Source organism: Anastrepha obliqua, chromosome 2 (genome assembly GCF_027943255.1).
Source record: "Anastrepha obliqua isolate idAnaObli1 chromosome 2, idAnaObli1_1.0, whole genome shotgun sequence".
In the NCBI taxonomy this organism is placed as follows: Eukaryota; Metazoa; Arthropoda; class Insecta; order Diptera; family Tephritidae; genus Anastrepha; species Anastrepha obliqua.
Genome location: NC_072893.1, coordinates 4,262,165 through 4,406,343, shown reverse-complemented (window position 1 = coordinate 4,406,343; position 144,179 = coordinate 4,262,165). Strand labels below are relative to the sequence as shown.

The window sequence follows — 144,179 nt, the reverse complement described above, 5'->3', positions numbered from 1 at the left end:
CTGTTAAGGGCAATGGGCGGTAAGTACGATATTATCTTACAAATTTTACATGACAATAAAAAGTACACAAAATGTAGATTGGCTTCAAAAATAATATTCTTCTTTATATATAAAAATGAATGTTTGTTTGTACCAGTATGTCCTCGATGAACTCAAAAACTACTGGACAAACGCAGCAGATTCTCAAAAACAGTCAGTGCCTATTAAACACAAAGTTGACTAGGTGCCCTTTTCCTGAATTTTTTTATGCAAATTCTAATTATAAAGGATGATCAGATTGGAGGCACTTTTTCTCATAAGTTTTTTTTTTTTTGACAGATCACACATGACTACTTTTGAACTAAATACATAATTTTTACCAGTATTCATTGAAATTGCATCATGGAAGGTCTTACTCCTCAACAACGTTTACAAATGCTGGAACTGTATTACGAAAATCGGCGCTCAGTGAAAAGTTACGCGCTCAGGCCGCCTTCAGGTATTCAGTGATGAGGCCCATTTTTGGCTTAATGGCTATGTCAGTAAGTTGCCATATCTGAGCTGTAGAGCAACTCAACCGTTTTGTGCGGCCCATGGGCTGGAGGAATCATCGGCCCATTTTTCTTCATAGACGAGGCTGGCGCCAAGGTTACAGTGAATGACGGACGCTATGGCGCGTCTCTTTGATGCCGGAAATTCCTCATGTTTTCTGCAATATTTGGTTGCGCTATTTGCCATAGAGCCCGTGAAACAATGAATTTACAGCGTCGTCGTTTCGGTGAGAATTTATCTCTTGTCTCGCGCCAGTAGATCGGCCACCAATTTCGTGTGATATCACACCTTAGAACTTTTACTTCTAGGGGTATGTAAAGTCTAAAGGCTTTGTGGATAAACCAGCTTTGTTTGAGGCATTGGAAACCAACATTACCGAAGTCCCAGCGAGTCATTCAAAATTGGTGTTTACAGATGACCGAATTACGGCTCAGTTGCAGGCAACATTTCAAAGCGATTATCTTTGAAAAATAAATGTAATAAACTGTTCCACACAGGAATAATAAAGATTTCCCAATCAATTTGAATTTTCGTTGTTTTATTTCGATTTTAAGTCCAACACCTCTAAATTGAGCACCCTTTATTTGCTGATTAATCTTATGTAACATTTGCATTGCATTTCAAAAGCTGCCAAGCCAATCAGGGGATTGCAATAAAACCTCGTTGACTTATTGCTAACAAAATTAATTTAAATAAGGGGGCGTGGCACGTCACATACAAACCAATTGTTTAATCCCTACTAATATTATAAATGTGCATGTAAGTTTGTTTGTTACGCTTTCACGCCAAAACTACTTAACCGATTATTACGAAACTTTGTACACATGTTTTTGGAGGTGATAGAAGTAATATAGGGTACCTATTGGTGGATAGGGTTTGAGATATATGTAGGTCAAAACGTGGACCCAGGTAACCTTCGGATGTGTATGTACAATATGGGTATCAAATGGAAGCTGTTGGTGAATCCTTTAGTTCAGAGTATTTTTCATGCCGCTCCGTGACTAGGGTCTCGAGATAGAGACCAAAACGTGGACCCTAGAATGTGTTTGTACAATATGGATATCAAATTGAAGCTGTTGGTGAATGCTTTAGTACAGAGTATTTTTCATGCCGCTCCGTGACTGGGGTCTCGAGATATAGGTCAAAACGTGGACCCGGGCAACCTTTGGTTGTGTATGTACAATATGGGTATCAAATGAAAGCTGTTGATAAGTGCTTTAATACTTATTGATGACTAGGGTCTCCAAATATATGCCAAAACGTGGGCCCGCTGTGTCTTTACACCGAATTAAACCAAAGTTACACACATTGTTAAGTAAGTATTGAAAATGGGTTTCGTAAAGTTTGGTTGTAACTCGGAACACTGGCAACGGGTGCAGCGTTCTTTTGAACCAGCCATAATGTCGTTTACTTTTTTAACGCTTGGGGCGGAACTGAACTGTCAAATTGACAGTGTGAGTTACAATGTGTCAATATTTCTTTTTGATTTGGATGCCATAAGAAGACGTAAGTGCAAAGTGTAAAAATTCTTTGTGAATTTTTTTGGATTGGACTTTGGAACAGTGAAAAATTTCTTACGAAATTTGAGAATTTAATGTGAAGTTCGAATGTTCAAATGAAATTATGTGTTCGTGGAAAAAAAAATTTTTTTCGTTTTTTTATTTTTTTGAAAAATATAAATGGATAATGGTTAAAAAAGCTCCAATGCTTATAAAACATATAAATTGAAACGAAAAATTCATGGATGATCAGGAAAAAAGACGATTGTTTCTTAGTTATTCATTTGCGTTGATTTGAAATTCAAAAACAATCTTCTTTTTTCCTGATTTTCAATTTATATTTTATATTTACTCAAAAACAAATAGAAAAACAAAAAATATTGTTTATGCCAAAGCGCTTGAATAAAGAATAAAGAAATAAATAATATGCAAACCATATCTTTTCTGTTCTAAACCATATCTATTCTATTTTAGTGTGCCCAGCGAAGCGGGCCGGGTGTGCTAGTATTAAATATTTTCGGAACCATCCGTGCCTGATTATTGAAATTTGGTGGAAAGGCATACCATATTAATACCTTAACAATTCAGCAAGGTAAAAGAGGTGTGGCGCTCCCCATATAAACCAATTTCTTATTATTGTATAGTTTCGTTGCCATTCATGGTTGACTATCATGACATGCTCTCCGACATAGTATGCTGGGATAATTCTCGATGGTTAACTTGAAGGAAATTGCGGAAAAGAAATGACGACATGGCAGATTCATAGTCAAATCAAGATAGTTCGATTAACAAAAAGCAGTAGTCTTCCAATAAAATTAGTTTTTCTGATAAATGATAAAGAACAATTTGCGCTTGAAGTCCATGAAGTGAATGCACTGACTAAAGTAACCATTATTACCAAAACTAACAGAAAAGTTAGGATTGCCTGATTATAAAAATAAAAAAATTTCGCAAAAACAGACACAAAGAAGTTCCAGCGGGCAATGCGGAAAGGGCTTCAAAATATAAAGAAAGGTTTTTGATGTGGATTTGAAGCACTTTGGAAGCAATTAATTAAGTTGTCTAATTCAAATACCATAAATATTACATTTATTTTTAATTAATACAAGTTTTAATTTTGCTAATGAGTCAGCCTATTTCCTTTAGTCTATTTCAGTCTAGTCGAAATTGCAGAGGAGATTGCCAAAATCATAGTTCACATACCATTTGAACAACAACTGAAGCCTTTAAGTACGATATACAATGACATCGTTGCGGGCAGGAAAAAACGGATAGACAGGAAGAGCAATTTAGCCACTTGCGAAACCGCAAAAATCTGTGTTAACAGAATGCAGATAAATACGCCAGATGCGTTCTAGTCGTGTCTAGAAGGGAAAGCAGAACTATCGTAGGAATACTGACTGACCACAAGTTTCTAGCGGCACACGCATACGAGATAGCAATCGCAAGCAACGATAACTGCAGATTTTGCAATGAACTGGAAGAGAGTAAAACTATAGAACGCCTTCTATGTCCTTGCCTTGCATTCTCTGTAGCCCAACTGAAATGCCTAGGAGCTCTACAATACGAGAAGTTAATATGCATCTCGATGTTTGATCTTCAGGGCTTACTTCGAGTCCATATGGTGCCTCTAAGGGCCAATGGGTCTACGTGATGACTTTCAGCCGGCCAGGTCAACTTAACATAACCTAAAGTGTCAGTACATATTTTATTACGTACATTTAAATGTAGTAAGTCCATTGAGGTGAAGTTAGATGCCATATTTTATTTCCTTTTAATTAAACGTGTACTGTTTTCTATTAGAAATAAAGTTATTTTATCTCGAACTTTACTTTGCTACACACGAAATTCATCTGAATTCGGTGCTGGAATTTCTGGACTTTCCACGCTTTGCTCTCTTTTCCACTCTCACAGGGCTTAAGGAAGTTTTTTTTTATTTCGTAGAGTATATAAGTATATAAGTAGAACCAACATTGCCATTCGAGCTGTTTTTATACAGTGGCATTAAACCTAAACAAACAATATTCCATTAGAAACTGAAGCTCTCGCGCGCAAAACTGAAATTAGTGTTGATTACTTTTTTTTTAAGTTTTGCTATGTATTTGAAATTTCTTGAAAAATTTTCTTTTAGTAAAATTTGAATTTTGAACCAAATCTTGAATTCACTGACAATGTTTCAACTAAATCACATTAAATAAACAATTTCTACCACATATTTTTTGAGCAAAAATATTATCCCAAATGGGCTGGACGAAAGAGGGGCTCCCTGCATTTCGCCCGGGATCAAATTTCACAGCTGTTTAAATATAATTTTCAAGAACTTTTTTGGTTTTTAAACTAAAAATACAAAACGTATAGTCAATTTTAAAGGAATCTCTTTGTGTAGTTATTTAAAACTAAAACAAAAATTAACTAAAATTAAAATTGAAATTAATCAACTAGAATTAATTTTTTCAAGTGAAACTTCTTAGGCGTCGATGGACGAGCGAGAATGGAGAGTAAAATTTCAAGACCATCCAACGTTTTGGGCATTTCCGTTCCGCGAGAGTGAAAAAAGATATAACTTAGAGGAAAAGAAAAGAGAGAGCTATGCCTAATATATATCTTAGATACACCTTAGGCTATTTTTCGTGAGTTTTGCTTTCTGGTTGCTAATTTCTAGTGAGAAATAAGACTGCCTACTTTTTGGCGCTTGTTTGCTGGTGCTTACTTCTTGGCGTTACATTTCCTTGGTGCCTACTGTTTGGGGCGTTTTTTTGGTGCCTTTTTTTGGCGCTTATTTCCGTTTCCTGGCTAGTGCTTGTGCGTACTATCCCTTCCGGCGTCGGATTCATTGGTATTGCCTTGCGGTAATTTGTGCCGTTGCTGCGGTCCTGGAATCGCTGCGTTTCTGCGGGTGATAAACGCTCGGAGTAGTGCGCGTTGTTGGCACGGTTTGTGTCCGGCGTTTACCTACACCGGTAGGTTTTTTTGTAAATTTTGTCTATTTGTATTCTTTGCAAATATTGTGAATTTATTTAGATATATATTCTTTTTCTCTCTCTCTCTCTCTCTCTCTCATTCTCTCTCGGGTCTCTCCCTCTTTCTTTGTCTGCCTTGAAAGTTTCACTTCTGTTATGTATTATTGGATTAATTGAAAAAGTAAACATTCCCATTATTTATGATATACGATTTTATTTATGTGACTGCCTCGGCTGACTTCCCAGTAGCACCTCCTGTTAACCCCGTTTTCTAAGAAATTGGTGTTCATTACTAGAATAGCTGAAACAAACTATGCTAAGCCATAGGAAGGGAAAATATAACTTTAGCATTGAGTGCCGTTTTGATACCATAATGCAGATCACTACCAGCGAAAAGTTGCAAAACTTAAAGAAAAAAAAAACATCTGCAGCCAACCAGTGCTGTTGATGTAGTGGAGAAGAGAAACGGGAGCTGGGCTAGAGAACTGCCTCAGGCTATCTCCGAAAGGCGTGCTAAAGAACCTGAAGCACCTAGCTGCCAAACCCGGGCATTTACAAATAAAGTGCTTAACAGTCTCTTTCTATGCCGGATCCGCACAGCTTCTAAAAAGGGGGTTGTACGAAGTCCTTTGCATGAGTTGCGATCACCCAGTAACCGGTGACCACTGCCACCAACGAGTTTTGAAATTGCATGGCAGAAAATCCCTAGCACTTTAAGCATCCTGCTTTTATCGTATTGAGGCCAAAGTGTTTTTGAGATAGCACACGATATGATAGAATTTCATCTTCCTTGCGCTTTTTTGAGAATGCAATAGTACAGTTTCGCTTTAACAACGTGCGAGGGGCACCAATGTCTGAAATCATGACAGCAAAAACCGCTTCTGTCGACCCTTTCCTGCCAAACTCATCGATAACTTCATTTTCTTCTATGATGCTATGCCCTGGGACCCAGATAAGAGAAATGTTTCCTGCATGTTCAAGACGTTTGATCTCCTCCTTAAAGGAGTTGACCAGAAGAGAGCTGGGATATGGCGGCGACAGGACCTTAATCGCAGTCAATATCGGAAAAGATATTTGCTTATAAATACATATATGCCTCCTTCCTGAAATATTGGCCGATTTAGAGAGAACTCCCGCTCCAACCTCAGATTTCTTCTTAGATCCGTGATAACAGAGGTAACTATGAGCGTTCAGACTCTCCTCTCCTTCCAATCTAGCCTGCTTGGAAAGACAGCACTAGCACATCTGGATTATTAATCAAATAAAAAATATTTATGCTCTACATATTAACATTTGATTTTTTGTTGTTATATTCATAAATTTTTCACATCATTTTTATTTTTTGGTAAACACAAAAATCACTTTGAGTGGCTTTAAACTTAATTTAGCACATTCGTTTCAAATTTTCAAACGACGTTTTGCTAAAAAAACATTTTCACATATCGATTCCATTTTCATATTCACATCTCATTTTGATTTTTTAACATTTTTGAAATCACACCAGCATGTCACTACCCTCAATTTATTGCCACAACATGGGCCCGCACCGGACGCAAACACAACCACGAAAATTTACTAAACAACTTCCAAGAATTTGAGAAATAACGGGAAAGCGCTTGAAATCATTTAGGACATGTTCACGTCACTCCGCTGCTAAATTCGAATTCTGCGCGATCTGTGAACGGACGGACGTACATTGGCGAACTGTCGAGAGCAACCAGCAGCCTAGCACAGTGGCTCAATTACTTTGTCATCCAGCAGAGGATGTAAACTTATACGAGTGTATGTACTCGCACGTATGTAGCTAATTTTCTTTCATTCTATGAAATACACCATCAGTCGTATGGCTTGCAACTGAATGAATGAAGTGAATCGAAATGAAACCGAAATCGAAACCAAAGAAAACAACGCACGGCGCAAGACCGCCTACAAATGGCAAATGTGGAAGTTGGTGAACGCGTCGTGCTTCTAAGAAGTGCTCGAACACAGGCATCCATTTGTTTGTATAACTATGACTACAGTACACACACGCACAGATAATAAAAACAGAAAAGGTATAATTTACGATGAAAACAATAACAATGACAACAAAAGCAATAGGAAAATAATGGCAACTCAAAGAATATCAATTTGGATATATTGTCGAACATTTGGATTGTATTTCACAGAAAACGGCTTTAGAGCGAGAGCAAGTTGGGAGTGCTGGAGGGGAGGTGGATCTGCAAGCATTGTATAGGTATATCGCTGATTTTTGGCATAAACGAGCAATAATAAAATTCCACGACGCCGCCTGGAATAATACGAAACGAGAGAGAAAAATGGGAAAGTTCCGGAGCAGAATTGAGAATGCAGTGTGAAGTACGAGCGATTGTGAGTGAATGCCAGCAACAACAACAAATGTGATGAAATACGCCAAACTCTTACTAAACATACGAACGTGCACACTCCAAATGCAAATAAATACTCAGGTTGGAAAGACTTAGGTTGAAAAACTCCCTCTGATTTCAGATAGCGATGGGCGATAGTGGAAACTAAATTTGATTATATCAACAGACGCAAGTAATCTGAAAATGTTTATCATTTTGTGAGCACCAACAACATTCGGATTTAATATTTTAATGGATATTATTTGTCGAAATCAGCTAAATATCTCCGGGTGGTTAGTTTGTGCGCTTGGAAATTTGTTTGGGCCCTGTGCGACTCACAGTTTGATAAATTCAAATAGATCACACAACTTGGTAGTTTTTATGTTTATAACCAAAATTGTGGGTCACTGAATTTTATGTTTTTATTAAGCAAATATCTGAATAAATTTTGGGACAGTTGAACACACAAAATTTCAAATGGGAAATTTGCTGCAATGAGAAATTTTCTACGCTATGCAAGTCATAGTAGATCCAGCAGTAACTCAAGTGATGGCACAACTTACCTACGACAAGTCTAAGTGGATCATATCGGCAGCCACCTCTACCTACCTACCTAACTCCGCTTTATATCGAGGGTTCTTTTAGCTGCATGAGAACTATCAATATCGATAACTATGGTTTGCCAGCTGAGAATGGCAAACTGTGTTGGCATTTCTGTTCGGTAAGATTTGGTACGTCATCATGAATCGTTTAACGCCAGAACAACGCTTTCAAATTGTGGAAATTTACTTAAAAAAAATAAATCTGCAAATCTGTGAATCTTTTGAAATAAGAAAGGAGCTGTCGTTACGGCGAAAAGTGAGCGCTATCGAGCAAAGCCGACTGAATTTTTGTTTCCAAAAATGAATCAACTAAACATTGAGAAGATTTCGGTTCGACCAACCGGTACAACTTGCCAAACAATGCACTTAATAATCGATTTATTCCAATATTCGAGCCACCATTGGCGCCATATTTATATATAGGGTGGGCCATGTAAAATTTGATTTTTGAATCGGCTATAAAAAAAAACGAATCAATATTTTTTCAAACTTTTTTTTTTTATTTTGAAGATTGAACATTGTCATTTATGAATGAAAAATAATATCGTTCAAATGACTGCCATGACTGGCTTTACAGTAGGCCATTCGATCAACCCATTTTTTAAGCACATTTTCGATTGTTTGGGCTCCGATTTCATGAATGGCAACTTCGATTTCGTGTTTTAAAGCATCAATCGTCTCTGGATGGTTCGCATAGCATTTGTCCTTAATGACTCACCACAAAAAATAGTCCAACGGGCTTAAATCACAGCTCCGAGGCGGCCAATTGATATCGGAATTCAAAACCGGTAGCCAAAAGTTCGAGTGTAACTTTGGCAGTGTGACAAGTTGCACCGTCCTGTTGAAACCAAATGTCGTCCATGTCATCCTCTTCAATTTTTGGAAACAAAAACTCGTTGAGCATTTCACGGTAACGCTCGCCATTTACTGTAACCGCGGAAGAAGAAGAAGACTCACCACTTTGGAAATAGAATTTCAATATTTCCCAATTTTGTTCAAGCGTATAGCGTCCCATTTCGTAAATGTCAAACCTTTAAGTAAATTATGAACACGTTTGACATGTCATTTGTGTTACCATTCTCAAAAAATAGGTGGTTCAAAAAGCAAACGCTATATGGCTCACCCTGTATATATATAATTGGCGCGTACAATCTTTTTGGGTATTTGACCGAGCTCCTCCTCTTATTCGTGGTGTGTGTCTTGATGTTGTTCCCCAAATGGAGGAACCTACAGTTTCAAGCCGACTCCGAACGGCAGATATTTTTTTGAGGATAGAGGAGCTTTTTCAGGCCAGAAATACACTCGCAGGGTTGCCGTTGCCTAACGAAGGGCGACCGCTATTAGAAAAATGTTTTTCTTCATTTTGATTTTTCACCAAGATTCAAACTCGCGTTCTCTCTGAATTGTAAATGGTAGTCACGCACCAACAGATAGATTTAAGTAGTCAAAAATTGGACTAATCGAATGGATCAAGTAACTCGTAGCCGGATATCAAATTCAAAAATTAATGCCATGAAATTATCTACCAGATGGCAATAAAAAAATGCATTCCAGTAATATTTCTTTTTTATGTTACCAATTTTGTTCCTAGTGCTTCAGTGGTACAAGGGATAAAACATTCTCGGCAATGAAGAATTATAACTAAATATAACTAAAGCGCAAAGCATCTGAATGGCTTAACCCAATTTTACTTTCCCTACAACCCGGTTAAATAAATTGATTTGTTTTGTTCAACATTCCTCTTGCATACGCCACAGAGCTTGTCAGTCGTTTGGCCAAAAATTGTACGCAGGCTATTCCTCTGCTCCCCAATATCTCTCAGTGAGACTAAGAACGCAGGCGCGATATGCAGAATACTATTCAGTGAGACAAAACGTGCTGCAGGGCACCTTTAGCATTAATTTTGTTGCCTGCTGTGCATGCTTCACTTTGCACTTGTCACAATTTGGCAGCTTGAGGTGTTGTAAGAAGGTAGAGTCCGAATTTATAGTTTAAAATTAAACATTGGCAGCATTAGACGATATTTGGTGGTTTTCGAAATGTATGAGCAAAACAAGAACTTAGTAGTCATTTAAGACTTTGATGCCACCCACAACAATTTTCGCTCGGTGCGAATTTAATAAGATGAGAGGATATTGATATGTAGCACATCGACTGAGGCTTTCTCCGATTTTTGCCAGCGTTTTTACCTTTTTAGTATTTTATAAAAATTTCTTTATGAGCCAACAGTCAATAGAGTGGTATACAATCAGTGGAGTAATTAGCCTCCGTTTAGCTTAAAATTCATTTGCCTAAGATTCGAACTGCTTTACATTAAGCGAGTTATCATCACTGCATCCACTGCCTTACTGTCTTTGGGATTGCTTGGATATCAGTGAAAGCTTTCATATCAGAGTTAAGAGTTTTGAGCTGCCGACTCAGCCGCTTCAAAAACATAAATAATTGGCGCGTACACTTCTGCTAGGGGTTTGGCCGAGCTGCTCCTCTCATTTGTGGCGTGCGTTTTGATGTTGTACAGTTTAAGCCAACTTCCAACGGCAGATGTTTTTTTTTTGGGAAGCTTTTTCATGGCAAAAATATATTCGGAGGTTTGCCATTGCCTGCCGAGGGGCGACCGCTATTAGAAAAAACGTTTTCCTATGCACTCCACTTCAAATTGACGAACGTAGTCTGAGTTGTCGCTTATATTGTATATATATCACTAAATATCGAATTGGCTCATGCTTCCTTTTCTTAGGTCTTCTAGCTTCTGTTTTTCTTTGTGGAGTTTATTTCAATGTTCTCCTACAAGAAACTCACTCAAAGGTTTGTCAGTGTCTGTTAATGGACGACCGCTACAAGAAATGCTGTTGATTAATACGCCACTACTTCCCCAAAATGAACTCGGCCTCCTTTGGGATAGGAACATTTTAAAACGTAGTATTTCATCTTTTCACAATGGGAGTCAGCGTCAGTAAGAGGGTGTATAGTTCTCTCAATCATGGTTGAAAGCCATCGTGGATTATAGGTGGGCTAAGTTCAGGATGCCATACCAGATATCTAATTATCTGCTCCCATTTTATAAATTAACTGCAGGGGTCTCATCGACTCGGCTTTTTTCATAGTACCACCACTAAAATGTGATAGCAACAAATGGCAATCCCATTTAATCTTTGAGAAATGAGGAATCACTGGAAATGTGTAAGCATCTACAAGCGACTGTTTCTACTGAGTAGAGCTTTTGGCTCTCGAATCGATGTGAATCCTTTGAAGATGTATTTTTCGTTAGGAAGCATAAACATGAATTTCACTAAATTTAGATTACCTTTAAAAGACTGTACTTTTTATACTTTACTGATCTTGAAATCATATCAAATAGTAATAAACTAAAACTTTCCAATTTTTAATTCTCCCGTTAATGCTTTTAAACCAAAGCGAAATTTTGAACTCCTATTTATTTATTTATTCATTAATGTCTAACAAAATTCAGAACAGACATTGAAGAGATTAATTCAAAACAAGTATTTTAGTAAACTTATTTTTCTATCTCATCGATATTCATAAGTAAAAACAGAATTATTAGTTACGAATTATCATTAATTTGTAATATTTTCTTCTCCATGTCATTTTAAGGTAATAAAACAGATTTCAGTTCATAGCAAAAAATTAAATATTCGTAGAATTTTTATTGAATTTGCGAAAGTAATGTCACAGGATACCGATATCGCATTAAAAATTTTCTGAAATCTCGATATCAACAGTCCCTAGTACTGGCAGAGTACTGTTTTAGGAACATAACTATTGTCGTATGTTCCGATAAGCGATAGGAATACAAGTTTTTTTCAATATTATTATATATATATAATTAGCGCGTACACCTTTTTTTTGGGTGTTTGGCCGAGCTCCTCCTCCTATTTGTGGTGTGCGTCTTGATGTTGTTCCATAAACGGAGGGACCTACAGTGTCAAGCCGACTCCGAACGGCAGATATTTTTGATGAGAAGCTTTTTGATGGCAGAAATACACTCGGAGGTTCGCCATTGCCTCCCGAGGGGCGACCGCTATTAGAAAAAACCGTTCCTGCATTTTGGTCTTTCAACGAGATTCGAACCAAGGCTCTCTCTCTGAAATCCGGATGGTAGTAACGCACCAACCCATTCGGCAACGGCGGCCGCTGTATTACTATTATTTTTTTTTAATTCTTAATTCTTCTTTTTCAATTCTTTTTTTCCCTTTTGTCGACCTTGGCGTGATTTTTTTGTATATTCGCGAGTGCCTGGATTCTTCTCAAATACGACTGCACATTAGGTCAAATGGCCGTTTTTGCTGGGCATAAGTGATAAGAATGAATGTGCCGTTTTTGTTTTGTTGTTGCTGTTTTGTAATTAGAAATACTCCAAAACAAAGGTGTGTGAATTTTATTTTCACTTAATAAAAATCACCGTTACACAGGCACGCGTCAAAGTGAATCGACGTAATTTTTCGTATAAATTTGCTTGCGAGTTCAGCAGTGCCTGGTGGACTTTGAGTCCGCGTTTCTCGAATTGTGTTGAAAATAATTCATTAGTGTAAAAAAATCATGTGTGGCTAAATTTGGGGTTAAAGTTGGTGGTAAATAGCATTCCCAAAAAAGGAACTAGTACCATTGTTGGTCGCCCACGTATGCCATTCAGCAAAAAATCAGAATTTGACAAAAAAAAGAAGCCTCAGACCTTTCAACTGAGAAAGCTGATACTAGTCTTCTTGTACGTGCAGCAGCAACATCGGTTCGTAAGCAAGGAGATACCGATTTGGCTGTAATCCAGAAAGAAAGTATGGAAAGTCCAACAAGGCCATTAAAAATGCGGAAGATGTGTATTTAAGCTACCAAATCGCCAATTCTACTTTCTACACATAAGGTTTTAGCTTTCTTTCTTCAAAATAGTTTTTCAAAAGAGCAGTACAACTCAATACGTTACGAAAATAAGTTAAGAAACTGCGGTATTTATCCAGACTATTCTAAAATTACAGCCGCTAAATTCAAATGAGGACCTAAGGGTAGAGAAGCAAAATATACCCTTGTAAAAGTTTCGTTGCAATCTGAAAGAATTGTTGAGATGCAAAAAGAAGTTTTTCAAGCAGTAATGGAAGAAGAGAGCATGGAGTCTGTTAGACGTATTTAATTGGGTTGTCGATCCTTCAAATTCATTAATTTTCGCACTATTCTTTAGCAATTGTACTATTATGTTGCTAAGAATTTAATCTTAACAACCAAGACGATGAAATTAATGAGAATGAAGATGTTATATTTAAATTAAATCTACAAAATGAATTAGATATAAGCAATTAATAATGTTTTCTATAATTAAAAGAAAAAATAAATGAATTGTCACGTTTGCATTAATTGTTGCAGAAGGGTTAATATTAATTTGTGGTCGTTAATGGGTTAAATTAAATTTTTTTTTAGATTTATTCTTACTAGTGAATTTCTGACTAGTTTTGACTTGAATATCACGATTTTCTAGTTGTAATTAATTTTGCACAGAAAAAGTAGCCATTTGACCTACAGTGGACTGGTATGAATTCATTATTATTTTGTTACGTATACGCCAGGTTGTTCAATGGTCGCCAACATTTTTAAATTCCATAGCATAATCTATTTAAAGAGACTCTGAAATAATAGTTATTTACTTTTTATACTACATTAGTATCCCCCGCTAGTCCCCCATTCCATTTAATGGGCCATGGGTCTTGATATTTAACAGTTTGAATTCAAAATATTCCTAAGTTTTAAGTTGTTTTTACGGCAATTTAAAACATTCTGTTAATTCTAAATGTGTTCCCCTCTCTTGTATTTTCCACTAACGCTTTTGTTGTTGCTCTCACAATACTTTAGCCATTTAATAACAAAATAAAAAGGAATATTAGCAACGATATTTTGCAAACGAAGTTTTTTACACAAAATATGGATTCTGCTGGCATACAAAATGTTTGATAAATACAGCTGCTCGCGATAGAAAATCCTTTCAGCTCGCCACACCAGCTCAGCTGTTTGGCACATCACTTCAGTCACCAGAACGTTTGTGGAGTGTTAATGTGAGTGGGAGAGTCTTGAAGTTGTGTTTGTATTTAAGCCGAATGAAGTGCGCAAAAATTTCGCGTAATTGAAAAAAATTCTCATGCGACCTTTCCGAGCAACTCAACCACAAGTTACGGCTTGAGAGAAAGGGAGTGAATCAGTTAGTAAAAAAATAAAATAAAATAAAATAAACTAAAAAATACAGGTTTAACATCGAATCGTGAACGTGTAGGAAAACAGTGATGCAGATAGAAAATATGCCTGAAAGCTGAAAGTTAAACTAAAAATAAGTCGGTTATACTTATGCGATAATAATGCAACTTCTCCTAATTACAGTAAACTTAATTATTTTGATTGAGTAGAATAGCCGCAAGGCACACACACAAGCATTGTGAATGGCGTGATTAGGCCCGAATTCTGCGCAGTACACAAGCAACTCGCGGAAAATGTCTGCTAACTTTTTTATTTAATTTTTTTATGTATGTTTGTTTGTATGTACTCTTTTTGTTGTATATAGTATATACATTTTTATTTAACTTTGACTTAATTATTGATTGCAACATCATAAGTATTTAGTCATAACGGCTTCTTATGCATTTGACCACAATGCGTTGTAGTCTCCTCACAGCCTTATCTCGCCCCAACTTTCAACCCCCAAGCGTTCGCCAAGTATTTCCATGAAAATTGAAAACACTTCTGCTCGCTGAAATATACGCAAAAGCTATGAAAAAAATCACAGCAACGCTTCAAAGCGCTTATTTCACTTTCATCACTCTTAGATTATTTACATGGAATTTTTATTTTTCTGCAGTTTTTATAGCTGCCTGTTGTATTTTCACAATTTCTTCATAATACGCGCATTTTCACACATCACATAACACACAAAAACCTGAAAACGGTGGTATGGAAAAGAAAATTCGTCGATTCTCTGCAGCTAGCACGCTGCTGCCACGGCCTCTGCTACAGTTGCCCTCCCCCACAAACTGAGCGCTGAGCTGCAAAATTCAGCGTTTTTTCACTACCTCACCCCCAATCGTTTCATGCTTTTAACTTTTTGCTCTTTTCTTCCTGTAATGCTTTTCACCTTTTTTACAACTTTTTTCATTGTACTTTAATTACAATTCGCTACATTTACATAGAATTTTGCAAATATTTTATGTTTTGTTTTTTTGTTCACCAACTAATTTAGAAATGGCTGAACTTTTTCTTAGCTATTTTGCTATTTTTTCCTTATACAACGTCAACGCGTCCATACACGGCACACACGACGCAGGACAAGGACGTCCGCCGCACGAACGAAAGTCAAAGCCTTGTCTGCTGTGGTAGGAAAATTTTATTTTCCTCTATGGCGCTATCGCCATCGCCAACTCCGCCATGACACACGAACGTTACTCGGCGTGTTCGGCGCTCTTGGCTCTCTATTCCAGCGCACTCTCGTGACTTTTGCGTTCAGCTGGTGGAAAAGCGTCTAACAAGCAACTGAAAACGATGAACTTGTGTCCGGTATCTATCAAGAAAGTGCTAAGCCCCACTACAACGCAACTAATGTGGAGAGAGAGTGAGAGAGTGACAGTGTGTGTGTGTGGCGTCGTTTAGGGCGGTTGCTCGAGAATCAACTGAGCACTGCTTCACTGCTTCACTTCCAGCGGCAGCCAACGGCCTTCGGGCAACAAACAGTGGCGTGCGCTTACACAAGTTCCTCTGTATATACATAAGTATGTATATATGTATATGTGTGCGTGTGTGTGCTAAAGATAAATGCACCCACAACCGACGCTGGCACTCAACAGTCCTCCAAAAGCTGCATTGCAACGTTGCTGGCTGCAAATGAGCAAATGAGTGAGTGATTGCTTCGGCAAGTTTGGCGAGTGATTGGAAGATTCGGAGCAATACCAATACGACAATCAAACTGAGTATGTGTGTGTCCATACCATACATCCATCTATATGGGAATTTCCACTTACGCAGTTTGTTTATCAACGCCATTCGGCGATTTAGCTTCTGCTTTTTTTCTTTTTCATTACGTTTATAGCTCTGTTTTTTTAGCGCCTTAGCGCTGTAGCGACGAGCGGTTTTTGTCAAGATTCCACATGGTAGCCCAATTTAAGATATTCGCATTTTTACATTTTTGTTTATATTTTCAGTGATCTTCAGTGCTTCTGCTTTTTTACAAAATGTGTAAACAAATCAGTCTAATGTGGAATTGGAATAGTCGGTTGCATAAATAGATATACTTGTGCGTATGTACGAAAAAGCAAAGGGAGAAACATTCATCGAAATGTTGAGTCCACGACTCTTTTAGAAGAGTGATAAATGATCTCAGCCCCAGAGCTAGCAAAACTTGTATAGAGCACAACTTTTTGCGAATCAGGTACATAACCTCCGTCCGAGATATATTCTACAAAGTCGAATAGAGAAAAGATTTTCTGATTAGAGACCCGGTGCATATACCTTCTGCTCAAATATGAACGAGACGTTATCAATAAAACGGTCCGCGGATGACATATGGCAAAAATAAATTTTTTGTTTTTTGGTAGGACTGTTATAAGCTTACATGGCAAATTTCAGCGTGATATGTCACATAGTTTGTTTTCTGTGCTACTGTAAACAAGTCAAGCTCGAGTGTGTTCTTCGAATTTAACGATGGAAATTCAAGTTGAACAAAGTTTTTTCCAAATGAACCAATTTATCTATTACCTTAAAATAGACGAATACTGCTAGTGTTTTAAAGACAGAAATCTTTGGGATTCTGCAGGCATGAAAAATGCTTAGAGAACATGGGAGTGAGGAAGATATTAAAATTGTTTCCGATAGCCAAGCCCCGATCAGGGCTCTGACGACGCTGTAGTGTAGATCCAAATTAGTTACCTGCCGTAAGGAGGAGATCAGATCTCTCGGTGGTGCAGGTACATACCTCATCTAAGTTTTAGGGCATAGGAACGTAGATGTTGATGAACTTGCTGATGAACTTGCCAGGAAGGGATCTGAATTGGTGTCAGAATTGCCCGACTTATATACCAGGCAAGCGCAGAAAATATAGAACTCAATTTTTTTATGTGCAATTCGAAAACACTGTGGCCCCAGAACAATATATCGGTCAGTCCATAAGTTCGTGCGTTTTTTAAAGGTGGTTTTAAAATTAATAAAAAAGATGTTTAAAGTATTTATTAATCAATAATATATTTTTCTTCATTATTTACAATGTTTTCCCAACGTTTAGGCAAATTTTTATATAATTCCCTGCTCAAAAAATTGTTTGTCCTTGGAGCCACAATACGCTTCGATATCCCTTTTTATAGCTTCTTTTGAGGAGTAGTTCTTGTTACTCATATGGGATTGAAGTCCACGGAAAAGGTGATAATCACAAGGTGCAATATCCGGTGAGTATGGTGGATGCGGTATTAGCTCCCATCCGAGCTCGTTGAGCTTGCCTAATGTTTGCCTTGCGGTATGAGATCTTGCGTTGTCGTGGTGAAACAAAACTTTGGGTCTATTCACTAAAGACTGTCGATTTTTGTTAAGTGCCTCATTCAGGTTTGATAGCTGATGGAAATAATAATCAGCAGTTATCGTCTCGTTTGGTTGCAGAAGTTCATAATAAACAATACCGGCCATATCCCACCAAATAAACAGGAGAATCTTCTTCGGGCGAAGACCATCTCTAGGGGTCGGTTCTGGTGTTTCATCTTTATCTAACCATTGGCATTTGCAAACAGGATTATTGTAAAGGACCCATTTTTCATCACCAGTAACGATACAGTTCTAAAAACTTTCATTTGCAAGCCGTTGCAGCAGATGAGAATACACATTCACTCTCTGCTGAAGGTCTATGCGGAACCCATTTTCCCAGCTTTGAAACCTTTCCCAACCGAACCAGGTGCCTGTGAACTGTTCCATGCGATGAATTTAACGTCTGAGCTATCACGAGTTCGAGCAAGGTGTCGGAGTTAAAGATTTCAGAACGACCTGCACCGCGAATAATTTTTTGTATGAAAAAATTGTACAAAAGTGAAATTATGGGTAAAATACGCACGAACTTATGGACTGACCTGATACTACCATATGCGGAGGACTCAGAAAGTATCCGAAGACTCCACGCTATTAAATTTTCAAACTCGTAGCTGTACTTACCGGCCATTGGACGATCGGCTCACATGCATAAAAGCTAAACCCCAATGCAGAAGCTGTGAGGACCTTTCAGAGAAAGGTACTGCTGAGTACTTTATCTGTATATACCCAGCTTACCTAAGTCCCAACAATCTTCTCCATTACATCAACAGCTCTGGCTGGCTGTAGATATCTGCCTATTGGAGGTTTCAAACGGTATCAAAGCGGGCCTTAAATGCTACTTGAGGAGTGCCAGAGTGGTACTTAAACCCTCCCCCGTGCTGCACATTGATTTTATTGCATTTTGGCGGTATATTTATGTCAAAAAGCTTGCAGTACCTTACACAGCGTCGCAATGTAGGCTTATGTTTGTTGTTTCATCAGTGTTTAGAAGCAGTAATTACGTTAGAAATATTTGTAAGGTGAGCGCACACTTTATGGGCTATGTGTACATAAATTTTAAAACTAAATCATTGGCGAAGCTTTAAACTTCGTACACCACAGCAAACACAACAAATAGCCAAGATAAATACGAAATAAAAAGTTGGCTTAAAGCACGTATTACCCTCAATTCACGTTGAAGTGGAAATAATGTATAAGTAACGACCAACACATTGCCAGCAACAACAAGCACTGGAACAGAAAACTTACACAAATACAAAAGCGCTCTGAGTGCATGCAAAATACCCTGTGAGGATAAACTGAAATGGTTCATTAAATTACTACTTTGCAACCGCAGGTCGTGTTGTGGCACTCGCGAATGAATTGCGTGAAATGAAATAACAGTTGTTTGTTCTCTTCGAGTGCTCAACATCGAGGGCAAACGTCTCAAAGTAGCATTTCGAACTGAGTTTTAATCGTTCCCCAAGCATTGATTCAACGCCAGTGTTAATTAAGCAACTATGAAAAAATTCAGAACAATTAAAAAATTGATATTGTGGTCGGTCCTAGTGGTGAATTAGCCCGACTTTACACCAAGTTGGCTAATGAGTACACAGACAATGGTGTAGGCTACCTTTACAGACCTGTGAGATACTTATCTTTGAAACAAATTTAAGAGCATCGAATTAAAGATGGCGGAATGAACCCAACTGCCGACTCTCAATGCTAAACGTACAGATTCTCTGCTAAGCCAAAATAAGAATAGTCTCAGCATACTGATTTGCGTTATAACGGGGTACCCAATAGGCAGACATTCGCAGAGGATGGGCTTGGCAACAGATGACTTCTGCAGAAGCTATCTAAATGAGGAAGAGGAAGGGACGATCTCACACCTTCTGTGCCATCATTCTGCTCCATCCAGACGTAGATTCACCATTTTAAGTATAAAATTGTTTAATGGATTAGAAGATCTTAGTACTGTGGAAATCAGGTATCCTCTAAATTGATCGGATCGTTCCGGTTACGTGGAACCGGCTGTCATGGGAACGATAGTAAATATCTTTGCTGCATTCGTCTAGCTCAGTTCTAAAATAAGGTCTTGGAAGACGCTGATAGATGGCAGTAATCTGGGTGTTTGGAATATTTGCTGACATTCGAGGTCCGTAAAAACACAGTAGAAAATAAAGAAATTATGGATGTGACCTCTGATATCTTTGCCTATCAAGTTTGCCTTGATTAAGCCTCTACTCTGGTATATTATTGTACCCAAATAGTCTTGTTACGCTTAGTGACTGCGCTGACTTTTGCGTTGACTTAAGTGTGTGTGGTAAATAATCGGTAACGTACCCGGTGCTGCTGTGGAAATACAAGTTGGCATACGAGTTCTTATTAGCCCTCTCATGGTGGAGGTCAAGATACCATTAGAATATAAGTACTTATGCACTGACCCAATGTAAGAATCGGGAGAATAAGCCCAAAGTATTACCGCGGACGCTTGTAATGGCTTGGTGCGTGACTACCATTCGGAATTCAGGGAGAACTTAGGTTCGAATCTTGGTCAAAGATCAAAATGAAGAAAAACCTCCCATTGTATTTCTGCCAAGAAAAAGCTCCTCATAAAAAATAACTGCCGTTCGGAGTCGGCTTGAAACTGTAGGTTCCTCCATTTGTGGAACAACATCAAGACGTGCGCCACAAATAGGAGGAGAAGCTCGGTCAAACATCCAAAAAGGGTGTACGCGCCAATTATGTATATATACACCACGTATTGTGTTGTTGTTGTAAAAGACATTCAATTCCTTCATATTGCTCTTAAGGATATCAAGATTCATACTAAGGGAGATTTTCATTAGCGAAAACTGACAAATGGTTTGTCTAATAACCGGCGGTATTTTGTGGCGTTGTGAACCGACTCATAATTTCTTCCAATGTTTTCTTAAGAACTTCAAGTTTAGCATATATTAATTGTCTCAGAAGACGGGTGGTTTATGTGAATATAAATATAAGTTTGTGCAAAAACAAATCCATTCTTTTCACGATAGATGGCTGTAGTGAGCGATACCTCGTATACTATTGATCAAACAATTTAAAGCTTATGCTCGTTGTCAAGGGGATATTTCACACTAAAAAAGTGCATTTGGTGTCTTCTTTGTTCCATTCAGATGTGAGTTACAGAAGCCAATAAAGAGAAAATTCGGTACATTTTACAGTTTTTCTTTGATAAAGGACAAAATGCCAGGCAATGTGAATGGTGTTTATGGTGCCGATACTGTAACACCTAATTACGTGCAACTCTCGGTTTCATCGATTCCATTCAGGCATTTTTGATATTAAAGAAAATGTCGATGAAATCACAGAAATAATCGAAGCTGACCGGCATTTAGTAGTCGTAGAATCGCCCAGGAGCTAAAGATAGACCATGAAACAGTTTTAAACCATTTGCCCAAAAATTTTACGCAAAAATAATGGATTTCTTTTTCCCCAAACTAATATTCTTCTTCTTGTTTCTTCTTCTTCTTTGTCCCTTAAGTGCTCACGACCGAGAATGAAGATGTTAAATTTTCTCGCGAGAACGAAAACTAATTAAATTTCCTAAATGTGATGCTGCCGAATTCGCAGGAGTCCCATAAATCAGCCAATTTCCCTACAGAGTGGCGAATTTACGTATGCATACATTCGTTACAAAACAAAACAAAAACCAACCCGCCGCTATGTGCCGAAACAATCTCACAACTATCAGCAACAAGGCTACACAAAAGTATCAACAAACACTCGTGCCACAACAGCCACCTCAAACAACAATAAGCATCATTAAGTGATATAATCAACAAAAAAACGAACGGACACAGCCAACAAGCGCACGAATGAAGGGACAAGGGAAGAAGGGACGGACGAGCGGAACGAATACTAAGAATGCAGGACACCACAAACAACTGGCAACAAAATGAAGTAGCACCGCCTGCCAACCAGCCTCCGCCGACGTCTAGCCTTCATGCATAGAATCAATCTCGAGCAGGTGCCTTCGTACGTACATATGTGTGTATGTATGACTGTGTTTACGTGCATGCTCTTGAGATTGTTCTACATATGCCTGAGATGTTCTTAAGTAAGTAAGTGCCGAAGTGAAAAAACTTGTACTTACATGTGTGTGAATTAAATACATGTAAGGATGCCAAGCTTGTGAGCTAGGGGGTGTTGATGAAACGAGGTAAAGAGATGCCAGCGACAGGAAGGTAGACGTATATGTGTGCTAGTGTCAAATCTCAATTCACTGGTTCCAAAGTTGTGTTCAACTGGCTAATTGTATAGCGCTTCCAATGGCTTTGGGTTCCGACATGCTGATATTGAAAAATGGGGTTCCAGCCGGAGTAGCCAACTTCATTAGGGTATTCAACCTGTGTATGGCTACTCTTATGACCCCCGAAAAGTGGAAAACAGGAAGACTGGTGTCCACCTACTGAAATCTGTACACCCGCCAACCAAAGGGAATCTTATCACCCGACATATTCCTTTTCCCCCAGTAGTGAATAACCTTGAAGCCCTTCTACTTTCGTTTCCCGTTCTTCACGAAACATCTGACCTCAGTAGCACGGTGATGTGCACAATACCACCCTAGCACATCAAACCATAAACACGGGGATATACCGCGGGCTTTACCAAAAGTGCACCTGCTAGAGAACGGTCCTACTAGCGTTGCACCTATCGGAGGCTTTCAATACAATTTGCCATTCCACGCTACTAGATGATATGGAACAATTTACTCCTCCGCTAGGTCTGAGTTGGTTGGTTAGTTTGTAGAGTTAGTGATCCGCAAATTACAATAAATCTGGAGTCAACACCCGTCGGTAACATTTCGAGATTAAATTGATTGCAAGCAGAGAAGGAGATGTCCTTTCTCCCTTGCTTTCTACATCTCGCAACTTTCTCAACCACCAGTTGGAGCTTCATTCATCTCAGATTTTGCCGATTGATCCCTATTGCCGGCGTCCGGCAATGACATCGATGGCTTGTGTTCAAACTTTTCCCATGTAAATGCAGGGAGACCCTTTTCACGATCTTAATGAAGGAGGTCAACTACAACTGAGAGTCTAAGGTGATGACACGCTAATATCGACTATCATTCACCCCAAGTTACCAAGTTACCTTGATAGTTTGCTTTCTTTCCTGGCGTATACAACCAAAATTGCCGCTAGGGTCGAAGTCCGTAATAAGGTCCTCAAATCGCCAGCCTGCTCTGAATTATGGGGTGCCCAATTGGCCCCTTGGAATTAGTGGCACAAAGGGAATGAAGCTCCAAACCTGACAACATGCTGCTATTAGGACAGCAACGAAATGACTCCTGATATCCTCTTTACAACATCTACACATTACGATATTCTTGCAAGTAATTCCAGCCGAGATACTTCCGCAGGAATCCTCTCTGTAGGTACTTTCTAAATGCTGAGCCACATCAAGAGGCATCTCTTCGACTTAACTGTCGAAATCGAATGCCTTATAGGAGTGCAACCACCGCCCATCACAGACGAACGATTTCAGCTACTTCGTGAGACCCGTGTTACTCTGTCACAATTTCGCTTTGGATTGGAGCAAGTTAAACTTCTACCTATAGTATATAACATATGTTCGGTAGTGAAGCTACCCCGCACGACACTAACTATCTCTTTAGGAACCCACTTAAACACACTCATCTAACACCCTTCTCCCTTTGACTCCACCCCGTCGAATCAGCATATTTCTTGGGGATATCTCTGCCCTCTTCTTGACTGTTGTACTAAATTTCCGACTGGAAGGTTCCGAAAGTTCGCTGCTTTTCGCATCACAGGCATATTCAGACCTCTCTTAACGACACCCGGCCTATAAGATCGTACTATAGGAACTTGGGGGAATCGAACTAGAATCTATATACATCTGCAGACATCAGCAGGATCTGTTTCCGGAAGTATTTAAAGAAACTGAAAGCTGGCAAGAATTCTTATGTATTCCCTAAGGGTTTCAGGCCAAACAGTTTTTCATCCTTTCAGTTGAAAGCCATTGAAAATAAGATTTACCCTTATATAAGACATCGAAGTCCTCGAAGCTTTTGTGGAAGGCCCAACACGATTGTTGTTTAGACGGATCAATAGAATCTGCCTTATAAACAATTATTAAAGGTATGGAATAGTATACTTAGTGGTTATCAGAAAAAGTTTGCAGTGGCCACTTTCCTCGACATTGATGAGGTTTTTATTAATGTCCTTCTAAAGGCAATCACTAAATCCCTTTGATAAATTGGGGAGCGAAACCGACCATATCAGGTTTATCTTACCAATCCTTAGCGAGAGAAGCATAGCGTCAGAGTAAAGAGGCACCACTCTGGGGGAGCTCGGCAGTAGGGTCTGCAAGGTGATCGACTACGCAGGGGATTTCACCTCCGCTTGAAACACAGATTCATGCATTCCAAGAGCAAAGTGCGGTTTGGTTCCGCTGGACTCCACGTAGAGCCCAGAGCCACAGCCGTGCTCGGTACTGGAGCCATCAGTGAAAACACGAAAACAGTGTTTTCCGGGCTCATTTTCTGAGTTAGGCCACAGTAGAGTCTCTGACAGCACCACACTGTAGGTATCTCTTGTCAAGCATGGCTCAGGATGGCATGGAGTCAATGGGCATGACGAGGATCGTTGGATCGAAGTCCATGCCTACTCTTCTATCCAACAGGGGCAGGGACAGGGGCCGTACCAGCAGATGGGCTTCAAGGCCTCTCCTTGGGTGAAAGCATCAAGTGGTGGCAAACCAATCAGAGAATCTAATGCCTGGCCTGAAGAAGTCGGACAAACTCCGACGCAACATATGGCCACAGTGCGTTGTAGTCTCGATAAGGTCTTCCTGGCTCCCACGAGAGGGAGTCTACTCATCCAGACCACTGATGCATAGGTGATAATAAGTCTTATCATAGCCATATAGATCCCTTAGAACCTTGCTAGGAGAAAGACCCCACGTTTTCCCAAAAACACTCTTGCACTGCCGGAAGGCTGTCAGAGTTTGTATGCCTTTGTTTCAACGTGTGGTTTCCAGAGGAGTTTACTATCGAGGATTACTCCAGGATATTTGATTTCTTTGGCTAGCTGGATTGTGACTCCTTTTAGCTTAGGCAGAACAAGTCCATCAAGCTTCGTCCTTCTGGTGAAGAGCACAATGCCAGTCTTCGTGGGATTTGCCGATATCCCATTCGCACACCACCAAGTGTCAATCATATCCAGAGTTTTCTGCACTTTCCTACAGTTGTTCATAAGCGAAGGGCCTTTTACTAAACAGGCAACGTCGTTCAAACTGTTGTTGGGAATAAATTAAAATACCAATTTTGAATCAAATTTTTCAAACCAATTAATTTTGTGGTTATTGTGTTGTAGTCGCTTACCAAACCCTGTCAGTGCAATGTAGTTACTGGTTGTTTCCGTCTAGCTCAGCTGATGGTAGCCCAGGCGGTAGAAAACTTGCTGTTTCAACAGGTTCCGAGTGAAAGGGGTGTTAGGTGAGTGGGTTTGTTTGTTGAGCATTTTGTTGTGCTCCTTGACTGTTGTAGGGGGGACAAGTCTGGAGCTTTGTCCACTGCGAATCACTAGCTCCAGGCGACCAGTCAGGTACAGCATGGTTCAGAACCAGCTGGTCAATTGCATTAAATGTCGTCAGCAGCATTTCTTTGTTTTTGCACCAAGTACAGCCGGCTAGCGATTTGAGAACTTTGTTGCGGTTTTTAACTTTAGTAGCAATTGCGGTTGTGTGCGCAGAGAAGGAGAGCAAACTATCGAAGGTAACTCCCAAAATTGTGCGGTTGTTTACTGTCGGTATTGGTGTGTCGTCGACTTCAACCTTAAGCTGTAGTTTGATTACATTTGTCCAGGTGGTAATAAGAAACGCCGCACACTGGGGATTTTGCGGAAAAAAGTCAAATTTCCAACATACCACCTACGCAATGTTTAATGGTATTTCTAAATTCCAGAATAGAACCAACAATAAAATCAAAAAGAATTACTAAATTCCGACTTACAGTTTTTTTTTTATAGATATGTGAAAAGTATAATTGTTTTATAGTATTGAACTGACTAAGAAAAAACTTCAAAGCCCAAGGTGTTTTTTTTTCCTTTTGCTTGAGCCGACTTCGAATTTTTTATTTTTCATTTAGGGTACGATATTTTTATATATTTTAGCCGGAAGAACAAAGGCTGTGAAGCATTTGATTATCTATTTATAATTAATTTTACAAAAACAAAAAAAAAATCATATTCCTTCATATTCTTGGATCTGCAAGTTGAGCTACATTTACCTACGGTCAGAAACTAGTATCAACGTGTTCCTTAATAGCGTCTCTTTCAGTTTTAATCAATTGCAGGTGCCACCAGGCGCCACTGCCCTTTTTTTGGCAATGATAACACAGGGCAACAAAAAAAAAAAAAAATCTGCGGCAATAATTTTGTTAATGGTTTTCATTAGCACTATTAGCATCATTATATATATTGAGTATGAAATTACATTTTTTGAATTGACTCTGGTTCTTGAGATAAACGCAAAATTAAAAATTACTAAACAAATTTAAAGTGCCCTCCTACAGTTGCACTAATTTGATTAAACCTAACTACGGTTTCGTTATCTGTTTGCATATTTAGGTAAAACACTTTCTGCTGTTAGACTCAGAAGTTATCAGTTAGTGTCATTTTTCAGTTTTAAAGAAATTGTTGTCTCGAAAATATGAGTTCGTCACGAAAACCTTGTGTTAACGATTGCAACAGTTTTTGTTATATATGTGGCAAATTTTGTTCGCAAAAGCAAAGAAAACAGATCACAGAGTTTGTGAAAACAACCTACCAAGCATACTTTGGGATAAAGTATGTACAAAAGAATAAATATTAATAAATATTATTTTACGTATGCATCTAAAATGTATAACGGGAACAACAAAAAAACCGGTTTTTTTGATACTGTCAAGCAAGGATCCGGCACAACAAATTCCGGAAACACGTCACGAAGATCCTTTGCCAATCCAACCTTAGTTTCTGAAATAACAGGTTTGGACGAAGATTTAATTAAAAGATTTGCTGTTATTCTTGAAGCCATAACCATACGTGAGCCAGTGAACCCAACAAAATTTGGAGATTTTTGTATGGAGACAGCAAAAAAGTTTGTTACTTTGTATATTATGAATGGTACAATATGCCAACTACTCTCCATAAAATTCTCATACACGGTAAGGATATAATGGAGAATTGTATTTTCCCTGTGGGTATATTGTCTGAAGAGGCTCAGGAATGTCGAAACAAAGACTACAAAAAGTATAGACTCAGACACTCCAGAAAATGCAGCAGAATTGCCACGAATCAAGACATCGTGCACCGAATGATGGTGACATCATTAAACATGTTCTTTTCATACACAAATATATACAACTTCGTTAGTAGTAAAAATGTAAATATTTTTTGGTATGTATACTTTTTTCGGCATCTCAGTACAAAAATCCCCAGTGTGCGCCGTGGAATTAATGGGGAAAGTTGTAGGTTCCTCGCAGTAAAAAAGCAAGAAAGACTGTTAAGAGCAATCGTTTTCTTTGGCGCACAGTCCATCGATGTCATTGCCCGACGCCACTATCGAGCAGTCGTCGGCGTGGGAGACCAGGGAGACTCCCTCTGGTGGCTGGGGAAGGTTTCAAGATATAGAAGTTAAAAAGCAAGGGTGAAAGGACACCACCCTGCGGAACTCCTTGCTTTATTTTCATCTGTTTTGAGGTTTGGTTTCGAAATATCCCCGAATGACGAATGACGACCACTCAAGAAGTTCGCGGTCCACCTCTTCAGCTCTGGCGGAAGTGTCGACTGTAAAATATCATCTAGTAGCGTGGCGTGGCTGACAGTGTCGAAAGCCTTTTTTAGGTCCAACGCTACCAGGACAATCCTTTCGTAGGGGCGGTTTTGGTTGAGCCCGCGGGTTATCTGAGTGTTAATGACAATGAGTGTGAGGCTGGTATCAGGTATTTCGTTTAGAGCGGGAGTAGAAGGGCTTCAAGAGTCTTCACTACTGGGGAAAGGAGATATCGGCCGATAAAAGTCCTCTTGGTTGGTGGGTCTCGCAGGTTTCAGTAGTGGGACCACTATCCCTTATTTCCACTTGTCAGGAATTATGAGAGTAACCATAGACATATTGAAAACCCTTGTGAGGTACTCTGCTCCCAATGGACTCAGCTTTTTCAACATCAGCATGTTTAGTCCGTCAGGGCCAATGGCTTTAGATGGTTTCATATATTTTATGGCCCCCTGAATCTCATCGCTGGAGTAAGCAAGTGGCGCTATGTTGTTCGTCAGTTTGTACAGCCAGCATCAGTCTGGTGGCACTACGCTTGGATCTGGCGGCCGGAGGATGCAGTATAAATTGCCGGCTAAAGTAGCTCGCGCATCTCCCAAAATAGTGGGGTTGTTTACTGTTGGCTTTAGCTTTGTGTCATCGACTTTAGCCCGTTGTCGATTCCTCGCAGTAAAAGAGCAAGAAAGACTGGTGAGGCAATCGTTTACTGTGGCGCACAGGCCATCGATGCAGACCAAGGAGACTCCCTCTGGAAGCTGGGGGAGCTGATTATTTATTTATTTATTTATTAATAATGAAATATAATTATAAATAACTATATTACAAAAAAGAGGCAATAGCTACTAAGACTATCGGCCTGATGTTTATCTAATAAATTTTAACATTACTGAGTATAACAAATTTAGATTTTAGAGAACATTAAGATTTTGTCATCATTGTATTATACAAGATATAGTAGATTGTTTTGGTATATAAACTTGTAAATATCTTTAAAATTATCGGGTGAGTATTTTCTTAATGCGACGGAAGGTGATTGGTTTTTAAATATGTTTTTCCTACTATTGGAAAACTTAGGGCAATGATCTAAAATGTGATTTATAGACGGTGGGCGGTTGCATATACTACACTCGGGGGCTGCTTTCCCAGTTAGGAGGTGTTCGTGGCTAATTTTAGTATGACTTAGACGGCATCTTGTGAAAATGTTTAGCGGCTGAGAGGAGCATTTCGATGGGATAAAAATCGATTTTTTTTTTGCATATTATTGTAGTAAAACATTTTAAAAATACCGTGTTAAAATTTTAAGTCAATCCGAGCAAAACTTTTTAAATTATAGAGCATAAAGCCGAGCCGCCTCAAACATCTGCCGAGACGCAGCAGTTGCGCGCGTAGTCCGTTACAAACTTTAAACGCGGTTTTCTCGAACCTTTTTTTTTAAAGTGCGTAGTCATTGGCATTTGAAAACTACTCAACCGATCCTTTTGAAATTTTGCACACATATTTTACATATAAAAAACCTCCTCCCAACGTTTTTTTTCGCCATTTTTTTTTATATTAAGGTGGTTTTACACCTACAAAATGGCGGCATTTTTTCGTCAAAAATCACTTTTTACTTCAAACGACTACCAAATGGCTGAAAATGAAAATAAATCGTCAAAATAAACGTTGGGGGGAAGTTTAACTCATACTTTAACTAAATTATTCGATTTTTTTGATTTCAGATGATTCTACGCTGAGATATGCTGACTACTGCAAAATGCATTTTTGAAAAGACGTCTACGTAAATGTGCTCTCATTCGATCATTTTGCAATATTTTTACATGAAAATTTTATCAAATATTCTTGAAATGTTACTTTATAATACGCAATAACTTTTAATAAACTGACTTGAACCGTTTCGCTACAATAAATTCATGAAAAAAGTGTTTTTTTTTCAGCGTTTATCCCTTACCCCCCCCCCCCCCCTTAAGTGATATGTATTTGCGCATATGTACATATATAAATTCACGTATTTGTATTTGCATATACCTTCTTATTGATTATTATTAATTTGATTTACTTGAAGAATTTAAAATAAAACCAAGTTTGTTAATAATACCTGTTGTTTTAATGTTATTATTATTTTTTATATATTTTTTTATTATAACGTCTAATAATTCTATGTAGCCGGCTGCACGCACCAAAAAATGCGTCGTTATCTTGCTCATGCGTCGTTACCTTGCTTGAACAGCATGCTATGTTATGTTATGATATGTTATGTTATGTTATGTTTAGTTATGTTATGTTATATTATGTTTTGTTATGTTATGTTATGTTATGTTATGTTATGTTATGTTATGTTATGTTATGTTATGTTATGTTATGTTATGTTATGTTATGTTATGTTATGTTATGTTATGTTATGTTATGTTATGTTATGTTATGTTATGTTATGTTATGTTATGTTATGTTATGTTATGTTATGTTATGTTATGTTATGTTATGTTATGTTATGTTATGTTATGTTATGTTATGTTATGTTATGTTATGTTATGTTATGTTATGTTATGTTATGTTATGTTATGTTATGTTATGTTATGTTATGTTATGTTATGTTATGTTATGTTATGTTATGTTATGTTATGTTAAAGTATATTATGTTGTGTTAATGTTACCTCATTCTCTATATCCATACAAAATATCTATCAAACAAATAAAATTAAAATTTTCTTTTGAAAAATGCAACCATTCAATCAGTATTTTCTTATGACGTTATCACGTTAAACTATCGTCAGTAAACCAACTTTACAGACAACCTCTTTTTGTTGTCTTTGGATCCGTCTGTGTATACAAAGCTCCAGCCATTAGTGCTCCACTCACTATGTATTTCGTAAAAAAGCTTTCTATATATCAGGGAAGAGGTATTGCATTTGGCATGATCAAGAAGATTTGCGATACAAGCGTTTTCTGGAAGCTTCCAGGGTGGAAATTGTGGAGCAACACATAACGTTGGCTTAAGAAAAGGATCTATTTCTCCAGCGTATTTTATGACTTTGCATATAGTGGAAGGTCGCCTTAGTTCTGTGTTCCTTGTGATCGCCTTTTTTACGTCACTGTTCAGTATAATATTGTTGGATACATACAGTTTTGGGATTAAACGCAGAGTGTTTTGATGTACACGGTCTTTCAATTCCGGAAGCCCCGCTTCGGCTAGCAGGTTTTTGGAAGGGGTGGTGGGAAACGCTCGTAGACTTTTCCTTGCTGCTGAGTGGTAAAGTTGTTGTATGCCAGCGAAGGTCTTTTTAGAACACTGTCCATAAATGGATAAGCCATAATCAATCACCGATAAAATTAAAGATTTTGTTACATTAATGAGGGAGGGGAGCTAATTAATTTTGTGGTCATTCTTATTGTTGGGTTAAAATAAATTTTTCGTGAAATGCAGTGACATCGTTTGTCAGAGTCATCCAGCAGCACTGGCATGGGAACGCGTATAATTTAACAGAAATAAAAAGTTCAGCCCCGGCAAAATCTCTTAATAACAACTCAAACAAAAAATTCTTTTGGACAATTTATTTTCACTTGTTTCAAGAATCAAAAGACAACAATGAACATATTTAGTTAATTTTAATCAATGGTATAATGAGTACATCTCCTAATCATTTATTATCTCCTTTAAAGTTGCAATTCAGTTTAATGTAATAGTTAGGATTTTCTCCACGCGATCACGCATTGCTTTTGTAATTACTTTGCATGCTGCTGTGTTGCCATTGCTTATAGTTTAGCTATAAATTACAACTAGAAAATACATGTAAATACGAGTTTCTTTAAAGTTAAACAGCTTGAAAATTTGCATAATAAAAATATGTTTGTTCTCCACAAAATACATTATAAATTCCTTTTACACATACAACAACACGTTACCTAAACATTTTCGAATTGATTTCGTTTTTCTAAATCAATCGCTTATAATACTTAATTTCAACACAGATAAAAGTTCGTTCAGATAATATTCACAAATATACCAAATGTACATAACCAGGATATGTATCAGTACCATAGAGTTGCCATATAGTTGGAAATTTAAACTGCCTTAGCTTGAAGTAAGTTAACATCTCAAACATTCTAATGCAACGTAATAAATATTCAATCACACTTAGGTACAAGTATGCTTAACAACAACAAAAACTAGGAAAAAAGGGATATATTTACTTTAGGAATGTTTCGTTATTAATTCGTCGTTCAATCCCAAACGGAGGTATGATTACACTGAGAAGTTTGTGCTTTGCATACATGCAGCGGTAATTTGTAGCATACAACCATAGGAAACAAACAATAACGTCGTAGTACAAACAGATAAGCACTAACATCGATTCCCATACAGTTCAGTATTACGTTTTTTTGAGGGTTTTGGAATGTTTCTTTAAAATACCATTAGAGGTAAGCGATGCTCACTTTGCGCATTGCGCCTTAAACCTGAAAGCCAGGCTTCATTGTTAGTTTATCGTGACGCGAAAACCATTTACGCCCAAGAACGCCGCAGTCAGCGTCACATGTAGGATGGCGATGACTTGCGGGACCTTGAACGTGGCTTTGAAGGACTCTTCAGACTGTGACGTGAACCGCTACGAGACTTAAAACCATCGCTCCAAGGCTCCGAAACACGTCCATACCAGTGTACTAGGTCCATCACTTCCAACTGGCAAAAGCGAGAAGCGAGAAGGTGAAGTGTGATTAGTTAGTAAATGCAATTTGCAAACGCAAAACATACCTGCAGGGTTTGCGGTAGCTCTTTGAACATTTCCTGTTTGGTCAGATTCGCATGCTGTGATAGGAACGATAGGCAATTCGACTTCAACGCAGTGGCCATGTAACGATCGGCGATGCCCAACAAGCAAAGCACTGATCCCTCATCAATCAGCGAATTCAAAGTATTTTCGCACAATTCCTAGCAATGGCATGCATTTATTTATAGTTTTTATTTTTCAATAATCGCAATCAATATTACCTTCAAATCATAGACCGAGTAACGATCAGATAACAGCATCAATTCACAAATCTGTTCAGCGCCCACAGTCTTGTCTATCGGTGCACCGTAGATGTAGAGCAGCAAGCGACGAAATATCACTGGCGAAGTGTCGGCTATGACAATTTTTCTGCGAAGCAAATGGATAGTCGCTTATGAGCTCATCATATTCATGCATTTACGCACAACAACGCAGCTTACCTCTTGATGCTCTCCTGCATGCCGGAGAGCAGCGCTTTTTTGAACCACTCGCAACGCGACGAGACAATCACTCGATGTGCACGAAAGGTGTGCACTTGTGTGGGCGGTCGTTGCAGTTGCACCGCATGCGGTGCTTGCAGCTGGCCGTGCGCTGGCGCGCCTCCGCTGTCATCCTTGTTCAAAATTATTATTCCAGGCAGCTGTGTGCTGCTCTGCGCATAAGTGTGCACCTCGAATTCCATGTCTGCCAGCTGAGCTGAGTGCAGAAGACGTAAGGCATTTTTCGATAAATTACTATTCGCAGCTATGGGCGGCTCGCACAAGTGCTTTGTCAAATTCAGCTGCATGGGACACATTAAAAAGCGACATTGAAATATTTTAGTGGAATTGTCGCGCTACACAAAAGTCTACCTTTACATTTTTGTAGTCATAAGAGCGACGACGCTCCATTGCCAAATCATCGGTCACATCCTCCATGTGGTTATCTTGCTCTGCCAGCTTTAATTCGTGCTCTAGGATGTTGGATGGTTCCAAAAGTTCCAGCTCAATGAGTGACTGTGTGAATTCCTGTCTTTGCACCAGTTTGCATACCTAAAAATACGCTTTTCAGTAAAAGTAAGCAAATAAACAGCAGTCGAAATGCACGCACGTTGCTAATGGAGTCGCGCAGTGCTGACTTGTGATCGAAAACCTTCACAATTACACCATTCTGAAATGCACACAAAGAATTCGTTTATTTTATTATTTCTATGTGCGTTTTATGCAATCACTCCTACTATTTGACTTGTGGCCAACTTGAAGCAGAACTTAAATTCCTTCCAGCCCAATTTCTCGTCAACTCGATCAGAAAGATTCTCCATGATCAAAATGTATGCAGGTATGTCGATAATTAACTGCTCCAGATTTTGATTTATCGTGCTGCGTTTGCTTAGATAGTCCATATCGCAGAATGAAGTTCTGGAAAATAGAGAAAATTACGGGCTCATTAGAAGTGCGTTCAATTTGTGACGCTTTCTTGCAGCGCTAACTTTTTGTCCCTAATAATTTCGAGTGCTGTGGCGATTCGTCCGTAAATGTCACGCATCTTTCGCACTTCGTACATATACAATACGAATTTGAGATCATTCTCCGCAGTCATTAGACGCTTCTTGTCTGTTGGATTATCGTAAAGCGTCAGTCCCACGGGCGGGCCCCGTCTGAGTCTAGGCGACATGGGTGGTGGACTGAACAGTGGTGCTGCGTTATTTTCCAAAACCACGTTGGCGCTGATAAAAGCGCTGTTTTGCGTTTGGGTTGCAATCGAGTTGCCCGCCTGCTGTCTCAGCGACAAATCCAAGTGTGAACAATTTATGTCCTAAAAGGCGCGAGTGTCATAAATTGAGTTTTTTTTTAATTTAGCTGCCTACTCACTTTGCACATTTTTTCCAAAGAGTTTTTGATTTCCTCAATTACATTAGTTAATATTACCAATGCGGATTCGATCTGAAAGTACAGAATAAAGTTTTAATTGTAAATAGTTAAATTTTCAGAAAGTTTTTGTCAACTTGCTTCAGGTACTAAATAATTCACCAACTCCGCCTTTTCCTCTACATTTAGACTCATGAAGACATTTAAAATATTACGCAAAAGTTGGTGTATTTGTGACATGAAAATGGGAATTCGTGTGCGCACGTATTTGATGATCTCATTCTTCTGGTATCGCGTTATATCAGAGGCATCTCGTATGAAAATATTGCAAAACTGCAATACTTTGGCGCATCCTGCAATGAAGAAAATTCAATTACACTATTCAGGCAAACGAGAAGGTCTACGCCCACAGCCTACCGATTGCTGATTCTCTGAGGCAGTCTTTGAACGTCGCATAAAGTGAGGCGGGTTCGTGCGATATGGTGACAGGATTGATTGCTTGAATGATGTGGTTGAGCACAGTGTGGGAATCCATCAGCGTATTAACCACAACTGAAAATATTTGCATTAAATTAATAAATTATGAGGCTCCTCATATTCAATTCTCACGCGCTACTTACACTTCTTAAGCTGTATGAGCTTTAGATACTTTCTAGTCGGATCCACCATTTTGGTGAGTGAAGGTTGCGTTTCCGCGAAATTGATCAGCTTCTCGCACGCATTCTCGTCCATGTCGGGCATTAGCGATTCCGTGTACAGCCAATGCAACACTGGCGTCAACAAAAATGTCGGCAAGTTGTAGAGCACGCCCACCGGCGTTAAAGGCGAAGAAGGCGGTGTATCCATTGAACTTGGAAATGGTGAAGGGCTGCGCGCCCGGTACGGCGACAGAGGCGGGCGTCTAGTGTTGCACACAGTAGTTGTTTCTGTGGGCTGCAGCAGAAAGTCTTGACAAAAATTGAATATATTCTTGCAATGCGATTGCGCCTCCAGATGTGAATCGGAACTGGAAGTGGGTGGAAAACGGCGCATGCCACCGCCGCCAACACTCGGTGCGCTTTTATCATTGAGTACAGCATTGCTACTGGTTGAAAGGCAATTGAAAGAATTAGACAAATGTGCACCGCGATGAGCTATTAAGCCACTGTTGCTGCCAGCATTTTGGTGTTCAGAAGGGGGTTGCAGGTAGATGGGAGAGAGATTCAGGCGCGGCAAAGACTTCTGGTTGTCGTCATTATTTTCGGCGCCTGATAGGGGCAGCGTCACAGAGATCTTGATGGAATTGGAAGCGCCGTCACCGTCCTGGCATTTCTGAGATGGTTGGTACAGCTGCGCTTGCAAGATGTCGTGGTTTTTGCAAATATTTTGCGGCTGCGGTAATATTGACTCGTTCGACAGCACGCACATGCTACAGTCGAAACCATTTAGGCGCAGTACGGATGAGTGCACGTGGAACTGCAATATGGCGATTAGTTGCGTGTTATAGATTTCAAATGTTTATATTAACACAAACAAATTTATATGAGACATTTTAAAACAAAAATGCGAACTCAAACAGTCAACGAAGTGAAGCAGCGAAATGATAACTAAAAATCAAAATAAATAAATTAACAAACAAAAACAACTGCATATGCGTGTTGTGATCGAACAGCATGAGCTTACATCAAAGCCATCCGAGCTTTTGATGATTACATCCGTGAAGTAAGACTCCTGCAATGCCTCTGCGAAAGAGAACTCCTTTTCCTGTCCAGCAGCATGGCACTCCTTCAGCCGCTTGCACTCCAATGTATACCAGTTTTCGCAGTCCAAAATTAATGTATCAGTCGGTGTTAAAGTGTTTGTCTGCAAGACATAATCATTAATTTTGAAGACTTAAAAAAAGTAGCGCCAATGCATTTACTCTAAATTCTATGCTATGTCCAGCAAAGGCGCCGAATACTAAACGTAGATTCGTCTCGTTCACATCGAAGGTTTCACAACTAAATAAGACACTCGCCGAATCGCAGCAAGTGCCGCAGTCTTTTGATTCAGGAAGTGGATTAACCAAATCATTATACCAGGTGATATCATTCGTATCGTCCAGGCGAAATTTAATGCTGGAAATAGACAAGATTATCATTAATTAATACCAATAAATCAGACATAAGTAACGAAACGTACCCTTCTAAGCCAGAAATTTCCGTTTTATGCTCAAAGGTGCAAGACACGATCTAGAAAAGATTCGCAATTTTACTGAAATTGCCGTAGAAATTTAGCCGGCGCTTACTTACCTCCCAAGTGCCAAGGAACGTATGCTCCGCCATGGCGCTGGACGATCGCTGCTAAACCTCACGTTCTAATAATTTCCGTTTGCTTTTCTATGGTTTGTAATTGGTTCTTAACAAATTCTACACATTTGGAAAATCAACGAAAATTTTTGTGTACCCATCAGTCAGTGGATTTGACGTTTTCCTCTATTCTCTACTTCTTACAATCGAATACGGGGAAAATCGTAAACGTCAAATTATTTTCTCTGGAATATGTTTGTGTGAATGTGGATGTCAGCTGTTTTTCGTTTAGTCTTGCTTGACATTTGTTTGGCGAAAGCAGAGAACGTTCATTAAAGTTCTCTGGCGAAAGTAACGAGCATACACAAACATACTTAAGGCCCGATTAGTCACCAATGCAGTTTCAAAGTGAACAGAATTTTTTCATATTTTGGGGCTTGTAGAGTGCAAGTTGTATTTCTTTTTCACCGCATGTTGGCATGAGCGCAGTGCTACCACTGATTATTTTGTATGCAAGTGTTTGAATAAATATTACTTAAACTTACTATTTTACATCAAGAATAATAAAAACAAGATTGCGCCCATCAGAGAGTGCGTAATATCACATTGGCTGAGTTCTGTAGCGCTGCCAACCATTTGCTCTAAGCAATAAGTTTGGAACTTTTTATATTGTATATCGAAATGAGAAAATTTTAAAGTTTGGTGTTTGTTTCTTCTTTCTATTTAAAAACTACCGAAAGTGCAAATAAGATTAAAAAAGGCCACTCCGAAAAGATTTTAGTACTAATGCAAATTTTAGCTGGAATTTAGAATAAAGTATATTGGGCAATTTTTGGCAAACTATTATGTGAGGTGTTAAGGAAGATTCTTTATAACTCCAAATTATTCAGGAAATAATAATATCATAATTATTTGCCTTCAAAATGCCCTTTGGAACTTCACTATAATTTGTCACATTACTTTTTTAACACTTCACTAAAATTCACCAAATATACACTCACACGCGTGTTTTTACTTATTTTTATCCTTATATTCGAATTATTTTTATTAAAATTAAATGCAAATGCATTTGTCCACACAGTCACTTTCGAATTTTAAACGCGAATAAGAAGAAGATTGGAATGACAACAGTATGGTGTTGCCGGATGCCTGCAAATGAAACAAAAATTAAGTAATTAAGTTTAGTGTTAATGATGGGGATGGGGGTTATTGTGCCTCCTTACTACATACACGCATATGAAGTTTTAACTTTGGGTTCAATGGTTTTAACACGGAAAGGAGTTCTACGCAAAAATACTGTGTTAATTAATTTAATTTAATTTTAATTACTTTATTATTTTTTGTGATACGCTTAATATCATTGTTTTTAAGTTTAAATGAGTTGTATGTTTTTAGTTTCAAAAATATTTCTCAACTTAAACTTACAGCAAAAAATACTGCAGTTTTACAATGAACCTTCCACTGAACATCCCTGCATACGAACTTCGTTTTTATTTCAGGTGTATGGCAACACCAACTTTTCGCTAAATTAGAGGACTTTAACATTAAATTACTTAAAAACTATAAGCCTCCGGCAGGTTCGGTTTTCAGTTTTAAGATGGGGATACACCCCTCTTTTTTTCAAAGCGATATACATTATACTAAAGTTTTCTCCAAATTTTTTGATTCTTATAAAATTTTATATTTTGAAAGTGTAAATTAAATTTTTTGCTCCTCTTAAGGTTATGCAAGAATACTAAATGTCCTTCTCTTCACTCTTCTTAACATTGAAAACCTGTTAACACATTTTAAAAAGCGTTTGAATTTACTGAATGCGAATTAAAGTCATAGTGGTGTAATCGTTTCTTTCGGTCCTCAATCCTTAGTGGGACATAGGGCATCAAGAGGTGTATTCATATTAAAAATAAGCAACAAAATACTACTGAAGAAAGTATAAGGGCATTTTTACAAAATTAGTACCTTAACTTATTACATAACCTCAAATATAGCAAAAAAGTCATTCTCTTAACACAAGGGTTTCTCTTAACAAAAAAGTCATACATTTAATTGTACATAACCTTAACACATTTATTAAAAAAAAAAACGCACATTTTAAAGACAATTTGTCACACATATAAAGTTCTTTAAGTAATTCAATAAAAATTTGCTGCTTTATTTTCTTTAAGGGGAGATATACACCTAAAAGCCGGAAAAAAGGTCATTTTTATGAATTTTTTTCAAAGGAAACTATTTAAAATGTATGATTGGGGTTTTATTTATCTAAAAGTACATATATTCAAAAATGTGTTAAATTTGTTTTAGCTTAAAATAATAAGAATTGTAAAGGATAATGTAGAATCCTTGGAAGTCCTTGAAAAAATCAGCCTCCGCGGTATCCAATGGCGTTTCTCAAAAAATCATCTGAAATAAGAAAACCAAAAAGATTATTAAACCAGATACTAAAATCTAGTCTTTGTCGTAGCCGATTTTGAAAATATCGATTTTTAACAAAATGGCGGACGTTTGAACATAAGTATCGATTATTGGGCTAAAAATGAGTTCTTATTTTGCCTATAGAACAAAAACTATGTAACGGAAAAAAAAAATCCTATGACATCTACTAGATAATGTTGTATAGAATAACCACAAAAAGCCTCAAGGCAATCGGTTTATTACTTTTCGAGAAATTTTGGGTATCAACTTGAAAAACGTGGTTTTGAGAAAAACACGTTTGAAATTTGCCTGTCAGCTCCGGCCCATAAAATCAAGTTTCACGTTCTCGGCTGTAACTAGCTTATTTATCGAAATATTACCTTGTCCTTTTCACTAGATATTCTAGAGCCCTCAAACTTTAAGAAAATGCAAAAAAAAAAAAATCGATTTTTCACGACCTTCTAGGTGTATATCTCCCCTTAAATGAGCGTTTTTAGTGCGTTTTTATATCCAAAGCTAGGCAACACTGCAGTAGCGAGAGAGAGATTTGACTGCTGAAAGGAGAAGAACACCAACAATAACCGCAATCGGGGGCAATGCGACCAGATGTTAAAAAAAAATAAAACTAAAATAATACTACGGCTAATAGTAAATGCACCTTGGTATATCACTAATAACGACATTCACCAAGATCTCATGGTCCCAACTGTTGAACAGCAAATAAAGAAAACAACAACAAGGCATTACTCCACCCTTGAAAAACACAGTAACAAAGAAGTTAATTTACTCCCAATAAAAGAACTGACATCTAAAAGAAGGCTGCAAAGAAATCGACCCATCGACAAGTTATAAACATAGAAAATAAGTAAATAATTCTCATATACGCCATTTAATATAAAATGTTAGAGCGATAATGGTCACCTAACAAAACTGAACCCTTTATCACCAATAAGAAGTATGGAAATCTTAGTTTTAAGATAAATTATAAATACATTAGGAAATAAAACTGAGTGAATTATTGAACTAATTTAAAAAAATTTATATTTTACAAAATTTTAAACATTACATTTTAATTAGAACAGGCTAGAAAAATGCCATGAAGAAAGAACAAAAACTCCTAGACTAAATAACAAAAAAAAAATGCTAAATCATGTTACGAAAATGGTAATCTGGCCATACTGGTGCTAATACGAGAGTAAAGTAACGGTACCACGATTGGCGACATCTCATTATTTTTTCCATTCATCCATCATTTTACATCAGAGACCTGCATGGCTCATTGTTTTCTTGGGTCGTTCATACGCTAAATTTCTTGCTCACATTCAGTCAATTGAACCAAAATATTTGGTCAAATGCAGTCAGCTCATGCAGGCGAACGCGTAGTTCAGCTCAGTCAACACGTATGATCTAATGTCTTCGGCTCAAATCTAATCATTGAACAAAAAGCAGCATTGAATGAAATTAGCATCGGCCTTTGCGTTCAAACGATCAAACTTGTTCAAAGAAGTAATTGTCATTATTGTAAATAGCACATGTTCGAGCGAACGAGCGTTGGCGTACAATGTACGCTGTAAATTGCGTTTCGTATTTGAAAGGATTAGTTGGTTTCAGCAATGTTTCCTTATTTACATTATTTTCTTTCGTGTTTTATTATAAGTTTTAAGAAAAAAAAAAAACAAATATGAAAATATAGTGTTTTTGCTTTAAAATTTTGCTTTTACTTTGCTATCGTTAGTTACAAGCAAAAACTCATGCGGCATCATACGTGTTCAAACCGGCTCATTTGGCTCTATAGCCCTTTTATTCTTGCTCAAAAAAATGAATGTATAGCCGAACGAGCAAATACCCGAAACGGCTGCTATGAAGACGATTGGTGATAACATCGGAGAGCTAAAATGCAGCTCATGATTTGATTGAGCTGAAATAAACAATAACAGTAACTTATTTGAACAAGTTCGATCGTTTGAACGCAAAGGCCTGTTTTTTTGTTCAAGTGAAGCGTATGAATGTTTTACACTGAGCCGGTGCAGTTCTCTGTTTTACATCACACAAATGAACAGATATCGTAAGGACCAAATATCGATTGCTTATCTTCCGATAAGTTATAAAATATGGCCCATAAGGACAAAGCTCCGAGGGTATTTCTGGCATGGAAAGGCTCCTCTTAAAAAACCTTCGCCATTTTCATCAGGTATAACCGTACCCGCTAGTGGCGAATATTGCTCGACAACTTCGTTTACTTTCACATGCAAACTTTTCGCCAAGCGAGCAGGAAAATGGAATTGATCAAACAGGAAAAAATATAAACAAGAACAGCTGGTCATCACAACAACAACAACAACTATATTTATATACATACAAACACCAAAAAAACATTGATTGACCTGTTGGACTGAAAAAACAAAATACTAAAAAAAAAGAAAGCATGAAAATTTTGCCTTTGCACTACTGCTATCACCTCGCACGGATTCGTATTGAATACAAAGAAGTGGCCTACTGCCGGATACACAAAAAACAAAATGGGGCAACTGTAGGTTTGCTATTTGGAAACAAAAGAACGCAACAAATATTATGCGTCTTCGATTGGTCACTTCTTCGCTCGCTCGATGCAAAATTTGCACATGAAAGCAGCAACAAATTTATTGAGCAAGATTCGCCACCAGGGAGTATGGGTTTACCTCAAAAGACTGCTATAACTCACTATTTTCATAGCAGCAAATTCTCTTTTCTGATATTAGGCAAGTTTCATTAGATCGCGTTCTTACAGATCAAATTTTGTTGCTTCGACTTTACGAATTCTCTTTTGGTTGTTGTTGTAGCAGCAAAAACATTCCCCCTGCATGTACAGGGAGTGCTGCTAGAGTGACAGTCCTTGGCCGGATACATAGTAAATCCGGGTCGTTCCGGTAACATAGAACCGACTGTCGGGGGAACGATTCACTTGTGGTGTTCCCGTCGAGTGAGTTTTTTTCGACAACATTAACATTGAGAAGAACGAGAACCCAAAGGGTGTTGACAGAGCAGGAGCATCACAAGTAACGAGTTGAAGTAACAAAAGTTACTCTGTATGAACGCGGCGATACTAAACTTGAGTGACTCCAAATAAATGCATTTTGGCAGCTCCTTTCCAGTGTAGCCGACATACAGCCATGGTCATATAAATAGCACATTTAGACTTTGAAAGCAAAGAGTTGAATATGTTTTTAAATTATTTTTTATGGGGAAAAAGCGAACATAAAAAATAAAAAACTTATTTACTTCCACTTCAAACAAAAAAGTGGTGAAAAAGATTTTCAGTTCTGATTTAATTTACGAGAACGTTAATAACTCACGAAACCTCCTGGACACATAAGTAGCACATCCTAAAAAATTCCAAATAAAAGCAAAAATAGTAAACAAATCAGATAGTTAAGTAATAATACAGTTTTACCAGATTCGTCTTTTTACTGTATCCACCGTTTTTGATTACTTCTTCAAGCCGTCGCTCCATGCTTTCTACAAACTTGTGGCATCTATCCTTTGGAATCGAGTACCAAGCCTCCTCAACTGCGGTCCACAAATCATCAAAATTTCTAAAATTTTTGTTAGCGATTTTGATCTTAACGTCATTCCCCAAATTTTCTATTGAATTGAGATCAGGGCTCTGCCGCGGCCAATCCGGTATATTAATGTTTTCTCTTCTGAGCCATTGCGTCCCTGTCTTTGCAGTATGCTTTCGATCATTGACCTGCATAAATGTCCAATTTAATGGCATAAACTCAAACACAAATGGCTCCATTTTATTCTGGAGTATATCCAGACACTGAAATCGGTCCATTTTACCAACCACGCGAACAATCGGCCCAACACCATGCCAGGAAAAAGCTCCTCAAACCCTAATGCTTCCGCCACCGTGTTTAAGGGGTTTTTTTTGTGAATCTAGGATTTAGCGCTTGATTTTTTGGATGACGTGCAATAGTTTTCCCATCTGGTCCCATCCTATTTGTTTTGGTTTCGTCGGTCCAAAGTACGTTCTTCCAAAACTGAATAGATTTGTCTTTGTGGGCTTTTCCAAAGGCCAGCCGGTGTTTGATATGTCTTTTTGAGAGGAGTGGTTTTTTTCTGCTTATGCGCCCAAACAGCTGGACTTCGTTAAGTCGCTTTCCTACAAGCTTTCTGGACATCTGTAGGCCAGATTCTTGGTTTATTTCAAGCATTATTTGCCGTGCCGACTTAAAAGGATCTGCTTTGCTCTTGCGTATTATAGCTCTAGCCACATTAACATCAGTTTTTGGCGGCTTTGATTCTCTTTCCGTTTTTTTGCTTAGATAGGATGCATCATTCTTAACTAAATTGAGAGCATTATAAACCATTTTCCGATAGCACATTATCACTTCAGTTATTTCTGTCTAGCTTTTTCCGTTTTGACTCATACGGTATATGAGAGCTCTTTTCTCCGGCGTGCAATGTTTTCCCCGTCTCATTTTTAGTAATTACTTTAAAATGTTATTTAAGAAACAAAAAAATATGCTAAATATCGCTGAAAAATTATTAATGTTTTACCCTCCGCTGCACAAGTTAAAATGTGCCATTTTTGTGTCCACTTCAACACAGCAATAACCATAAATAAAGTACAGGGTTGCCCATATTCGACGGACCCATGTGTTTTGACGTGATAACGTCTTATAATTCGATTTAACAGGCTGCACGCACGAAAAAATGTGTCGTTACTTTGCTCATTAGTGTTACCTTGCTCATTGCCGTTACCTTGAATGAACTGTTATTATTATTAATTTTTTTATTATATATGAAGGAAAAAATGTATGGTAATATTTATATACATATACAATTCGCGCAATTTTCAAAAAGAACAAATCTATATGTAAAGATGCATACAAATCATATGGACATATCGAATATACGAATATATTCCGTACGCAAGCAAATGTAAGCTAATGTGCTTGAACTGCAAGCGAGAGCGCGGAACGAACAACAAAGAGCACAATCGGCCCCCGCGTTCGACAACGTTCGACATCTGGCTCTGTCCTACTTGAGTGAGCATATATATGTGTGTATATGCGCATATGCAGGTATATAAATTCACATACTTGTATTTGCATATGCCTTCTTCCTGTGTGCATGGTAATAAACCATTTCTCTGTTGAGAATAGGACGATGATAGAAAAAGTAGGAAATGAAAGGGAGTGTTTCGAGTGTAAAGTGTCTTTAAAAAGGCAAATCGATGATGATTCGCAAGGCAAACTTAACTTAACACATAAGGTGCACATTTGTGCTGTTTATCTGTCCATGACTGTATGTTCATTTATACCAGTTGCTTCACTCCTGCTGCTCCTTGCTCTTACCATCAAATGTCTGTCGCGGATATAAGGGCACTTTTAACTTTATATAGATACAAATTGAAAACTCCGTTGCTAACAATAACAAATCACACGAATTGTTGAGTTTTTGTATTAAAATTGTATCAATCCTATCAAGACAAAATATTATATAAATGAGTACAACAAACATTTTATATTTTTTATTATAATAGGGTTTTTATTTTCTTTTTTGTTGTTTAGTATACACGAAGTTTAATTAAATATTTTCAAGATTCATATAATTTATTCATTTTACTTGCATCTCTGCTGGTATATTGTTGCTGTTTTTTTTGTTTTTGTTTTTGGCAGATATGAGTGTAAAATGTACATCTGCATATGTGCGTCTTGAGTGTGCATTTTTGGGGAGTTCACTGGCAATGTTGAAATGCTTGAGTGTGCACCATATATATGTATGTATGTATTTGTAAATATGTATGTATATGAGAATGTGTTTGTAAATTCGCTTGGTTTTTATGTATGTATGTGTGCATGTATGCGCACACGAATATGTGTTGACCAGCCTGCACAGACTGGCCGAAAAGTCAGCGGGTGGAGTTGTAGGGCTTTGTAATCCCTTCCACTGACGCCTTGTCGGATTTTTAAAGTGTGCTTGTGTTTTTTGTTTTAAGTTGCTATTAAATATGTTTTGTGTGATTCTTTTTATTAATTCTTGGCATTTATTTCTTTTTGTGTTAAAAGTTAAAATAGATTTCTATGCTTATTGCCTGAAATTTCCATGAGCCCTGATTTCTTTGAGATTTAGTAAACACAATCGTAACATTAACAACACGAATTTAGCATTTGATTTTTTTTGTTTTTACAATATAATTTTGTTATCAATAAAAATTCGAAAAGGAGCCATAAGTACAAGATTTGGAAATTTTTTCTGTATTTCGCATTTTAATTTAGCTCATTTCATGTTTTTGCTATACACAATTTAAAATTTTAGACTTGTAATTATTATTTTTATTTTTTTTTTTTAACTTTATATCAAATCACAGATTTTGTTTTTGTCTTCAAATTTGCGTCTTATATATTTTTTCTTTTAATTCACTGGTTTTTTTATACATTCCGGAACAAAGGAATAGTGCAGAAGACCAAATTTATGAATATTTCACTTTTTTATTTTATTTTTAGCTTAAAGTTAGAATTTTGTTTCATAATTTTGACTAAAGTACAATAAAATTTCCAATTAGCTAAAGAGCGATTTTTAATGTTGAATAAATTTAATTTTTGTTTCCATTTCCTGTTTTTTTATTCTGAATTTTGAAATATCTTGAAAATCGTGATATGCGTTGCATTTTGTTTAGATTTGTTGAAAGATTTTGAGTTCAAAAGTAGGAGTCTGAGGTAAAAGTGGTTGACTGACTTTTGTTGAATTCTGTGACGAAATTTGTGCAAAAAAACATACTTTCATCCCTTAACAAAAATTGACTTAGCGTCAAGACCCGTTAATATCATCTGTTGTTTTTTTTTAATATAAAGAAGCTGCGTCGGCTACTTACGAATGTTGCCCAACCGCACTGTACAGTTCTGCAAGAAAATGTGGCATTTCTGATGGCTATTTCAATATTTTTCAGCAACTTTGCGTGTAATTTTGTAAAATGTTTATTAATTTATTAGTGAATTTGTTTTATTTAACTGTTTACACGCATACAGACTTTGTTTCATACATAGAAAATTAAATTTTCTAGGCTGCTCGTACGACTACACGGCTCACAATGCCTAAAAAGGCTTTCATAGTTTCATACAAGCAGGTTTCATTTTTCTATGTGTGTTATAAATGCAAATAAGAGGCATTTTTGTCACCCAGAGTACTTTCGCAATTTAACTTAAAAAAAAAAAATTCAATCCTCCTTCGTTTATTTCAAACAAAAAAAGCTTCATTAAAAATAGTTTTCACGCACGACACATTTTAACTGAATACATATTAATGCACCGTGACTGATAAGAAAAAACACTAAATTCAAAAACCTGAGCTCTTAGTGGCACCGCTCCCATCTAGTCTTGTTTGCTAATTCCAAATGAAAAGGGTCCTGCCAACGACTTAAAATAGTGTAAAATAAAATAAATATTTAAAGAAAAAATGAATATTAGAAAAGAAAACAAGGTAGCAGAAGCAAGCCCAGCACAGTGTGACTTTAAGATACGTCGATATAGTCAATAAATATCCAGCAAAAAAATTTGTACGTGAGTAAATTTTGCACCTGTACTCGTATACGGGCAACGTCTTTAGCGCCGCATTCGTTGCAAATGCATTGTTTGTACATTTATTACGGTAATCTGATAATAGAAACTAGTGAGCATTAGTCATTACTCACTCACTCCAGTGACCACTGACTGTAGTTCGAATCTTACAAAAAATATGTCGGGTGTGTTTTTAGCTGCATGAGAACTATCGATATCGTTAACTATGGCTTGACAGCTGAGAATGGCGAGATGTGTTGGCATTTCTGTGCGGTAAGGTTTGAAAAGTCATTAGGAATCGTTTAACGTCAGAAGAACGCTTTCAAACTGTGGGAATTTACTTAAAAAAAAATCTGCACGCGAAGTTCATAGAGCGAATGGTTGAAAAGACGCCGAAATGTCGACTCGTCGTTTTGCTAGACTTGTTGGCCTTTGTGGTTCGATTGCGTGGAAAGTTTTAAGTAAGAGTTTTTGGCTTACGTGCCCATCAAATACAGCCTTTGTGCAAGAATTGAAGCCAAATGACCATCGTTTGCGTCGGATTTTTGCTGATTGTGCGCATTTAGACTTATTATTATTGAGATTTATTGAAAAATATATGTTTTCCTTGAACTGCTAGTGGAGCAAAGGGCCTCAATTTTCCGTGAGGAGTTGCCTGTCTCCCATCGGTCGCGTTCCCAGGTGACGGATAGGGAACGCTCGGTAGATATGCAGGCTAAGTGGGTTGTAAAATACCACTGGCGGACCAAAACGGGCAATACCTGCTGGGAGCTGTAGGTGGTTTTCATGCATCACTAAGCTAGGATAAGCGGGCTAGCAACCTACTTATTCGAACCTAAATTGCCAGCAAATCGTAATGGAAAAAGTCGTCAAACATTGAGCTGGTCGAGTGGAACTGTAACTCTCGAAGCCTAGGCGGACGTATACCGGATGTCACATTTAGAATGTAAATGCCAAGAAATCATCTACCAGATTATAAGTAAGTCTAGATCACTAAACCTTAATCGGTGTTAGTCTGTCACTCATCATTCGTCGCACAGACTACAAATTAAAAGCAAGTATATTTTTATATTTCCTTTTTTTAGTTAAAAAAAATAAGTGAAAATTAGGAGAAGTAATATTTTATTATTTCTATTAAACTATTTATGAAAGCTCTGTTAGTGAGGTGGTGTGATGGGAACATGACGAAATCGCAAAACAGTAGACATGGCGTAGTCTATTAGACGAATGTTTAGTGATCCAGGGTTAAAGAACATTTCATTCCAACAATATTTCTGTTTTGTATTATACGGCGGCCGCCGTAGCCGAATGGGTTGGTGCGTGACTACCATTTGGAATTCACAGAGAGAACGTAGGTTCGAATCTCGGTGAAACACCAAATTAAGAAAAACATTTTTCTAATAGCGGTCGCCCTCGGTAGGCAATGGCAAACCTCCGAGTGTATTTCTGCCATGAAAAAGCTCCTCATAAAAATATCTGCCGTTCGGAGTCGGGTTGAAACTGTAGGTCCCTCCCTTTGTGGAACAACATCAAGACGCACACCACAAATAGGAGGAGGAGCTCAGTCAAACACCCAAAAAGGGTGTATGCGCCAATTATATATATATATTATCAATTTGAGTTCTCAAGCTCTTAAAAAACACCCGATACTTGACTACAAGATTTTTGTAAAATTATCTTTGCTAAATATTTTTTAGTAAATGTTTTTTACTTTAAGAGGACAGGGACCAGTAAAATTTCGAAAAACATTTTTTTTTGAATATAATCCTTTAAGAATATGTCAAAAAAAATTTTTTAACGTAAATTTAAGTATTTCTTATATTACAGATCGTCAACCGTGACGACTCTATTCTTTGCATTCGAGCGCTGGGAGAGGTATAGTTCGTTGCCGACTTTGACGCGTTTTTCTCAAAATTTTTTATTTTTAAAATTAAATATTTTTCGATTTGGCGTACACGATAACTCGAAAATTGATTGACCGATCTCTCTGAAATTTTACACACACATTTTTTATACCTTTACTTTCTATGTGAATACAAGTTTTCGAAATTTTTTCGAAAAAATTATTTTTTCGAAGCAAAAATAGTAGGAAAATTCGCCATAAAATTAATTTTTTTTTAAGCATTTTATTCCGCGAATTTATTTTTCCATTTTTGTTTAATTCATATAAAAATTATGACATTAATAAACAAAAAAATTTTTGGTTTTTTGTACTCAGGTCGCTGACGCCGATGCTACAATGCCCGCCGATTGAGAATATATATATTATTTTAATATTTGATTTGATATTGATTTCTTCATTTTAAATCATTTTAATGAAAATCAGGGAATATATGGCCGTTTACAGGTATCTGTCCACTTAATAAAAAATGTGTGAAAATGTTTGCTTTTAAATTAATTGCATAATACAATAAATCAATTTTAGTACACCTTTGGCCGCTGTTTTTTATTTCTTACGATTTTTGTCTACATATTTATTGTTTTAAAGATTCTTATGCCGCGTGTCAGCAGTCACTGTAGTGATTATTTTATACAAATAATAACCGGTGACTGTTGACTGAATGCCGTTAATACTCAATTTAACGATTTTAGCCAATTTCAATTCTTTGCACTGTGGGCTTAGACTTGCGAATATTTGTATAAAAAAAATAAAAGCCAATTTTTTATGTTTAATTTTGTTATATTTTCACTTTATTAACAAATCCAAAAACGATTTATGAATTTTGAATTTTTTGCGCACATCTGTACGCTAATTTTTTCTCGAGTTTCACATTTATAAAACTCTTAAAACTCTTCAGGTTCGAAGGAAAATAAAATTAAGCATAATAGTAATAATAATATTTTTAAGCAGCAAAATAAATACCGTACACTTGTGTAAATTCTATACATTTCTAGTTGCTAATTTCTAATTGTAGTTGCATTTGTTGTATGTGTAGAAATTTAGATGATTTGAGTCGCACCAAAATGTAAAAAAAAAAATAAATTTGTATATCCATTTGCACATGAGACCTAAACATAAATTTTGTACAAAAAAGCAGTTGCTTCATTTTTTGCTTTCTAATTAAATCTTACTTCGTGTAAAAATAGTTAACAGCCAAACAAGAATTTCGTATGAAAATTTGAGAGAAAATAGATCACAGTTTGTCGTATTTTTAAATTTGCCAATTTTGATAAAATAAAAAAAAAAATAATAATAAATATCGAGCGTATGCTATTCTACATATACACACACGCAGTTTTAGAATTACACTTACGAGAAACGAATTTGTTAAGTATTAAGGGTACAATAGACAAAAACAAAACAAAATTAAAATTAGTTAAAAACAATTACCATAAAATTAAAATGTACATATATTTGTTGCAGAAACTCTCTTTCCTACAACTAAGTAAATATAAACTAGTCACATATAAACGCGTGAATATTCAACTTTCAGACATTCATTAGCACTGAGTCTATAGTCAACTGGGTAACTGGGCAACGCGTTTGCATTTGCAGTAGGATATATAGAAGTATGATATATAGCGGAAATCATTTTGAAATCGAGCAGTCTCATTGATTTGTGATTTGAAGACGGATTTCAATGTGATTCTTGGCACATTTGCACTGGCAAGTTGGGTTTGGTGAAAGCTCGAAAAAGAGTTAAAATTTGGAAACCTTAAACTGCGCATGAAACGCATTGAACTCTTAGTTCAATTTGATTTATATTTTGTAAAGTTTGCTCTAGACATAACGGCAGAGTGAATGCATAACTGTACAGTGCTGTTGTATAACGGTAGTGAGCTTGCGCGTGCTTTCACAGGCGCGCTTTCGTGCGGTGTAGTTGCGCGCTTTGCTTACGCAGCAGCTTTCACTTACGCGCCGCACCGCGCTTTGCTGTTACATTTATTTACTATTTTTGTGTATTTTTTAGTACGCATTTGCTGCGCTTTTTCCTGCATTAATTTAAGGTTATGCAATGGCACACATTTGCTTGCTTTTAATACTTCTAATCATTGCGGAGGTTGTCAAGTTTCTTTCAATTAACTGCTAGTGAGACGTTTTTGTTACTAATAAATATTTCACTTTTAAGTAGCAATATTTCGTTTGATTTGTTTTGTTGTTTGTGTGTTACAAAAGCTCTCGTTGCTAGCGTCTTAAGCTGTTGGCAGCAGCTTAAAAGCTTCTTGTAGTGCTTCATTTCTGCTGTGTTTTTGTCATCGTTTTAAAAGTAGTAATTCCTGAGACAATTTACGGATATGTGCGAAAATAACAATTTGGAGTTCGTACTTTGCAGTTTTGAGCGTTTTTTGCTATTTTTGTTTTTTGTTTTTTGGCTTCCAAATTGTTACTTTTTTTTAATAAACGCTAATATTATGTAAGTGTTTTGCTTTTGTTATTTTTTTGTTGTTGTTTTTTCTTAATTTCTTAATTCATGACTTTACTTTGTAAGATATTTTAACTTATAGTTTTTTAATATTTACATGCTTACATAGTTAATAAAAATTGTGTTCTACTCTGAGTGAAAATCTGTTCAATGTACATTTAGAAAAATATTTTTTGTTTGTTTAAAATTTATTTCAGCGATTTGCGTACTTTCTTTCTATTTGATTTGCTGTGAAAGTAATGCATTTCCTTAAAAACAAAAAAAAAAAACTTTGAGGTGTTTGAGGCTTTTCGTACTAATTTCTTGAAGTTTTTTACTTGCTGTATATTTTCCATGTTTTTTAACATTATTAGTTTTTGTGGTTTTAAATGCGCTTGTTACTTTGTTTTTGTATACATAGTATTTTATGCAACTGGAATTGTAAATTTCCAAATACAGTTATGCCTTTGCATTTTTTCATTTTGTCTTTTTGCATTTTTGCATTTCATTTTCATTTGTTTGTATAAATTTCAAGTCATTTGTACTTCACTGGTGAAAATCACTGAGTTTGTTTGTTTTTGTTTTTGTTTTTGTTTATATTTTTCTTTTCTTGTTGTTGTGCATTTTGCATAAATATGTCTGCGTCTTTCATATGTATAAATAGCTGGGCTTACATTTAGAATTGCATGCGTACTTGCATGTCTCTGTGTGTGTATGTGTGTATTGTATACATATATGTATGCTTTTAATAAATTTCATCGATTCCACTTTAAGTTGTTTTCTTTAGTTTGGTAAAATATTAAGTTTCGCTTGATGCTTTGTTTTTCATTTAATTTAATTTAATTTAATTGTATAGAAAAAAGGACATTCTACTGATATTAATCCCTGATAATGTTCATTTAGATTTACACTTAATTCAATTCATTTAATATATGTATGTATGTATGTATATATGTATATTTGCAATATAACATGCATTTTTAGTGCTACTGGTTTTTCACTTTTTCACTTTTTCATTTTTCATTTAAATGTTTTTGTTTTTGTATTTTATTATCATAATTAATTAAGAAATGCAAACGGCTGAAACCGCTTTTGGCACACAGTGTTGCCCAAGTTATGGCTAATTATGTAAAATCGCGCTCACACTTCATTTCCTTGATCTACGCATTTGTTTTTCTTTCAATATTTCTTCTTCTTACACTCAACTTCACTTTGAAAAAGTTTTCTTTTCTGCTGTTTCTTATATTGTTTTTCTTGCTCAGTTGGAATACATTTGATTTCTAGAGAATTTGCAGCGCACTCGAAAGTAAGTCAACCCAAATGTACTCGAAAAATCAATAGAAAAAACACAAGAAACTGACTACTAAAAAATCTACATTTGCATAATAAAAATTATTATTTATAAAGACACCCGACACCCGTCTGGGGTGCAAATGCACAGTGGCGTGCAGTGGCAAAGGCAACGGCGCCGCGTACTATTTCCTTCTTCTTTCGTTTCTCACAGATTTCTGCTATTCAAATTTAATTTTGCTAGGTAATACCGAAACGGCATCGAATGTTGCGTATACGCCATGATATGTACAAATTGATAAAAACAAAAGTGAAAGTGAGGGCACAGCCCTTTGCATAGTTGCTTTTTGCTTTTCACTGTTCCCCACTTTTCACACTTTTCCACTTAGCGCCCCCACCTTGGCCACTACGCACGCTCCTCCTTTTGCTGCAATTGCTAGACCACTGGCCCGCAGTTTGGCGTTGCTGCGGCTTTGTCTTATCGGCAGTTACCACTCAAGTTCTTGGTTCTCTTACCAATTTTGGTGGCGTGCATCTGCAGAAAACTGTCATATAAGTATTTGTTTATGCATTTTTGCTTTGCTTTGAAATTAGCAGTAAGTGAAGTAATTAAAACTAACGGTAATTAGCATTAAATGTAGCTAAGAACTTAGACTACGCTTACAACTGTATATGTTTCTTATGTGTGTGTGTGTGTGTATTTACAATGGACTTTCTCTCTCGTCATTTCATCTTAGCGGCTGCCAGGCCAGCCTCAATTGTTGTGCTTTTCGTTGAAAAGCTTATTCTACTTTACTTATATCTTAAGCCCATTTCGAAAGCGGTGCGGATTTGCTCCTTTCTGTATTGCACTTAGGCGCCAACGCGCACTGCGCTGGCCGCGCTATTTACCGCTTATACTTTGTGTAATGCCTGCATGAATATGTGTATGTGAGTGATTGTGTTTGAATTGTTTACAGTTAGTGAAATAAAATCCTATATAAACATAACTACATTGAAAATCACTAAGCTTTACCGAATTACAAGTACAATAACTAACATAAGTAAATTAGTATTCACGCCTATTTATTGTATAAGTATAATTGCAAATACTACATAAGAATAATTGCGCGCCTACGCTCCACTCAGCTTAGCGGGCTCTCTAAAAAATCGCATTCCATCTGTAATCCTATTGGATGCCTGGTGGTGGCTGTCCCAGTTCGCTGGTGAAGTCGAATAGACTGGCGCGCGGATGCGTCAGATGATGGTGGTGATGGTGCGGTGGCACAAGCACATTTTTGATGGCGGACGTTTTGAGCAGGCGCTTCAGCATGCCGCTCGAGCCGCGATGCTGCAGACTCTTGTGTGTGGTGAGTGAGTTTTTGGTGCGATAGCGTCGATGACAGAACTCGCAAACATACAGCGTGTCAGACTGCTCGTGCTTGTCTTGGAAGTGCCGCTTCAGCGAGTAGTAGCATGAGAAGGTGCGTCGACAGTAGGGGCACTCCTGAGGCTCGTTGATGCCGCCACTGGTGGGCGGTGGCATGCGCAACGGAATTTGTGGCGATGCGGTTGTCAAGGAGGACGCGCCAGTTGGGCCGCCGCAATTGCCGTTGCCGTTGGGCGTAATGCTGCCGCCACTGCCTGGGCGTGGAGGTGATGAGTTGTGCATGTTGAAGAGACTGCCGCCACCGCCGCCAGGGACATTGAGGCCGCCATTGCCGCCGTTGCACGCCAACGAACTCAGCGAAGAGGGCGAAGGCGATGTGAGCGCGGTAGGCGGTGAGGGTGGTGATGAGGTAGAACTTGTCGGTGACGTAGCGTCCGAGCGTATGGCTGAGTGCGCACCTAAAGACGGCGGGAGAGAGAGAGTAAGAAATGAGAAGACGGAAAATAGATTAGTAAATGAGTGGGAAAGACGATGTAGAGAGCGATTTCTTTGAGGAGCAAGAAAATTAAAAGTGTGTGTGTGTGCGCGAGTAAAAAGTGAGACAGAACTCGTTGAAATGAGAAAATATAAAATACAATACTTTTATGTATTAGCATGATTTTGTTTTTATAAATTTATTGTTTTTGTTTTAGTTTAAAGCGGAAGTAGATATAGTTGGAGTGAGGCTTAAACTAAATAATTTATGTATTTGTATTTGTGGGAGTATTAAAAATTAACTGTTGGGTAAATATACAATAATTCAGAATTAGAATTTCAGTTTTGTAGGTGTTTTTGTTGTTTCTTTTTAGGCGTTCGATACGAAATAAAAGTGATTTTAGATTAGAAAGCTGGTTTATATTTATAAAAGTACTTTTTTAGGTATTTTAATATTTGATTTGAGGATAGTGAATATTTGAGCTGTAAAACTTTTTTCTAAAGCGAAAGTTGAAAAAGGCTATGAAGCTGAAATTTATGGAAGAAAATGAACTCAACTAACGCTCAAGTAGGCGTAGAACTGCCGGAAAAAATGTATTATTTTTCAAATTTCTTCTCAGAAACGGACATGCAATTAGCGAGTTTCGCTTTGGAGACAGCAACGCATTTCTACGCACTTACTTGAGTTACTTAGCGTAATATATATTTTCCAACTTAAAAATTAACTTTTAACAATAATTAAGTGTAACCGAAATTAGAAACATATTTACAAAATAAAAAAATACAAATTGTAAAATACAAATGGAATAAAAAGTGCATGCAAAAATTCTTGGTTATAACCGTTAACTAACAACTACATTTCAATATTTACACACGAACAATACAACAAGCTTTAAACAATGCCGTTAGTGCTGGCGCGAAGCTAAATAAACTGAAATGGCTAGCAAAGCTCGCTAAAAGTCAGAGAGCCGCAGCCAAAGAAAGCAGAAAAAACTAGTAAAAAATAGCAAAAAAGCAGAGCAAAGCGCAGCCATATGCTTGGCAAATGAGATGCGTCTGTGTGTGTGTGTAAGCGTTGTTTATATACATATGCAGTAGCAAGCGTGTATGCGTGTATGCGATGACTCGACCACAAGCGGCGACGCGCCGGTGACGTTGACGCTGACGCTAAAATGCGTATGTGTGTATGTGTGATGATGATTGAGATAATGATGTTTTCGATGTGCACGATGATATTAAAATACAGCAATGACGATGATGCGGCTGATGTCATATGAGTGCGCGTGAAAGTGTGCGATGATGAGTCGTGTGATGATGGCTTGTTTAGTTGATAAGCAAAGTTAAACGTATTTCTAAATAGCTACATTACCTATGTATGTTTGTATGTATGTAAGTACGTAGAAGAAAATCTGCATTCGTTGTAGACTTACCAAACTCAAATGAAAACTTATTCATTCTCATTTTGTTTCATTTTTGCTTTCTAAATATTTATATAGAACAGAGATATTTTAGGTATTCGAGTAGTTTTCGAGTAGAAGTAGGACGCTGTGGTATTTCAAACAACGAGAGAGAAGCGGAGGGAATTTGTACGAGTCTTCGAAAACAAGAAGGAAAATAGAGATTATGCTTTCAAAGTACTTCACTACATTTCCGCTTGCAATGTGAAGAATAGCGGTAGAACGGATGAGGGCCCAAAGAAAAGCGCAAAGTAGCTGATGAAATGGATGTATGGCTTCGCTGGTTTAAAGAAGTCAAAGAACCTTGGTTTATGCGGATAGAGAGTTGTAGAGGGCGAAGTATAAGCGATTTTGTACAAAAAAAGTTTTAAAAATACATTTATAAAAAAGGTGAATTTTTTTGCTTTCTAAGAACTTTTTTTCTAAGTATTGATAAAAAATGTAAGTTTTAAAAAATCTGTAGGCAGTTAAGCAAATTACTAAATGTTAATTTAAAAAAATTTAATTAATTTTTTTTTAATATTTTTTTTTTTAATTGATTTAATGACTTCAAATTCATGAATTGGAAATAAAAAGACGTTTGAGGCGCAAAAATAGCCTGCTAAAAATTATTGTGAGCGAAGGGAATTAAAAAAATTAACCACCGGGGACCCAATACTTGTCAGTATTGGAAATGTATTACTGCATATTAACACGTTGAGTGCCGCCATTTATGTGGCACTTGATTGCTACAGGGGTCATTTATGTGATAAGCTTTGAACTTTAAAGTTGAATAATACAAAAAAATAAAAATTAAAAATCCGAAAAATATTGCGCATTTTCTTAGCGCCATAAGTGCGCATAAACTTTTTTGCAGTAGTGTTGCAAATAAACATTCAATAATTAATTGTAATTGAATTATGTATGTATATATTCTCATTATCATTTATGTTTAGTAATCAGTCTGAAATTATGTTTTCTTGACTTCCTGAAATAAATAAATTAAATATATTAAATAGAATGAGACAAGTAGCTTTTGCGCCGACATGCAGAGTCTCTTCATACAAGTAAGCGAACAAGTAGGCGGCACTCAACGTTTTAAGTAGATTTTTTATAATTCTTTTTTAATTTTAAAGAAAAGTAGAATAAGATAATAATTACGCTGTAACTGAAATATAATAAAATAATTAATTTAGTCGAAAAATGAGGAAAAGGTAGTGAAAATAAAAATAAAGCATAAAACAAAAAGTAATAGAGAGGCAATTCAGCGGTTAGTGTAGGAAAGTACGACACCTGCTACGAAAGTGTCGCAACAGAGCGCAGGAAGTACGGTTGTTAGTGTGCAGAAAGCCAGTTGAGAACAAACGCCTTTGGTGATCCACTGCACCAAATACCACGTGAATGCATGTACAGATGTACATATATGTAGGTATGTATGTATGTATGTGTGAGTAGTTGACGCAATTGTCAGGTAGCCACGAACATATCTATGTATTAATGTATGCATGAGTGAGTGTACGAGTATACTTCGCCAGATGAGTGTTTGAGCGTTCAAACTATGTAACTACAAGCAACGTAACTGATAAGTGATGAAGGGCGTTTTCGGATAGCTGGCAAAGCCCCAATATACAAGAGTCGTCAATGTGAAGGATTGCAATAATACCAGCAAGATGTCTAATTTAAGAGTGAGAGAACGTTTACAGTGATACTCGAAGGAGAGTTCGAGTTAGTTGGAGAAAAAGCGTAAGATTCATATACAATTACAAATAGCGCCTCCAAGTGTCGGTGAGTGTGAGAGAGTATTTATTAGACCAACAGGGTAAGAGTGGCTAGATAGCGTGAAATACATTGGTAGGAGGGAAGAGAGACAGAGAGAGTGAGAGTGAGAGAAAGAGAGAGCTATTTTCATATTCATAGAGTAAATAGTCCGTGAATGTGAACTAACTACTTAAATAGTTCCAAGTTTCGCTACGAATTTGTTGTTGGTGACTCTTTTGCTAACCTTGTCGTTGATGTCTTCAAGCATTTTTTTTTCATTGACGCGCCACAAATTTCGTTTGCTGCTACTTTGTAGAGTTTCCATAAGCAGTTATTCGCTTGAATGCTTTGTGCTCACCTCTTATTTCAGTTAAGGTCCGCAGGTATACATGAAACTTTTGGGTATGGGTTAGGGAGGGCAAGCAAAAAGTTTGTTTGTTTGTTTGTTTGCACGCAATAAATAACATTTAATAAATACGCTGTTATGTATAATGAGATTGCTCGCGTCGCTGCTCCACTGATGCACACACCACACATTTTTTTTTTATCAAACGACGGACGTTCCACTGAAGTTCGCTGCTTAAGTCTCTTGTTTCGGCGTTGAGCAATAAAGTTTTTCAGTTTTTCGAGTGTACGCAGATTTTTTAAGGTTAAATTTTGTTTTAATAGTTCATTGTTTTTTTTTCTTCTAGTTTTAAGTTCATTGATTAGTCCAACAAGCCTAATGTTTAGTTGTAAAAATGTGTAAAGGGCATAAATGCGGTAAAAAAAGTTTTGAGTTTCGAGTTTTAGTTTGAATTGACTACATTTGAAAATATATGCGCACATGCACGTATATGTACGTATGCGTGCATGTATGTACGTATGGTAGACACAATAGAAGGCCACAGTGGGTGTAGTTGCGAGATGCGATGGTTATTTAGAATAAAAGTTTTGTACGAAAAAGTCGTACAATAGTACGAGTACGTATGCGAGTATGTATGTATGTATATACGCGTGTGTGTCTAACGAGTAAATATCTGCATTTATGTATGTATATGCACCTACAAGTATGTACACCTTTGAAAATGTACATCTAACCTAGGAAAAATATGCGCACAACATATATAGAAATATATATATATACATATGTGTATATATGTATGTATTTGTACGTATTTATGCTAGAGGTAAATAAGCGGAAGGCTTTAGAGAGCTGAGTTGAGTTGAGTTTCCTATGCAAAAAATTACGCTAAACTTGGATTATATTAATTATTTAGGCCTAAATTGTCAATCGTTCGCTAATATATGTATAAGTATATGTATATATGTATATGTGTGTGTATACTTATGTCTGCTTGTTTTTGCATTTAATTTATATATTTGTATGCGCGTGTGTATGTGTGTAAATGTCGCTAAATTTTAAGGTTTACAGTTATCACTACTTTATGGCATTGCTTTATGTGTGTGTGTGTGTTTTCGTTTTTGTTTTTGTTTTTGTTTTTCCTTAAATTGCTTAGTTGAAATTTGTCACTTGTCGCTATAGTCGCGTCCCCCTCCCATAGTCGGTGTCCAAGTCAAAATTCGTGGCAAACGCTTTGCTCGTCATTTTCTCGGCGCTGTTCAGGCTATGAACTGGCGTTTGCAACTGCGTGGATGTTGACGTTGACGGCGGCGAATTGCGCTGGTACAAGTAGTAGTCGTATAAAGTCATTATTTGTCGTTGTTTTATGAGATGCTGCAAATGGCTTGCATCATCTTGGCGAGAATGTTGCATTGCTTGTGAGTATGGTTGTTGTTGTGTTTGTTGTTGCACTGAATCACCACGCTCTGGCGTGTAGTACTCAGTGTGGAGGTAGTGCTGTTGTTGTTGTTGCTGCTGCTGCTGCTGCTGTTGATATTGATACTGATAGTGTTGCTGGTGCTGGTGCTGCTGCTGCTGCTGGAGCTGCTGTTCACCATAATTTGGCGACTTATTCGTTGTGCTCATTTGTCTAATGGTTATCATATTCGTGTCTCTTGAGACGGCTTTTGTTTTTGTTATGGCTGTGGCAGCACTTTTTGCATCTGTTCCTGTTGTTGCTGATGTTGATGTTGGTATTGATGTCGTTGTTGTTGCCATTGGCATGGCGGCGATTGTTACTGACGGAATATTGCAATTATACAAATTCCGCATCGCGTTTCAGATCGATGAATTGAATGGGTGATAGAGTTTGATGTCCTTCATTTCCATTTCGCCGGGACGCGACTTGTGGTATGTGTAAATGTGTGTCATCAGGGAGTTGCGCGAGCAATAGACCCGCTCACAGATGATGCAGCGATACTCCTCTTGGCGCAGGGCATGCTTGTCGGCAATGTGACGCTTGAGCGAGGCTTTCGAACATAGAAGCTTACCACACAGATGACATGAGAAGAGTTTCTTAGGTGAATTTCCTGGAATTTTTGTAAGTTAAGGATTTTTGGTTGGTACCGATTAACGTAAAAATGCAAAAATCATTCAAATCACGCAAATGAACATAAAAGAACAGCATTAATATGTGAGTACTTAGATATACTAAATATATATATAGATATGCGTGTGTGTGTGTATATGTAACAGTTAATAATAGTAATTTGGTAGTGATAATAACAGTGTGTATGTGTGTGTGTACGCTAGTTAGGCTATAATGTAGACATAATTAGATAAATGATGAACAATAAAAATAGAACGAAGAAACAAAAAGACGGTGGTGACCAGTATGCAAGTTGAGCTGATGGTTGCTGTTATACATTGCGATGCGTTGCGTTGCGTTACCTACACATTTAGGGCTTAATATAGTAAATATGCGCACATTTAACCTTTCGAATTGTGTGTGAGCAACTAGTGGTTGAACTGAAAAAATTGGCATTCCATTCCAAAAAAAAAAAACAGAAAAAACATATCAAAATTAATCGCAGATGGCGCACGGAAGCTGACAAGCCAGTACGGCCATCGAACAAATTTGAACGGAGAGCACTGCGAATATGTAACGCTGCGCCTTATAGTAGCGAATACAAATATTAAGTTTTTAGTAAAAGTCGTTTAACACTCGGCAACAAGCTGGAAATACCTCCTAATTATATGCACCAAACACCAAGTGGCTATAAATTAATGTGCGGCGCATAAAAAGAACGAATTGTAGATATTTAAAACAGAGTGCTTGGATGCGGATAAAAAACTTCAAGCTTCAAAGCACCAATACCAGCTACTAGGAGTCGAGCGCCAAGCAGCATCCACTTAAAGCAGACGCAAATAAATTTACATTTGTTACAGTTTCAGATGCGCTCGTGTGATGGTGATGACTTAGCTTTTAGTGGGTGAAATGCAATCACTAATGCTCAAATAAGATTACAGAGAAAGCCGAAAAAAGTGTAAATAATTTTGAGTTCATTCCTTATTTGCAGGTGCAGCAAGTGAGAGAAATGCCGTGGCGTTGCCTAAAGCTAGTAGTGGTGCTTAGCGAAATGACAAAGCGACCAGGTGAGGATATTCTACCTGGCCTAAGCAGTATAAATATGGCTTATAAGCGACTGTGCTCGCATGAGTGGCACTAAAAGTGAATGCAAAGAGCTTTTCGTAGCGCTGGCGATAGGCAAGATCACAATCGTATTTATAACAGAATTAGGCTATGCACTTATTAGGAAAAGTAAGTAGTACCAGTACCTATTTGGAAAATCCGCAATATTAAATTTAGTTGCTGTGCAGTTGAGTTCCATACATACAGTGGCTCACAAAAGTATTTTGTACAGTGTCTTGTATGAAAAAATTTTAAATTTATGATATATTAAGAAGATGAGTTAACTTCTTTAAAGAAAATCGGGTAATCAGCTGGCACAAATATTGAAGAGTTAAGTAATTATGACAAAAAACGTGGGTAGCAATGAGATCCTGTGCTCACAAAAGTATTTTTAAAACAATAAAACTATTTTTCCAACAAGTTTCGTTTGTTTATTTATCTTTAACTGAACTAGGGGCTACTAGAAATATTATAAATTAAAAATCTTATATTTCAATGCATTTCGTTTGCGCATATCGAAAATGCCAAAGGGTAAAAAATTTACTACAGCTTGAAAAAAAGATTGTATATACCTGCAAAATGAAGGGAATCTGCAATTGCATTTGCAATATTTTCAGGGAATGTCCTCCTGCTCCTCCTCCTTCATGCTCCTCCTTCTACAGGGTGGTTAAATTTCAAGGGCCGATGTTGAATGTGAACCACACCTAAACGTCAACGACACCGTTGGAGATCTTTCTTTGGGGTTATTTGAAAGGAAAGGTGTACGTCGATAAGCCAGAAAAAATTAAAGAGCTAAAGGATGAGATAATTCTTCACTTTAACGGCATAGAACCTCAATTATGCCTCAGTATCATCGAAAATTTGAACCATCGGATGGAGGTGTGCCGCTGAGGTCGCGGCGGCTATTTGGCCAATATTTTGCTCTATACGTAATTGAGCTATACCAATATTATCAGAATAAAGAGAAATGACAATAATTTCCTAAAAAAATTGTATTTTATTTAAAATCAATACCGGCCCTTGAAACTTAACCACCCTTTATTTGTGTCGTGCGTCATATTCTTGTCCGTAAATGAAGGGATCTACAACTTTAAGTCGACTTCGAGCGGCCGCTGGTTTTTCTTATAAGGAGCTTTTTCATAGCAGAAATATACTCCGAGGCTTGTCATTGCCTACCGAGAGGTGACCACTATTAGAAAAAACCTTTTCCATCGTTTACTGTTTTTACGCCCGGAATTTCGAATCTGTGCACTTTCCAATGGTAGTCACGCAACAACCCATTCCACTACGATGGCCGCCAAACGTTAGACGCCGTAATAGAATGACTTAAAGAACGCGATAATTTAGAAAATGTAACACTTAGCGGTAAACCGAACTCACTGATGGTCAGAGAAGTGCGTCAAATATTAAAAGAAAATCAAGAAACAGGTCCCCTGTGATACCACTGTGCGACACATTTATTTTCCTTCGCGCAATCATTTCGTGGCTATTATGAACTACAGGACTGGTCCTATCCCCACGCTAGGCAGTTCCGTAAGAGAATTGAAAAAGTATCTGTCTAGAAAACCTGCTTTGATTTTAGCTAAGGCTGCACAATTGCAAACGAGTGTATATTTCTATGCGCTAACGATCCCAAAGATACAGCTTTCGATGCCAAAATGTGGATACTTTTCAACACAAAGCGTTTGGAAGCAACTCCCCAAAGTTCTAATACAAACAGGATAAAGTGCGTGAACGGAGAGCACAAAAGACCATGAGGTCGAAGGTCGAAGTGCAAACCTCGATGTAATCTAAAGTGCGGAAACACAAAATTGTATTAAAAAGTGACGTTTCGTGATCTGTTCTGTTCGAAGAATGGAGGAAAAGAACCGAATGTTGAGGCTGTTTAGAAAAATTATGGTATTATACGCAATATTGAGCAACTTGTCCACTTTACAGAAAAAAAGCAAAATACTTTCGTGAGCAAAAATTTCTATTTCAATTTGGTATTTTTTTGTATTGCTTAGTTTATGTGAAAAATAACGGTTATTTTTAAACTTTGCTGAATTAAGTACGTAGTATAAACCTCTGTTGAAATAAATTATAAAATATATAAAAATTTGAAATGAACCTGATCGCCTTATAAATATTATAAATTATCACAAAATACTTATGTGCGCCACTGTATATATTTTGATATGTAGTCACCAGTGTGCGTAGCGTAGAACTTAAATATGCGTAAGTGGAAATTCATATAAGCTTTTCATCTATTTTAAACGAGGTCTTCTTGGCTGCCTTACGAAAGGGCACAAAAAGCAAAACGCTCAATATTTTCACATTTTTTCATAGTTGGTTTTTTATTTCAAATAATAACTCAAACAATTTTCTTACTCTCTTCTGTTATGTATTTAATTATTTACGAAAATACTTTGTCGTTTTGTTGTTGTCACCTTTTTTGATAATTCCTTTTTTACTTATTTAGTTTTATAAATTTTGTCGTTTTGTTTTACTTTTGTGTTGCTATTGAAACAATCATATTTGTATGTATGTCTATTAGCACATACAGTAGTACATACAGTTGCTGAAGTTATTTGTTTAATAATTTTATTAACTTCATCATATAACCAAAGAGTACTCACAAGTGTCGTGGACGAATATGTCTAAAAACCTTCCACACTTTCGGAAAAGTAAGTGCCATAGGGTGCAGATTTGCGACTCGACTGGATTTAGATATATTATATATATATATATATATATATATATATATATATATATATATATGTTTTGTTGTATTTTTAAAATCACTGCAGTTTTAAGAATTCGCAAACAATTATTTATTTTATGGAGATAGTGTTTTTAAATCATTTTAATTGCAACCTAAACCATTCAACAAAAAACTTTGCCTTATTCATTTTTGTTCGAATAAAATGTTTGTTGTCAGCAAGAAAGGGGATCGATTGCAAAACTTTAGAGTACAAATTGCCGATGTCAGTAGATCTTTTAAATGAGAGCATTAAAAAGGCTCTCTGTTGCTTTTAGTTGTCATCACCCAGCTGTTTAAACTCATTTCTCTCTCATAAATGCACATCTTTGCAGAGCTATGAAGAGAACGCACCAGGGGAAAATTGACTGTGTGAAGTGGAAAATGTTACAACTAGAAATTGAAATCAAAAAACACCTCTCTTCGCTCACACTACGGTCGTGGTGTGGTCAGCTGCTAACGTCTTGTGATGCACTCAATTGCCGCTCATCACTGAGAGTACCAATGCCGGCTGGCTTTGCAAACTTGTGTGGCCAATTGGGCGCTTTTAACGCTGTTTTAACAGTCGGATGATTCGTAAAAGGAAAAAGCAAAGAGAGATCTCAGCAAAGAGATATATTGCGAATTTTTGAATGAAAGATTTGGGTGCGCGAATTATATTTAGATCGACAAAAATATGGACACTTTCAGCTTTGCGCAAGTTGCAAGATACGAGGAACAATTCTAGAATGAATATACATCTCAATTCAAATTAAATGGCATTTATAAATGGCAAATCTCAATGGTATTTATTAAATTTTCATCAAATATTTTTGGAAAGCAAAAGTAAATATAATATAATCTCTTTAATCTACCTAAAATTCACAAATGAAAGGCAGGGATGTTCAATTTTTAATGTCCGAACGCCAGACGGTTTTCTATGAAGAATTTTTTCATGACAAAAATGCAATATTTTGGTGTTTGGTGTTTGGAATCCAGGCACTCCGAACAGTAGAGACGCATCAACTCATTCGGATACGTTGGTCATAGTTGGTGTATGGTCCGAAGCGACCTACTTTTAAGACGATATCATAATTTTGAGTAAGTAATAATTATTTTGGTTGTTATTGACCAATTCGTGTTTCTCTTAATTCTCAAATTCATGCGCTCTAGTTTAAATGCAGCACCAGGCTGTAAATAACCTATCAAACTGAATACTGGCGTAGAACAATCGAAGGAAATAACAGGTGCTTGCTGCTAGAGCAAATCAAGGGCACGTTATGGCACTAAGCTCAGCAGAAGGGGTTTTCCTGCAGGGTGCTTGCAGCACAGAGCAATAGCAATACGACCAACTAACTTTTCCATCATCTAACAGTCAAACCAGAGAATGTTAATGAACGCCGTGAGTTACTTTCAGAACTTTATTAAAATTTATTACAGTGCCAATTTTTGTTTTTATTTACTTTATTTTTTTTTAACCCTTTTGAATCATCGCTCGAAATGCGTGATGTACTCGAAATACCTTGCGTCCATAATGCCTGTCGTCGACAAGATTTTTACTGTTTGTTCTAATGAAAAATAATTTTATTTATTTTCTTCAAACTTAAGCAAAAAAAATAATTTATTGCGCATTATTCCGTTCTTGGTGATAAGAGAGTGTTTTTGTACACGCGAATTGTTCCGTCGAATGATCCAAAAGGGTTAATACCCTTTATTTTTTGTTTTAATATGATCGAAAAAAAGTTCGTGTAATAAATTTCATTTATACGCCTCTCATTTCAAAAATAAGAAAATAGTAAAAAAATGTATATACACTGAACGAATTTGACAGAATCGGCTGGTGGGATGACGTAGCAGAAGATACGAATCGGTTAGGTTACGAAAAACTAAGAATGTGTTAGTGGTATACGAAAAAAATTAACACAATGTCACTTCGTTGCCGTCTGAACCAGGACTGATTGGACGAGTGTGCGAATATGTGTGAAATTATTGTGCAGATTTTGGCTGGTGAACACTCCCATGGTGTGGTAGTGAAAGCTCGTCTCACAATTGTTTTTTTTTTTCACCATAGTTATTGGTTAAACTTGGTAAATCTATCGTTCCTGGGTGAAATGTAGGGGTGAGAGATGTGTGGTGCTTTTAATTCCTGTGGTGCAAAACTCAGTGCAGTGTCTATATCGTTCATGTTGTCAAATCCCTTACTAGCAAATGTTTCAAAATTCAAGTGTACAAAAAATATTGTACTTAACAGTAACATTTGCGCCTTCCCATTTCTTTAACATTCTCTGGTCAAACCGTTGAATTTTGTGGAAGACAAATAGCGGAAGTTCTCACATATCAATCCCCTCTCCAGCTGGTCAAACAATTCGCGCAATCTTCGTGTGGTAGTAAAAAGTGAAGAATTTGAAAAAATAAACACAAAAAAAGACTGTGCTTTTTCACGTGACTATTTTCACATTGATTGATTTATATATGTATGTATGTGTGTATGCATGTAAATAATAACAGATTCGTCGTTTGCTCTGGCTTTCATTGTTTATGATAAATGTTGTGGTATTTCTGTCGCTGCAATATTCATTTAGTTTATTTGATCATAATTAGGATAGTTATTATTTTTGGTTGTTGTTGTTGTTGCTGTTATGACTTACGAGCGTTTATGATAATTCAAAAATCGCTCATCAATGCGCCTCACTTGGCTCTTCTGTTCCGTTCTATGTCTTTTTTTGTCTTTTGTTTTATGTTTTATGTTCTCTGTTTGCTATTTGCTATTTGCTGTGATTTATGGTCTATGGTTTGCTCGATGCTCGATGCTCGATGCTCTATGATCTACAGTAGGTCTATGGACTATGGTCTATGGTCTATGGTTATGTTTGTATTCTAAGCACATGTAGCTGCGTGCTATGCACATATTTATCAATTAAGAAAACAAGAAGAGATAGAGTTGCTATTTTTTGTTTTGATTACAGTTGTTATGTTTTTATTGTAGTAAGTTTTCAATATTTCCATAATGCTATATAGTTTGAGATGGAAGTAGTTTAATGGTAGTGGATACAGAGTGTATGAGAGGATTTATATATGAGTGTTTGTGTATGCGTGTGTGTGTGTGTTGGCGTGAGTGTTTATGTTTGTTTGGAGTTTGTTTATGTGTGTATGTATGTATGCGTGGCGTATGTCTGTTTGGAAATTAGGATGTTTGCATGTATGGCGGGTCTGTTGGTGCTGCTGATGGATTTACCTTAGAGCTATTTTCGTTTTTTACGGATACTTTATAGTGTTTTATGCGTCCTTCGTACATTCTAAATCATCTGTAATATAAAACTAATGTAAAGCGCCTAAAAGGACACAAGTTGTAGACGTTGAACGTACAAGTGTATAGTATATGTAAATATGTATGCATGTAAATGTGTTTGTAAACAGCATTTAATTAAAAAATTCACAAAAACAAAACGATTATTACGATTATATTAACTTTTACAATTTCTCCTTCATTTTCTCTTACTCATTTCTTATATTACAATATTTAAAATATTTACAATTACCCTTAAATTACTTATTATTCAATGAAATCTAATTGTTTTTAACCATTTTTGTTTTCCTTTTGCTTCGCTGTTGCGACTTTAGTGTACAATTACTTTCGGGTTTCTCATTTCATACATATTTTTACATTTTATATAAAATTTTATTTGCTATTTAGAGGATTTTTATTTTGCCGTTATGCGTTTTTGCCTTTTTTCTTATTTTTTTTTTATTTAATTTTTTGCTTCTTCGCACAAACTCAGTAGTTCATTTCTACATATATGTACATACGTGTGTGTGTGTTTGTGTGTGAGTGTGTGTTTATATATGTATATATGTAATATTTAAAGCATATATAAAAAAACGATTAATTTTCTAAACTATATTTATGTGTGTATATGTATATTAGTGAATTTAATTCGTAAGTGTGTTAGTAAAGCACTTAAGTTCAAACTAAGTATGTGTGTGTATATGCCATAAAAAATGAAGAAATCATATAACGCACATACGCACAAGTACTACATACGAGTGTAAAAAAGATGCGGATTTCGGCGCCACTTTGCCACATAAAAGTGATTTGAATTTTCCGAATGCCAACTAATACTTAAGCTTCTAATTTATTCGTGCCGGACTAAACGTGCCCGACCATATACCGTATTTTAAGTCTATCTTAATATTGTCGCATAAAAATGTAAAAAAAGAAATACCGCACGTAATGCATAAAAAAAGTTTTGAACTCCTCATGCGCCGCCGCTCGGGGGGACGCCATGACAAAGGTGGTAAATCAACCGCAAATTATAAGCAAATAAATGTTTTAAAAATTAAAAATAAAAATGTCTTAAAACAAAAAAATATTTGCATGTACTTGTAAATAATAAAATTTGGTATCGAATTGTTAAAAACAGACTTTCTCCTCCAAAAATACAATATTTTATTTGATTTTTGATTTCGCTAAAATACTAAAAAAAATAACAGTAATCGTAAGTTTTCGAGTCTAATCAACGTTTTTTCTCCAATTTTTTGTGCAGATAAAAAGTCGTACAAACCTCCACATTTTGGGTGTGAATTAATTTTTGGTTTTTCTAAAATTTTACTTCTTTCGAAATGCCAATTTTCAGTCTTCTTTAAATGAAAAGCAAAAAATTATTTCTCATTTCTCGTTTTTACTTTATCCTCAATATTCTAAATATAATAATGCAAAAATTTTGATTTCATCAATGTGTGCATGTGTGCGTGTGTCCAAACACACACATTTTTACACGCCACTTAAAATGCCAATTAATCACGAATCACAATTTTTTAGTCACAATTTCCCAATACCGATAGAGTCGTAAATATCATAAAAGTTTACAAAAAAAAAAACAAAAACAATATTTTTTGAAATGTTAAAATATTTTTGTTGCATATTTTTGCGTTAAAAGTTTTTTTTTTCATAATTTGTAATTGTCCTAAAACCTATCAGTCCTTGCTGCGGTTGCCAGCAAACTCATATCTCTGCGCATATCAAAAAACAAAAAAACCAAAAAAAAGGGTTTTTGAGCTTGAAAATTTTTACGTAAGCCAAAAAGCTTTGAAATAAAATTATTACAAATTTTGCAGCCAAGCTAAGAGTTTTGAGTTTCATCAATGAGTTCATGGAAAACCGTCATGATTTTGGAAGTTTTTATTAGTTTTTGCTTATAGATTTCTGTTAAAAAGTTTTGGAATCGAATTCACATCCGCATTTGAGAAGTAAAATTAGGAAAAAATTCTTTACAATAAATGACAAGTCGCTAATATATTTCTTTTGCTATTTACAAAGTATCATTTACGTACATTTACACGTGTATATGTATATAAATATATTTGCAGTTTATGTATAGGTGTGTGTATAACGAAACTCGTCTTCTCTTCCCCCTGCGCTTAGCCTAATTAGTTTAAAACTTTGAAAATCCTATGCGCTGCCCGCAAACTTTTCATAATTTGTATATCTACACACATACAGATGTATTCCACTGTATTCGTATTGGTATGTACATACACGTCTTATATTAATAGGTATATAATAGGTAAACGCTTACATACATTGGCTATATAAAGAGTGATTTCTGCTTGCATCTATGCATGTGTTTTTACATTGTTTATATGTATTGTATGTATATATGTATGGTAACAGCACAGATAAACGAAATTTCTACACAAGTTATACATGCACAGATGCTATTGTTGTTGTTGTATGTCTGCATGTTCATACTATGTATCCAATTGAGAGTACACAATAAGTCCACTAAAGTAGTATGCGCTCGAGCGCCTATATGTATACGCCTGTAGGCTAGTATGTGAGGGTGGGCATTCAGCGTGCCGTCCTCACGCACGCGTGGGTCATGCGTTACGATTTGTTTACTTTCTTTTACTTTTATTTCAGTCGCTTTCCTTCTTATCATAAATGGGAAAACAGAATACTAACACTAATCTTGTATTGTCAACAAATAAAAATTGCACATCTCATTATTATCAATCTACCTCCGCATTAGTGTGTGTGTGTGTGTGTGTGTATAGGTGTCTGTTGCTAGTTCTCTCATTTGACGGTAGCTGTAGTTAAAAATAGTTCATGAAGCACCCCGCTCGAAACCGCTTCATTTGCATGAGTGCGTGTGTGTGTGTTCGTTTGTGTTTGTCGTTTGTTTTATTTCTCATTGTCTAAATATTGCCCAACTACACTAAGTATGTAATTTGGGAGCTTTCCGCAGTCCCACGTCAACAATTTTTCGCACACGCCTAAATATTATAAATATGGAAAACTAAAAATAAAATCAAATAAAATTTCTCTAACAGTCTTCAATTCATGCCGAACCCATCCCACGCCTTGTTCTCAGTAGTCGAAATCAATAAAATGTAGTCTTGTATGTACAATTCCGCAAATATTTCTCCAATCATGTCCGTCATGTGCGAATGCGTGTGAGTGTGTTTGTAAGCGTGAGTTCGTATGTGTGTAGGAGCACATCGTCATATCGCATATTTGCTCGGTCCTTCTCACTTTGCGCCTGTGTGTGCGCCCGCTTCAGCAGCGCTGCCAGTGCACCGTTCGGCGCTCAATCAGCTCTGCGCCTAAATTAAACTAAGGTTTTATAAAATATCTGTGCACGCGTGATGCTTTCACTAAAAGTACATTTCCATGCATGTAAAAGTCAATGATGTTGTACATCGAAAAATAATGTTTTGTTCGTAAAACTCAAAAAAGAGATGTAAAAAATCACAGTTTTGCATTCTTGCGTTTTTCAATTCAACAATTTTAGTTTGTTCTCGTTTTTCTTCTTCTTTTCTCCTTCTTTTCTTCCTCTTCTTTTTATTCCTTTTTTTCTTGTTTTTTTTTTTTGCTATTCATACTTTTTGTGCTTGCATTCTTTTTTGTTTGTATGTTTGCTTTAAAAATGTTCAGCTCGTTTCACTGTGGGAGGGTCGGTCGGTCGCTCGCTTTGTGTCGAACTTTTTTAGTGTTTAAAGTCTCTGCTTAATTTTCACATTTTTGGTCACTTAGTCTTTTGTGGTTTTTTTGTTTTTTTGAATTGGTCACTTCATCGGTACGATCGGTTTATCGCTTTAGTACTTGTGGCATTCACAACAGTCCATGCTGTGCTGCTCAGTGCTCTAGTAAATTCATGCGCTCGTAATGCTCGCTTCCACCGCCACCTCCACCGCCGCTACTAACACCGGCGTAGTGATCCATTTGCGTTAGGTCCACAGTCGGCGGTAGCTGGTGTCCATATGGCAAATCAACCATTGTCGTTACGGGCAGTGTTCCCTGTCCTATCGCCGACATCGGGCTCATACTGGCGGAGAGCGTGGGCGGTGGTGGCTGCGGCGTGTTCAGAGCAACATGGAAGAGCTGCTGCAGCAGGTGATGTTGATCTTATAAGAAATCCATACAGGGCTTCACCATATTGGGTGAAGACTGCTGCTGTCCACCGTGTGAGAGTTGCACTGTGGGTCCAGCACCACCTCCACCTGCGACCGCGGCCGCGCCTACAATCGGTGAGAGTAATAGTTCCGCCGCGGCGGCAGCTGCCGCAGCTGCTGCTGCCACCGCATTGCCATTGCCACCTGCGCCGACGCTATTGTTGGCAACCGCTGCGGCGCCCAACGAGCTGAGTGACTGATGCAGCCGACTGCTGGGGCTGCCACCGGTCACACCGCCGCCCACCGCGCTACTGTGATGAAAGTACGAGTGATGGTTCTTCTGACGGCGATGGTAGATGCTCTTGTGGTTGTTGAGGCTATTCAGCGTGCGAAAGACTTTATGGCACAAATTACAAACGGCATTATTGAGCGGCTGGAGGTGCTGCTGCTCCTTGTGCCGTTTCAGCGTCAGCTTTGTGCTGAGTAATTTACCGCATACGTCGCATCGGTGGCAGGCGCTTAGTGGCAGCGGCAAAAGTAGGCGACTACTACCCCCAACCATGTCGCCACCGCGCGTCGAGGAGAGTATGCCAGCCGCAGAGCCGCCCGAACCGCGGCCGGTGGGCGAAGGCGAGAGCGAGGAACGGCGATGGTGCAACAGGTGGTGATGATCCAATGGCGAGCCGGTGCGCGACAAGTGATGGTGGTGGTGGGCGGATGCTGCTAGATCGTGGTGGGCGTGCAGATGGTGGGACGGTAACATGGCGAGCGGCAATTGTTGGTGGCTAAAGTGTGGATGCTGGTGGGTATGATGCGGTGACGGTGGTTTCATATGTTGCGGCGGTGGTGGTGGCGGTGGTGTAGACGCAATCACATCGGATGGTGACGAGGCGGTCGAATGATGGGATTGTATATGGTGTGGCTGCTCGCTGGCTGGTCGCTTCGGCATGCGCTGGTCTGGCGAGCGCGGACTGCAGTCGGTGGTCGAACGGTCCAAGTCGCGTTCGCTGCGCATGTGGTGGGAGTGCAATTGTTGTTGCTGCTGTTGGTGATGCGGTGAGGATGATTGCTGTTGTTGTTGCTGGTGGTGATGGAGGTGTTGGTGTTGTTGTTGCTGTTGAAGATGATGATGATTGTGGAACTGGTGAGTGGTGCTTGTAGTGGTGGCTGTGGTAGTGGTGGTGGAATGGTGGAGATGTTCGTGTTGCAGTTTTTGGTTGCTACTACTACTTGTATTGGGACTGCCACCGGGTATTATAACGCCACCAAGCAGGTTGGTACTTCCACCTATACGACATATAGGAAGAGAAGAAAAAAAGAGACAATAGTGACTTTGTTTGCTTGCTATCAGTTTTCGTTTTTTTTTTGTATTTTTTTTTAGTTAATTGTTTGTATTTGGTTTGGTTTATTGTTTGTTTTGGTTTTAGTATTCTTGTTTTGTTGGTTTGCTCGTTTTTTTTACTTGATTTTTTTCTGTTTCAGCAGTTTTTTGGTGAACCCACCGTCGTTTAGTCAGTGTGTCCAGGTCTGTTAGCTGAGTGTTTTTGCTCTTGTTTTGTGCTACTTGATGTTCATCAGTTCGGTTTGGTGTTTGGTGTAAATTTCGATATTGTCACGTGAGTGTTTTGTGGCTTTTTTGTGTCAATGTCTTTGTACACTAACAAATCCAGGCTCAAAAATGTATCATTAAAATTTCATAATAAATCAATCTCGACATGAAAAATGCGAACTAAATGTTCCAACGCTAGACTTTCTGGTTCTTGATGCAGAAATATTCATTCGCTCTATATGTTTGGCTTTTGGCACGCATTTATTGCAGTTCTTGTTTTTGACAACAAACTAAACTAATCCGTTGTTTGTGTGAAGCCGTTTCTTTGCTCTGCCGGATTCAATTTCTGCCGCTGAAGTGGATCGACATTGTTCTGGGAATGGGATTGTGTTTCGTTTCAAACCCACACACATACAAAAGCACAATGCACGACGAGCAGGCGCTGCCACGGCAATGAAACAAGCGCCCAGCACAGGGTGTAGCAGCACCAGACCTTGCTTTCATTGCCGGCGGCAGCGCTTTCTCCGCGCGCATTGCCTTCCGGACGTAAGCTGATTGCGGACTGTGGAGTCCCAATACCATTGGAACCAATTGCTATAATTTCTCTGATCTGCGATTGAGTTACGTTGCGGCGATGTACGTAATTGCTAGTGTTAGAATTTTGAAACAAAAACGTAAGATAAACAAAACATGCTTTGAGTCGGCGACTGAAATCGGCGAAATCACTGCGAACGAGTGAATTTTGTGAATTTTTGTTTTGGTTTTCTGTTCTTTTCGCGTTAATTTCTGAGTTGCCTGTTAGGCAAAAAATTTTGAATTATTTTTATGTAATTTTGAAACATTTTTGGCCTGATTGATTTGTAGAATTGATTTTAATATTTTTTTTAATACCCTTTTTGTTTTTTGTTTTTGTTCTCTTTTAAGCTTTTATGGTTTTTTGTCACTAGTGTCTCTTTTGATGCTTCTCTTTCCTTTATAATCGTAATAAATGTTTTTTTTTTCGAGGTTAAAGGAGGTACACCAACCTGCAACCCACTAAGCCCGTGGCAAAAGCGGCAACACTTAGTGCGCGCCAATTTCGCCCTTGTCGGCTTCAGCTGTTTGGGTGGGTGCGGGGTGGCAGTGGTAGTAATAGTATTTTGCAGTGGTAATAACAGCAGTAGAAGGCACGTGGGCATGTGGAAGGGGTAGGGGTGAGGTAAGGGTTGGGGGTGATGTAGTTGGCGATTTTTGGGATTCACTTATTTTTTTTTCAATGTTTTCATTTTTACTTTCGAATTTTAAAAGAAATAATTTTAAATGCGGTAACTAAAAAATAATTAATTTGGTTTTGCATTCAAATAAAAAAGTGTATTTTTTTCAAATCCAATTGGAGTTTATGTGAGGACAATTGATGATGAGAAATGTGTATTGATTTGTTGCTTGATTGGTTGCATTCGTGGTAGTGTTTTCTAATTTACAATCTCAACTATGTATTGCTTTGCGCGCTTCGAGTTGGAAGGCCTCGAGGCAAACCGGTATACCAATTGGTTCCAGCACGGCCACACGATTGTGATAGCGGAAACACACATACGCTTTTACTTGTATACACAGCGTTCATGGCAGTGGACTATTTGCATACTTTCAACATACCTGGACTTACAGTACATACAACATTCCATACACTGTAGTTGTTTGTTTGTGAGGTTTAAAAATATTTAATATTCCTTCTTTAATATTTAAAACATAACATTTTTGCGTACGCTAAATTACGCACGTATTTATAGGTATGTATGTATATGTGTATATATATGAATATAAACAAAGTTCTTTATTCGCTAACTATGTACTAGATTAACAATACGTTAATGTGCTTGTATATGCATATGTATAGGTGTATACATACGTACACATATATATGTATGAATATGTTTATCAGTAAACGAATTTATTAAAAACGAACACAACTGAAGTAAAAAGTATCTCGATCGGTCGCAAAGTGCCTAAGCCTAGCCAAATACGAAGTACTCAGTGATATATCTAAAATATTTACATGCTATGATTATTCCGTTAACTTCCACCTTCGGTTGATTGAGCGCGCACATGCGCAGTAATGGCGTTCACTCGGTCGCTCGGTCGGTCGGTCGGTCGGCCCTTCGCTCCAATTGAGTGATCGCGCTGTCAATTATTTGTAGCTTTTTTCGTTATAAAAGATTCATAGCAAATAGGCGGATTAAAAATACGTACATATCTAAGGCGTTATTTCTGTTGTAAGTTTGAGAACATTAAAGCCATTTTATCGGTCGCACCTTTGTTTACAGTTGCCTGTGAGAGCGCGCTTGTAACGGCCGGGCGCGTAAATACTTCGCGTCACTTGCCTGCCTCTGCTTAATCTACACTTCTGCTCTTCCCCCTCCCTGTTTAATCTTATTGCTTTTATTCGCTTAGTCGCGCTCAAACGGCATATACTCTGTATCCTTTATTACTGCTTATAAGTATTCTTATAAGCACGCATGTCTATATATCTGAACGAGTTAAGTTCTTAACGCACTTGCGTCCAGACCTGCCTTAAGCCTACTTAGTCTGCATAACGGTTATTTAAAATTACTCTACACCTAAGTATGTTAACGAGCACCTGAAAACATAACAACGTTACCACATGCGCTCCTAGCGTCTATCCCCAGCGCGTCTATGCGTCTTTTGTGGTTGGCCCGCCCGTTGCGTTTGCTTAAAAATTTACATTGGTCAGGTAATCAAAGTACATGAAACCCTATGAGGATGAACGATGGTTCACCGGCGAGTAGTAGGGATTGTGCATCACAGCTACGCCGGCCAAGGCCGGTGACTGTGTCACGTCGGCACCGCTCACACTCTCCTGCTTCGGCTGTTTCAGGTTCCGATGGTAGATGCTCTTGTGGTTGCGCAGACTATTCAGCGAGCTGTAGACGCGCTTGCAGATGTTGCAGACGGGCTCCTTGGTTGGACGCATGTGCACGTTTTGGATGTGGCGCTTGAGACGCGTCAACGAGGACAGGTTCTTGTTGCATGGATCGCAGCGAAAATCGTCACCACCACCGGCGCCGCCACCGCTAGAGGTGTTCAGGTTACCGCCGGAGGTATTCAGTGCATTGGCGCCCGATACGCCAGCTGCGCTGCTTGAGGCCGCCGCCATGTTGGCCATAGCGGCAGCAGCAGCGGCTGCGGCAAACATTTGCGACTGTTGGACGGCACTGCTGGTGTTGCTGATGCCGCCGTTGTTGTTGTTACAACCGTTTCCGGCACTGCTGCTGACATTCTGTCCATGTTGTGGATGCTGCTGGTGCTGATGGTGGTGATGGTGATGATGCTGGTGCTGGTGCTGGGAGTTGGCCTGCATGAGGGCGGCGGGCAAGAGGCTGGACGTGTTGGTGGCGTTCGAGTTGCTGCCGCCGGCGCTGTTGCTGCTGCAATTGCCGCTGCCACTGCCATTGTTTGAGGCATTGCAGTTGGCGGAGAATGTGGTGAGATTAAGGCCACAAATGCTCGAGGCTGTTGGGCGTTCGAAGGGACAAGTGGCACAGTTAAGAGGATTGTTGTTGCGATGGGCATTTATATTGGAATTGGTGTGGCGATTGTTGAAATTGTTGATGTTGTTGTTGTAGTAGTTGATGTGGCAGTTGAGATTGTTATTATTGTTGTTGTAGTAAATAGATTTGTGGCAATTTGTCGTCAGTTGACCTGACGACAAGGTGGAAGAAAGGCATAAAACGTTGCATTAGCCCAAAAGACAAAAGTCAGTTCAGCGAGTTAGGTATTAACGAGTGGAAAAAACTAATGGTAACGGTAACTACGAACAATCTTTAACAAATTTTGCGGAAACGAAATGGAATTTCGACTGAAAATTGTACGATTGCGAATACTAATTTTTCTCTTTTTTTATATTTTTTTTTTTTTTTTGTAATATTTGTACTCTTGCCTGATTTCGCTGGCGTTGGTTGGCTAACCGCAGTCGCAGTCGCAACCAGCGCCGATGCATAATTTAACTTTGGATTTATTTATTTATATTTTGGTTTTCTTTGCATATATTTCTGTATAGACTTATTTGCTTTTATGCTTTTATGAAATGCTGTGCTGTGCTGACACTTTGCAAATGTGGAAAAATTTATTTCTTTTTTGATTGTTTACATTCCTTAACTCGTGCGCCTAGCAGGGAAGTGGGTGGCAGGAGGGAGTGTTTATGGTTGCGAATTCGTTGCAGTTCACGCAGCAATACATACATACACAGCCTCTACAGGACCTTGAGTTGGATTTGGATTTGCTTTTGGATGGGTGGTCTGTGAAGTGTTGACTCGAAATGGTGATTTAATTTTTTTTTTCGCTCTCGACATAAAACCAGATTTGCATATCTGCGAATTTTTCACTTCAATTTACTTTTACTAATTCGCTTAGCTGCTGCATGACACATTTATATGGGACTTTTTGGTATCGTTCCAAGAATTTTGTTAATTAGTTGTTTTTGTGTAGCGTGTGTGTGTGTTCAACACCATCACCATTGTGTGTGTAGTGGAGTAATTTAATTGCGTGATATTTTTATATTTTTCTCAGTCTTCTCTGCATTTATGCATTGCATAGATTTTAATAATACTTTAGGAGTTGTTGTTGTAATTTTGCAGTATAACTTAAAAGAAACATGAATATTTCTGTACTTTGGAGGGACTTTGGTAGAGCAAACGAATTCCAATTTTTGTTTTTTTACAATAGGGCAACTCTCAAGCTGCGGGGTATTTGTTGTTTTTTTTTTTTTGTTTGTTTTTATTATTTTCTTGATTAGGGTGAGAGGAAATGCGGATACTCGTGGGGGGGGGGGTGAGCGTGAGTTATTACTTTGGGGTGTGGGTTTGGGGCTTTTGGACAGGAAGTTGGGTGCTTTCAATTTTACGCCTTCAAATTAACTACTTAGTTTAGATACAATTTTGTGTTGGAATAAAAATTTACAAATATGAAGCTGGTATGATTTTCTTTTAATTTTTATAAAAAAAATATTTCTAATATGCTTTCAACAGCCAAAAGAAGCATTAAATGCGATTTCTGTGCTGCCTTTCTAGTGTCGGCCGAATTATGGCGGCCTCGCTAATGTTTGTTGCCGAATTTGTTAGTGTACGTTTAATTGTAGCGCACAGTGTGCATAACACTCTGCAATTTTCGCAACGACCTTCGTTCTAATTTTTAGGATTGCGCTACACGACCGAGTGTTTTATTTGTGTTGTTATTGTTGTTGTTGTTTGTGATTGCAGTTTGTTTCTGATTACTTTGTGGTGGTTTGTTCATTTCAAATTTGTCCTGTTACCAATGTGTTCATAGATATACGTATAATTTGGAATTGTTGTGCTTGCTAACGTCTGGCTAGTGTGTTTGTTGTTGTATTTGCAATAATTATACTTTAAATCCTTACTTGACTAACGAGTACATAAATAATAAAACATAACTTAAGAAATATTGTGAATTTGGAGTGTTTTGCAGGAAAAGCGCGTTGGCAACTTTCGCATGTCATAGGCGGACGTCTGAACACACCCTAATAGCTGAAGACAGCGTGCTTGAAATGACGCTGGAGCGCAAGAGTTAAGTTTTTGAAAATAACAAAAATCAATCCGTTGTCCTTGCACCTGTTTAGTGTTGATGAGTGTCTGTGTGAAATTGAAGAACTTTCGTGTTTTTAATAATTAATTTTGAATGCGTGCGAATGGGTGCGCCAAATGTGTGTTGGGTCAGGTCTGAACTTTGGTATATAATTTCCGATTGTTTGTGTTGCATTGTCACATAAATTTTTCTAAATATTTCATATATTTAATTTCTTAAATTTGTTTTGCTTTTTCAAAATCTTTTCACACTACTGTTCATAGAGCTTTTTGCTGAATTTTTGCGCCTTAAATGTATATTTGTATGCATACAATAGTTTCCAATCGTAAATGCAAATACTTAATTTTAACTTAAAATTTAAATTTTACAATTTTGCTACTGAGATTTCGGAACTTAAAACTAAAAAAACTCATTTGTTTAACTCCACCAATTATACGTGTGTATGTAAATTTTCAATAGCTTATATAGTACGTACGTTTGTTTGTATTTACTTGTATATGTTTGCTTGCACTGATCATAAACGTTCACTGAGTTAGCTATGTATGTGTGTTTGTATCGTTTCGTAGTGAACGATAAATAAAATGTTTCCAAATTTTTGTTCTTCATATTCCTCGTGATTAGTTATCGAATTAAGCGCAACATTTGATTAGTAGAGAGGCACGTGGTTTTCCAATTTGTTATTAGTAGCTTGTTATTGTTGTATATTTGGTTAGTGTTCATTTGTTTTTGTTAGTTTTGGAACTTATAACAAGCGATTTGAGCATAGGTAGAACGAAAAATTCGATTAGCAGTGTGTGAAGGAGTGATTAGAGAGGGGTGTGTGTGTGTGGTGCGCGTGTGTGTGTGTATGTGAGTGTGAGAGAGATAATGAGTTAGTTAGTCGGCATGGGCACTAAGAGTAAGAGTTAGTAAAACTATGTGTGAGTGCATGTGAGCTTGGGTGGGGAACCATTAACAACAAAGCAGTTCCGTTATTTTTCATGTATCTGCTTGTGTTCGCACCGATCGCAACTCTAGCCAAAGTGAGAGCGCTCAAGTGCTCTTATATATACTATGGTATATGTATGTGTGTGTGTGTGGGTGTCTGGTTAATAACATTTGGGGCTTGGTTTTTGGTTTTAATTTAAAGGGGTTGAAGTTTAATTTAAAGGGGTTGAAGTTCTTGAGTACAAAATTTTGAATTGACAATGCTTTTTGAAGTAACGCGGCAACTGGGGCGGCGAAGTGGGTGCGAGGTGGAGTGGGACTTTATGCTAATATGGTTATTTGTGTGTACAGCCAATCTGTTTGTTTTTAATTCGGTAAAAAGTGCGTCTTTCACGGTTTTGCGAAAAGTTAAAATTAAACAAAAAAAAAAAAGAAAAAAAACAATAACAATAAAAATTGTTCCTATATGAAGTAAAAAAAGCAAACGAAGAAAAGTTGCAACCTGGTCTCTCTTTCGTGCACTGAGTGTATTCGGTTTTGTTTTTAACTTTGCACACTCTCGTATTCGTAAGAAATGGCGCTAAACTTGGATAGTGGTGAATTTACCAATTCAGACGCATTAGGGTTGCTCATACGCCCGAACTTGTTTGCCATATTTGTTGTGTGTTTGTACGTTTGTTTGTTACGCATGATACGCAACAATCTTTGATACCTGAGTTAGTTGGTAGTGGAAAATAGTACAAATTATTTGCAACATTGAATGAAAAACACAACGAAAATTTTTATGTGTGGTGAAAAAAAACAACAAGTAGTTATTAAACTCAAAAGAGGCGAACACTATGCAATAAGTATGTATGTATGTATACGTAAGTATGCGTAAATTGCAAATGCGGCGTTCCAACAAATGCGGAGGCCAGCAATGGTTTGCGTTGTTATTTTTTAATCATTTTTTTTTCGTTAAATGGCAAACAAAAACGATTAGAATTACAAATAAATATTTTTTTAGATGTTTTTAATCATAACCTAAGGGTTAATAAACGTTCAATATGCCATATTCAATATTTTCGAAATAAAAATGTGTAAACGAAACTTTTTGAATGTTCTGTTGACATTTTGTTGTTCTATAATAATTATTTAATTATCAATAACACACATACACGACGATAAGTTGATAAATTTCAAAAGATGTTCACTTTAACAGTAAAAAGTGTGTACAAAACTGAAGTATGAACAGAAAGCACATTTATTTATAACGAAAAAACGACAAAATCAAAATTTAAAACACACTTGTGTCGCAGCTCGAAAAACTTCAAACATTGAAAATAAACAGAAAAAAAAATTATTAATTAAATGAGCTTCTTATTACAAATTGTTTTTTTCTTTACAAACATATGAATCTTTATAGAAAAAAAAAAATTTTTAGCAGTGTTAAATTGTGAAACTAAACATTCAAAAATATATATGTATGTATATGGATGTATGTGTACAGCTTTGTTTATACAGAACACAAAAAGTATGCAATTACAAATTGTAAATATTTTGCAACATAACGAAAACATAGACAACGAAAAATGTTGTAAATATTACGGATAAATGTATTTAGGTACGAATATGAGTAAGTAGAAATAGAAAATTTTCATTGGTTTATTCTCATAAAATACGAATACAAAATTAGCACACAAAAACAAATAGCACGGAAAATATATATTTTGAGCTATGCTTCCTCTACTGTCTTGGCAGCCTTGGGGAAAACTTACAAGCCTCGGGCTTCGCAATAATTACAGTGCTGCCATTACACTAGTTTTTTTTCCATATGTTTGCAACATTTTTTATTCATTCTGTTGTTTTTTGGTTTTATTTTTGCTTTTAGTGGCTCCGTCAAACAAATACGTTGGGGTTTACGGCGTGCGTTGGACTTACGTTACAAGGAATGCGTGAGAAACGCGCTTCGCATGGGAGCCCTGATTATGAAGCTTGTGAACGGATATGCAACGAGGACGATTCAACTTTTTTATTTCATTTTACAAAAAAAAATGTTTCTTACACCTTACAGTAAAGCCACCATAAAGCGGTTTCGTGCCGAATAAAGCGAAGAAAAAAGAAGAAGAAGCGAGGTGAGAAAAAGGAGCAGCAGACAGACACCACAATTTTACCAATTTAATAAGAAAAAAACAACAAAATGCGCTGCTGCGGCGCTCAAAAGTAATTAATTTGTTTAGAAAAGCTAGCAGCCACATAGAGCATGCGAAAGTATGCCTGCAAGTGTGTGTGTGACTTTCCAAATAAACTTCAAATGAACTTCACACATCCGCTGAAAGTGTGAAACTTGTTGCTGCGCAACTACGATGTATTATTTATTGCTTAATTAGGCGTTGAAATGCTGCAAACGCATACGCATACGTTTATGCGCCCACACGTATGCAACAAAAATTATACAAGCCAGAGCTGCCGCGTGGTTGTGCGTAGGTGCGCCTGTGTCTGTGCCTAATCAAAATTAAACTTAAACACTTTTGCGGCGATTAACGCACACATAAAAGCGAGTGAATTGTAGTCGCTAGCGACAGCAGCGGAAGGGTTCGCTTACACGCCGCATATTCACTAGTTTGTTAGAATTGTTTTGCTGGTAATAGCCAAGCGCAGAGGGGGCGGCAGTGTGTGCCAAGTACGTAGTGCAGAGTAGCTGTAGCCGCAAGCCACAACTTCGCACACACATTCCACGCACACACACACACAAATACACAAATAGTGGCACGTAAGCGTGCGTAATCTCTATTTTGTGATTGTTTTTGGATGTGTTCATGCCTGCTTGTGTGAGGCTGCTGTAAAATTTGCACTTTCACTTAAATAGACAAAACTTTTGCCATTATCACACACATACGCACACACACACACACACGCACACATATGCTCTGTGGCATGCTGCACCACAGTTTTGTTGCGCAGCAAATTGTTGAGGTCGGCCGCAACATAAAGGCATCAATTAAAATTTCTCCACACACTCAAGAGCAAGGGATGGAAGCCAACAGCCATCAGACATCAGCAGGCCGTCCATTGTGCCATCAACCTGTGCCCTCTTGACAATCGGCCCGGCTGCCTGACAGCAGCTCGTACGAGCGAGTGATGTGTGGAAAATGTGCGCTAAATAATTGATGCGGCATGTGGCTTAGCACATAGTTGGAGCCAAAGCATGCGTGTGTGTTGGAGCTGGGCGCCTGGCGCAGTTGATAGCTGCTGAGATTGTAAAAGTGAAGTGTTTGCTAGTTGTTGCCACCAGCAATGTGGCATGGCGCTTGAGTTTGTTATTATAATGCGAAAAACTGGTTAATTAATTTCTAACACTAACACTAACACAAAACAACTAACTGGGTGTGCCAGCACTAATCGGTTTTGCGGTGGGAGATTTTAACTGATTTCAGCGCGCTTTCAGCTGCTTTCAGCTGCTTTTTCGTTCCCTTCTTCTGCTTCTTTTGTTTCTTTTTTCTTCGTCAGCTTTGTTGTTACTTTTCGAATAGCATTTCATTCGATTCTTTATGGTCCTTTACTGCTGCACTTGTGGAGGGGATACAAATGAAATGAGTATTTACCATCGAAACAATCAAATAAGAAAGAAATTTCCTGCTGCTTATGTAAATCTATTTTCATCAACAAAATACTTAGTTGTTAAAATGAGTTTGTTTTTCAAACCAACAACAAAAAAGAAAGAAATACGCTTTCTTGTTAAAAGTGCTCGAAATTGAGTTCTAAATGCCAGTGAACGCAGTGCTTCCAGAAGCGGTGCATCAAATGATGATGACGATGAGCCTCGCATATGAGATGTGATTGTGTTGAAGGAATTAAAATACATTTACATATGCATAAATGTATGTGTGTGTATAAAAAAATTAAGTTGGAAAAAATTTAAACACCAAGACAATGATTTGCGTTAGACGAATTTGCATTATCGGCTATTAAATTAGTATTGAATGTTAGGAGATGTGCGGTTGGAAATCAAATGAGAAACCTGTGTACGGCATGAATTGGTGCATTGATGAGACGCGTGGGCGCTATCCACTAACGCCTTCCAATTTAGAAAAATTAATAAATAAAATCACTTCTTATTCCACTGCGTCCTTGGCATTTAACTATTTTTTTTTTCTTTTATAAAAAATTAAATTGTATTTTTTGTTTTTGCTTTTCAAGGAGCTTGGTTATCTATGGATTTATGGTTTAGATTTTGCTTTCCCTTTTTCATTTTTAATTGCCTAGTGAAATCGGTTTAAATTATTTTAAATAAATAAACCAAAAGTTAAATAAATTGACAAAAAAAAATTAATCAGTAGAGAAATTATTATAATTTTCATGTAAAAGAATGTTATGGAGTACTGATTTTTGATTAAAAATTTTCCGTAGTTAAAAATGTAATAAAAAATAATTAAATTAGGAAAATACTTGCATTTGATGTAAGAATGTAAAGGAATGAATTTGAATTGATTTGAATTGAAATGTTCGGAAAGAGCGAATAGAAGTATGTATGGAAGCGGCGTACTCACCTTGCGGAGAAACTGATAATTCGGCGGCAGACTGTAGTTGCGAGTTAAAACCTGCAATTGAAAAGACATTTGTAAAATCGTTGCAAAAGTCGCGAGCAAAAATGTTCCTTGTCATAAGTAAAAGCTCTTCACAACACAGGCGTGAGCTTTCACATTCAAATTCATGCGCGTGAAAGCTCATATTTTATATAAACAAAAAACATACTTTTGAGCTTTTGTCAAATGAAACGAGCTCTTAAGTAACAAATGCTTGAGCTTTCATCATAAAAGCTCACATGATGCCTAAAAGCACTAGGAACTGTTAAGTAACAAATACTTGAACTTTCACCATTAAAGCCCAAACGATGCTCACATACGCTTGATGTCAGCACCAAAAATTAGTGAGCTCATTACTGATGTATTTGCATAAAGTTAAAAGTGAGAATCAAAATTTACGTATTGTGCGGAGCTTTTACTGCCAGGGCTTTGCCATCTAAACTTTCATTTCAAGTACACTCACCAGCTAACGCGGCAGGATCTAGACCGCTCATGGGGAAATTGAAGGGGCCCGGGGGAAATAACTTGCTCTCAGCCGGTGACATCATATATGACGGTGGAGGATGCGGTGGCATATTGTTATCGATCTCCTCATCGTTTCCCGAACTGCTGTACACAATTTCGTTAAGCTTACATCACAAAAATCAATGTCTCACTCATTTATGTGGCTTACCTCAATGAACCTTTGCCGCCATCGCCGCTGCTCGATCGATTCGCCTCATGTTCGCCAGTGGAGTCGTTGCTGTGCTCATCGACCACTGTTGGATTGTTATTCGAGCAGACCAGCTCCATGGGTTCCGATTTGACGTCGTCGGCAGTGCGTGTCAGCGGCGATGATGTTAAACTGCCGCTGACCTTGTCGCTATTGGCGATGCCATTGCCATTGCCAGTGTCGCTATTAGCATTCCCGTTATTACCATTGCCAGAGGGTCCGTTACCTAAACGTGATTTTTTTTATTAATAACAGCGCAAATAAATGAATATGAGACATTTTTTTTACTCAATCACTTTAACAAGCACTTACGTTTCTCTTCCTTCAGAGGCGGTGTATTGTTATTGTTGTGTTTGATGGTTGAGAAATCGGCAGGTGTCAATTGCGGGGATGAGCTGCGTTGGTGCACGATTTCGGGGCTATTATTACTGCTCGACGGCAAACCGTTATCGGGTCCGCGTAGACGTTTCATAGCATTATTCGAGTCCTCAGCCGATGGTGTGGAATTGTTCCGTTCGCGTCGGAGCATAGCCATGCTGCGCTTAAACAGTTGGCTGTTAATGTGTGTGGAGGCCAATGGCAGTTGTTGGGATGGAGGTGGTGGTGGGGGTGAGCCACTGCTGCGCGAATACAGCACCGACTCTTCGTGCAGGGCATTGTGGTGTGTGTTGTGAGGAGGGCGTGTGGCGTTGGCCGCATTTGCCAGATTTTGTATTTGAGCTAATTGCTGTAGGAAAGCGGAAGTAGCATAAATTAGGAGAAATTTCTATATTATTGACAGTATGAAAACTTACACTATGAGTTTCCTCGGCCTGTTGCTGTGTGAGACCCGAGACTCGAAGTACCTCTGCCGTTTTAAGGAAGGACTGCAAGGACTTTTGGTGCACATTCACCTCGCCGTGATAAATGAATTCAACCAGCGAGTGTAGATCGAGAAAATTTACATCTTGCAGTAGAATTACTGGATGTTTGCAAGGTGTGCTCTGCAAAAGTAAAGGAAGGAAAACAAATGAGATGATATTCATTGTAAAGTATGAAATTTTGTATAAGTATTGGAATATTAAAGTTAAAGAATATTTTGAATGATGTTTGCGGAAGTTCTATTAAATACGAATGCTAGGGTATTAAGTCCCTTGTCGTTGTTGTTGTAGCAGCATAAACGTTCCCCATATATGTAAGGGGAACGGTGCGGGAGTGATAAGTCCTTGGCCGAATAAAAATCCGGGTCTTTCCGGTAACGTGGAGCCGACTGACGTGGGAATGGGACTGAACTCTACAAGTAAACAATAACAATCAGAGGTAGACCTAGCATTTTTAATAGACGAAATCCTGATTACTGCCATAAAATAAGACTAAGCCTTTTTAATAGCTTTCCAAGGTATTAAAAAAAATAAGCTGAACTAAGAAAAGGGAGGAAACGGAATTTTTATTAGGTCCAAAAAATTTGATTACTATGCAGTAAAGAAGGTTAGTGAAATTCCTTAAAATAGTTGTACATATTCACCTACTATTGTCCGAGATTGTTTAATACGGTTTGCGGTTCGATAAGAGAAGGCGTTGCTACTAGCCTTATTTTTTGTTTTTGGGTTTCTTATGTTGGTTCACTCTTCATTTCAATCCGTCAATTCATTCTTTGCTTAAAAACGATTTAGCATCGACGTGTCACTGTATTTTCGACAATGGAAAAAGTCAAGTATCGTACAATGATTGACTTTTTATTTTTGGAGGCCTTAAAGGCAAAAGGACTTTTCGTTTTCAATGAGTACAGTACAATGATGAGTTGCAAAATTCAAACGTGGTCGCACAAGCATTAAACACAATTCACGTCAAGGACGTCTAAAGCAGCAACAATATCAGAAATCGTAAAAAAATACAGAACATCTATTGAAAAATCGTCGAGTGAGTGAAAGAGATTTAGTAGAAGCCCTAGACATCTTATTGGGCAGTGTGAGCAAACTATTTTGACTTAAGTATTGGGTTTCGATAGTCCGGTCAAGAACGCTACGGAATTGCAAAGTGTTTTGTGGCAAGCCCGAATAGAAGACTGTCGGACCTACTTCTAAATCTTGAAAGAAAACACGTTCGGTTGATGGTCGGTATTATTACAGGACACGATCCATATGACCACCATTGGAATAATTGAGGATCCAATTAGTCAGTCTTACCTAGAGGAGACGGTTAGTATTGAGCATTTGGTCTGTGCGTGTCCTGCCTTTGCTAGAGCACAGCTACGAATTTCGTTCTCTCAAACTGGAGGATATTTTCAGATTTACCAAAGAATCTGGAAAATTCTCACAGGTCTAACTACCTTTATTTCTTTATTCTATCCTATATTTTTCCTTCTGTTACTTCTCTCTTTTCCTCCTTGACTATCTATCCTTTCACTTTCCAGAGCTTTAAATACAATGGAATTTTTAGCCTAAGTGTTACCAAATCTCTCGATGGTTTTCGGCTCGACGTTTCAAATTCCAAAATTTTTCATTTGGGTTTCAGAAAGCTGTGTACACAATGGGTACTGCATTCGCTAACAATGGAACAAAAATATATTCGAATGCGGCTATCTCAGCAACATTTTGTGCATCATTTCACCACCAAATGATGAGACTTGAGTCTATCACCATGACGCCGAATTAAAACAAGAGGCTAAAAAATGGTGCGAACCTGATTGTTCGCCAGCGAAATGAGTTCGTGTCCAAAAATCGGCCAAAAAGGATGCGAAAGGAATTACTTGCAAACTGATAAAACAATAAATTCTGAATATTATTGTAACCTTTTAGACCAGCTGAATGAAAAAATTCGTGAAAAAATACTCAGTTTGCAAAAGAAAGAAATTATTTTGCATGAGGGTGATGCATTGCGTCGCTAGCGCATTTAAACAATGGCTAAAATCCACGAATTAAAGTTCGAATTGTATTCACTGTATCCACTGTATTCACCCGATTTGGCCCCTAGCAACTTTCATCTGTTTCCAGACCTAAAACAAATTCATGCGTGAAAAGCGGTTTTCATCAAATATTGAGGCCATAGCGGCGGTGGAAGCATATTTTGCCGCCCTTACAGATTCTCACTTCCGGAATGCAATTCATAAATTGAAATCTCGTAGGAACAAGCGTATTGATCTTCAGGCAGGCTATACTGCATAAGAAAGTGTTTTGCAAATCATAAAATTATGTTTTTCTTATCGAACCGCAAAGCTTATTGAACAGCCTAGTATTCGCGTACTAACGTATGGCTCTATCGCGTTATCTCAGTCGCACACCATTTATCTTCGAAATTAACAACTTTCCTGTTTGCATTATTTTATTGAGATTTTTTTCGCTTTGTGGCGCAACCTTCGCTATTCGTCATTTAAAATGTCAGCAGCTCCGATTTGAAGTTGGCAAATGCGTTGAGGAATGCAATGCACAATAAAACTCACAGTGCACAAGTGTACAAAAAACAAAAAAAAATTTGTGTATGTACCTATAAGTGATTGTAGTAGTGTAATATAATTTCATTGTGTGCCTGTACGGCCTGCAAGTCTTTGCAAATCTGTGCAAATACTCGCTTCAATGCATTTCTGTAGGTTTGAAGTGATTTTGAAATCTATAAGCATGTGCATGTGTGTGTGTGCGTGCGTTCGCGAGTTCGGCTGTGCAACTTCATGGTCACGGCGCAGCAACAAAAGTGAGTTGAAGTGCTCGATTTGTGCGTGGCTTGTTTATTTAAAATCAGACACATCCACACACACACACACACACATCCACGTTAAATTGCTTTTTCACTGTATGAGTGTGCGTGTGCTATCATTAATATACTTTGTTAACTGACTTTGTTATTGCTAACATAACCAACCCAAAGCGGTGCACAACGGCGAGAGCGGGGCCTAGCCAGCAATCGACGGACAAGCAGTGGAGCAGCGAAGGCTCACACGGCAGGCGCACAAACAGTAAAGTGTGTACGCTGGTTTGCGCAATGAGTGATTGGCTATTGTTATGGCCAGCTGAAAGTGCTATTGCTTTTGTTGCAGTTGCTGTGCACAACCTAAGCCTGCCTGCAGTAAAGTTTGTGCGTGTGTTTGTGTGCGTTGCGTTTGTATGCCACACATTTGCACGGGCCCTTTGACTTTGCAGCAACAGCAGCGCAGTAATCGGACCCATCGCAGCCGCAGCAGAGTAGCAACAACTACCGCATATGCGATTGGACCGCATAAGCAGCAGCAACAACAATGGCGCACTTGAAAAGCGATCGCCACCATTGCGCTGCATCTAGAAATTAGGTCAACCATCAATAAAAATAATAAAAACAATAAAAAATGAGTGTGTGAGTGTGTGTGTGCGTGTGAATGCATAACAAATAAAGGCAACATCAATAGCAACAACAACAAGCAATAGCACCAATCGCGCGCAGTGTTGCCAAGTTGCTGTGCTGCACCACTGCCGGGGTGATGAGCGCTGAAGACGAACTACGCACGAATGACACGAAACACTCGAAACATATCGCCGAACTTGTTGCTCTTCGAGTATCTGCTCTTAGCTGCAGCTTCTATCTATTTGCGCAGCTACTCAGTTTTTACTTGAATCGTGCATTTCTCCCAACTGTTTTCTGTTGCCCCTAGCTCAGCCTCTTCCCCACCTCGCAAATTACGCGCATTTTATAAGTTCTGCACAGATAATATTGAAATAAAAACAAAAACAAAAAAAAACTTAGCAAAATAAGAAATAAATCCCTTGTGGCTGCGATATTAACAAGTCATCGCCGTTTATTTGGTTCCACTAGTGTGTATGTATGTATTCGTGCTGTATGTATGTGTAAGTGCGTTTATATTTCGCCTTTACATTTTGCTATTTAATGCATTTTCAGCACAGGATCGTTTCTATTTTTACTGCTTCGATGAACGATCACCGAAGGAGATATCACCGAGCGAGTAGAGGGCGACGAGAGGGGCGGCGGTGGTGGCGGCAGATGTTGCTTGGTTGGTGCATGCTCCGTTGCCAGTTTGGGAAAATGAGGTCAGCCGCAACTGTCGATTGCAAAATCTGGCTTAGTATATATTTGTAAATAGGCGCGCACGTGCACGCACACCAGCGCAGTGCATCATGCACTCGTATGTTCACACACACATACTCACATATGTATGTGTACATGCGCCAATGCGTGTGCAGTCAAGTGCTCACGGCATATTTCGCTGAATTGTTTTGCTACATCTTGGCCTTTGGAATTTATTTGTGATTATAAATTAAAGTTTATGATCTATAGAAAGTGGGACAGCTGCGCGAGATTTCTTTTGAATTATTTTACATTTATTATTTATTATTATTTTTTGTTTTCACTATACGTTTTTTCATCATATCACAAGTAAGTGTGTAAGTCAATTGCTTAATATGAATATTTCCATGCTAGGCATGAAGGCACATATGTACGCACATATATACATATGTATGTATGTAAGTACACAAGAACTATTTACAGCAGACATTTTTTAACTAGAACGCTAAGATAAAGTATATATTTTTCCTCGAGATGAAAACAGAAATCTGAATTTGCTAAACTCCTCTTTGCTACGCCCATTCGAGTAAAGTGTCCGAAAATTCAGTAAGATCGGTGCATAAATCGCTGTGCTCTGTGCAGTTAAGTGAAATCTAGTTTTACTTAGGGTTGCGGGTACCATCTCTGCGCTCAGGAAGCGCCAAATGAAGGAAAAAGTTTTTTACCATATTGGTCGCCCCTCGGGAGGCCACGTAAAAGCTGTTCATAAATACCATTTGTCATTCGGAGGCGACATAAAACTGTCCTTTTGCCACAAGACGCACATCACAAATAGGAAGAGGAGTTTCGACTGATATATGGCACACTTAGATTGTTTTTGACAGATACAAAGTTTGTATGTATTTTGGTGTGCTTGTCGATTTTCTGCTATCGAAAAAATTTGAACAAAAAATCAAACTTTTTTAATCAAAAATAACAGCGTAATCAGACCTGGCACTAGATGCTCTGGTTAGTCTACCACCACTTGATGTTTACATCCTAAGAGAGGCCTTCAAGGCCATCTGCAGGCTGAAACGTAATGGGAATTGGTACGACTCCTGTCCGGCATTGGACAACAGGGAAAGCATATAGTAGACTTCCATCCATTGATTCTCTCCATTACTCTAGACTCCATGCCATCTAGAGTCGTACTTGACAAGAGATACACCATGGTGATGCCAGTGGCTCAATTGTGGTCAAACTCGGAAAATGAGCGTGGATAACTTCTTTGGCACAGAGCTAGTTCTGTCACTCCCTTCTGCAGCCATCGAAGCCACGGTTAGCAAACGGGTTACTTCAACCCACAAGCGAGCTTGGCAGGCTGAGAGAGGCTGCAGATGGACAAAACTTATGTTACCTGTCATGGCCGACCGACTGTCGCAGATATTTCTGTCATTAAGCAAAATAAAATGTAGGCAACTGGTTGGGCTGATGAGGCCCAACTATCTATTGGCGAAGTACATGGAAAAGGTAGGCATCTCAGACAGTGCACTCTGCCTAGCATGTGGAGAGGTCTTGACAACTACTGCAATTTCCAAAAAAAAATATAATCAAAAGAACCCATCACCATTTTGGGCAGCGATTCTTGGCAAATTTTCTGATTAGACAAGACTGCTGTTGCAATCCTGAACAACCGACACAAAAAGAAAGCAGCTAAATTCAAAATAAATAGCCTTAGAGGGGCACCTACCAAAGAGCGAACCTGTCTTCCTGCATGGCGTGGGAAATTCTCTTGTAAACTGGTATTTTTCACGTAAGTAATTAGAGAAAACAAATTTTTCTACTAGGATTTTTCTAGATTTTTTTTTAATTAAATTTATTTCATTGCACCCATTTTCTACCACAACACCGCCAAACTGCATACGTTTTTGTGAATTATTAGTGTGAAAATTAGCAAAACAAAATCTGCTCGGCTCAGCTCAGTTGGCGACGGAAAACAATGGCTTTGAATATAGCGAAGTGTCGCTTTACAATTTCAGTTTTATTTTCGTTGGCCAACTACTTGCGCTGGTACTTCAATTAAGAAAAAAATTAAAAAAATGAAATGAAAAAAGAAGAACAGCAACACAAACAACAATAGCGCGCAAAACAAGCCACTTTGCAAGGCGACATAAATTCAACTAACTTTCTGCCTTCGTCGGGTGTGCTTTTCGTAGTCATTTTGTTGTGGGGTGTGACAGTTTGAGACTTAAGTGCCACTATTGCGTTTGCCATTATATGACGTTTGTTTTTGTTGTTTACGCCTTTTGATTTTATTGTATATTTTAAGGCATTTTAGAGCTTTAGTTCAAATGCTTTTATGCTAAATTACGGCACTACAACCAGCGCATCAGTTGCTTGCGCCTACTGGGCAGCGAGAAGTGGGAAGAGGGCAATAGTGCTTGTCGAGTGCGCCTTGCGCTGCCGTATTGCAGTTTAAACCTAATTAAAATAATGCAGCAGTTAATTAAATATTTATGCGCCGAGTGGATACTTTATCCACTTTTTAGTCACTCCATTCCAATCTTCCGCTCACTCTAAGCGCCAAAAGCGAGTCCAAACCGGTAGCTGGGCAGAAAAGAGGTCTCATTGGAATGCCGAGCAAAGTGACAGTGGCACAAAATGACAGAAAATGAAATGAAAATACGCATGATTGTTAGAAAATTATTTTTGAATATTAAATGCAACTTTTTTTGAAACTCTGCGAGGTTTGTATGAACCAAAATTAGTACTTGAGTTAGGTCTAAATTGATATTCATATTTTTAAATTATTTAATCCTTGAAAAAACTAGCGCACAGGGGTTCAGTTGAAAACCTGCGTATTTTGTCTAACTCCGCGCAATGTTGCTTTCTGCATGCACAGCGGCCACTGTTCGCTTGGCAAAGTCTACAACTATTTCGGGCGCTTGTTTGTTTTTACTTCCATATAACTGGAATATAACTGTAACTGTAATCGTAAGGCGAACAGCAACAAGGGCGGCAGTGCTCACTTGTAGTGCCAAAAAAGTTTTCGCTACGGTGGCCATTTCTGTTGTTGCCATTGTCCAAGACGCGGCCCTTTGCTGCCTCTTATTTTGTTAGGCCGCCGTTTGCTGCTACAATGCCGCCACTTCCTCCTCCCCTCGTGCAATTGTTGTGCATTTATTTTACTATTTAGCAAATTAAATGTTGTCCCATCTCGCATTGTATTATTTTTTAGTACTTTGTGTAATGTCTTCAGGCTTCCTGTGTTGTGTGTGAACGGGTGTGTATGGGTGTGTATGGGTGTAAAATATCATGACTTGTTCGCTTTTATTTGAAAAATGTTTTCTTCACTCTGCGCTATTTTTGCATAAGTAGGTAGGCCGGCTTGCTGTTTCACTGACTGCTGCTGACACTGCAATTGACGGCGCTTTTTTCGCTGATTTATTTCATTTTTTCGACAAGTTGTTAATCAGCAGTAGTGTAATGATTGTTGTTATTGTGTGTTGCACATGCAAAACTTTTTACAATTTAGTGCAGGCTTTTTCTTATAGTCTCCTAGTTTATTTTGCATTCAATACCAATGCCATAGAACTACTTCACAATTAGCTTTGCTTTTTTCCAAACGAACAAATTGGAAGAGCAGAATAAAGTTGGCAACTGCATAAATAGAAAACTTGCAGATTTCTTTTAACAATTGTGACATATTTTGTGTTGTTGTTTTTTTTGTTTGCTATTGTTTGTTTTAAACTGAATTATTGTGACTTATTATATTGGCGCAGGGTGGAAAAATTAAAGAAAATTATTTAATAGTTGATTTTCAATATCCGTAAAAGGATTGGTTAATATTTTAAAGCATCAGTTAAGAGACGTGCGGAGAAAACTAAGCCTGGGTTTAACAAAACCTAAAGGCTAAAACTCAGTATCTTTATACTTTTAATGCCAAAAAGCAATCAAAATGACTGCATTGTGAAAAAATAAGTGCAACGCATATTTAAGTTAATATTATATATGAGTAGACACCCCCAATAAACTACAAACAATATTCGCTCACAAACCCACAAACAATTTTGTTCACGTGAAAGCTGCAACACAACCTTAAAAACTGGTCGGAAAATAGTACTAGAGCGGTGACAGTTTTCAAATAAATTCAAAAAAATAAATTTATAAAAATTCAGAAAATAAATTTAAGAAAATTCAGAAAAACTAATTTAGAAAAATAAAAAAAAATAAGTTTAGAAAAATTCCGAAAAATGAATTAAAAAAAAATCAGGAAAATAAATATAGAAAGATTCAGAAAAATCAATTTAGAAAAATTAAAAAAAAAATTTGTTTAGAAAAATTCAGAAAAATAAATTTAGGAAATTTCAGAAAATAAATTCAGAAAAATAAATTTAGAAAAATTCAGAAAAATACTTATAAAAAGATTCAGAAAAATTAATTTTGAGAAATTAAAACAAAAAGTTCAGAAAAATTTAAGAAAAATAAATTTAGAAAAATTCAGAAAAATATTTCTAAAAAGATTCAAAAAAATAAATTTTGAGAAATAAAAAAAAAATGTTTAGAAAAATTTAGCAAATAAATTTAGAAAAATTCAGAAAAGTAAATTAAGAAAAATACAGAAGAATATATTAAATTAAGAAAATTCAGAAAAATAAATTTAGAGGAATTCAAAAAAAATAATTTAGAAAAATTCAGAAAAATAAATATAGAAAGATTCAGAAAAATAAATTTAGAAAAATTCAGGGAAATAAATTTAAAAAATATCGGAAAAATAAATTTAGAAAATTTCAGAACAGTTAATTTAAAGAGCTTCGGAAATATAAATTTAGAAAAATAAATTATGAAAATTCAGAAAAACATAGAAAGCAAGATTCAGAAAAATAAACTTAGAAAACAAAATTTTGAAAAATTCAGAAAATAAATTAAAAAAATATCGGAAAAATAAATTTAGAAAAAATGAGAAAATGATAAATTAAAAAAAAATTAGAAAAATTAGTTTAGAAAATTTCACAAAAGTGAATTTAAAAAACCTCAAAAAATAAGAAAAGTTCAGAAAAATAAATGTAGAAAAACTCCGAAAGATAAATTTAAAAAGTTTAGAAAAATAAGTTTCACAAAATTCAGTAACGTAAGTTTCATTCATGCATTCAGAAAAGTAAATTTAGAAAAATTCAGAAAAATAGATTTAAAAAAAATTAAAAAAATAAATTTAGAAAAATTCAGAAAAATAGATTAAAAAAAAATTAAAAAAATAAATTTAGAAAAATTCAGACAAATTAATTTAGAAAAATTCAGAAAAATGAATTCCGAAAAATATTATAAGTTTAGAAAAATTCAGAAAAATAATTTTACCAAAATTTAGAAAAGTTTAAGTGGTGAACAAAAGGTTTGAATAAAATGTGAATTAAAAAAATTAAAATTAAGTAGTCCTAGTACTTCAAAACCAAGTCACAAACACAAGAACATCAAGGACTTGACTTGATATTGACTTATTCAGTCTCACTTTGCGGGTAAATCATAACTTTTTTATTAAAAAAAATGTTTTTGAGAGATGGAAATCTTTATTTCGTAGTTTAGGTGCTCCATTGCTTGTCTGTTTGCATACTGCAGCCATTTGCAAAAATTCTAAATCTTCAGATAGGGTGATTAATTTTGTGCCACCTTGTATATGTACATATGTACATATATCCGACTTTCTTTCATGATAATTTGTGATTACAATCAGTTGTATGTATGCAGATGTAAAGGGGCTTTCAAAAGACGCGCCAAAATCTTGTTTTGAAGTAAAACATGCAAAAATTTAAATTCTTTGTTGTTTTACTATTCTTATTCAAGGTACGGCTCTTAGCTATTTTATGTGAGAAATAACATCATTTAAATGTCCACTACGTCGAGGTAGCGATGTTGAAGGTTATTTAGCCACACTTTGCTCTGCACCAGCAATATTCTTAACAGATCGTCCAGTTTTTGGTCCACCAGTCCGCTTTCTACCCCCGACAGAACCAGTTTCTTTAAATGTTTTCACCAACCTTTGAGTCGCTGACTCGTTCGGGTAATTATTTACACCAAAAAATTGCCTATTTTGCTATTTTGCCATTCTTAATAATAAGTTTCAATAATTTTAGCGCGTTGTTCTACCCTTTTAGGAAAAGTCATATGTCTGGTGTACATGTATTGGTTCATTTTTTCAGTTTTTTGCCTTCAATTCTGGCTTGTTCGTTACACATTTATGGCACACAGCAGTTTGAATGCTATGAAAGTTCACAGATTTCCACAAGGCAGAGTCATAAGTGCCAAAAGAAGATCACACTCTGGCACTCTCGCTGAAAACTTGATGTATTAAGTCGAATAAAACAATTCCTGGTAACTTTTACTCTCCCTCGAGATACCCATTCGATATCCGTACACTCGAACGATACTTAGTACTCCACAAAGCTACAAAAAAAGACACCTGGCAGTGCACTTTTATAGATTAACGTGAAAAATTGAATCAAGCCCAAGTCTTTCGGATTAAAAATCAGAAACCTACACTGGCAAATGAGCCAACACTTTCATTCATCACCTGCGATAACAACCTTAACTGCTGACATACCTTTTAACTCTACTCAAGTACTTTAAACCGGTCTGAATTGACCATAGTTTCGGCAACCTACTCTAATATTGAAATTACTTCAAAGATTCCTATCAAAAGCTCTTCTAATGACAATAGATTTGCCTAAGTATGTCAGAAATAATTACCTTCACCAGAAGCTCAAGGCTCTCACTGAAACTAAAAAGAAGTACATGAGTCCAGGCAGCAGTTCTAAGCAATACATTTCGCCCCTTTTGGTTAGGGAACAGATACTGAAATGGAATGAGGACTTAGAAGTAAGATTTGGCTGTTGATGCACCGGTGAAGGGCTCCGAAAGCAAGAACAGCTGTGAGGACAGTAGGAAAATCAAGTTTACAAGAACCTGTCCGCACCTGGTTTGCCGAATTTGCGAATTTGGAGGCGACGCAAAAGCTGTCGGTGCCTGCATTTGTGGAACAACATCGCGCTGCCCTCACTATCTGGGGAAGCAACCTGGCTAATCATCTAATAAAAAGAGATTAACAAAGCATATTTCTACGTCACATTTCAACCACAACTCGACGCCCCAGCAGAACTATGATTTTCTATAAAAAAATTCTGGTTCTCTAACAAGCGTCTAGCGATTATTCACATCACTTGCTGCCATTTGACTAAAATTAGCTTAGAATTCAAAGCAGGGAATAGTAGTATGCGCTTAAAAATCAGGGACGTTGCATATAAGCAGTCGAATTTCTTTCCGCGCGATTTTCCATTGCGTGCCCTTATCGAAATCCGCCATCTTCTATTGAAAGGAATTAGAAAACTTCTTCTTTGCAATATTAAGTTTTACTACCTGCAGAAAAGCCAAGAGTAGTAAAGCATAAATACCGCTAGACAAAAGTTTTTTAAGTGGCAATATAGATTTAGCAAGAAGAAGAATATTCCCAACTACGAAAATGACCTTCCCTTGACAGCAACACAAAGAGTCACTAAATCAGTTTAACTGCAGCGAACTTTTGCTTTATTAAATTCTTTGAAAGCATTTATAAAATTTGTTTACTGTTATGCCAGTTTATCACGGTGTTCGCATGTCTGTATGTATGAGTATGAAACTATTTATGCAATTCATTATAAGTTGCATGCGAGCACAATGCGGCTACTTTATTTTAATATGTAAATAGTGCCAACAACAAACGAGTGTGTGTGTGTGTATGAGCCCATGTGTATGTAAGTATACTACATATCTATGTCACATTAGACAAAACGGCAAATGGCCAAAGGCAGAACCTCGTGCGCCTTGCACCGCTTTGGAAGCCTGCGCGCCTCTTAGTCAGGCGATTCGCTTGGCATTTCATATCCATTCGCCGCAGTCATGCGGCTGGTTGGGGAAACTTTCCGACATACCATAAACGCATGCAGTCGCGATTGTTCTTTTGTTGGCGTTTTTGTTGTTGCGTTGCACAAAAACAAACTTTAATGGCAACCTAATTAATAAAACGAATATATTTAAAATTTGAAATTTGAAATTTCCGTGCTGCGATCCTCTCCCGACGACGTGCGGTACTTGCAGGCCAAAGTTTTGCGATTTACTTAGTACGCTGCCTTGGCTTTCTATACTGCTCTCCCCGTGCAACGCTGCTCCTCAGTTCTCCTGATTTCTAGTCACTTTTTGTATCACTTTTGCAGTGTCTATACTTCATTTGCATCGAAATTTGTTTTTTTTTGGTTTTTGTAATTCATTTTTACTTGGCCTGCCTTTTTCGGTGCGGTTTTGTTTTTCTTTTTTATACTTTTTGTTTATAATAAAATTTATTTAGTCGCTTTCTTTGTTTATGACAGCGCTACAGTGGCGAGGAGTTGACGTGAATTGCCAGCCTGCACTGATTTTCCTGTCTCAATGGCATTTGCCGGGAAAGTGTGGCATTGCGGCAACGCTAATGGGCCAGAGTGCAGCGTAAATATTTCGCGAGCTTATTATTACAGTTATTATTTGCTGCTGCTGCTAGCTAATGTTTGATGATAGTGATTAAGTAATGTTGTTGTGTTGGCTGACGCGAAAGCTACCTTTTTTCAGCTGTGTGTAATATTCACTACACATCCCTTTGCCTCCAAGTGTTTCTGCGCAGCCAAGTGCTGAGTTGTAAAAAAATGTAAAAAATCTCATGAAAACTGCCGCCGCTTCTTGTTGTCTTGTTGGTGGGTAACTTAGAACCTGTAGTTATGTAGTTGCGGGGTTTGGTGGGGGCTTGGCAGGGGGAGAGACATTAGTGCGACTTTTGACTAAAAACATTTTTAGTTGCGTTTAAATGTTCGACGTTTACCCATTCACCGCAAAGTTCCGTTGCATTGGCAAAAAAATAACTTTGGCAAACTTACTGCAGAATAACAAGAAATTATGCCCCCTGCCCCTTGGCCCAGCCGCCACGCCGCAGTCATGCGAACTCTTCGATGCGCCTAATGCATTTTAAGTATTCGCCAGCATTGAGACATTAAACTTTACAAAAGTTAGCAGCAAGTGGGCGAAGACAATGGAGGTGCGGCAGTTGGGGGGAAATGGCTTGTTTTTGGTTTGTTGCAAATTTAGATTGCGGAAATATGCACGCAATTGTGGCTTTGAGGCAAGCGAACGAGTAGGCTGGCCTTTGTGCTTTGCTGGGGCCTGTGATTTCGTGTGTGTGTGTGTGTGAGTGTGTGCTAGCAGTAACAACAATAACAACAACCGGCATGCAAGTGAACAACTGAACATGACACAAAGCGGAAACTTTTTGCCACTGAGCTGCCACCAGCGTCATATAATAATCGTTAGCAAATTTCCGACATTGTGGTTGCATGCGGCACATGTGCGCTTGTGCTTGCCGCATGCGTTACAAACAAAGTTCCTTGCATATAAACTAAATGTACAACTAAGCGTATATGTGTGCGTGTGTGTGTGTGTATGTATGCATGTATTTAGCTAACTTTGTAATTGTGTGAGTTTATATTAACTCAAATGCAAAATTGTTCACTTTGCCGCCTTTGCGGAATGAAGCGTTTGGGCGTTGCACGTTGGGTGTGACAAGTATGCATTTAACGAGTTTTGAAATGCAGCAAAGCGTACGCCCAACGGACTCAAGCTACTTGCCACAGTTTGTTATTTTAATTGAAACTGCAGAATAATTTCATTTTATTGTGGCTGCTAGTTGTTGTTGTTATTGTTTTTGCTGCTGTTTATTCAGTCTATTTGATTTGCCTGGCTGTTGCTGGTGTTGCATGTGTTGCGTGCTGCTACAATTGTATAATTGCTACAGTTATTGCTGGTTTTGTCCGTGTTGTTGTTGTTGCTGTTGTTGTTCTTGACGTTTTCAAATATTTTATGAGCATAATAAGTCAATATTTTAACAAGTCCCCTTGCCTCCGGCAACGAGTTTAGACCCACTCTAAAGCGAGCAGCCATACAAGTGCGCGCACACACACACGCTTACATGCATGAGTGTGCGCGCATGCCGCATCATCGACTGCTGCTTATGTATAAGTGCATGTGGAAGCACATACATGCACGCATTGTTATTGTTATTATTGCTTTTCCATTGTTTCCCAGCAACCGCGTGGCACTGCTTTGGAAGTAGGTCACCTCGCCGTGAATGCGGCTGTAGCTGCAGATATCCGCAAACTCGTACTTCTCTATGCGATGTCTGTCCATCCTTACATCTTCCTGTTCTTCGCCCGAGTATCGGCTGCTAATTGCTGCGCTTTGTACTCGTCAGCTGAAGCATTGTCTTGCAGCTTCTCGTCACACAACAACAGCGTCAACTTCGTCACCTCCAGCCGCTGCTCCTGCAAGTGCTTATTATATATCTATATGGGTATGTATGTATGTATTTATGCATGTGAGTATGTGTGTTCTTGTTTATTGAATTCGTTTTCTTCACTTCTATTCCTATCTCTACCGCCTCGATCGCTATCTTTGCTTTTGCCTGCATTGTTTGCACTTTTGCTCCTTCTCTCCAATTTTTCTCGCTTCGTTGTCTTTGTCTGTCGCTCTTTGATCGTCGTCTCCACTTCTGCTTCTGGCGATCTTCTCTGCATTTTTCAGGGTGAGCCAGTTTGCATTCCTGCCATTGCATCGGATTTTAGGTTCTATGCCATCCACTTTTTATGGCATTTTTTCTGTTCGCAAAAGATAAAAATGTGCACTTTACGCTTTATAAATATCCACGTTTGTCAGTTGTGTGTGTTTGCACAGCTTTTAGTAATTGCATATGAACAAATATTGTATGGCTTTGCCTTTGCCTTTGCCTTCGCCTTTGCAACTTTCGCCTCCATTTTGCACAGCCATTGTGCGATGCCTTCAGTATTTGCCAACAAAGTTGTTGCTTTCGCTATTGGTTCAATTTAATTTTTCGATTTCTCTACATGAGCAATGGCACATACACACACAAATATACACACAAACAGGCATGACGAATATGTATGTGTGTATGATGTGTGCATCCTAATAAAAATTGTACTTTATGGGTCAAGTGTCCTCGAAAATATTTTAATCGACGGTGCCGCAGGCAGTTGCTGTCTGACAAAAAAAATAGTAAAAACATTTGCAGAACAGATGAGTTTGTAAAAAATTATTACAAGAAACACCTTTGCAGCATTTATTCAGCTGCTTCGTCTTCAACTTTCTAATTCGACAATGCGAAAGCCTGAAATAGCGAGTAGATCTGCCACACGCGTTTCGCAACCGTCTTTGGACTGGTGCAAAATAAATGCAAGGCAGTATAGGGTGGGGCTTTACATCCGATTTGGGTGTATGTGGTTTCCTCAAATAGATGTAGCTATAGTCTTAAGGCATAGCAAAGACTCATGGGTTTGATATCGTCTGCCGAAGGAAGAGCTTTCGCGTTTTGTGAAGAATACGACGTGTGACTATTAAATAACGAGACTGCTCTCATACATATTTATTCATTATTCCCTGCTACAAAAACGCTCTATGGCAAATCTTCCATTGCGCACTCGAGGCGCATAACTGGGAACGAAGTAACGGACGCATTGGCGAGAGAGGCTACGGCCTCGCCATTATTAAGACGCGAGCCCTTCCTTGCTATGGTACAACACACCATAAAGAAGAAGCATAGGAGTGAAGAGCTAGGACTGAGAGAGGTTTGTTGGCACCAAACTACGGGTCTACGCCAGGCGAAATCCTTACTAGGGGGTACAACTTATAACTCTCCACAAGAATAAACTGATAATGCTCACAGGCGTTCTCACAGGCCATTGCAGACTGAGCAGTCATCTGCACATGATCGGGATATGGTCCACCGATTCTTGACGTTTCGGTGATCAATCTCCAATGCATCGTCCCCTTGAATACAGCGCTATAGCGCGGAAAAGGTTGAGACATCTCGGCCAACTGCCGCCAGAAGAAAGGCACATACGCCCAATCCAACCCAGCTCTGTTCTGTGTTTAATAAGGGAACTGCTACGTTAGAAGTGGTTTGAGGCATCCTATTCAGTTCATTCTATACGAGGGCATTCGCCGATGAAACTCTACATCTATGCATTCCGCACTTACCTTGAGTAAATCGCGAAAGTATGGACTGCACGCTGACAGGACTACGCGATGCGCCTTAATGCTGCGTCCCTCGCACGCCAATGTTACGTCGACGAAATCCTCATCGTCACGCAGATTTTCGAACGCCGACGTTATGCTGCTTTGGTAGTTGTTCCAGCGCAAACAGAAATGCTGTGTCTCGTCCATTTTGGTGTTTGGCGTTGTTTCTGTTTGTGTTTGTGTTGGTGTTGGTATTGGCGTTGACGATTTCACTGATGTGACGCTGTAAAAGCGTCGCTGGCTATTCTGCTTCACTCTAATTTGTATGCTGTGGTTGTTGTTGCTGCTGATATGATTTACAATGATTTCCTTGTAGGTGCAGTAGTTAGTTTTAGTGGTTTATTGCTTTTTGGGGAAACGTTTCCAAATTGATTTACTGCTTCTTCTTATGCGTTTTCTGCTCGTACTTCTCTTGAGTTTGACTTTTTGAAAAGTTTACTTGCTTAGTGTATATTATTTATTTGTATTTTATGTTTATATTTGTGTTAATATTTTCTTCATAAATTTAAATAAACTGCAAAGAGAAGAAATAGAAATGGAATAAGTAAATGCAAATGTACATAAATAAATTTAGGAGAATGAAAAATATAATGGAGTAGTGAATAATGCTTAGAGAATTTGTTCATTGGGTATACTTTTTTCATACAAGGGCATTTCAACTATTTCTTGTTTGGCAAATGAAACGCAGACGACGATGGATAGGCCAATTGTTTAGAAAACCACAAGATAGCATCGCGAGAAGGCACTGGGACCCACAAGGGATCTCCATGTTTATGTCATATAAGTATATATAAATTTTTTTTGAAAATTTAGCTCTCGTACTCCCAGAGTACTCCCAAGCGAGTATGTGATTAAGTATTCCTTTGCATGTGTATGTACCTTTGTACCTAAAATTTTCTCTTAAACAAGCAATTATGGAGTAGCCAAAAGCTCCACTTTAACTTTTAAACGATCAAGAAATGCTGTTAAAAAATTATTCCAAAACTATCCCACGATCCTACGAAAAGAGTAAACTTCCTTATAGAGAAAGATGATACTACAGATTTAAAAAACTATTACTATTTTTATTGAATTTTTATTTTTTTCACTTTTTTCATAATCTTCTTCAAAGGCCCTACACAAAGCCACACATAGGTATATTTATGAAGCTAAAATGTATGAAAATCTTCATCATCGTCATCATCATAAATTCTTAGACCTCCAGTGTGGAATATAGAGCCACAATGAATTTCTTCCATTCGGGTCTGTTTTGCGCCAATTTCTTAACTTCATTCCAGCTAAGCTGCACAGCACGGGTTTCCGACTCCAGCAGTCATCTTCAGGTATTCGCTGGACTTCCACGTCTGCGGCTTTCTAGGGGTTTCCAGTCAACGGCGGTCCTTGTTAAGTTACCCTTTCCTCTGTGTACAAGTAGAACTTGGCCAATCCAGCCCCATTTTCTCGTTCGGATCTCTAATAGTATTCGCTTCTGCTGGGTTCTGGCCCATAGCTCAACATTAAAGATAATATTTCTCTAGAATATTTTGAGAATCTTTCGAAGGAATCTGTTTGCAAAAACTTGTAATGAGCTTTTGTCAGCTGTCGTCACATTCCACGTTTCACAACCAAATCTTCGTTAATGTTTATCATCAACATTCAACTAATTGAGTAGCTAAACTTTTTCTGCGATTCTTTTTGCTTGGATCCATTTTAGCACATTTCCGCTTCGCAAATTATTCACCAACACTGCATATGACGCAGAATAAATAAAAACCGAACTCTTTTTTTCTAAGCGACATAAATTCAACACGTCCCTATCTCCCTATTGGCTACAGAAAGTGTGAGAATGGCGTGTGAAAAGCAGTAAATCTTGGCTAATGATTCAAAATCATGTTAAAGGGGGCACTCTCTTCTCTTGTACTCGCTTTCGGAGACTCCATTTGTAGTTCTACTGGGTTGCCTCCCAATACCTTTGTGTGTATTGAACTTCAAATCGCTTTAAATAGACTCCGAGATTATTATACGTAGAAATTGATAAACAAACAATGCATTTTAATTGTAGAAAATAAAATTCAAATTCGCTTTTAATGGGCATATAAAACAAGTTTTATTTTCAATGCCCAGCTGAGGTTATTGACACTCAAGGTTAGCAGTGTTTTTTAGAAAAAATATTTTGTGGCGCTTTTAAGTTTTTAAGCAATATATTAGGGGGAAAAAAGTACATAGTATATATATTATATTTTTTTAATAATTTCGTGTTTAACAGCTTATCGCTGCTCAGAAAAAGTTGCCCACTGCTCGCAACTGCGCTGAAACTGCGTTTGAAAATCTTGTGCTATGTATAAAAAGATGAAACGCATATTTAAATATTTTTACACAAATACATATACATGCACCAACACTATTAATTGTTTTGCGGGATAAGAGTTTGACTGTTTTTACACACACAAATACGATTTATCAGCGCATGAGCCCTGAATTAGTACTCATTTTTTAGTTTTTTAGTCGATGAATTGGATAGAAATTTGGTGACATGCATAAACACGAGTACAGTGAATTTTAAAGGTATTTTGTAAAAAAACATAAATTACTCTATTTAGGCGTAATTACGTTGACTCAGTTATGTGCAAGTTCAACTCCAAATGTAGCGAATTGAGTGCAGCTGCGAATTTTTAGATTTAATGATCTTTTTCTAAAGCCATTGCCCAAAAACTTAAATGCAGGGAAAGTAAAGCAAATAATTATCGTTTAGAATGCGTATGAATATATGTATGTGTATGTACTCATATGTGCATATGTATGTGTACACATGCATGTTTGTTGGTGCGCAGAATAGTAATCAAACAAAATCGGCAAAGCTTCAGCAAAATGTTTAGAATTCTGGCAGCCGTTAAGTTAAGTTCTCTCACAGCGATTCAAAAGCACTATCTCTACTCGTATATGTGTATGTGTGCGCACTTGTATCTAGCAGCGAGCGCTACTCTACGAATAGTTTGCGTTGAGCGCTTTGCCTGCGCCGCTTTGAGTGCGCATGGGAGTGTGTGTGTGTTTGTTTGGGTATGGGCAAGTTTGCAGTAAATGCTGTACGTTGTTTGCCGATTCGAAAGCGAATGCGCATGGCAATGCATTGGATTGAATGCTTGATTCGCAAAGCAACCCATTCGCACATATTCGCCGAAATGACTTCTCGGCAGTGCGTCAAATGCTGAGCACAAAGTTTAATTATTTTTTTCTTCGCTTTATAAGTCGGTTGTTGTTGTAAAACATTTGTAGTAGTTGATTTGACACAGGAAGCAGCAACTTACTACTGATAACTAACGAGATTGTGAACATTTTTGTTCGACTCGTGCTGGGCCTGGTGAAACTACTAAATTTCGAAGGTACTTCCCATTTGGCATGCGTTAAGGTGTAGTGCATTTAGCATACAGTTGCTAGAGCTCTGCAATTTTTTACGTCATCATTTTAATATGAAAGAGAAGGTAGCAATTATTAAAAATTTCTAATGAAGATTGCACACACGGGTTTATTTTTTAAATCAAAGATTTGTTGATATTTTTTCGTTGAAAATGTGCCACATCTCCCCTGCCAGCAAAATTTTCATCCCCACAGACAGAATTAAGTTAAGAATCGATTAAGCCAAAATATTGCGAAATATCAAAATTTTTGTTTTTATTGTAAATATGCAGAACACTACGTCAGCTCTTCCTTTGTGATTTGAAGAAATTCAGAACTGTACGTATAAAAAATATATTACTAGAAAGAAATATGTGCATATCTATTTATTTTGACTTAGAGCGGAATAGTAAATTGGAAACTTCGAAACAGTTTCCTTCAATACTTTGCTCTTTTTTTTGTAATACAAAATTAAAAAAAAAAAAACGAAATTAAACTAGTTCAAAAATTAGTTAAATTAAGTTTAAAACTAATTAGCATAATAAAAATATAAAATATATTTTTTAAATGAATTATTAAACCATTTTTTTATTAAACAAATTTATCATTTTAACTTTTTTTTATTTAAAGTAATTATTTTTTAATTAAATAAATTTATCTGTTTAATATTTTTTTATTTTAAGTAATTCTTTTTAATTTAATAAATTTATGATTTTAATTTTTTTTTATTTAAAGTATTTTTTTTAATTAAACAAATTTATCCTTTTAATATTTCTTTTGTTTAAAGTAATTAATTTTTTTTAATTAAATAAATTTAGCTTTTTAAAATTTTTTTCATTTAAAGTAATTCAATTTTGTTTTTTTAATTAAATAAATTTATCTTTTTAATATTTTTTAAGTTAAATCAATCAAATTTTTGTTAAGTTAATCTTATTAATGTTTTTTTCGCATAAACTGCCTACCTGGCTGCTTTTGGACTCTTGGTGACTGCCTTCAATTGGCGACCGTTGCACAGAAAGGCTTTAAACACACACTACCGAAAACCTAATAACGCGACCGACGATTAGCGTGACCTATGCGATTACCGAATTTGAATTTTTCTGTTTGATGTGTTTTTGTAACTTAAACTTCAAAACATTTATAAACTTGAAAAACATATTGTATTTTCAATTTTAATTGCCACAAAACCGATTTATTGAAAATCCGACATTTCATAAGCGAAAAATTTGCCAAATTGCACCTGTCATACTCTGTGAACCAGAGTTTACTTTTTATTTTTCTATTAGTTTTTGAGATTACACAAAACTATTTGTTTTTGTTTTCTTCACTTCTAAAATTTCATATAGTATTTTTGAATTTCTTCAAATTTCACTTGGAGTTTTGCACTTGCACTGAAAACTGAGCTTGGCTTGAAAGCTTTCTTCGAAATTGAATGAATTTAGCTTAGTTTTTAGAATAACTTTGAATTCTAGTGTATGCGCGTGGATTTGTTCTAGCGATTGAGCGACCGACCGACCGACCGACCGTACCGATTGTGTGACCAACAATGTACGCGCGACAACAAAACTCAACTGTTGATTGTGCGGCTGCTACTTTTGCTGCTACTTCTGGCCCGACTAGCGGCGTTAAAAAGCGCATTAGGCAATTGCCAAAAAACTATCCAAAAAATACATTGAAATGTAGACAGCGACGCCGACAGCGAACGGGAGGCACTGGGACTTCATTGTATGCACGTCCCGCCGTTTGGCGACGCTTACTCAAGAATGACGAAGGCAGCGCGCAGCAAACGCGCAACAATAATGCCGACATGAAGGTGTGTGCGCATGAAGTCTGATTTGTGTTGTTGGTTCTTTTTTGCGTTTGCCCCCCTCCGCGCCGTACTACCCGCTGTTGTACGCGTCTGTTCTTAGCTTTTTTACACGAGTTCTCCCTAATATTACTGCAATTTTTTTCCTTCGGTTCGGTTCATACCGCTTGTACTGGTTGTTTGTGTTGTTGTTGTTGTTGATGTGACGGTTTAGGTTAGTCGGTTAGTGTGTTAGAATTCTGCATTTCGCAACGAAATCACACACTGTGCGTGAGTGTGTGTGTGTATGGCACTTGTATGGACATGCATATGCATATGCATGACACCGTGTATTCGTGTGCGTGTGTGTGTGTGTATTTGTGGCAGTCATATCTACGGCTACTCCTCTTACTGGCGGCGCTCGGGTAGAATTTCGCTTGGATGTGTGAGAATTTGTCCAAAAAAATTTCCTCACAAAGTACGTATTTCATAAGCGCAAAATACACTGCTGAGGTACCCCAACGAAAACAACAACACAAAGAACAACAACAACTCACAGCAACACTAGTTCACACAACACACAATTGAGCAGCTGAGAACTTTTTCTCACAAACACACCAAAAAAATTATATTATATTTGCTGCGCAGCATTTGCTCTAGAAGCAAAAAGCATTTGCAAATTATTTCGAAAAAAAGCAACAAAACCCAAAAAAGAATGCAGGTGGAGAGTGGTGAATGGTGAATGGTGGTTAGCAGAGAACGGATTGCTTTATAAATGGGATCTGAGTGCATGGCATCGCACTAAACAGCTGCGCTGACTAATAAAATCCCAAAATTAATATTGAAAAGATTTTGCATACATATGAACCTCAATGTTACTTATACATTTAAATAACACCACCAACAACAACCAGTCGCAGATTTGCATGCGGAACGTGTGTGGAATGCTCGATGCTTCATATTTTTACTCTACGTCCACCGTACACTTGCAGTCCTTTGCAAGTTTCCAAAAAATGATGTGGATGATGCTTATCGCCATCGGATATTTTATTTGTTTACAGATAAGCTGGTATTTCATAAGATCCAAAGAAAATACTTTTTTTTTTTTGATATTTGTAGGCCAGAGCCCAGCAAATTTCAAAATAATTTTCGTAGTACTCCAGCTTTTTACTAAGAACCATTTATTTAAACAAAATTTAGCTAAACTAGAAATTTGTGTGCGTTATCGTGCAGCAAAACTGAAAGCGCCATGATGAATTGTGTTTTAAACTTTGAAAACTGGCGGTTATTTGTGGCGTAGCAGAGCTCATGAGTAGCTTACACGGCTTAGAAACGATAATGAGGTTAGGAGTGATGACAAACAGGCCTGCGTGAATTCATCAAAAATTATTGAAATTCAAGCAGTTAGGAGCGGGCATATACAACATCAATTTTATTAAAATGTAGATGCCGCTTGATTTGAAACTAATAATTATTATAATAAAAAAAGTTATAGTAAAGAATTTACGACAGTGACTCTGTACTCGTCTGTCGGAAACAAATTGAGATATACATACATATACACATAAAAAAGGTTCATTTTTATTCAGTATTCAGTACAATTAAGCTTCTATATTTCTGGGCATCAGTGACATACAAAACAAGATAGCCCCAACTAAATGCACCAATTCTCTTGAAGTAATAGTTTCTTCATGACTCATAATAAAGCTTTCTCAAATATACGTATTGGATTATTTTCAAAATTGGACACCTTTCTAAAAAAATAGCTTAAGGGGGAACGCCACTGTGGTGGGTCAAAAAATTGTTTTTGGGAATTTTTTTTTGTAAGTAGAAATGATTGTTCGAGGATCGGACAAGAGGCAATTTATTATATATGTATTAAACTATGTTGAAGTAAATTTTTATTAAAAAATATTCAAAATTGACAAATTTATGTAAATAAACGTAACGAGATAAAAAGAATGACGTCATTTTGTGGCAGCGATACACTAATGAATAATCATCTGAAATCAAAAAACCAAAAATTGTATTAATCTACACAATAGTGGCTATCGTTATACGTAGCCGTTTTCGTTTTTGTTTTTTTTTTTCTGACAAAATGGTGCTGATATGAATTTCGATGTGTGTTTTTTACCATTTCTTTGATTTTCAACAAGCCCAAAAAAAAAAGTTATTTTCAAAATTTTGAAAATCGGCTACGTATAACGATAGTCAATGCGATAACAAAAATTTTGAAAAAAAGAAAATTAAAATCGCTTCATTAGTCTTTGAGAAATCGGTCTCACCGTATCAAAAAAAGTCGTTTCGAGAAAAGCGCGTTTGAAATAAAGCATCGTATCGTAAGCGCAACGGGGCCGAACCGACGGGCGCTCACTTAAGTGCACATAGAATCGGGAATAAAGCGAATTTCGCTTCAAAATTTTTACCACATTTTCTTGAATAGTTGTACTAACAATTTATGCAAAAAAAAGATTTGTTTGAATTTTCACAGTGGCGTTCCTCCTTAAGTTTTATAATTCATTCAGGTTACAAAGTGTACAGTTAAATTTTCTGTGCCCTCTAAGATGTGTAAGGTCACACCTGACCATCAAAATCCTTATTACTATATTTTATAATTCTCAATCTTATCATTTAAATAACTCTTACTGATATTGTGATTTAAGGATGTGACGAACGCTGATGAGCAGATGAAAAATCCACTTTAAAAAAATTTATTGAATATTAAAGTTGAAAAATATTATTTGTCGATTTCTTCGAACATCTAAAGCCCCCATACATAGGCTGCATAACTTTATATCGCTCTAGTGACAGCTAAAAACAATTAACTGTATTTTATATTTGGTTAGAAAAGTCGCCCAAGTTGCATTTATATTATGTTTTGCTAGGCAATTCCTGTTCTCAAAGTGTAGTTTAAAACTAAGCGTTCGTGTCTATTTTTCATCGAGGCAGCTGTATTCCATCGTTATCCCATGATCTCCGCTCTAAACATCTATTTAATCAAAATATTTCGTGATTTGTTACGCGCTAGTGAAGTGATGACCAAAAATTATTAAAAACTCTAAAAATAATCATATATATATATATATAAAATTGTTTTTCTTTTCCAAAAATAGTACTTAAATGAGTTATAGGTACACTCTGCAGTGAGTAGTTAGCTAATTTAATTCCACGTGTAAATAATTATTTATGGACATTTCATTCACTAATTTACTAGAATTATTTTCCCTGATTAAAATTTATTTCTTTACTTGCGCGTCATATTTGGAGATTTGCAGTTACACATTTCTAGAAGTTCTGCCACGTCACGGCTTGCTAATTTCTAGATAGGCAAAGACCTTCAAACTAAAAATTTCAGTGCGCACATAAAAATCGAATTAAGTTGTTAGAGAGTAAATTTCCGCTACAATTAATCATCGTATTTCTTCGAATCCAGACAAAGTGTGGAGAATAAAGCAAACAAAAAAAAAACAAAAAAAAATATAAATAAAATAGAAAGCGAAATGAGTACCGAAATATATTTAGTTTCAAACTTTTTATTGCAATAAAAAAATTGTAGTGTAGCGGGATGTGATGCCTGAACCACACACACACACGAATAGTCCAACAAAATTTTTTTTGCGTTGGGTAGCATTTGTTACTAGTTGCCATTACTATGATATGCGAGTTGTTGTTGGATGTTTGTCGCAGCTCCTATTGCTCTTCGTTCTCCACTGGCTTTCAGAAGATTGTTTGTTTGCTCATTTTCCATTGTCGCCATCTACCTAAGTATAATCAAACATATCTACATACGTACATACATAGAACTACATATGAATATATGAACACATGTATATATACATAACTATATATACTCCACATACATACAAATATTCTTTGTATATCATTTCCATGCAGACACGCTTTCACACAAACATTTGCTTGCACACAATTCGGACGTGTGCTTTCGGTTTGTTTGCCCTCAACTTTACGAATTATTTCGGTGCTTTGCTATTTTCAAGGTTAAATTTTAGTTTTGCTCACAAAAAGCGTGAGATAAAGTTTTTTTACGCCTCTTGCGCTTCGCTTTTACTGTTTTTTTTTACTCTTACTGAATTGGACTCTACAAACAAAAACAAAAAAATGCTCTCGCTCGGTTAATATCAACCAATTCAACGCTATAATCAAATGGGGCACTGGGTTATGGGGTTTGGAGAGGATAGAGCGTGAGCGCTAGTGTGTGTGAACTTATTTTTGAGATGACGTATTTTGGGCAAAAATAGTTGAACAGCGAATAATAGGCAAATGCTATAGTAATGCTGAAGATATGCTAATGTGAGCGAGCTAAAATTTTGTCATGCTCTATGAATGTATGTGTATGTGTATCTGTATGTATATCTGTGCTACACCTGCAGGGAAAATCTGAAGTAGTGAAATGAATTTATGTTCAGAGCTGGCGCGGTTGCACAAATAGCGAACTACTCTCTTACTTCTGTCTTTGATGTACGATGATGTTGAAGAAGAGAGGTAAATGCGAATAATCGCGATCCTCATATATATTGACCAAAGAGTCTAATGATGATGTGGTTCGATTGACCTGGAAAAAATTATGGCTCTCTCGAACACAATAAACTTAACTTTTTAACCTTAACTAAATGTACTTATAGCATATTCAACAATTTTTAACTTTTTTTCTCCAATCCATTTCTTTATTGCGATCTGTTTTTATAAACACTGCGGAATATATTTACTTCAAGCTATTTAATTCATTTCAGCGACATTTATGGCAAGGGACAAAAAAGAAAAAACCACTGGAACCATTTAAGCGATACACCAATATTTTAGTGGATTGTATGACCCCAAAAAGAATCAACCCGAAAACAGGTCAGCGGGTAACGAGTTGCGGAAAATTCGGTCGGTTAGACACAATTGCGACGAGACGGTTTTCAATTGACAATTTGCGGTTACAATAAAATGTATTTTCTAGTGAAATATTTTCGTTTGCTATATTTGTGAAGCAGCCCGTTGAAGCTCATTGACGCTTATTGTACCAAACAAAGAGCTTATTTCTATCTAAACTATTGATATTTTGCATTTTTTCTTGTGCAAATCGAATATCATTGGCTTACTCTTTCTTGTCACAAATTGTCATCAAGTAATCAGAAAAACAAGCCTCAGTCTTCAGCCCGTCGGAGAAAATAGAAATGAATCTAATTATTTTGCCGCCGTAAAAATAACCGACGGCAAGAAATCCGTCCCCGTCGCAATTCTGTGCAATTTCATGTTATTAAATGGGTTTTAATTTTGACACCGGGTAGCCAATTGACGTTACCCGCTATCCGTTGGAATACATTGTGTGGAAAAAAGAACGAACATGAACAAGCCATGGTACTAAATTCACCAGGAGCGCACCTGTTCAATGCTCTGTGATTTCCCTGCAGGGATAGTTTCCCAATATATAATATTTGATCTATTTTTGCGTGAATGGCTGCGTATGCGGGCAGTACAACAATTGTCATGCGTGTGTGTTAGTTGTGCGTGAGAGAATAGAAAAGAGGGGCCTGTCTCGCCGGTACACGCAAAATTAGACGCATTTTTTGTAAACATAAATCATATGTTGTTTATCCACTATGTGTATATGTGTGTGTGAGCGTGTGCGTAATTCTGTTTGAATGCGTGACAGGGAATCTCCAACAACAACGAGGGCACTTGTGAGCTTTGATCTGTTGATAAAAATGTGCGTAAATTGTGCCGGTTTTTGTGGGTTAGCATAGAGGGTATTTCAATAAGTTAGATCGATTATAGATGAAATAATATTTTATAGCATTAAATATGGGAAAATTGAGAGATGAAATTTTCGACACAACTTTTGTTGGTGGCACCTATGCGATAGCTTGGTGTCATTAATCCAACTGCATTGGTTTTTTAAGCGGATTACAATTTTTTTTAAGCTTTGCCATTTGGTGAAATTTGTTGAATTTACAGAATTGATTGCCATATGAAGCAAATTTCGTGCAACTAAAAATCGGCCAAAACAGCTTAAGCGGTTATCGAACCAAACAAGAAGAAGAAGAAGAAAAAGAAGAAAGAAGAAGAAGAAGAAAAAGAAAAAGAAGAAAGAAGAAGAAGAAGAAGAAGAAAAAGTTACGCCATGACAATTTTGATCTGTTGAAAATTGTCAAGTCTAGTGGGTGTTAAGATCCATGGTTCAAAGGTGTACATTTTTCAAACTCTAATTTTCTAAACTTCAAAAAAAATCCAGCGGTTTCGCTAAATTGGCATGGAAAAACTTTAAATTCAAGCGAATATTCAATAGCTGCAGTATTCAATCAGTTTTCTCATAGCGCTTGCTTTCGCGTTTAAAAATATTACATACATACATACATACATACATACATACATACATACATACATACACACATTCAGTACCCCACTTATCTAGGCGTCCTTCATACAAACATACAAACACCCATGCATACGTACGGCATGCAAATACGTAACTTCCTATGTCCAAGTAGTTCTCCCTACTCGCCATGTGGCATGTGGCATGCAGGCTGCGGCTAGCACATGCTCTCCTTTCATTCATAACTAAATGTAAAATACGTAAAATCTGCGCGTAGACTACGCTCAGACACCGACATTCATTTCATTGCCCTCGACGAAGAGTCATTCAGCGTGCCGTCTAATGCGTGACGAGTGCAACACCGCGTGCTCCGTCTGCGAAAGTGAAAGCTCGCTCTCCTCTGCCTTCGAACGTACAACGGAAAATGAAAAAACTATTCGCACTACAATAGTGGCAGCGCCAACAAAAAAAAAACGAAACCAACAATAGCAAGAAGGAAGCGAGGTTGCAAGGTTGGCCAGCCATAGACGCAGCAGCTGAGCAGCCATTTGAGAAGAGGAAAACCAACTAACTAACCCTAATGCCTCACTATCTATTTTAGCGTGCGGTTGTCTGCTTGTGTGTGTGCATGCATAGATAATAGCTAACCTGCGTCTGCCGAACGCAGCAGCCACCCATTCACCCAACGACAACAGAGCCGACGGCAAACGGCAGACTGAGAAATCGACGGACAGCCACAGCCATAGCCGGAGCCAGAGCCAAAGTCACAGCTAGACAACGATGCCGCAACAGCCAAGTTGATGTCCGTCTGCTGTCGGTAGGTGGTAGTTGATTGCAGCACGAGACGCACAAACATCTCATCGCAACGTTTCGAGTGGCATTCATCGCCAACATTAATGCCAGTTGCAGTCACAACGCAGAGCGCTTTCATTTGTCCTCCACCTCCACCTCCATTTGGCCAGACTGTGCATTGTTGACGCCACGTGCTAGCATGACTTGTCCGTACCCACACACAAGCACATGCACCCATATACATATGTATACATGCACACTTGAAGGCAAAAAATGGCAAAGTGAAAGCAACTGGAAAAATAGTAAAGAAGAGAACTCGAGAGCGGAAGATGGGCTTTGAATGCAAAAAAGAAAAGCATCTCGAAAAGTTTTCCGTACGGCAGCAGCGTCGGTCGAAGAAGGGTTGGTGGCAAAGTATTGCAAAGGTGTTGCAGCGACGCGACGCAACGCTATGAATGGCCAGCAGCGCAGCAACAGTAAAATAAGTCTGGCTGCATGCGCACATACACACACATATGTATGAATATATCTATTTTACTGTATGCATGCCACCCCAAGTGCTATGTGCCACATCTGCCACGTAGGTGTATACACACATGCAAGCATATTCATGAGCAGCCGTTGCAAGCAGTGGTGAGCAAAAATCATAGTCAGCTGACGGCGACGCGTCAGCCACTTTTCACTGCCCTCAGCCCCCACATCACACAGTGGCCGCAGTAGTGGGTTGCTAGACGAGTGGGTGGCGCAAGCTGACTGTCGTTTCAACGTTTTACTATCGTTTTAGTTTTTGCCTTTTTTGCCTGTTTTGCCTGTTTTTCATGTGTGTTGTCAACACTGGGGAGCAGAGTGTGGATGGTGTGCGTGTGTGTGTGTAGTTGTAGTAGTAGTATGCGGGTTTTGATTACAAGTTTATGCCTCTGTTTTCCTTGACCACGTGGCGTGTTTTTGGTCTTGTTTATGGCGCAAAAATCTGTAGACGCGTGGGGGGAGACCCTATAACTTTTCAAAGTGGCAGCAATGAGCGATTAGTTGCGCGCTGATAATACAATTGTGATGTGGTTAACTGTGGTTGCATTAAGTTGGCGTGCGTTGTGACTCAGGAGGCTCTGGAGGCTCATTATGAGATTAAAGTGCGCTATAAATCGATGCTACTGAGTTAAATGCTATCAGTTCCGGTAATAGAGGGAAATCGCAGGCTGTCCGAGAGTCATTGAGGTGTAGTTAGCGGAGAACTGTGCTTAGATTGACTTGGAGTTCGTCTGATTTACGCCTCTTATATGCACCTATAATTCCAATTATACTTGAATAAAAAAGTTTTTCTAAATTGAAGCCGAAATTGTTAAATCTTTTTTTTATTTATTTGAATTTTATGAAAAGGCAAGCAATTTTGCTCTGAATTTAGTTGAAAATAAATATTCCGCTCAATAATGAAGATTTATAAAATTTTTATATTTTCTAATTTTTGCAATAATTAATATTGAGATTTATATTAATTATATTTTAACTTTTACTAGTTTCTTTAACATACTTTTATGAAATGAGTTTAGTATAAACTAACTTTTCAGTTCAGTAAAACTTTCATTTAATAAAGAAATTGCTGGTTTAAAACAAAAAAAAAAATATTTAATAGCAAGAAACCTTTTTTTCGCATAAAATTTAGTATAAATTAACTTTCTAGTTTTATAAAGTTTTTAGTTAATCAAATAAATAATTTTGTGATTTTTGAGAAAAAAATGGATATAAACTAATTAAAAAAAATTAATTAGTTTCTGATTTTTAGTTTAATTTTATTTTTCTTAAATTGGAGCTAAAGTTATTAAATCTTTGTATTTTTTATATTAAATGTTAAAAAAAAAAAATTTCAATAAAGTTGACAGTTAATCAAAACAAAAAAAAAAAATGGCGATATTTAGACATTTTTGTAAACATTTAGAAGAGTTTTTATAAATTATTATTGTTTATTTGTTTCTTTAACATATTTTCATGAAATCAGTTTCAATATATATAACAGAAATACATACTTATTTTACCCAATTCAATAGAAAGTATCTTTTTAGTTCAGTAAAGTTTTCAGTTAATTAAAGAATATGCAGATTCAAAACATTTGAATAATTTGTAATTTTTGAGAAAATGAATATATAAAAAAATATTTATTATATTATATATATCGGGTGTCTTTTTAAGAACTTGAGAGTTTAAAATGGTTATAAAAAACAGAAATATTGTTGAAATAATTTTTTTTATTATAACCTGGTAGATATGGCACCAATAGTGTCTAGAATATTCAAATAAATAGATTAACAAGCGCGCTGCACGTCAAATTGCACCATCTTGTTGGAACCAAATGTCATCGATGTTTAGCTGATTAATTTTTGCAAACACAATTCAGGCTCGATAGTGCTCGCCATCCATCGTAACGGCCGCTCGTTCCTCATTTCGAAAGAAATTAGAGCCGTTGATGCCGCCAGTGTTCTTGATGCCGTCGTTGCTCCGACGTTGAATGATTTATGGTGACTTGCCAAACCTTAAGCTGAAATTAGTGGTGCCATGCCTTAGCCATAACCATAGCAATCAGCTGTTCTGATCAAACATATAAGCAGCACTTTAAACGATTATAGAAGCCGCACCATAACGAGCCATAACCGTAGCTGGCTATAACTATAGAATTGTGTTTTTTCCCCGTAACCGTAAGCAGCTGTGAAATACTTTACGTTTGTTTCGATATTTGCGGCGAAAATTTAAATATTAGAACTGAACGTCGAAAAATTAATTGACTTAGTGGAAAATTATCCGTTTTTTTATGACAAAATGGAGATGCTGTCATTAATTCTACTCAATATCAGCAGTTTATGGTTACGGCATGACTAATTGACACTTGCTGTCATGGTTATGACTATGGCGTAATGGCTACTTCACCACTAATTGCAGCTTTACTGAACAGAAATGTCAACACATTTCGCCCTTCTTAGGTGGCAAACCATAGTTATTGATATCGATGGTTCTCGTGCAGCCATAAAAACACCCATTATTAATATTTATACATTTCTTTAAAACATTTTTTATGAAATCAGCTTCAGTTTATAACAAAGAAGCTTTGTTTATTCAACGAATTTAAGAGAAACTAGCTTTCCTGTTCAATACCGTAGGTAATCCGGACTTTGTCTATTTATACTTATTCAGAATTTGTAAGTCTCAAATAAAATCAGGAATGTTAGTATCAAAGCATATTAAAATTATTTTAAAATATGTGAGTTTTATGCAAAATTGTTCATTCTGTTATATCTATTCGGTTCTCGTTTAGCTTTTGCCCAAAATTCGTCGCTTGATATATCTAATATCGCGTTTGGTTTCGTACTACAAGTATTTTATTACCAAACTAATTTATTATTCTGCATACTTCACTGGCATTTGTTAACACGTTATTTTTTTTGCCATTAATTGCACTTTGCAAGCGCCTGCGAAATATCTAGCAAAAAGTTTTTAGCTCACAAATACTGGCATACCAAAAACCAAAAATAAATTTTCTGCACAAAAGAAATTCAAAGAATTAAATTAACTAAAAATACATACAGCCACACACACACCCCTATGTATGTGTGTATGAATAATGCATTTATATAAAACACATATGTGTGTGTGTATGTGTGTATAAAAGCCTTTATTTCAATAAAGCTAGTCTGCAATCTAACAAAATCCAAAATTAAAACGAAAATAAATTACAAGCGAAAAAAAGTTGAGCAAAAGCGGCATTGGTGAGTCTAAATACAATAGCAAAGCGCTACACTAATAGCAACCGAAACACCGAAATTTCGCGTAGATCTGAGTCCAAGTTCAAGGTCTCGCGTTCAACGGCTGCTAACGACTTTTGCCGCGCCGCGCCGCCCGAACCAGCAATCGGTCTATTTGTGCGCCGCAGTGCAGGCATCAGCCGAAGCAAGAAAAGCTAGTGCGATTCCATCATATGCACATGTATTTCTATATGCCCCACGCACACACACACTAATGCACATGTGTGCACACATGCAGACGTATAGTATGCATGATAGAAATGTTTTGTATTTGATTATTTGTGTGATTGTTTGTAGTCAGCAAATCAAATAACGCCGAGAAAAAAGTCAGTGCAAAGCGCTTTCAAACAAAATGACAAAAGAAGCCTAATAAATGCCGCAACCGAAAGCAACAGCAGCAGCAGCAGCAGTAACGCAAGAAAACAATAACAACAACAAAATCAAAACTAAAGCAAAGACAAGCAAATAATAGCCACAAAACGGCGAGTTGCAGATATACCATAATTTGGCTCAATTTGCTGGGTTCGTTAGCTGCATGTTTTGGATATAAATATGCACGATATGTGTGTGTATACAGTTGCAAGAGTTGCACATACATCCAGTCATTTAAAAAATTTATTTGCGAAAAGTCCTACGCCACTTTACGCGGCAATGAAATTTCGTATCAAATCAATAGTGCGAACAGCAAAATACAGAAAGAAACCTCGTCTAAATTCTACAAAATTACACCTCAACAGTCGCAGTAGTTGCTTTTCCACGTCCCCTTTCATTCGGTTTGTCTGCTGCCTCCTCTACTCCGGCATTTGTCCGGTTGTAGCAGCACAAACAAAGGAAAGCAAAACTTCAAAAATAAAACTACATAAATAACTCACAGTCTGTGTTATGCCCTGAACCAACCGCTCGCCCCTCGCTCGGCTGCCAACTATCTGCCCATAAAAATACAAAAAAAAAAAGAAATAAATGCGCAAAAACAACAATACTCATATTTAAGAGCTGCGCTTCACATATCTTGGCTCCACATAAATCGCATTCAAATGACAAAAATCGACGTGATCAGCAATTATTTCCACTCCTCGTCCTATGGAAGTCTTCATCATTAAATAGTCGCATGCGATCGTGCGCGCATTCAATTTCGCTTTCATACAAATTCTCTCTATTGTCGTTTCTATTGCAGCCCCAGCTCCCAGCAACTTTGCGCTCAACTACCGTGCGACTATTCAGTGTTTGCTTGGCGCTTATGCCGCTGCTCTCAGGTCTGTCTGTGATGGAGCGCGGCATGTGCTTGCTCGAGCGCCCATACCGAGACAGCACTCTGCGGCGAACAAACTTGCCTAGAGTGTAGTGCGCTAGAGCATTGAGCGTTGAGTAGTAGTCGTTAGTGACCTTCACCTTAACCTAGTCATGCTGAGTCGGACATTCGGTCATTTACCTTAGTCGATGTGTGTGTGTGTGTGTGTGTGTATACACATTAGAATATGTGCACCGCATACTGCACATTCCCCGCACTGCACCACCAGCGCAGCGCGCACTATGAGTTTTTGAAGCTTTCAAACAACCCACACACACACACACACTCTCACTCACTATATGATTGCATGTGTGCTGGTGTGTTGGAGAAAAGTGTGATCACAACGCCACATTTGGCTGCTTCTGTGACTAGCGGAGAGTGTGAGTCAAGCGCGCCCCCCATGTCCCACTGTAGCGCTGAAACAGGAGCGCCAGCTAGGCATTCGAGTGTATGCGTTAGAATTTGCTCCCGTCGTTTGGCACTCACCAATACTTAGGCAATCGACAATTTGTTGCTCAATCCCTCTCCGCTGTTGGTGGCAATAATAGCTGAATGTTGTTGGCTACTAAATATTTCTAAACCAGAAACTGAAGCAAAATAAACAGGGAAACGAGAAGAGTGCCGAGTGAGCGTACAACTGATGTTGATGAGTAGCGCCTCGCAAGGGCAACTTTTTGCAGGAGGGCGAAGGAATCACACTTAAAGGAGTGTACACGACTGCTGTTGAGTTAAGTTTGTAGTGATGTATAGTGCAATAGGTAGCAGGGAGGGCGGGCCAAGAAAAAGTACTATTAAATATCGTTGTACAGAATTTTTGCGTCGCGTCTCAAATTTTCTTCATGAAATTTAATTCAAAACTCGTTTCCGCTTCGTCTAGAAGTGCTGGAACAACAAATCAGCTAAAAATAACGCTAGCAAAACAGAAAACCAAAGTTAGCTTAAAAGCCACTGCAACAAAAGCAATAAATACAACGCTAATTTAGGAATAAGAGGGACGACGGCTTTGTTACGTTTTTTTTTGGTTTTTTTCTTCTGTTTTTTTGCGTGGCAAGGGCACAGTCTACGACGATCGCGACGCTAGTCGCTAGTGAATGGTGGTGGCACAACAAGCGCAAAGGCAAGAACAAATCTAGTACAAAAATACAATTGGTACTTTAGGCAAAAAAGGCAATAAGAACAGCGTAGACTATGCTTTGTCTGCGATTTTAAAGTGCTAAGTCAGCTCAACTCGCTAAATGCGACAAATAGTAGAAAGGAAAATGAAGAAAAAGAGAACAAGAACAACTATTTAAATAAATGGCAAGGGGTTAAAATGGTGTATACTTTTTTAGATTTCGTAATACAGAAATACTCAAAGTTTTCAAAGCAAGGAAACCAAATCTGCAAATTGCTTCAGGTCACGCCAGGCAGATTTTTGGAAGCACCAGCGCAGCTGTTTGACTAATAACTTTTCGGATCTTTGAAGCCGTAAGCGCTTTGTAGAGTTCGAAATTAGTTACTAATAAAGTAACTAAAATAAATAGAAATAATAAAGAAAAAGGAAAAAATAAAAGCCAGAATAGTCTTTGAAAACCTGCTTTATTGCATTTTTTAAGTCATTAAAAGTGTTCAGCCATTTCTGCAGAGCTTCAGAAACTATAGCCGCAGTAAAGAAGAGATTTTTCAAGAGTTTCGCTTTCAATTCAAGTTGCTAAGAATATATTTCGTTGTAGTACCTCCTCATATTAAAACCTGAGTACCTGAGAAACCTGGAAAATTCCCAGTTTCGGCGAAAAACGTTTTATATATAAACCTTTAGACTTTGCACTATTGAGAATTCCAGCATTTCTATTTATTAGAAATTACAATTTTCCCTTTCTAGACGCGTTATTTCTCCAAAATCCTCTTTTTGTTGCAGTCAGTGGTAGGTGGCATTGAAATACTGATCCTTTATGACCCACTGTTCCTGATAATTAAATAATACTTGGTTATTTTCTAATAAGAATTTCTACTTGTAATGCTTGTGGAACGTAAATATTATTGAGAGAAAGTATTTTACTTTCGTATTTGTTTTTTTTTTGTTTGTGAATAATTTTTTTTTTATTTATTTGTCCATAAGATTTGACTAAACTGAGCTTATTTTATGAGTTAAAATATTTTCAAGAAAGTACAATTCACTAATTTGCTGAAAGAACGCAATAACTTAAATCATCAAAAATTGAACCGAAGGACGGCTCTAAAATTCTTAATTTACTGTTGCTTTCTAAGCAAAAATATAGATACTTTTCCTTCCATTGAGATTAGAGTTAATAGGCACAGCTAAGCATTTTTTACATAACAAACAGGTAACAGTCAAGTTTCATACTCAATTAGACTTTTCTATGACCTTTTTCCATGCTGAAGAGCATTCGGAACGCCAATATCGACCGTTTACTGGCTCTCAGCGTATTTGAAAGAATCAGCTGATTGCCTGACTTCACCGGAGTCATGACAGCAGTTTGTTTACAAAAACCTGAGATTGTGTTGGTGATATACAAACAAAAAATCAATACAAACTTCGCTCATGTTTCTTCGTTGCTGTCTGAACAACGACTGATTGGTCGAGCGTGTGAATACGTGTGAAATGAGTGAGCAGAATTCTGCTGCCGAGTCCCCGATGACGTGACAGCCGAAGTTACTTTCACACTTCCGTTGTGGGTGGCCAATCTTTGAAATCTGTCATACTTGACCTTCTTCCAAGAAACGCGGGATTTGCTCATTTGGAATGAAAAATCTCCTACCAACCAAAAATGCTTTACTTTATTCAAACAAATCTTTCGTGCTCAAATTTTTTTTATCTTTTTCTCTAAACGCTTCTCTCACTCCCTCCCTCAAACTAAATAGCTTACACTCGTTAAGCATACATTTTTCTAACCTAACAAAAAATTCAACAGATCATTGGTCATACTTTTATCACAAAAAAAAAAACAAAAAAAAATTTAGTTTCTCCGATCAAGTCTCGCCATACTCAATTCCGAATTGGGGACGTTTGAATAGAATGAAAAAAGTCTTGCTGCCTACATTGACTCACACACACAAATGTTCCTTAGCTGCATTTGAGTGGCAAAATTGTTTGCTGGGCTTGTGCACTCTTTGCTGCTCTTTGAGATGCATTTGGCTGTTAGCTGCATTCGCCTATGCAACTCTCTGCCAACCCATACAACGGACCCAACCTGCTGCAATGGACCAAATCTCTCAAGTTGGCATGCCAAGTGCAGCAGAAGGTGAGCTCTCTATTGCTTGCATCATTCAGCCATTTGTTTTCCTTTTTCGCTCGCACTCACAAACTATTCACGTAGACGCAAATAGTTCACCGCGCGGCTGTTGTCTGAGGTGTTGCATTGTGTGCGTGCCATTCACTATTCACTATTTTGGCGCTCAGGCGCTGCTAATCTGGTTTGTCTGCCGTTTGTATTGCCATTAGTCTAGGCTAGACCAAAGTGAAGCTTTTAGTTGAGTGAGTGTTGTAAACACTTTGCTCATAGTTGCTCAGCATGCTCAGCGCACTCTTCGTCCGCTTGCTGGTGGCTGTGGTGAAAAACTAACAACGTCTTTTCCGCTATCGTCGATGTACTGCAAATAGTGTATAGATCGGTTGGCCTATGCGTGTGTGTATAGGTGCGATCTTTGTGTTGTAAGTTTTCCTATAGTTTGGCGCTGATCGTTTGGCATTTTCCAGTATAGTTTCAGCGGTGGACGATGGCGCTTGGCGCAGGATTTGGAGGTGCAGAAAAGTGATAGTGGGAGTGAAACAAATTTTGTAATAAAAAAAAAATTTAATTAAAAATATGCAACATGCAAGCATTACGGGAGCGGGAGTGAAGAAAATTTGAAGGCACACTAAATTTTGGAAATTAAAAGTGTGCAAAGAAAAAGTTGTGCAAATGTGCAAGAAAAAATATCTATTTCCTTTAAGGATAAGTTTTGCCTCAACTGCATGTAAGTGGTGGTGTATTTTGCAAGCCACGCGTGTGAGCGCAAAATGCGGCTAGTGCATTGCCCCCTCATTAGCTGCCTTTGCTAGCTGTTTTTACATCACTGCGTGTGTACGCAATTTTATGTCTGTATGTGTGAAAACCAGAAAGTGGAAAAATAATGAAATTGCAAAACGCCAATGTGCGTCTATTGTGTTTCGTGAGAAAAGCCAAAAAAATGCAAAGTGGCCACCTCAAATTACAGTTAATTGCACACAAAAAATAAAAATAAATAAATAAAAAGTGAAGTGGTAAAATTTTAAGACGCCAGAGTTAAAAGCAAAAAGTTATAGTCAAACGAAACTGAGCTGAGCTGTAAGCGCTTCCAAGCAAATGTGTGTGCATGTGTGCGTGAGTGTTTTGGCTGTTATGTGTGTGCGCGTCTATGCACAAACTCACACAAGCGCGCGCTGCGATCTATTGTAAATAATGTCAGCGCAAAAAAGTGCTCGTCTCACCTTCTCTATGCTTTTTCGTCAGTTACTTTTTTATTGTTTTGCACGTGGTTGTTTTTGTAAATATGCCGTATAGTCTTCGAAATGCCAGACGATCGAGTTCATGGCCAAATTTTTGTGCATAGTGATCATAGCGTCAGTTCAAACTGAAGCGGTCTCGCTTATTTTGTTGCTGTCAACAGCGTGCCTTTCTGCTCAGCCTATACGCTGGCGCTTTGTGTTTGGTGCTTCTCCTATAAAGCGTTGTTTATTTAGTGAAGGATGTAAATGCAACAAATACACGTAGTGCCACACAGGAAATAACGGGCGTGCTGTCTTCGAACTCGCGTTTCACGCTAAGTGCGTCCAAATATGTACGATTTGGCTATTACTCATGTCGCTTCCTAGGCTTTCCGCGCCTTCCATGTCGGCAGTACGCCCGCAGCGCAAGTACGTTTTTTTGAAAAGCACAGCTGGAACTGTGGGCGTATGCCTTCGCATCGTCATCAAATATTGCGCCGAATTTTATCTATCGCCGCGTAGTGTAAATTTGCTGAATCGATTGTTAACTACGGTACAGCTACTGCTTGACGGTGTGGCTTCGATATTGAGAAGTTGTGAAATGTTAGCTGCCGCGCAACATGCTGTCTGCTGCGCAACGACCTACAAATTCTAGCGACTCCCCGGCCGCCCTGTGCGCGCGAATAACGTGGCGGACGCGGGTTCATTAGCCCCGCCCGATAACGAAAAAAATTGCAGTAAAATTTAAGCAAACAAATACACATATTTGCAATCACACATACACACATACTAGCATATGCGCGCTCCCTGGTGTAAGTACGCATGTTTGTGTGCGTTTTGTGCGCTTCATTTACTGGGCAATCTGCTTTGCTACGGCTTGCTTTTTATATTCTTTGCTTATGTGTGCAATTGCGAAATTTGTTTTGTGGTCTTAATGGCGTTGTTGTTGCAGCACTTTGAATGTGCTATTGTTTTTGCTGCTGCAGCGGTAAGTAATTTTTTTGTTTATTGTTACAATTTGTTTTTCTGACCGCGTTATCAACTTTTGTCGCGCGCGCGCTTTGCTGTTCTCAGCAAAAACGCCATTTGGCAAGCATTTGCGGGCGCGCAGCGGGAGATTTACGCTGAAAGTGAAGTTACTAAGGACAGTGCAATAAAGGAGAGGTCATCTAGAGTGTTTCGTAAGTGAGCGTGGCTGTAATTAGTTTGCAGGCGTAGAACGCAATGCGGCTTTTAGTTAAGTGCTACTAATTTGCTGATAAACTTTTGCAGTTCAATGTTCTTTCCCACTCATACCTACACGCGTGTATGAGGAACGCTAACAAGGTACATATATTATTTCATTAATTGCAATAAAATACTTTTACCTCACAATTAACGCTTAGTGCTAAGCGTTGTATAACGCAATGCAATGAACTGTGCGATAGCGCGCACTACGGCTGCTGCTGGCTAACGCATCAAAAATTAAGTCATAACGCGTAAGCATTTATGGGCAGCAAATGCGGCGTAGGCTGTGCTGACGCAGTCTATGCAATGCTGCTTTCGCGCTCTCCCAATAAAACTCGTACGCACGCACACAGATGCGCGCGCCATTCCATTGCAATTTGTACTGACTCGGCTGGCGATTGGTGGGCGGTTGTTAGATCGTCACAGGCGGTCGGGTGGGCGGCTGTGCTGTGGACTGCGCATTTAGCGACTTTCGCGATCCAGCGACGCTGACGCCGTAATGCGCTCACACACACTCAGCGCCCACCATAACGGAGCCGGGCGCGGCGGGGCGCGGTACTACAACGCGCCGATGTATGGGTGCGTGTTTGATGTAAATGTGTTTGTATGCCGCTTAGCGGCCAGTTTTAGCAGCACTCGTATTTTGCATTCTTATTTGTTCTGCTTTTGACTTTGCCATTTCAGTTTATTTGCATTTTTCCGCTTGTATACTCGCGTATATATTCTTAATATTTATTTCTGTTTATACATTTAATGTGTGCGTGTTGTTTTATTCTGTTTGTTGTTTTTTTTGCCTTTTTTGTTGTTTTGTTCTTTGCATTAGCATTTCTCATTGCGCTGAGGTGAAGAAACTTTTTGGGTTTAATAACATTCGACAAGGTTATTAGATAAAAAATAAAAATCATGAGCAGGAAGAGGCGAATGACAGCAGCGCGCTGCGATTGCGAGCGCGTATGCGAATGCGAATGCGAATACGAATGCAACTACCAGCATTTCGGTAATTCAACATTTTAGCGCTTTTTAGCTTTAGTTTAGCGAACTGTGCAGCATAGGGGGAGGGAGAGCGGTGCTGATTGTTACAATCGTCCGTTGGCCTGTTTGTTTGTTCCGCTCGTGGTCATTGCCACATAAATACTTGCCGTTCTAAGAGCTTTCAATCAAGTCGTTGATCTCATCACCATCTCCTCCCACCGCCCACAATCATCACTTTTCGTATTTCCTCATTTCGCCTGCAGCGTCACTTTTCTCCTATATTTTCAATGTCGATAAATTTTCAAAGCACTTAGCGCTGCAACTGAAACTGATACTGATACTGGCATTTGTATTATTGTTTTTGTAACTGCTGAGGTGAACTGTTGGTTTGTACGTTGAATTGTGCCCACGCGATATCGTTGCGTAGAACAGCCGCCACGAGTCGGTTTTGCAATAAAGAATTTCACTCACAATGCCATTGACTTGTCGGCGCATGCGCTGCGCGAGTTTAGAACTCTATTGATCGGCTCGGAACAGGGAGTGTTGTAAGATGCATCTTTTTGAATTGAGGGCGATGAATCAGCTTAATGGGTTTTTGGGTAAATGAATTTTCAAATCAGGTGATATGGGTAGAAGAGGTGAATATTTTCGTTTCAGAAATAAATATTCTTTGGCGTAAGTGACATTTTTGCAACATCCCAATAGAGAACTAATACATTTTTTGCTGTAATTTAGTATCCTAAGCTTTAGAGATCAAGAGAGAAGGAATAAATATTAATTTTTTTGGGAATATATATTTTTTTACTTCAATTTTGGCATAACGCATTTCTAATTCAGGTAGGCTCGTCTTTAGTGCCTAGAAAATTTACAAAATTCAGATTCAATTAAGGGTTATGCGTAGAACTACTGCTTCTGGGAAATCTTAATTTTCTCAATAACTTGTATACGGTGGCGCAAAATTAATCACCCTGTCGGAAGACTTTTTTTTGTTTTTGCAAATGACTTTTTTTATTTAGTAAAATTTGTCCAAAAACCAAATTGGAACGGATTCGCCGATCAGAATATGACTCGTAATATTAGTTTGGGTAGAAAAAAATCCCTTAATTTTTCGTTAGATGGCTGAAGTGATCGATATCTCGTGAATTATCGATTAAAGTTGATGCTCATTTTCAAAATGACATTTCACACTAAAACAATTATTTTGCAGTTTTTTCTTTGCTCCATTCAGCTGTGACTTACAGGGTGTTAACCGTGGAGTTCAACGAAGAGAAAATTCGGCACATTTTAAAATTTTGTTTTCATAAAGGCGGAAATGCAAGCCAGGCCTCTGAAATTGTGAATGCTGTTAATGGCGCCGATACTCACGTGAAATTTTGGTTTCGTCGATTCCGTTCAGGCATTTTTGATGTTAAAGAAAATGTCCATCATATCGATAAAATCACAGAAATAATCGAAGTTGACCGACATGTTTGTAGTCGTCCATCCCAGGAGCTAAAGATCGTCCACAAAAAAGTTTAAACCATTTACGCAAAAGTAATGGATTCATTTTTGCCCCAAGCTAATATTTCTGACGCGTAACTTGTTTTTTTTTTTGAAATTTGTGCCAAATTTAAATTCATAATAAAGGCTTCCTAATCCGCCATTAAATTATTATTCCATTCCCGGTAAAAGGGGCACCAAAGAATGAATAAAAAAAATTTCAATTAAATTAACCCAAATTCACTCCACGCGTTCGCATTAATGATCAAATATTGAATTTTCAAATAGTCACTGCACTACTTCCATAACACAATGAGTCGCGCATACACACACAAACAAAAAAAAAATACTCGTAAATTCAACATTCCCTAAAAATTCTGCCAATTATTGTTGGTGCACAGGGGAAGCGCTTAAGTGAAGTGTGTAAAATTATAAGCGTGAAAAAATGAAAAAAAATAAAAAAGACCTCCTCGTAAACCACAACAAAAGTGACACATTTCCCTTTATGTCATTACCTCATTACACTGCTTTTTACGGCAACTTCATTTACTGGGCCACCGATATTCGACACTTTACATATGTACTTACATACACACACTCAAGCATACACTTACATACATTATGCATTAAGGTTTTATGTTTTCTTCGTTTGGCCTTTGCAACACACGGCTTTGTTCACTTTGGGGTGGGTTAGCGGCAAAGCGAAAGCGAAAAGCGGAAGGCGGCGGAAGCGAGGGACGGCGAATGTCATTGCTAAGTTGCAGCAATTATGTAAAATGAGACGCGATGACCGCATACCTTTATTTGCTGCGCCCAATCGCCCGCCGCCTTTCCTCCAACTGTTTATTCAACCAACTGCCCCACCAGCTGTTAGCTGGCTAGTCGAACGGCCGACTGTCCCTCCCGTTGGCTTTTCACGACTCCCGCCGAGGAATTCTTACTGCTGATGGTGGCAACAAGAGCTAATAAACACGCGCTGTGTCGTAGCCACTTCAGCAGCAACAACAACAACATTAACTTGCAATCGTCGTAATAGTGTGTGACGACACTCATGACCAACTGACTGACTGACTCAAAATGCAGTTGGAAAGTGCATAAAAATAAAACTGTCAATAAAACCAGAAAGACAATGAGGAGTATGCGAGTGCTATGGATAGAAAAAATCAACTGCAATAAAACTAAACTGTAAGCAATGCCCTTTCGCAGGCATTTCGCTATCGTAAACAGCGCAGTCAACAGCGCAGGAGCAGCGCAAATTCAACCATCGAAGCCAATGTGGCAGCGCGGAGGAAAAGCGAAATCAGGCAATTCAATCAGCAATTTTCTAGTTGTTGCTCGTGCATTTGGTGCCTACAACTTTGCCCATAGCCCTTACTCGAAGTCAATACCGTTGGTTTTGCTGTGCAACCTACGAAGCTGCAGCAAAACAAAAGCGCAAAAAGGCAGTGGAGGAAGTGCAGCACAGAATGCGAGGCATACTACGGGAGCAGGAAGAACAGCTGAATAGATGGTTTTCTATGTAGAGTCAATCAATTTAAAGCTGCATGCATGTGTATGTGTGTATGTAGGAAATAGGCACTAGGCAGCCGATGCTGCCACTGATCAGGCACAGTGTAAAAAGATGGATATGCAGGCCTTTTAACCCTGTACCGCATATGGGCACTTATTAAATTTTATATCCAAATTAAATATTATAAAATAGTTCCAACTATTTTGCGCCCTCGAATGCATATTTGGCAACGATAAAGCTCAGAAAATTGTCTATGATTTCACGACATTTCGAAATAACCTCACTTTTGTGCAAATGCGTGGAAAAGCAAAATTGAAGTGCGAGTGATTCAAGTTTAAAAAACGAGAGCAGAGCAAAACTTAAGTACTTTTTGACAAAAAAAAACCTATTTTTATGAAGTGGATATACTCATATTTCTCGAAGGATAATAATTTTTTCCACTTTTCAACTGTTTTCTGTAGTTTTCTGTACTTTACAACTAGTTTTTGGTTCCGTAAAAACCAAAATTTAAAACTTTTTCATTATTTTCCTTTCGATATGTCTTATTGATAATTAAATAAATCTGTTTCCACCGTGAAACCCTTCTTTTTCAACGCTTTATTAATGCACGCAGTAAAGGGTTAAATTAAAAAACAAAAACAAAAAAAAACAAATTTCGACGTACATTTTGAGGAGCTGTGTGGGAGAAAATTTTGTACACAACTTTTAATTTTAAATTTTTTTATTTTCTGGGTCAATTATTTGCAGTGAAAGTGTAGACGTATTAAAAAATAGTCTTAGACACGCTCCTTCAAGCGCTGATATTGATTTATTTTGAAGTTTGAAATCTATTTTTGGACATAAACACTGAAATAGCTTAAGGCCGGAATATGGCCCCACTATGACCAGGGAAAAATTAAGTAAGCAAACAAGAAAAATCTTCAGTGGTGGAAAAATATATTTCACGTCAGCTTCTTCTGGTAGTTGCGGCGGCCGCCGTAGCCGAATGGTTTGTTGCGTGACTACCGTTCGGGAGTACATAGGTTCGATTATCCGTGCATGAAAAAGCAAGATGATAGAACATTTTTTTGCTAATAGCGGTCGCTCTCTAGCAAGCAATGGCAGACCTCCGAGTATATTTCTGTCATGAAAAAGCTGCTCATAAAACTCATTTGTCGTTCGGAGTCCGCTTAAAACTGGAAGTCTCTCCATTTGTGGAACAACATCAAGTCGAACACCCCAAATAGGAGGAGGAGCTCGACCAAACACTTAACAGAAGTGTATGCGCCAATTATTTTTTTATGGGATTTACAAATTTTACTAGCTCTGCTCTCTTCCACCTATTTCGTGCAAATTCAGATTTTGCTGGCTGACTTGTGAAAATGCGTCCCTGTGCGATTTGTGCGATTCGCGTAGCGGAGTTTCTGCACTGATGCCTGCAACACCACCATCACTGGCAATGAAAATTTTCCACAAACGCACGCACACACAAACACTTGCGCTCCACCTCTATTCATTTCAAAACAAAAGCCACTACGGCGCCTATCAACACACAAAACAACGTTCGGTAAAAAGGGCTCTACGTGCGAGACCCAGCAAGCAGCAGCTACTGCTGCCACCGCAATAGTTGCATGTGCATGTGATTTTTTGCAACTCGATGCAGCTAAGCAAATGCAGTCAGTCTCCGGCCCGATTGCCAGTGTGCTACATATACAAGCGAATCATTCTTGCAAATACGTGTATGTATGTGTGCATGTATGTGCATATGCATGCATGTATGTGTACGTGTTGCTATGGTGTGCATTGTAGCTGTGTGTGGCTAAATGTGGTTGGCCTTGGAAACCGTTTCCGAGAATACCAGCTCAGCCGCGCCGCAAATGCATTTGTGAGTGACTGCAGGAGATGGCGGCGTCGGCGGCGCTGACAGCGCCAGCCACCATGCGCTTGTTGCATGCACAGTGTATGATGCACTCAGGCACGTTTGGGTGTTTATGCGCATTCGTAGGCACTGCATTGGCGGCATACTTGCGTCTACTCACAAATATAGATATGCGCGTCCTTGAGCGACATTAATGGAGCTGCCACTGCCACTGCCATTGCCACTGCTACTACTGCCGGTGCTGTCTTTGTAATTGCCTTGGCAGCGCACACTGCCACCATAGCCACCATAGCTAGCGATAATGTGCACAGTGGCAACTGTTGTAGGGAATGTCTACCGGTTGGTTGGCGATTTGTTGCATTTAGTGGGCTATTGCGGCGCAACAGTTGTTCCAAACATCACATGCCACTCCACCACTCCACTAAGAAACGTACGCCTGTCTATGTAAATATGTGCATGCGACACGAGTACAATATTTGCCGTTGTGTATTGGTGTGCAGCTCCACTTTTGTGCATTTGCCTGCCTAGCAGCCGCCCAGCCCTGCTCGCGTCGCTTTGTTTGTCTGCCGGACTTGTGCACAGTCGTGTTTTTGTGCATTTGCTGTGCCGTTCTATTAAATTCACAACCTAGTACGCCAGCATGTCCATCAATGTCGTTTAGCTTGGCGGCGCGGCGCGTCTTAGTGGCAAAACCAAGCTCGACGACATTTTAAACGAGTCAATTAGAGATCAAGGCCAACCCAACGGAAATGCCCTATGGGAATATATGGCGCACTGTGGCGTATTTATTACTCTGTTGGCTATCGCAAATTGCATGTGCGCATATGGGATGATGCGGGTGTGTGTGTGTGTGTGCATTTATGTGCCTGTCTGCCTTCCACACACAGTGTGGCATCTAAACTTCGCTGAAGCGCATATTTCTTTTGGTTTTCCTATTGCATCGCTGCTCATACTTTTTTTTTTTGTTTGCGTGCTTCCTTCTTAGTTTTTTAATCTTTTTCGCTGTAAATAGCAACTAATTGCGTTCACTTCCTTTTATTCAGGGTTTCGTGTGGTCGAAGAAGCCATACATTTCCAACTATCTTTATGAAAAACACCAAAAATATACAAAACAAAAACATCGAACACATCGAACACAAGCGAAAGCGTGTGAAGCGGCAGTGTGGCTCTATTGTGGGAGTGCTACTTAGACTCACTCACACACACACACACACACATAAACAATTGTTTTCTCGTAATTTTTCTTAAAAATATCCCCCCAGTTTTTTCCACTCTTCAGCTAAAGTTAATTCATTATTGCTTGGTAGACTTTGCCGATCATCAATTGATCATTTTTTTCTTCATTTCCCTCCCTCGCTTGCCTACATTTGCCTTACCTCGTGAGACTGCAGTTTTTTGTTCGCTTTTGCATTTGTTGTTGTTGCTTTATAGTTTACGCACAAAGCTTCCTTCATTAATGTTTTCTCGTTTATTTAATATTTTCTTCCCTTTTGCTCCTTTTTGTTTTCATTTCGTATATCGATTTGTTTATTTTCTCGTCTGACACACAAAACCTTGAAAAATTATTAGCACCAACTACATTTGCAACTTGCATGTCGACACACACACATATGCAGGCATGCATGTATGTATGTGTGTGCATATGTTGATCATCAAGCCACATAAAGCTGTGTATGCGAACAATTTGTATACCCACACATGCATATAAGTGCCTATGTAAGTAAGTCCATATGAGCAAATAAGTGCACGCACATACATGCAGACATACATACAAAGAGTGTGCTTGCAATGCAATAAATGTATTACATTGAGTTTATGCAGGCTTCATAGTTGCGCACGCACACAGCCCTCGGCATGTGAATGACAGGCAATTCAAATGATCGCGAAATTTGCTAAGAGTAGAGATCGCATACCCAATAGGAACTGATTTGTTTATTTTTCACCAAAACACATTACAATAAAAAAACTCTCATTTTTTATGAAAAAAAGACACCTCAGTATGCGATAAATTTAATTACTATGGAATGGCGAATTTCATCCGGTCAGTGCTAAGTGGAGGATGGTTCCAAGTGTAGAAGTCCACGCAAGTGGGGAAAGTGATAAGTTCTGCTTCCTCTTTGTTTTTGCAAGAGCCCCATAATAATATTTAAGAAATTAATAGATAAGCGTAGGACTAGCACTTTCTTTTTCTTCTTGTTGATGATTGTCATGATAACCGCTAAGAGATTTTGGTCGAGCTTAACAAAGCGCGCCAGTCGTTTCCTTGCACACCAATTCGAGCCAAGTCCTTCTTCATCTGATTTTTCCAACGCAGAGAAGGCCTTCCTTTTTCTCTGTCACCACCAGCTGGTACTTTAAGAACCGCAGCGTATCCTTTCGGATGACAGCCAACGTAGCCACTTGATCTTTACTCGCCGTTGCTAACGCGCAAAGGTCCAAAAATCTTCCTCTAATATTTCCCTCAAACACTGCAAGGAACGCCCCATCGGTTGCTGTTATCGTCCAATCTTCTGCGACATACGATTGGACGGTTATGTTGAGAGCCTTATAAAGTGTTAGTTTTGTTCGTCGAGAGAGAACTTCACTGCTCAGTTGCCTACTTAGTCCAAGTAGCTCTTGTTGACAAAAGAGATTTTCCGTTGGATTTCAAGGCTTACATTAATGCTGGTTCCTAAATAAACCAAAGTCTCTTATAAAGTCAGAATCATAACTGTCAACAGTGACGTGGGCGCCGATACGCGACTGCGCCAACTCTTTGTTTGATGACAGGCGGTACTTCGTTTTGTCCTGGTTCACGACCAGACCCATCAATTTGGAAAAGGCAGAACTAACAGCGCAGTGATGTCAATACCATCGGCGTACGCCAGAAATTGTACGCTCTTACAAAAAATTGTGCCTAAGCGATTAAGTTCTGCTGCTCGTTCGATCTTTTCCAGCATCAGGTTAAAGAAGTCACACGACAGCGAGTCACTCTGTCTGAAACCTTGTTTGTATCAAACGGCTCGGGACCGTCCTTCCCTATTCTGACGGCATATTGCGTGCCTTAGAAGAGGCCAACAGGCTGAACGGCTTGTTGAAACTCGCGAGAGCGTGCATTAAATAATCAAACAATATTTGACTCTAAATGCATTCAGTGAACCCTAGAGCTCTAAGCGAGATCTTTTTACAGATCAGTCAGCGCTACCCAACCAAGTGATTTCCAAATATTCTTACTCTGGGTACAGATTTCTAATCCATACACCGGGAGAGAGTTGAATACTCGTATGACCTGCTTTAGCCAATGAATTCAGCTTTAGCAGTCCTAATGCTTTTAAACTCAGTCTTTCCCATTTTGCTCGAACAGACTTATCTAATTGCTCTATCATATCTTTCAATAGAATAATAAAACTAAAGAGATTTCTATACTTCTATTGCTGCTATTCATTCATTCACTTCAATTACCAGCCCAATCCAGCTCAACCTTAAGCTTATTGGTTGAGGTTCTTTAGGATGAGTAGAGCGCGCAAAAGACTTTGGTTGAAGGAGCAAACCTGATTTTCGTTAATTTATTAATTACTTCTATTTTTCAGCCTCTTGTATTTCTTTCCTTGATAGCAGTTCGGGGAGGCAACCCCATGGCACTCTGTGCTCCTTATTCATCGCACTTGCTTTTCTGCTGAATTCTAGTTGCTGTCCAAGTGCTGTGTGTTTATGCCTGCCATGCTTTCGATACCTGCTGATACCTGGGTTCGATCACTACTGCATACATAGAATAATATATTAAAAGATTTCTTCTAACAACATTCGCCTTTGGACAGGCAAAGCAAGAGTTCTTGCATATTTCAGCCATGAAAAAGCTTCTCATAAAAAGTATCTGCCGCCAAACTTCAGCTCCCTCCAATTATGGAACTACATTAAGACGCTTCCCACTAACTGGCGTAGAAGCTCGAAACTTCCAAGAATACTACTAAATAATCTTGGCGGTCTTCAGCCAATACCACAACATCACAACAACGATTGCTAGCAGGGTTTCTATGCAAATAATGCAAACATTTGTCTATGCGTGTGTGTTTGTGCAACTAATAGAGTGACTGACTTCTGCCGTTGTTGTTCCTGTTTAACGATAAAGCCGTCTCGCCTCGCAGCCGCCACTGTGCTTTGCTGCTGCACACACACCAACGTTGGACCAGCATTTATTTTCTTTTTTTGTACTTCTCGTTGGACGTCGTCGTGTACGTTTCCTTTCATGTTTACATACATACACACATACATGCACACTCGCTAGTTCTGTGCTGGTTGCGTCTGGTCTATTCCGTGCGGAGCGCCTTTGTCCGTTGTTTGTGTGTTGCAACGATAGTGCGACATGGTAGCGATTTGTGTGAGTGTGCGATAGTGGCATTGTGGCATAGTGGCATTGGCAATGGCAATGGCTGTGGCTGGAGTGACTATATGCGTACGTACGCATGAAGTGCTGCGAATCGTCTGACATTTACAAACACACCTTCTACCCTTGCTTCTCTCGCCTCCCCTTTCTTCCATCCATTGACAACATTTTTATCATTCGTGTGAATATTTTTTCACTCGCTGTTTTTCTATTTTTATAGATACTATGTTTTCTGCTTTCGGTTTCACACTAACTATTATCATCCGCCGGTGTTCTTGCCGGTTCTTCTACTCTTTCGCTTGCCACTATGAGTGTCTTGTGCTTTGGCATTTCTGCCATTTTTACGACTCCATTCAGCTGCAGCCGGCAGTGCAGCGGCAGTGGCGACGACTGTGGCAGAGGATGTAGTTGCCGCCGTTGCAGCAGGAATGCAGAAAAATGTGTTAGTGGAGTAGTGTCATTACGTCATTTATGGTGTTATATGTGCGAGTACTTGTCGCATTGTCATCTGGCCGGTCTGGGTCTGAATTTCTGGCTCAGTCTCGGTCTCGGTCTCGGTCTAAATGCCGGTATCCAACTGTGCCTCTATGTCTTCGCTGGCGGTGGTGGTGGCGGATGGAGGATGGACACCAGTGCTGTCTTTCGGTTTCGTTTGCAGTTTCGCTCCGGATCGCATGAGTAGGTTTGTCGTCATTGTTTCGTTGTTCTCCTTGCATCCGCCACTCCTTCAACGTTGTCAACATGTTGTTTGGGCTCTCGGTTGATTGCTTTGTACACGATTGTCTAAATATGCGGCACCGAGTAGGCAGTCGTTGTTGCTGTGACTGACGTGCGGCAGTGCGGTTAATGTTGCATGCAGCAGCACAAACTAGTTGCACGTAGCGCAAATTGCTGGTGCGACTTTTGTATTAGGTGATTTTCCCGTTCTATGGTACACTTGCACATACAACTACCATAGTATGAGGTATGTAAGTACGTAGATATGTATGTATAGTACGAGCGCATAGTTTGTGCTGCTGATAATGCCGGAGCCTAGGCTACATAGGTGAATCCGGTTGTGCTTTCGTGCGTGGCATTCAGGTTGATGTGAGTTGTATCTTATCGACTGGTGTGAAATGCGAATATGTGTGTATGTGTGTATGTACATATGTGCGTGTTTATTACAGCAATCATTGTTGAATGGAAATATTTTTTTGTGTGGTGAGCCCGACGTCGTTGATTTGTCGCAAACGAAAGCGAAAGTAAGAACAACTGCACAATGTACGTATGTATTATATGTACAGCTACATTTGTGTTTGTGTGTAGTTTGCACTCACATTTTTATTTTGTAGGCCATATTGCTGCAATTTCTTCTCTTTTCCAGACTGAAGACTTTTTGCCCTGCTTAGCGCTTGAATCAAAGTTTTTTCAAAATAATTGACTGTTGTTTTCTTCTTTTGCTTTTTTTTGCATTGTAAAAAGTTACTGCGAAAATGAGTGGTTTGGTTTGGCTGTGGAAATATTTCGAGGTATTGCGACATTTTTTTGATTTTTGTTTGAAAAATTCGCGCTTGAAAAATGCGCCTTAGCACTGGAACTCTTACCCCTACAGTTTTAGTCGCAACTAAGTCAACTGATTTGAGTTCTATTTTTCTGTGTTAGGTTGCCACATCTGTAATTAAGACTCCACCGAAATTGTAGGGTAATTTCTTAGCATTTGTAAAAGTTACGCCGTCTTGAGTAGAATAAATACCTCAGATTTGAATTCGCAACGAATTTCTATAAAATTTGCGCTGAAAATGGTTTCATTCGTGCAAAAATCATAAAAATGTTCGAAAACTTTCCGGCACATTTCCGGTGTTGGCAATGACATCCTAAAGAGTACAGCAGTTTACGGGTGGGATGACCGCTTCAGAAGAGATCGTGAGCCCATCGAGAATGACAAACGTCGTGGCATGTCTTCGGCATCGAAAACTGGTAAAAACATCAATAAAGTAAGAGAAAAGTTGATCAATAACCGCAAATGAACCATCAGAGGGCTGGCTGAGAAATTGAATATTGCTTATGGATAAGTTGGAAATAATGATTTGAGCTTGTGCCATTTTGCTACAAAGTTGTTCCCAAAGGACCTGAATTTTGGGCAAAAAATGGACTTCGTTGATATCGGCAAAGTTATAATTTTCAAGACTGAATCCGACTCAACATTCATCAAACACATCATTACTGGAGACGAGACGTGGATTTATGAGTACGACACGCATCCGGACATCAGGCGAGGGAATAGAGAACGCCACATTAACCAATACCAAAAAGCTACGTCGCATTCAGTCTTCAGCCCAAAAAGAGAACGATGTTCATCTTGCTATTTTTATTGTTTCACTCACTTAGATACACATCTGCAATTCTCAAGACGGTTACGAAATAAATCACAGACCTTCCATGCACTAAATTTTAAAAATATTGTAGCAAAAAAGCTTTTACCTCCATACAAAACCATCAGCACACGGAACCATCACAAAGCTGAAATTAATTTCTCGCACTCCGCAATAGCAAGCGGCTACTCGATCGAAAATCTAACCACTTAATACACTTTTTGTTAAATTATTGCATGAACTGCTATCTGCGATTCTCATTGATTTCAGAAATCTGTGCGGCTTTCGAAGTCGCGCTGAGCTGAGAGGTAGATCCACTCACTGGCAGACTTTTGTGCTGCTGAGGCTCTTTATGCTGGCTATTGCAAAAACTTTCTTTCACCTGGCAGGACCATATTTGTTTGCTTATTATTAAAATGATAGCAATAACAACAACAAAATGCTAAGTTTATTTAAAATTAGAGGCATCAACTAGCAAGGCTTTTGGCTCTGAGCTAATCCTCGATGTTAAAGCACTCGCATTAAATTATATGAGCATTGAATGAACTCCAGCCTTTATCACTTTTTTTAAATAGTTGCCTAAATTAAATTCAGTGCTAACTCTGTGATCCGGGCACGCTTTAGTTCGGTCGTTATAGTACTCCGCACGACCTCGGTCCTCTCTGTGCGGAGTACCGAGTTAGCACTGCATATTTTGTGTTAAATCAAATCAGGTTTTCAAAGTAAAAAATATTACCGAAGAAAAAAGTTATTATATTTCCCGAATTTCTATAAATCAATTAAGATTCTTATATCTACTTACCCTCTGTGGAATCCTGAGTTTATTGCGGCTGACTTATATAAGTATGTATGCATGGGTATATTTATGTATGTATTGTATTTAGGTAGATGTAAGAGCTATGGGCTTCTAAAAAGTTTAACAATCCGCTTGTGGTTTCTCGCAAGCAAAGACAACAATAAAAAACTAACAAGATCCTGAGTTGTTGCGTTATAAAGCAAAAAAATTACAAAAACAAAATACTGAAGAAGCCTTCAAACGCTCCACACTATTCAAATTACTCGCTGCTCCTCATTGCGCTTCCGGTTTGCAATCGACTCCATTTACTAGAACGACTTTTGAATCTTCCGATCGAACATCAATTTTGCGCTGGCCCTAATTCGGGCCCGAGATTGCACTTTCTTACTTGAAACTAGCTAAACTGTATTTTTTTGGAAATGCTGCACCCAATAGCAATCAGTTCAAAATTCATTAGCCAACCGCCCAACTCGCCCCAGCGGCAAACGCCCGCTTCTGCGTGAGACAAAAGGCAGCGCAGTGACTAATTTACACTTTAATTATTCTATGGCAGTTTTTTATATATAAGTAGATATATTTTTTTTGGCGCTGTCGTTGCGTTTCCGTCGCTGATGTTGCTGCACGAAGTAAAAGTGTCGAACTGAGCACTGAATTCGCAACGAGCGAAGTTCGAGTCGAGTATCTGCAACGCAAAGCATCTACTGACTAACTGACTGACTGCTAGCCTGTGTGTTCCCCTTGCTAAATGGCAAATCGACTAACTGCGTTGGCTTCAAGTGGACGGACAAACGGACGAATGGACGGACATGCAAACGAAACAGCGAATGAATACACGAAAAGGAACGGCGTATAAGGGAATTAGGGAATGAGACAACCTGAAAGGGAGTGAGATCACAAAAAAGAAGTGAACTTAGTGAATAAAAAAAAAAAATCGCGAATGCAAAGTAAAAGCCAAATGCATGATAAAAAGTGGCTGAAACAATCAGAAAGAGGCGAGCAAATAGGCTAGCACTTCAACGAACGAGTGAGAAGTGGCAGCAAAACGAACAGAGAAAAAAATCGAAAAAGCCACAGAAATGCGCTAGCGGATGGGGGTAGGGATGACTCAAATGTCCTTCTATTTGTTACGCGACGGCTAAAAGCGACGGACCTGACGACGCTGGCGATCGTCAAGCACTGCAAAATATCAGCTGCAGCCACAACACTGCGATTTGGATCAGCTCGCTGCAGCACAAGGTAAGGTGAAGCGGGGCGGGGTGTGCGGGGCAGAGAAGTTGCAGTGTGCGAGCAAACATGTAAAATGTAAAAAAGCACAAATCCAGAAGGAAGGCATACAAAACGAAGGGCTGAGTAAAGATGTGTGAACGATGAAATCTATGCACAAAGAAGATGTGATAAAAATAAAGTTTGCTCTGGAACTTTTCGTTACATTCGCTCGTCGCAAGTCGTTGCCGTGGTAGTAGTTGTAATTGAAGGGTGGCTGCTGAGCTGAGCTGATCAGTGCATCAGAATTTACTGCTGCCTGGCACATATTTTCTTTCATAATGCGATGTGTGGTAAGTACTTATGTACTGGACTATGTGCTGTTATGTCGCACGGAATAATTTGTAGAATTTCTGGCTATTTATTGGTTTAACGCTTCACTTATGAACAAATTAAAAAATATTTAGTTGTACTTGCATAGGCGAGCCCATGGCTAGGGCGTGAATTGAGGGATTAAATAATCGGGAAATGCGTAATACTTGGCAGTGTCTTATAAAAACGGAACACCCTATAAAAATAGTGCCAACGAGTTCCTGCTCCTTGTGAAGTTTTCCTGTGAAGTTTATGGAAGCCGCAGTTTTAATAGACTTCCATTTTCTTAGATCGTTCAACTCTGTTCACTTCTTTGATTTTGACAAAATTTAATTAAATAAATGTAAATATTTTCACGCTCTATAAGAATTTTTATACCTAGTTTTTGAATTTAAATGTGAATATTTAACAGTAAAAAACCTACTAATGCTGGTTTACCAATTAATAATTTGATATAATCTTCGTAGTTAGGTAGAAATAGGAAAAAGGCAAAAATAGTTTCACGGTCATATATTCGGGAAAAAATCGGAAAGATACTATTCTTGAGTTCCTTGGCTCTAAATATTAGTTTGGAGAAAAAGAAATCCATTACTTTTGCATACAATTTTTGCGCAAATGGTTTAAAACTGTTTTATGGTCGATATTTAGCTCCTCGGCGACTACTACTATGACTACTAACATTCCGCTCAACTTCGATTATTTCTGAAGAATTTTCGAAATTCTCCACATTTTCTTTCATATCAGAAATGCCTGAACGGAATCGACAAAACCAAAATTGCATATAACTAATTCTTGCAGTACCGGCATCATAAACAGTATTCACCCCTACAGCGGCCTGACTTGCATTTTCGCCTTTATCAAAGGAAAACTGAAAAATCTACCGAATATTCTCTTAGTTGACTTCCATTGTTAACACCCTGTAACGCACAGTTGAATGGAATAAAAAAACAGCAAACGAATTTTTTTAGTGTCATATGTCAACTTGGCAACGAACATAAACTTTACATTTTTTGATCGATAATTTACGAGATACCGATGACTAAGGCCATCTACCGAGAAAATAATGGATTTGTTTTACCCCAAGGTACCCCAATGTTTCCCCAAATATGCCGGTATTTCCTTCGAAAATTCTACTAAAGTTCGCTTACCTATGAAAGGAGTATTTCTTTAAAAAAATTCTTCATATTTTTAAAACTGGAATTTAGGAATCCATACGGCCTATATATAGCACATAATTTATATAGATCGCCTAATTATCAATATATCAAAAAAGCGACTTTAAAGGTCTAAATTTATAATACGGCGCTTAAGTGCTACTTGGGGAGTGCCAGTCTGGTACTTCAACCATTTCACCTACCTACCTATACCCCGCTGAGTTAAAGTAAGGAAACGCATATCACAAATAGCTGGTGGTAGTTTCTTATCTAAAAAAAAAAAATATTTTTGTGTTATGACGTTCTTCCAGCAAACGAGCGATATACAAACATAAGACCTTTTTGATTGCAAATTAAGTTCATAAAAGAATAGGCAAACAGCTGTGATAATTAAATTTTTTTTTTATTAAATCTAAGTTAGAAAAAAAAGTTTTCGTTTTTCGAAATGTTTGATGGTATTTAAATTTTTTTTTATTAAATGGAAGTTCGAAAAAAAAGTTCTCGTTTTTTGAAATGTTTGATGGTACTTGAATATGTTTTTTTTATTAAATCGAAGGTCGAAAAAATGGTATGATGGTATTTAAATTTTTTTTTTTATTAAATCGAAGTTCGAAAAATAGTTTTCGTTTTTTGAAATGTTTGATTTCTTAAATTTATTTTGTTTATAAAATCGAAATTCGAAATTTTTTTTGAGGAATTTGATGGTATTTAAGCTTTTTATATATCACAGTTCAAAAAAAAATTGTTTCCGCCTTTTCTTCTTACATCCACCTTAATCGTTATTTTTTGCTAAAACGTTGTTTAAGTCTCATACTTACATTTACTTATTTTTTTTCTACGTGTTAGGTAGAATTTTGACAATGTTTTTAAGTGGGATTGGCAGCAATATTTCCATTTCTTATCATTTTAGTTCAAGTGCTATGCACTTCAGTTGAGTCTTTTCACAAAATATTTTCACGCCTATACGCGCGACACAATTTTTTGCCTTTTTAAATTTCTGTTTTTTTGTTTTAGTATTTTTTTAAAAACTTCAATTTCACTTTATTTGCAGATCAAATCTTTTGATTAATTTCAATTTGATTTTGATCCTTTTGCTATTCAGTTTAGTTGAGTTAACTTTTTCACCATTGTCTAATTTTTTGTTGTAATATTAAATTATGAATTCACATTTGTAATTTTTTCTTGGGGAGAGTTTTTGTTTTGCTTCTTCCGAATTCCTTCCGTTTTGCTTCGCTTCTAAATTTGTTGTGCGGCGAAAAAGCATTCCGTTTCTTGCGCAAAACAATAAAAATTCGCAAGTCCACTTGCGAGCGAGCTAAGCGCTAAACGTATCTGTATGTAAGTAAGCGTCGCGTAGGCTTGTGCGAATGCTTGTAAATTACGCTCGTTCGGGCTGGGCGCACTAAACTGCCGCGAATGCGTTTTTAGCTCACTAACTTTTTAGTTACTGAACCTTTACTGTGCTGATCGAATTAAAAAACTCAACTGAATTCACAAAAAAGTGCAGCCAGCCTGTCCAATTGAATCGGAGAATTCCCTGCTTTTCGCTACTGCTGCTGCCTCATCGGCGGTCGCTGTCACCATCGCCGCCTTCGTTGCTGCTGCTGCTATTGCTGTTGGTGTTGCTATTGCAGTTGTATGTGAATGTTACAGTTGTTGTTATTGTGGTTTTTGTTGTTGCATTTTTTACACTTCTCCTTTTTTACACAAATTTGCGCTTTTCTGTTGGCTTTGCTGCTGCTGACGTGTTGATTTTTTTATTTGTTCTTGAATTTTGTCAGTCTGTTAGCGCGACATCTCTCTGTGTGTGTGTGCAACAAAAGTGACGCTAGCTTTTGACGTTGGCGAATTAAAAGAAATATTTTGGGCAATGGGGGGAAAGCGGGGAAAGCGCCGGCTTGTCACATTTGAAATATTCAAAAGCAAAGAAAAAAATTTGAAATTTTTCTAGCAACAACCAGTCAATTGGTTAAAACTGAGACATTATCATGCAAACAGAATGCAAGCGACATTATTTGCGCTCAGCACAAAACACTTGCGCTCACTCCCAAAATCCACTAACAGTGCGCGAGCGCAGCTTTGCAACGCTTACAGTGACGGGTGTCAACACTGCGCTGCATTTATTTTTTATATGCGGCGACGCGGTACATTCGTCTACTACTTTTCAAAACTGTAAATGTCCCCCAAACCTACATTTGCTGCGCCACACACACGACCCTCTAGCCCGCGTTTCCCTTACAACTTTGGCTCTGGCTCCGCCCGTTTGCGATTGAGGCTGCGCCAGCGGCGGCTATCGATTCCGTGAGGGGCACTCTGTGTAAGGCCAAATTATTCCCTACTTCCCAACGCAGCCAACTTCGCCGCACTCCGTTGATCGTTCGTAATGCCGCGCTGGCGATTTCTAAAAAACGGCGATCGCTGCGCTGCCTGACATTAACCCCTGCAGTGTCCGACGCCGATGGAGAATTTGCTGCATGCTTCAGAGCGTCGCACTGCGTTACTCCACACCGCAAATCGAACCTTTGCAAAGCTTTGCAACGAATGCGATGAGGAACATGTACTCATACATATGTGCATGCGTGTATGTATGTGTGCATGCAGATAAACAAAAACAAAGAGAAAATATCACATAAACGCACTCAGAAAATTATGAAAACCGAATGAGCGGACTAGCAGAATGTAAAACGCGTGCGAAGGCAGCGTTTTTGGCAATATGCACGAGCGCATACATGTGCAATTACACTTACATAAATACATATACACATGCTTGTGCACACTCGCACAGCCATTCTTACACAACAAATTCGAACACTTACATGCTTTCTCATTCGTTTTTGGGGCAGCGCGGTGGTTGCGGGGCTTGGCGGCAGCACTTTTTCATACATTTTGGCACTTGTGTTTACGTGCGTGTAGCTGTGCTCGTGCTCACCACTCGGCTGCACTAACACACCTAAAGGGACGGCGGCAATTCGTAGGTTTTACGACTGAGGTGCAGTGCAGCACAGCCGACGATCATTGACATCTTGGGTTCCATGCGAACGCGAGCGGGCAAATTGTTTTTATTTTATTTTATAATTATCAAAATTCGCTGTAACGGAGCGCTCAAATATGGCAACAAAAGCAATCAACATACAAATGTAAGCAAGTCTTAGGAATGAGAAGCAGGAAGGTGGACCATGAGAGTCGGGCGGAAGCGGCAGCTGTTCACTAACTTGCTAACAAATAGACGGATTTTTATTGTAAAAAAAGTGATACTTTTTTTATGATGGACATAAGGACTTAGCCATTATATAGCTCATTGAACCCTTGACATCCAGTTACAGGGGTCCAAACACCTATTCGAAAATAAATTCATTTGAGGAAAAACCATCTGGTACAATTTGTTTTGAATATATCAGTAAATAACCTGTTAAATATTTTATTTGTTTATGTATAAACATAAAATTTATGTTAAGTAAAAATCGCGATTGCTAAAGTTTTAACGCATCACAAGGGAGTTATCTGAGAAGCACTTGCTTCTGTATATGCATTTTTTTATAACTGTTGCGATATTAGAGTAGTCGAGTTCTATAGCCAAGAAGCAGCATTAAAGTACGAAGGTCGATTGAAAAGACCGTGCAAAGTCAGAGAAATCAAACTACTAGCGCGTATCGAGGTTAGAAGAACGCGCACTTGGAAGAACGCACACCAAGTTTCTGCTAGATCGGTTCATTTCTTTGTTTCTGGCAATGGTTTGAATCGAGGAAGTCGAGTGGTTTCCTTCTCCATACGACGACGCATCAGCTCATTCTTCAGCATCAGCAGTTGTGGTTGCAAAATTAATAGAGGTAGGGCTCCAACGCATTTCTCTCTACCCCTATTCCGCAGACTTAGCTCTCTCGATATTCTATTTGTTCCCCAATTTGAAAAAATGGGCGTCAAGAAAATGTTTACCCCATACAAGTAGTTTTACATTTTTGCACGAACTTTTCAAACGACTCTGTGAGATAGTTTAAATAAATTTCCTTCCAATTTTCTCAATAAAAGAAGCCGTTGCGTTTGTTAATCCTAAAAAAATAGAAAATCTTCTATATTTAGGGATTTTAATATTATTTTCATTATTTAAAAAAAACCTATTAATCAAAATTTTTTTAAATTATTGATTGGGTATAGACTTTTAGACATACTGCTGTTTATTACTTCATGAGATGTATATTCTTAGTAGATACCTATTCTTAACTTTCACCAAGTAAAGA

General features: G+C 37.9%; 2 protein-coding genes across 10 annotated transcripts; both read right to left on the bottom strand.

Annotated features, from left to right (window-relative positions):
• Positions 1-30,842: 30,842 nt before the first annotated feature.
• LOC129237707 (uncharacterized) lies at positions 30,843-36,371 on the bottom strand. 3 transcript variants are annotated; one of them, XM_054872603.1, is made up of 16 exons: positions 36,189-36,371; positions 36,079-36,128; positions 35,819-36,014; positions 35,581-35,760; positions 34,539-35,373; positions 34,336-34,470; positions 34,060-34,271; positions 33,922-33,993; positions 33,540-33,865; positions 33,288-33,468; positions 33,161-33,220; positions 32,923-33,102; positions 32,512-32,852; positions 32,293-32,440; positions 32,056-32,232; positions 30,843-31,983 (listed from the first exon to the last, which is right to left on the bottom strand). In XM_054872603.1, exons 1-16 carry the CDS (start codon positions 36,219-36,221, stop codon positions 31,834-31,836), a joined length of 3,276 nt encoding a protein of 1,091 aa, XP_054728578.1. In that variant the 5' UTR covers positions 36,222-36,371; the 3' UTR covers positions 30,843-31,833. The 3 variants fall into 3 exon arrangements, with proteins under 3 accessions (XP_054728578.1, XP_054728579.1, XP_054728580.1); XM_054872604.1 differs by having other exon boundaries at positions 32,929-33,102; XM_054872605.1 differs by lacking the exons at positions 35,581-35,760; positions 35,819-36,014; positions 36,079-36,128; positions 36,189-36,371 and adding an exon at positions 35,447-35,510.
• Positions 36,372-51,685: 15,314 nt separating this feature from the next.
• Positions 51,686-141,379, bottom strand: LOC129239553 (broad-complex core protein isoforms 1/2/3/4/5). 7 transcript variants are annotated; one of them, XM_054875128.1, is made up of 8 exons: positions 140,763-141,379; positions 100,829-101,381; positions 84,580-84,768; positions 84,098-84,512; positions 83,747-84,011; positions 83,537-83,682; positions 83,038-83,088; positions 51,686-53,601 (listed from the first exon to the last, which is right to left on the bottom strand). In XM_054875128.1, the coding sequence occupies exons 2-8, from the start codon at positions 101,012-101,014 to the stop codon at positions 52,943-52,945; spliced, it is 1,911 nt and encodes a 636-aa protein (XP_054731103.1). In that variant the 5' UTR covers positions 101,015-101,381; positions 140,763-141,379; the 3' UTR covers positions 51,686-52,942. The 7 variants fall into 7 exon arrangements, with proteins under 7 accessions (XP_054731103.1, XP_054731105.1, XP_054731106.1 ...); XM_054875130.1 differs by having other exon boundaries at positions 83,537-83,679; positions 140,763-141,376; XM_054875131.1 differs by lacking the exon at positions 51,686-53,601 and adding an exon at positions 58,897-59,223 and having other exon boundaries at positions 83,537-83,679; positions 140,763-141,376.
• Between the last annotated feature and the right edge of the window lie 2,800 nt (positions 141,380-144,179).

Bases quoted from the DNA above. Each gene is read 5' to 3' on its own strand.
- LOC129237707 (XM_054872603.1), bottom strand. From the start codon at position 36,221: ATGGCGGAGCATACGTTCCTTGGCACTTGGGAG. The intron at 32,441-32,511 runs GTAAGCTGCGTT...TTTGCTTCGCAG, and splicing joins ATGCAGGAGAGCATCAAGAG to AAAAATTGTCATAGCCGACA. The intron at 32,233-32,292 runs GTAATATTGATT...TGCCATTGCTAG, and splicing joins ACTCGGTCTATGATTTGAAG to GAATTGTGCGAAAATACTTT.
- LOC129239553 (XM_054875124.1), bottom strand. From the start codon at position 101,014: ATGGACGAGACACAGCATTTCTGTTTGCGCTGGAACAACTACCAAAGC. The intron at 84,513-84,579 runs GTAAGTTTTCAT...GCTTTCCTACAG, and splicing joins AGGCCGAGGAAACTCATAGT to CAATTAGCTCAAATACAAAA. The intron at 84,012-84,097 runs GTAAGTGCTTGT...AATCACGTTTAG, and splicing joins GCCTCTGAAGGAAGAGAAAC to GTAACGGACCCTCTGGCAAT.